This window comes from Coregonus clupeaformis, chromosome 5 (assembly GCF_020615455.1).
Source record: "Coregonus clupeaformis isolate EN_2021a chromosome 5, ASM2061545v1, whole genome shotgun sequence".
Classification (NCBI taxonomy): Eukaryota; Metazoa; Chordata; class Actinopteri; order Salmoniformes; family Salmonidae; genus Coregonus; species Coregonus clupeaformis.
In genome coordinates, this window is record NC_059196.1 from 44,338,768 (window position 1) to 44,448,767 (window position 110,000).

Genomic DNA, 110,000 nt, shown 5'->3' on the forward strand with positions numbered 1-110,000 from the left:
CTCTGTCTATCTGTCAGACAGCCAGCCCCTGTGTGTCCTCCTCACAGCTCTGTCTATCTGTCAGACAGCCAGCCCCTGTGTGTCCACATCACAGCTCTGTCTATCTGTCATACAGCCAGCCCCTGTGTGTCCACATCACAGCTCTGTCTATCTGTCAGACAGCCAGCCCCTGTGTGTCCACATCACAGCTCTGTCTATCTGTCAGACAGCCAGCCCCTGTGTGTCCACATCACAGCTCTGTCTATCTGTCAGACAGCCAGCCCCTGTGTGTCCTCCTCACAGCTCTGTCTATCTGTCATACAGCCAGCCCCTGTGTGTCCTCCTCACAGCTCTGTCTATCTGTCAGACAGCCAGCCCCTGTGTGTCCTCCTCACAGCTCTGTCTATCTGTCAGACAGCCAGCCCCTGTGTGTCCTCCTCACAGCTCTGTCTATCTGTCAGACAGCCAGCCCCTGTGTGTCCTCCTCACAGCTCTGTCTATCTGTCATACAGCCAGCCCCTGTGTGTCCTCCTCACAGCTCTGTCTATCTGTCAGACAGCCAGCCCCTGTGTGTCCACATCACAGCTCTGTCTATCTGTCATACAGCCAGCCCCTGTGTGTCCTCCTCACAGCTCTGTCTATCTGTCAGACAGCCAGTCCCTGTGTGTCCTCCTCACAGCTCTGTCTATCTGTCATACAGCCAGCCCCTGTGTGTCCTCCTCACAGCTCTGTCTATCTGTCAGACAGCCAGCCCCTGTGTGTCCACATCACAGCTCTGTCTATCTGTCATACAGCCAGCCCCTGTGTGTCCTCCTCACAGCTCTGTCTATCTGTCAGACAGCCAGCCCCTGTGTGTCCACATCACAGCTCTGTCTATCAGTCATACAGCCAGCCCCTGTGTGTCCTCCTCACAGCTCTGTCTATCTGTCAGACAGCCAGCCCCTGTGTGTCCACATCACAGCTCTGTCTATCTGTCATACAGCCAGCCCCTGTGTGTCCTCCTCACAGCTCTGTCTATCTGTCAGACAGCCAGCCCCTGTGTGTCCTCCTCACAGCTCTGTCTATCTGTCATACAGCCAGCCCCTGTGTGTCCTCCTCACAGCTCTGTCTATCTGTCAGACAGCCAGCCCCTGTGTGTCCTCCTCACAGCTCTGTCTATCTGTCAGACAGCCAGCCCCTGTGTGTCCTCCTCACAGCTCTGTCTATCTGTCAGACAGCCAGCCCCTGTGTGTCCTCCTCACAGCTCTGTCTATCTGTCAGACAGCCAGCCCCTGTTCTAGTTTAAGCTGCCTGTTCAGTCTCTGAGACATCTGTGGCTTTCTGTGTGGCTTTAGTAGGTACGAGTATGGTGTTAGCAACGTCAAGGTTGTTGGTTCAATTCAGACTTTTGATCTGCAGGGATCACTAACTAACAATGTTCTGTGAGTTGCTATCTGTCCATCCTCTGAGAAAATAAGATTTGTCCTGTACTGCTTCCTTTTCCTGCCCTCAGCCCTCTAATGCTTGACTGTCCGAATGGATTTATGGCCAGATAGCACTGCGTTTTGCTTTGTGCTTGTGTTTCGCAAATAGGTCATGTAGTTTTATTTTGACTGTGTTGTAATTTGGTTTATTCTGATTGATTTGATGTTTTGGTCCTGAGGCTTCAGTGTGTTAGTAGAACAGGTTTGTGAACTCAGCCCCAGGACCAGCTGGATGAGGGGACTCTTTTCTTTGCTCAGCTCTTGGTATTGCAGGGCTTGGTAATGATATGAGAGGGGGTCACTGTATTTTAGATGTTTCCAAAACTTAAATGCTATTTGTTCAGTTTTTATTATTAGTGGATATTGGCCTAATTCTGCCCTGCATGGATTGTTTGTAGTTTTCCCCCCTTAGCTGCTATAACAGCCTCCACTCTTCTGGGAAGGCTTTCCACTAGATGTTGGAACATTGCTGCGGCGTTCCAATTCATTCCAAAGGTATTCGATGGGATTGAGGTCAGGGCTCTGTGCAGGCCAGTCAAATTCTTCCTGACCGATCTCCACAAACTATTTCTGTATGGACCTCGCTTTGTGCACGGAGGCATTGTCATGCTGAAACAGAAAATGACCTTCCCCAAACTGTTGCCACAAAGTTGGAAGCACAGAATCGTCTAGAATGTAATTGTATGCTGTAGCGTTAAGATTTCCATTCACTGGAATTAAGCAACTCAATACGTTTTTAAGGCAAAGAAGTGCAATGTTCTGCAATGGCCAAGTCAATCATTGGCTGAGAGAAATTGATGATAAAAAGATTGTGGGGGCTGTTTTGTTAGACTTCAGTGCGGCTTTTGACATTATCGATCTTAGTCTGCTGCTGGAAAAACGTATGTGTTATGGCTTTACACCCCCTGCTATAATGTGGATAAAGAGTTTCCTGTCTAACAGAAAGAACACATTGTTCTTTAATGGAAGCCTCTCAAACATAATCCAGGTAGAATCAGGAATTCCCCAGGGCAGCTGTCTAGGCCTCTTGCTTTTTTCAATCTTTACTAACGACATGCCATGACATGTCTATACACGTCAACTACTACAGCAACTGAAATAACTGCAACACTTAACAAAGAGCTGCAGTAAGTTTCGGAATGGGTGGCAAGGAATAAGTTAGTGCTGAATATTTCCAAAACTAAAAGCATTGTATTTGGGTAAAATCATTCACTAAACCCTAAACGTCAACTAAACCTTGTAATAAATAATGTGGAAATTGAGCAAGTTGAGAAGACTAAACTGCTTGGAGTAACCCTGGATTGTAAACTGTCATGGTCAAAACATATTGATACAACAGTAGCTAAAATGGGGAGAAGTCTGTCCATAATAAAGCGCTGCTCTGCCTTCTTAACAGCACTATCAACAAGGCAGGTCCTACAGGCCCTAGTTTTGTCGCACCTGGACTACTGTTCAGTAGTGTGGTCAGGTGCCACAAAGAGGGACATAGGAAAATTACAATTGGCTCAGAACAGGGCAGCACGGCTGGCCCTTGGATGTACACAGAGAGCTAATATTAATAATATGCATGTCGATCTCTCCTGGCTCAAAGTGGAGGAGAGATTGACTTCATCACTACTTGTATTTGTGAGAGGTATTGACATGTTGAATGCACCAAGCTGTCTGTTTGAACTACTGGCACACAGCTCAGACACCCACGCATACCCCACAATACATGCCACCAGAGGTCTCTTCACAGTCCCCAAGTCCAGAACAGACTATGGGAGGCGCACAGTACTACATAGAGCCATGACTACATGGAACTCTATTCCACATCAAGTAACTGATGCAAGCAGTAAAATTAGATTTAAAAAACAGATTAAAAATCCACCTTATGGAACAACGGGGACTTTGAAGAGACACACACAAGGGTATAGACACATGCATACGCACACATTGTGATATTGTTGTATGGTGGTATTAAACATTTTGTATTGTAGAAATGTAGTGGTGTAATAATGTTATATGATGTACTGTTTTATATTTTGTTTTATATGTAATGTCAGTGCTTTAATATGTTTCGACCCCAGGAAGAGTAGCTGATGGGGATCCCTAATAAATACAAAAACAAATACAAATCACCTGACCTGAATCCAATTGAGCATGCATTTCACTTGCTGAAGGCAAAACTGAAGGCAAAACGCCCCAAGAACAAGCAGGAACTGAAGACAGCTGCAGTAAAGGCCTGGCAGAGCATCACCAGGGAAGAAACCCAGCATCAGGTGATGCCTATGGGTTCCAGACTTCAGGCAGTCATTAACTGCAAAGGATTTGCAACCAAGTATTAAAACTCACAATTTAATTTATGATTATGTTAGTTTGTCCAATTACTTTTGAGCCCCTAAAATGGGGGGGGGGGGGGGCTATGTATTTAAAAAAATTGTAATTCCTACACGGTTCAGACAATAATTTTGACAAAATATTAAATTAAAGATGAAAGTCTACACTTAAAACACATCTTGATTGTTTCCTTTCAAATCCATTGTGGTGGCGTACAGAGCCAAAATGATGCAAATCGTGTCACTGTTCAAATTTCATCCCCGCAAATTATGAGGGCACACAATCAAAAGGTTGAATAACGGCACAGCTATTTATAGCCTTTTTCACCGTGTCATGTTGATATGATTTTCAGTTTGCTTCCATATGACTGCTTTCACATTCGTCTCCAGGGATCACAAGGAAAAATCATTAAAAAGAACTGCTATTCTATTTACAATCCCCTTCTCCAAATGGCTTTTACTCATTTACCTAGCTCTTACCAACAGCTCTTAGGAAGTTGTAAATTAGAGTGCATGGAGAAATGGTGTTATTTCTATCGGAAAGAATAATGTAGATGCTTTTTCCACTTGGAACCGACAGGTTGCTAGACCTTATTGATGGTTTCTTTGTGCATAAAGGAATTATTAGGGAATCAAGTCAAGGTCAGAATACACCACATCTCCATTTTATCTCCACACCAAACGCCTACCTTGCTGGCACAGGCATTTCCCGAAGCTTCAAGGTCGGAATACACGTAAAGTTCTTAAAAAGGGAATAATGTGTGGTCTGAATTTTCCCCCATTAACCCTCATTCATATTATGGTTATAATGAGTTGAGGTTTTCACAGAATATTAGAATCAAATCTACCGGTAGATATAGCACCAACAGCTGTTTTGAATTTGACAAAAAAAAAAAAAGAGCCTGTCAAAATGCCTGCAGTAAGAAGACAAGCGTGTTTTTTTAATTCAGCAGGCCTTGAATCTGATAATAGAATATCTGTGGTGATTCTAAATGTAAATCAAATCTAACTGACGGTTTGACAGGAAGTTTCATGGAGCTACAGCACTACCTGGTGGTAGAACAAGGAATTACATGGTGCATGAATATATTTATCATCAACATGTCATATACTGTATTTTACCATTCTATCTAAATACTTGTAATGGACTATTCATGTATACAGTATTTCACAATAGCATAGTGTATAGCCGAATATGACTGGCTGTACAGTACATTTCCCCCTGCTAGAGGATGTGATGATCATAAACTCTGTCCATATATCCATGGGCTATATTTCTTGGAGGGACACATTATCTAGAGTGGTCCTAAAACAATGTTACCGCATCCAAAGTATCTAAAAACTATATTCTAGCTGTGTATTATTCAACAGACAGATGAGGCCAATACATCCATTTTCTGTAGATTCATTATTCCTCCTCTCTCTGTTATTCCTCCTCTCTCTGTTATTCCTCCTCTCTGTTATTCCTCCTCTCTCTGTTATTCCTCCTCTCTGTTATTCCTCCTCTCTCTGTTATTCATCCTCTCTGTTATTCATCCTCTCTCTGTTATTCCTCCTCTCTCTGTTATTCCTCCTCTCTGTTATTCCTCCTCTCTCTGTTATTCCTCCTCTCTCTGTTATTCCTCCTCTCTGTTATTCCTCCTCTCTGTTATTCCTCCTCTCTGTTATTCATCCTCTCTCTGTTATTCCTCCTCTCTCTGTTATTCCTCCTCTCTCTGTTATTCCTCCTCTCTGTTATTCCTCCTCTCTCTGTTATTCCTCCTCTCTGTTATTCATCCTCTCTCTGTTATTCCTCCTCTCTTTGTTTTCCTCCTCTCTCTATTATTCCTCCTCTCTCTGTTATTCCACCTCTCTCTGTTATTCCTCCTCTCTCTGTTATTCATCCTCTCTCTGTTATTCCACCTCTCTCTGTTATTCATCCTCTCTCTGTTATTCCTCCTCTCTTTGTTTTCCTCCTCTCTCTGTTATTCCTCCTCTCTCTGTTATTCCACCTCTCTCTGTTATTCCTCCTCTCTCTGTTATTCATCCTCTCTCTGTTATTCCACCTCTCTCTGTTATTCCTCCTCTCTCTGTTATTCATCCTCTCTGTTATTCATCCTCTCTCTGTTATTCATCCTCTCTCTGTTATTCATCCTCTCTCTGTTATTCCTCCTCTCTCTGTTATTCCTCCTCTCTCTGTTATTCCTCCTCTCTCTGTTATTCATCCTCTCTCTGTTATTCATCATCTCTGTTATTCCTCCTCTCTCTGTTATTCCTCCTCTCTGTTATTCCTCCTCTCTGTTATTCCTCCTCTCTCTGTTATTCATCCTCTCTCTGTTATTCCTTCTCTCTCTGTTATTCATCCTCTCTCTGTTATTCCTCCTCTCTCTGTTATTCCTCCTCTCTCTGTTATTCCTCCTCTCTCTGTTATTCCTCCTCTCTCTGTTATTCATCCTCTCTCTGTTATTCCTCCTCTCTGTTATTCCTCCTCTCTCTGTTATTCCTCCTCTCTCTGTTATTCCTCCTCTCTCTGTTATTCCTCCTCTCTCTGTTATTCATCCTCTCTCTGTTATTCATCATCTCTCTGTTATTCCTCCTCTCTCTGTTATTCCTCCTCTCTGTTATTCCTCCTCTCTGTTATTCCTCCTCTCTGTTATTCATCCTCTCTCTGTTATTCCTCCTCTCTCTGTTATTCCTCCTCTCTCTGTTATTCCTCCTCTCTGTTATTCCTCCTCTCTCTGTTATTCCTCCTCTCTGTTATTCCTCCTCTCTCTGTTATTCCTCCTCTCTTTGTTTTCCTCCTCTCTCTGTTATTCCTCCTCTCTCTGTTATTCCACCTCTCTCTGTTATTCCTCCTCTCTCTGTTATTCATCTCTCTGTTATTCCACCTCTCTCTGTTATTCATCCTCTCTCTGTTATTCCTCCTCTCTTTGTTTTCCTCCTCTCTCTGTTATGCCTCCTCTCTCTGTTATTCCACCTCTCTCTGTTATTCCTCCTCTCTCTGTTATTCATCCTCTCTCTGTTATTCCACCTCTCTCTGTTATTCCTCCTCTCTCTGTTATTCATCCTCTCTCTGTTATTCCTCCTCTCTCTGTTATTCCTCCTCTCTCTGTTATTCCTCCTCTATGTTATTCATCCTCTCTGTTATTCATCCTCTCTCTGTTATTCCTCCTCTCTCTGTTATTCATCCTCTCTCTGTTATTCATCCTCTCTGTTATTCATCCTCTCTCTGTTATTCATCCTCTCTCTGTTATTCCTTCTCTCTCTGTTATTCCTCCTCTCTCTGTTATTCCCCCTCTCTCTGTTATTCCTCCTCTATCTGTTATTCATCCTCTCTCTGTTATTCATCATCTCTGTTATTCCTCCTCTCTCTGTTATTCCTCCTCTCTGTTATTCCTCCTCTCTGTTATTCCTCCTCTCTCTGTTATTCATCCTCTCTCTGTTATTCCTTCTCTCTCTGTTATTCCTCCTCTCTGTTATTCCTCCTCTCTCTGTTATTCCTCCTCTCTCTGTTATTCCTCCTCTCTCTGTTATTCCTCCTCTCTCTGTTATTCCTCCTCTCTCTGTTATTCATCCTCTCTCTGTTATTCCTCCTCTCTGTTATTCCTCCTCTCTCTGTTATTCCTCCTCTCTCTGTTATTCATCCTCTCTCTGTTATTCATCCTCTCTCTGTTATTCCTCCTCTCTCTGTTATTCCTCCTCTCTCTGTTATTCCTCCTCTCTCTGTTATTCCTCCTCTCTCTGTTATTCCTCCTCTCTCTGTTAATCATCCTCTCTCTGTTATTCCTCCTCTCTGTTATTCCTCCTCTCTCTGTTATTCCTCCTCTCTCTGTTATTCCTCCTCTCTCTGTTATTCATCCTCTCTCTGTTATTCATCCTCTCTCTGTTATTCCTCCTCTCTCTGTTATTCCTCCTCTCTGTTATTCCTCCTCTCTCTGTTATTCCTCCTCTCTCTGTTATTCCTCCTCTCTCTGTTATTCATCCTCTCTCTGTTATTCCTCCTCTCTCTGTTAGTCCTCCTCTCTGTTATTCCTCCTCGCTCTGTTATTCCTCCTCTCTCTGTTATTCCTCCTCTCTCTGTTATTCCTCCTCTCTCTGTTATTCCTCCTCTCTCTGTTATTCATCCTCTCTCTGTTATTCCTCCTCTCTGTTATTCCTCCTCTCTCTGTTATTCCTCCTCTCTCTGTTATTCCTCCTCTCTCTGTTATTCCTCCTCTCTCTGTTATTCATCATCTCTGTTATGCCTCCTCTCTCTGTTATTCCTCCTCTCTGTTATTCCTCCTCTCTGTTATTCCTCCTCTCTCTGTTATTCATCCTCTCTCTGTTATTCCTCCTCTCTCTGTTATTCCTCCTCTCTGTTATTCCTCCTCTCTCTGTTATTCCTCCTCTCTGTTATTCATCCTCTCTCTGTTATTCCTCCTCTCTGTTATTCCTCCTCTCTGTTATTCATCCTCTCTCTGTTATTCCTCCTCTCTGTTATTCATCCTCTCTGTTATTCATCCTCTCTGTTATTCATCCTCTCTCTGTTATTCATCCTCTCTCTGTTATTCATCCTCTCTCTGTTATTCCTCCTCTCTCTGTTATTCCTCCTCTCTCTGTTATTCCTCCTCTCTCTGTTATTCATCCTCTCTCTGTTATTCATCATCTCTGTTATTCCTCCTCTCTCTGTTATTCCTCCTCTCTGTTATTCCTCCTCTCTGTTATTCCTCCTCTCTCTGTTATTCATCCCTCTCTCTGTTATTCCTTCTCTCTCTGTTATTCATCCTCTCTCTGTTATTCCTCCTCTCTCTGTTATTCCTCCTCTCTCTGTTATTCCTCCTCTCTCTGTTATTCCTCCTCTCTCTGTTATTCATCCTCTCTCTGTTATTCCTCCTCTCTGTTATTCCTCCTCTCTCTGTTATTCCTCCTCTCTCTGTTATTCCTCCTCTCTCTGTTATTCCTCCTCTCTCTGTTATTCATCCTCTCTCTGTTATTCATCATCTCTCTGTTATTCCTCCTCTCTCTGTTATTCCTCCTCTCTGTTATTCCTCCTCTCTGTTATTCCTCCTCTCTGTTATTCATCCTCTCTCTGTTATTCCTCCTCTCTCTGTTATTCCTCCTCTCTCTGTTATTCCTCCTCTCTGTTATTCCTCCTCTCTCTGTTATTCCTCCTCTCTGTTATTCCTCCTCTCTCTGTTATTCCTCCTCTCTTTGTTTTCCTCCTCTCTCTGTTATTCCTCCTCTCTCTGTTATTCCACCTCTCTCTGTTATTCCTCCTCTCTCTGTTATTCATCCTCTCTCTGTTATTCCACCTCTCTCTGTTATTCATCCTCTCTCTGTTATTCCTCCTCTCTTTGTTTTCCTCCTCTCTCTGTTATGCCTCCTCTCTCTGTTATTCCACCTCTCTCTGTTATTCCTCCTCTCTCTGTTATTCATCCTCTCTCTGTTATTCCACCTCTCTCTGTTATTCCTCCTCTCTCTGTTATTCATCCTCTCTCTGTTATTCCTCCTCTCTCTGTTATTCCTCCTCTCTGTGTTATTCCTCCTCTATGTTATTCATCCTCTCTGTTATTCATCCTCTCTCTGTTATTCCTCCTCTCTCTGTTATTCATCCTCTCTCTGTTATTCATCCTCTCTGTTATTCATCCTCTCTCTGTTATTCATCCTCTCTCTGTTATTCCTTCTCTCTCTGTTATTCCTCCTCTCTCTGTTATTCCCCCTCTCTCTGTTATTCCTCCTCTATCTGTTATTCATCCTCTCTCTGTTATTCATCATCTCTGTTATTCCTCCTCTCTCTGTTATTCCTCCTCTCTGTTATTCCTCCTCTCTGTTATTCCTCCTCTCTCTGTTATTCATCCTCTCTCTGTTATTCCTTCTCTCTCTGTTATTCCTCCTCTCTGTTATTCCTCCTCTCTCTGTTATTCCTCCTCTCTCTGTTATTCCTCCTCTCTCTGTTATTCCTCCTCTCTCTGTTATTCCTCCTCTCTCTGTTATTCATCCTCTCTCTGTTATTCCTCCTCTCTGTTATTCCTCCTCTCTCTGTTATTCCTCCTCTCTCTGTTATTCATCCTCTCTCTGTTATTCATCCTCTCTCTGTTATTCCTCCTCTCTCTGTTATTCCTCCTCTCTCTGTTATTCCTCCTCTCTCTGTTATTCCTCCTCTCTCTGTTATTCCTCCTCTCTCTGTTAATCATCCTCTCTCTGTTATTCCTCCTCTCTGTTATTCCTCCTCTCTCTGTTATTCCTCCTCTCTCTGTTATTCCTCCTCTCTCTGTTATTCATCCTCTCTCTGTTATTCATCCTCTCTCTGTTATTCCTCCTCTCTCTGTTATTCCTCCTCTCTGTTATTCCTCCTCTCTCTGTTATTCCTCCTCTCTCTGTTATTCCTCCTCTCTCTGTTATTCATCCTCTCTCTGTTATTCCTCCTCTCTCTGTTAGTCCTCCTCTCTGTTATTCCTCCTCGCTCTGTTATTCCTCCTCTCTCTGTTATTCCTCCTCTCTCTGTTATTCCTCCTCTCTCTGTTATTCCTCCTCTCTCTGTTATTCATCCTCTCTCTGTTATTCCTCCTCTCTGTTATTCCTCCTCTCTCTGTTATTCCTCCTCTCTCTGTTATTCCTCCTCTCTCTGTTATTCCTCCTCTCTCTGTTATTCATCATCTCTGTTATGCCTCCTCTCTCTGTTATTCCTCCTCTCTGTTATTCCTCCTCTCTCTGTTATTCATCCTCTCTCTGTTATTCCTCCTCTCTCTGTTATTCCTCCTCTCTGTTATTCCTCCTCTCTCTGTTATTCCTCCTCTCTGTTATTCATCCTCTCTCTGTTATTCCTCCTCTCTGTTATTCCTCCTCTCTGTTATTCATCCTCTCTCTGTTATTCCTCCTCTCTGTTATTCATCCTCTCTGTTATTCCTCCTCTCTGTTATTCATCCTCTCTCTGTTATTCATCCTCTCTCTGTTATTCCTCCTCTCTCTGTTATTCCTCCTCTCTCTGTTATTCCTCCTCTCTCTGTTATTCCTCCTCTCTCTGTTATTCCTCCTCTCTGTTATTCATCCTCTCTCTGTTATTCATCCTCTCTCTGTTATTCCTCCTCTCTCTGTTATTCCTCCTCTCTGTTATTCATCCTCTCTCTGTTATTCCTCCTCTCTGTTATTCCTCCTCTCTGTTATTCATCCTCTCTCTGTTATTCCTCCTCTCTGTTATTCATCCTCTCTGTTATTCCTCCTCTCTGTTATTCATCCTCTCTCTGTTATTCATCCTCTCTCTGTTATTCCTCCTCTCTCTGTTATTCCTCCTCTCTCTGTTATTCCTCCTCTCTCTGTTATTCCTCCTCTCTCTGTTATTCCTCCTCTCTGTTATTCATCCTCTCTCTGTTATTCATCCTCTCTCTGTTATTCCTCCTCTCTGTTATTCCTCCTCTCTGTTAAGACAATAATAAATCAGAGCTCTGTTCCCTGTGAGGTGGTGGTACTGTGCCTGTGCGCCCCAAATGGCACCCTATTCCCTACATAGTGCACTACCATTTGTCCTGGTCAAAAGTAGTGCGCTAAATCGGGAAAAAGGTGCCATTTGGGGCGGATACTTTGTCTGTGTCTCGATTGCATGGGGGCAGGTAATAACAGCATGGATGCTCTGAAGGTAATTCATTAACTATGACCCTGCAAGACTTTTTAAGTGCATCATCAAAAATGATGGTGGATCCTGAGCAGCAGCAGTGTGTGTGTGTGTGTGTGCGTGTGTGTATGTTTGAGTGTGTGTGTGTTTGTGGGTGTGTGTATATGTGAGACACCCTGTCTGCTCCCTGTGTGTGATGGCAGTATGATAATGTATGCACTCACTAACTGTAAGTCGCTCTGGATAAGAGCGTCTGATAAATGACTAAAATGTCAAATGTAATGGCTGGACTCAGGGCAGGGCCTCCTTCTCCAGGCAGCGCTGACAACCATCACAAGAGAATACAGGTGGCTTGCGATAATATTCACCCCCCTTGGCATTTGTCCTATTTTGTTGCCTTACAACCTGAAATTACAATGGATTTTGGGGGGTTTGTATCATTTGATTTATACAACATGCCTACCACTTTGAAGATGCAAAATATTTTTTCTTGTGAAACAAACAAGAAATAAGACCAAAAAATCAGAAAACTTGAGCGTGCATAACTATTCACCCCCCCAAAGTCAATAGTAGAGCCACCTTTTGCAGCAATTAAAGCTGCAAGTCTCTTGGGGTATGTCTCTATAAGCTTGGCACATCTAGCCACTGGGATTTTTGCCCATTCTTCAAGGCAAAACTGCTCCAGCTCCTTCAAGTTGGATGGGTTCCACTGGTGTACAGCAATCTTTACGTCATATTTACATTTTAGTCATTTATCAGACGCTCTTATCCAGAGCGACTTACAGTTAGTGAGTGCATACATTTTTCATACTGGCCCCCCGTGGGAAACGAACCCACAACCCTGGCGTTGCAAGCGCCGTGCTCTACCAACTGAGCTACAGGAGGCTATTATCACAGATTCTAAATTAGATTGAGGTCTGGGCTTTGACTAGGCCATTCCAAGACATTTAAATGTTTCCCCTTAAACCACTCGTGTTGCTTTAGCAGTATGCTTACAGTGAGGGAAAAAAGTATTTGATCCCCTGCTGATTTTGTACGTTTGCCCACTGACAAAGAAATGATCAGTCTATAATTTTAATGGTAGGTTTATTTCAACAGTGAGAGACAGAATAACAACAACAAAAATCCAGAAAAATGCATGTCAAAAATGTTATAAACTGATTTACATTTTAATGAGGGAAATAAGTATTTGACCCCCTCTCAATCAGAAAGATTTCTGGCTCCCAGGTGTATTTTATACAGGCAACGACCTGAGATTAGGAGCACATTCTTAAAGGGAGTGCTCCTAATCTCAGTTTGTTACCTGTATAAAAGACACCTGTCCACAGAAGCAATCAATCAAACATATTCCAAACTCTCCACCATGGCCAAGACCAAAGAGCTCTCCAAGGATGTCAGGGACAAGATTGTTGACCTACATAAGGCTGGAATGGGCTACAAGACCATCGCCAAGCAGCTTGGTGAGAAGGTGACAACAGTTGGTGCGATTATTCGCAAATGGAAGAAACACAAAATAACTGTCAATCTCCCTCGGCCTGGGGGGAGTTGCAATGATCATGAGAGCAGTGAGGAATTAGCCCAGAACTACACGGGAGGATCTTGTCAATGATCTCAAGACAGCTGGGACAGTAATCACCAAGAAAACAATTGGTAACACACTACGCCGTGAAGGACTTAAATCCTGCAGCGCCCGCAAGGTCCTGCTGCTCAAGAAAGCACATATACAGGGCCGTCTGAAGTTTGCCAATGAACATCTGAATGATTCAGAGGAGAACTGGGTGAAAGTGTTGTGGTCAGATGAGACCAAAATGGAGCTCTTTGGCATCAACTCAACTCGCCGTGTTTGGAGGAGAAGGAATGCTGCCTATGACCCCAAGAACACCATCCCCACCGTCAAACATGGAGGTGGAAACATTATGCTTTGGGGGTGTTTTTCTGCTAAGGGGACAGGACAACTTCACCGCATCAAAGGGACGATGGACGGGGCCATGTACCGTCAAATCTTGGGTGAGAACCTCCTTCCCTCAGCCAGGGCATTGAAAATGGGTCGTGGATAGGTATTCCAGCATGACAATGACCCAAAACACATGGCTAAGGCAACAAAGGAGTGGCTCAAGAAGAAGAACATTAAGGTCCTGGAGTGGCCTAGCCAGTCTCCAGACCTTAATCCCATAGAAAATCTGTGGAGGGAGCTGAAGGTTCGAGTTGCCAAACGTCAGCCTCGAAACCTTAATGACTTGGAGAAGATCTGCAAAGAGGAGTGGGACAAAATCCCTCCTGAGATGTGTGCAAACCTGGTGGCCAACTACAAGAAACGTCTGACCTCTGCGATTGCCAACAAGGGTTTTGCCACCAAGTACTAAGTCATGTTTTGCAGAGGGGTCAAATACTTTTTTCCCTCATTAAAATGCAAATCAATTTATAACAGTTTTGACATGCATTTTTCTGGATTTTTGTTGTTGTTGTTATTCTGTCTCTCACTGTTCAAATAAACCTACCATTAAAATTATAGACTGGTCATGTCTTTGTCAGTGGGCAAACGTACAAAATCAGCAGGGGATCAAATACTTTTTCCCCTCACTGTAGGGTCATTGTCCTGCTGGAAGGTGAACCTCCGTCCCAGTCTCAAATCTCTGGAAGACTGAAACAGGTTTCCCTCAAGAATTTCCCTGTATTTAGCGCCATCCATCATTCCTTCAATTCTGACCAGTTTCCCAGTCCCTGCCGATGAAAAGCCACCACCATGCTTCACTGTGGGGATGGTGGACTCGAGGTGATGAGAGGTGTTGGGTTTGCGCCAGACATAGTGTTTTCCTTGATGGCCAAAAAGCTCAATTTTAGTCTCATCTGACCAGAGTACCTTCTTCCATATGTTTGGGGAGTCTCCCACATGCCTTTTGGTCAACACTAAACGTGTTTGCTTATTTTGTTCTTTAAGCTTGTTTCTGGCCACTCTTCCGTAAAGCCCAGCTCTGTGGAGTGTACGGCTTAAAGTGGTCCTATGGACAAATACTCCAATCTCCGCTGTGTTTCACAGTATTATTTCAACCTCATAGTGTGGAAATATATATATATATACAGAAGTATGTGGACACCCCTTCAAATTAGTGGATTCGGCTATTTCAGCCACACCCGCTGCTGACAGGTGTATAAAATCGAGCACAATCTCCATAGACAAACATTGACAGTAGAAGAGCCCAATGACTTTCAATGTGGCACCATCATAGGATGCCACCTTTACAACGACTCAGTTCGTAACATTTCTGCCCTGCTAGAGCCGGTCATCTGTAAGTGCTGCTATTGTGAAGTGGAAACGGCTCAGCCGAGAAGTGATAGGCCACACAAGCTCACAGAATGGGACTGCTGAAGCACGTAGTGCGTAAAAATTGTCTGTCCTCGGTTGCAACACTACTACCGAGTTCCAAACTGCCTCTGGAAGCAACATCAGCACAATAACTGTTCGTTGTGAGCTTAAAGAAATGGGTTTCCATGGCCAAGCAGCCGCACACAAGCCTAAGATCACCATGCGCAATGCCAAGCGTCGGCTGGAGTGCTGTGAAGCTCGCCGGTTTGGCGGATGCCAGGAGAACGCTACCTGTCCGAATGCATAGTGCCAACTGTAAAGTTTGGTGGAGAAAGAATAATGGTCTAGGACTGTTTTTCATGGCCCCTTAGTTCCAGTGAAGGGAAATTTTAATGCTACAGCATACAATGACATTCTAGATAATTCTGTGCTTCCAACGTTGTGGCAACAGTTTGGGGAAGGTCCTTTCCTGTTTCTGCATGACAACATCCCTGTGCACAAAGCGAGGTCCATACAGAAATGGTTTATCGAGATCGGTGTGGAAGAACTTGACTGGCCCGCACAGAGCCCTGACCTCAACTCCATCATCGAATACCTTTGGGATGAATTGGAACGCCTACTGCGAGCCTGGCCTAATCTTCCAACATCATTGCCCGACCTCACTAATGCTCTTGTGGCTGAATGGAAGCAAGTCCTCGCAGCAATGTTCCAACATCTAGTGGAAAGCCTTCCCAGAAGAGTGGAGGCTGTTATAGCAGCAAAGGGGGGGACCAACTCCATATTAATGCCCATGATTTTGGAATGAGATGTTCGACGAGCAGGTGTCCACATACTTTTGGTAATGTAGTGTGTATATATATAGTGCATTCGTAAAGTATTCAGACCCCTTGACTTTTTCCACATTTTGTGATGTTACAGCCTTATTGTAAAATGGATAAACAAATTATAATCCTCAGCAATCTACACACAATACCCCATAATGACAAAGCGAAAACTGGTTATTAGAAATGTATGCAAACGTATAAAAAAAACTAAAGTATTCAGATCCTTTGCTATGAGACTCGGAAGGACAACCATCACTGCAGCACTCCACCAATCAGGCCTCTATGGTAGAGCGGCCAGACGGAAGCCACTCCTCAGTAAAAGGCACATGACAGCCCGCTTGGAGTTTGCCAAAAGGCATCTAAAGGACTCTCAGACCATGAGAAACAAGATTCTCTGGTCTGATGAAACCAAGATTGAACTCTTTGGCCTGAATGCCAAGCGTAACGTCTGGAGGAAACCTGGCCCCATCCCTACGGTGAAGCATGGTGGTGGCAGCATCATGCTGTGGGGATGTTTTTCAGCGGCAGGGACTGGGAGACTAGTCAGGATCGAGACAAAGATTAACGGAGCAAAGTACAGAGAGATCCTTGATGAAAACCTGCTCCAGAGCGCTCAGGACCTCAGACTGGGGCGAAGGTTCACCTTCCAACAGGACAACGATCCTAAGCACACAGCCAAGACAACACAGGAGTGGCTTCGGGACAAGTCTCTGAATGTCCTTGAGTGGCCCAGCCAGAGCCCGGACTTGAACCTGATCGAACATCTCTGGAGAGACCATGTAAATAGCTGTTAAGCAATGCTCCCCATCCAACCTGACAGAGCTTGAGAGGATCTGCAGAGAAGAATGGAAAAAAACTCCCCAAAAACAGGTGTGCCAAGCTTGTAGCGTCATACCCAAGAAGACCCTCGGAAGCTCTTTGCCACATTCTCCTCACTGCTGAATCCTCCCCCCCACCCCCCCACCTCCTCCCTCTCTGTGGATGACTTCGTCAACCACTTTGAAAAGAAGGTTGACGACATCCGATCCTCGTTTGTTAAGTCTAATGACACTGCTGGTCCTGCTCACACTGCCCTACCCTATGCTTTGACTTCTTTCTCCCCTCTCTCTCCAGATAAAATCTTGCGACTAGTGACTGCAGGCCGCCCAACAACCTGCCCGCTTGACCCCATCCCCTCCTCTCTTCTCCAGACCATCTCCGGTGATCTTCTCCCCTACCTCACCTCGCTGATCAACTCATCCTTGACCGCTGGCTATGTCCCTTCCGTCTTCAAGAGAGCGAGAGTTGCACCCCTTCTCAAAAAACTAACACTCGATCCCACTGATGTCAACAACTACAGACCAGTATCCCTTCTTTCTTTTCTTTCCAAAACTATTGAGCGTGCCGTCTTTAGCCAACTCTCTTGCTATCTCTCTCAGAATGACCTTCTTGATCCAAACCAGTCAGGTTTCAGGACTGGTCATTCAACTGAGACTGCTCTTCTCTGTGTCACGGAGGCTCTCCGCACTGCTAAAGCTAACTCTCTCTCCTCTGCTCTTGTCCTTCTAGACCTGTCTGCTGCCTTTGATACTGTGAACCATCAGATCCTCCTCTCCACCCTCTCCGAGCTGGGCATCTCCGGCGCGGCTCACTCCTGGATTGCGTCCTACCTGACCGGTCGCTCCTACCAAGTGGCGTGGCGAGAAGCTGTCTCCGCACCACGTGCTCTCACCACTGGTGTCCCCCAGGGCTCTCCTTTTCTCCCTATACACCAAGTCACTTGGCTCTGTCATATCCTCACATGGCCTCTCCTATCATTGCTACGCTGACGATACACAACTCATCTTCTCCTTTTCCCCTTCTGATAACCAGGTGGCAAATCGCATCTCTGCATGTCTGGCAGACATATCAGTATGGATGACGGATCACCACCTCAAGCTGAACCCTGGCAAGACGGAGCTGCTCTTCCTCCCGGGGAAGGACTGCCCGTTCCATGATCTCGCCATCACGGTTGACAACTCCGTTGTGTCCTCCTCCCAGAGTGCGAAGAGCCTTGGCGTGACCCTGGACAACACCCTGTCGTTCTCCGCTAACATCAAGGCGGTGACCGAACCTGCAGGTTCATGCTCTACAACATTCGGAGAGTACGACCCTGCCTTCACAGGAAGCGGCACAGGTCCTAATCCAGGCACTTGTCATCTCCCGTCTGGATTACTGCAACTCGCTGTTGGCTGGGCTCCCTGCCTGTGCCATTAAACCCCCTACAACTCATCCAGAATGCCGCAGCCCGTCTGGTGTTCAACCTTCCCCAAGTTCTCTCACGTCACCCCCTCCTCCGCACCTCCACTGGCTTCCAGTTGAAGCTCGCATCCGTTACAAGACCATGGTGCTTGTCTATGGAGCAGTGAGGGGAACGGCACCTCCGTACCTTCAGGCTCTGATCAGTCCCTACATCCAAACGAGGGCACTGCGTTCCTCCACCTCTGGCCTGCTGGTCCCCCTACCTCTGCGGAAGCATAGTTCCCGCTCAGCCCAGTCAAAACTGTTCGCTGCTCTGGCACCCCAATGGTGGAACAAGCTCCCTCACGACGCCAGGACAGCGGAGTCACTCACCACCTTCCGGAGACATTTGAAACCCCACCTCTTTAAGGAATACCTGGGATAGGATAAAGTAATCCTTCTACCCCCAAAAAAAAAAAAACATTGTAAAGTGGTTATCCCACTGGCTATAGGGTGAATGCACCAATTTGTAAGTCGCTCTGGATAAGAGCGTCTGCTAAATGACGTAAATGTAAATGTAAGACTTGAGGCTGTAATCACTGCCAAAGGTGCTTCAACAAAGTACTGAGTAAAGGGTCTGAATACTTATGTAAATGTGATATTTCCGTTTTAAATTTTTCATGAATTTGCAAAACTTTCTAAAAACCTGTTTTTGCTTTGTCATTATGGGGTATTGAGTGTAGATTGATGAGGGTAAAAAAAACATTTAATCAATTTTAGAATATGGCTGTAACCTAACAAAATGTGGAAAAAGTCAAGGGGTCTGAATACTTTCCGAAGGCTTTCCTTAAATTGCCTATGACATGTTTATATGCTATCTATCAAAACAAAAGTGACGTAATTAAGCACGAGGTGTATGATTAGGATGATGTGTTTTCACATGCAAAAGTGATTGCTTTTGATAAAAACGCTTTATCTGCCTTCCCAATGAAAACTAGTTTGAAAATTCAAACATATATTTTACGGAAAAGAGATGTATGTTTCTGGACGAAGCACCATGCTGCCAGAGATTTTATAAATAAACCAAGGTAGCCTCTCATTTCAAACGGAAACAAATGAGTCATAGTGGGCAAAACAAGTAAGGATGGGTCTCCCGAGTGGCACAGCGGTCTAAGGCACTGCATCTCAGTGCTTGAGGCGTCACTACAGACCCCCTGGTTCGATTCCAGGCTGTATCACAACCGGCCGTGATTGGGAGTCCCATAGGGCGGCGCACAATTGGCCCAGCATCGTCCGGGGCCGTTGTAGTAATCATTTGCATATTTCCGTTAGGGAATGCCTAGTCTGTGAAGTGCGCGTGTGCAATAACTCAATTCGACTTTGCACTCCTAAACAACAAACTTTTTACAGAGACCTGACTAGAGGCAGGCTGGTTTACAGAGACCTGACTAGAGGCAGGCTGGTCTACAGAGACCTGACTAGAGGCAGGCTGGTCTACAGAGACCTGACTAGAGGCAGGCTGGTCTACAGAGACCTGACTAGAGGCAGGCTGGTTTACAGAGACCTGACTAGAGGCAGGCTGGTTTACAGAGGCATGACTAGAGGCAGGCTGGTTTACAGAGACCTGACTAGAGGCAGGCTGGTCTACAGAGACCTGACTAGAGGCAGGCTGGTCTACAGAGACCTGACTAGAGGCAGGCTGGTCTACAGAGACCTGACTAGAGGCAGGCTGGTTTACAGAGACCTGACTAGAGGCAGGCTGGTCTACAGAGACCTGACTAGAGGCAGGCTGGTTTACAGAGACCTGACTAGAGGCAGGCTGGTCTACAGAGACCTGACTAGAGGCAGGCTGGTCTACAGAGACCTGACTAGAGGCAGGCTGGTCTACAGAGACCTGACTAGAGGCAGGCTGGTCTACAGAGACCTGACTAGAGGCAGGCTGGTTTACAGAGACCTGACTAGAGGCAGGCTGGTTTACAGAGGCATGACTAGAGGCAGGCTGGTTTACAGAGGCACGACTAGAGGCAGGCTGGTTTACAGAGGCATGACTAGAGGCAGGCTGGTTTACAGAGACCTGACTAGAGGCAGGCTGGTCTACAGAGACCTGACTAGAGGCAGGCTGGTCTACAGAGGCATGACTAGAGGCAGGCTGGTCTACAGAGACCTGACTAGAGGCAGGCTGGTCTACAGAGACCTGACTAGAGGCAGGCTGGTCTACAGAGACCTGACTAGAGGCAGGCTGGTCTACAGAGACCTGACTAGAGGCAGGCTGGTCTACAGAGACCTGACTAGAGGCAGGCTGGTTTACAGAGACCTGACTAGAGGCAGGCTGGTTTACAGAGGCATGACTAGAGGCAGGCTGGTTTACAGAGACCTGACTAGAGGCAGGCTGGTCTACAGAGACCTGACTAGAGGCAGGCTGGTCTACAGAGACCTGACTAGGAGGCAGGCTGGTCTACAGAGACCTGACTAGAGGCAGGCTGGTCTACAGAGACCTGACTAGAGGCAGGCTGGTTTACAGAGACCTGACTAGAGGCAGGCTGGTCCACAGAGGCATGACTAGAGGCAGGCTGGTTTACAGAGACCTGACTAGAGGCAGGCTGGTCTACAGAGACCTGACTAGAGGCAGGCTGGTCTACAGAGACCTGACTAGAGGCAGGCTGGTCTACAGAGACCTGACTAGAGGCAGGCTGGTCTACAGAGACCTGACTAGAGGCAGGCTGGTTTACAGAGACCTGACTAGAGGCAGGCTGGTTTACAGAGGCATGACTAGAGGCAGGCTGGTTTACAGAGGCACGACTAGAGGCAGGCTGGTTTACAGAGGCATGACTAGAGGCAGGCTGGTTTACAGAGGCATGATAGCACGTACACCCCTGCCATCAATTTGGATCGGTGAGAAAGTATCTCTGTTCAGTTCCGTTGAACTTAATTTAACCAGGATAGTCCACTCAGTAACAATCGTCACTACTCTGTAGGGAGTACTTGGAGAACAGAGCCGGTTTCCTCTGCAGCAGAAGTTGTGCCCAGCTGCAGTGATGCACCTCCTCCACCAGCATCAAAAAAGGAAGGCAGCGGATGTTGAGGCCTGGAAGGGGTTGAGGGAGCTACTCCACACGCCTGCAGTGGAGCTGGAATGTCCTCCACCCAACGCCATCTGCAGTGTGTGTAGAGTTTTGGAGGAGGCTGAGCTATGGCGCTGTGGGGATTGTGGCTCAGATCAATATTTATGTGCCACCTGTGCTGTGAGAACACACAGCACTCCCAACATTGTCCACCAGTTGGAGTTATGGAAGGTAATGTATTTTGTCTTATGTCAGAGAGGCGCAGTGCTAGCTGTGCCACTAGAGATCCTGGTTCGAATCCAGGCTCTGTCGTAGCCGGCCGCGACCGACCGGGAGACCCATGGGGCGGCGCACAATTGGCCCAGCGTCGTCCAGGGTAGGGGAGGGAATGGCTGGCAGGGATGTAGCTCAGTTGGTAGAGCATGGCGGTTGCAACGGCAGGGTTGTGGGTTCGATTCCCACGGGGGGCCAGTATGAAAATGTTTATGTATGCACTCACTAACTGTAAGTCGCTCTGGATAAGAGCGTCTGCTAAATGACTAAAATGTCAAATGTAAAAATGTTATGTCAACAAACCTGTCAACTTCTGGCTAAAAAAAATTGCTTCCCAGTTAAAAATGTTTATAATGTACATTCAGTTCAGGTTCTATAAAAGTTATAGTTCCCTGCAGCGGTAAGGTAAACGTGGCTAAATCTGTCATGCCAAGCACAGTTGATTTGGAGTTTTCTAACAACTTGTGCAATGAAATATCCCCCTGATAGTGTAGTGTCACATCTGCAGCTACTGTAGTCTGTTCTACAACAACTTTGCGTCCGTCTGTCTGTCTCGTCTTAGTCAGGGCAGTTCATCCCACGTGTCCCGGTGAGCCTACGATGGGAGTGTAGGAGACAAGATGACCATGACTGTCACAGCCAGTACAACCGTCTTCTGACAGTTGTTGACGTTAGAGGTAGGCCTTATATCAAAATTGGAAACTAAGACATCTGGCTCTTTTACCATCTTGCGAACTGCATCAGAGCGTCAAGTGTAGCAGCACCAATGCTCAGAGACAGTTTCTCCCTCCAAGCCATAAGACTGTTGATGAAAACTGAACTGACTCTTTGCTGCTATGGCAACTACTGTACTGTACTTAATATACTGTAGTTATCTACTTATTTCATTGTATTGTGCACACTACGCTGTATTCCTGCGCAAATGACAACTTTGACTTTGATTTCATTTGATCTAGTTTACCGTAACCCTGTTCACTCTGTTGTTATGATGAAAATATGGTGTCATTTCGAAAGTTCATAAGAGACACCAACATCGGATGTAATGTTTAGCAATGCAATCTAAGAAACGGAATGTCCTCAGTTTAGGAAGACCTCATGATGTCTGGAACCTGTCACCCTGATATGCCAAAGACTCTGGCCTGCCACCCCCCATCTGCCGCAAACAGCAATTTCAGTGGACCTCCTGCGCCAGTTTGCAGCCCTGCAGCTGGAGTGTGGGGTGTCTTTGAGGGGAATTACCTTTCCATAAATGCAATGCATGCTAGAAAGGTAGTTATTGTATTTTAAATTAGAAATCAAACCATACATGTAAGTGTTTTTTTACTATGAGGATTATTTGTTGTTGTTGTTCTATCTTCCAGACAGTTGAGCTCTAAATGAGTCATTTGAGGTGTTCAAACACTGGCAGTTTGAACGAGAGACTGTCAGCAAGTTCACCTCTGTCCACAGGTAAGTCAATAATAACAATTAAGGAACAACTATAACGTCTCAGTAAGCTAGGATTCTTATTTTGCATTCAGTGTTGTTCATAATTTATAAGGGGAAATATTTCCAACCGCAGTTGTCTTTCTTATATATATTCTATCATTGCCTTGCCAAACAGTAGTAATGTTATGCGGCAATACCATTGCAAGCCTCTCAAAAACCCAACCCTTCGTCCACGTCGTGGGAGGCGGAAACAGGTAAAGTATGGGATTGCCAGACAGGGCGAAGTTTTGTGGGTGGCTTTGCTACCCAGGCCGCTACAGAAGGCCTGCTTGGATCCACAACATAACTACCCAGGCCGCTACAGAAGGCCTGCTTGGATCCACAACATAACTACCCAGGCCGCTACAGAAGGCCTGCTTGGATCCACAACATAACTACCCAGGCCGCTACAGAAGGCCTGCTTGGATCCACAACATAACTACCCAGGCCGCTACAGAAGGCCTGCTTGGATCCACAACATAACTACCCAGGCCACTACAGAAGGCCTGCTTAGATCCACAACATAACTACCCAGGCCGCTACAGAAGGCCTGCTTGGATCCACAACATAACTACCCAGGCCGCTACAGAAGGCCTGCTTGGATCCACAACATAACTACCCAGGCCGCTACAGAAGGCCTGCTTGGATCCACAACATAACTACCCAGGCCGCTACAGAAGGCCTGCTTGGATCCACAACATAACTACCCAGGCCGCTACAGAAGGCCTGCTTGGATCCACAACATAACTACCCAGGCCGCTACAGAAGGCCTGCTTGGATCCACAACATAACTACCCAGGCCGCTACAGAAGGCCTGCTTGGATCCACAACATAACTACCCAGGCCGCTACAGAAGGCCTGCTTGGATCCACAACATAACTACCCAGGCCGCTACAGAAGGCCTGCTTGGATCCACAACATAACTACCCAGGCCGCTACAGAAGGCCTGCTTGGATCCACAACATAACTACCCAGGCCGCTACAGAAGGCCTGCTTGGATCCACAACATAACTACCCAGGCCGCTACAGAAGGCCTGCTTGGATCCACAACATAACTACCCAGGCCGCTACAGAAGGCCTGCTTGGATCCACAACATAACTACCCAGGCCTCTACAGAAGGCCTGCTTGGATCCACAACATAACTACCCAGGCCGCTACAGAAGGCCTGCTTGGATCCACAACATAACTACCCAGGCCGCTACAGAAGGCCTGCTTGGATCCACAACATAACTACCCAGGCCGCTACAGAAGGCCTGCTTGGATCCACAACATAACTACCCAGGCCGCTACAGAAGGCCTGCTTGGATCCACAACATAACTACCCAGGCCGCTACAGAAGGCCTGCTTGGATCCACAACATAACTACCCAGGCCGCTACAGAAGGCGGGGCTCTGGTAAAGCTAGGACCAATCATCTGCTTAGTGGATACTACCGATTACAGATACATTCACAAAGAAACTACAGCATAAATGACCTATGTTTCCCAAAGAGCACAAGGGTTTAAGAAATACCCTTGCAAATGTCCATTCCCTGTATCCCTAATAATTTTGTATAATTAATTATTAATTATTTGCAATATTATTTTAAAGGAAAATGGTCATCAAATTATTGCAGCTGATGCCCTATTTGGGCTTCCCAGAAAAAGATTGTCTGGGACCAGCATTGAGGGTCCCAAACATGCTGGGCGGTTCTTTTGTGATCAAGACAAAATTGACTGCTTTGTAGGAGGAGCATCAGACACACCAACTGAGGTACAGTTGAAGTCGAAAGTTTACCTACACTTAGGTTGGAGTCATTAACTCGTTTTTCAACCACTCCACAAATTTCTTGTTAACAAACTATAGTTTTGGCAAGTCGGTTAGGACATCTACTTTGTGCATGACACAAGTAATTTTTCCAACAATTGCTTACAGACAGATTATTTCACTTATAATTCACTGTATCACAATTCCAGTGGGTCAGAAGTTTACATACGCTAAGTTGACTGTGCCTTTAAACAGCTTGGAAAATTCCAGAAAATTATGTCATGGCTTTAGAAGCTTCTGATAGGCTAATTGATATCATTTCAGTCAATTGGAGGTGTACCTGTGGATGTATTTCAAGGCCTACCTTCAAACTCAGTGCCTCTTTGCTTGACATCATGGGAAAATCAAAAGAAATCAGCCAAGACCTCAGAAAAAAAGTTGTAGACCTCCACAAGTCTGGCTCATCCTTGGGAGCAATTTCCAAACGCCTGAAGGTACCACGTTCATCTGTACAAACAATAGTACGCAAGTATAAACACCATGGGACCACGCAGCCATCATACCACTCAGGAAGGAGATGCGTTCTGTCTCCTAGAGATGAACGTACTTTGGTGCGAAAAGTGCAAATCAATCCCAGAACAACAGCAAAGGACCATGTGAAGATGCTGGTGGAAACAGTTACAAAGTATCTATATCCACAGTAAAACAAGTCCTACATCGACATAACCTGAAAGGCTGCTCAGCAAGGAAGAAGCCACTGCTCCAAAACCGCCATAAAAAAGCCAGACTACGGTTTGCAACTGCACATGGGGACAAAGATCGTACTTTTTGGAGAAATGTCCTCTGGTCTGATGAAACAAAAATAGAACTGTTTGGCCATAATGACCATCGTTATGTTTGGAGGAAAAAGGGGAACGCTTGCAAGCCGAAGAACACCATCCCAACCGTGAAGCACGGGGGTGGCAGCATCATGCTGTGGGGTTGTTTTGCTGCAGGAGGGACTGGTGCACTTCATAAAATAGATGGCATCATGAGGAAGGAAAATGATGTGGATATATTGAAGCAACATCTCAAGACATCAGTCAGGAAGTTAAAGCTTGGTCGCAAATGGATCTTCCAAATGGACAATGACCCCAAGCATACTTCCAAAGTTGTGGCAAAATGGCTTAAGGACAACAAAGTCAAGGTATTGGAGTGGCCATCACAAAGCCCTGATCTCAATCCTATAGAACATTTGTGGGCAGAACTGAAAAAGCGTGTGCGAGCAAGGAGGCCTACAAACCTGACTCAGTTACACCAGCTCTGTCAGGAGGAATGGGCCAAAATTCACCCAACTTATTGTGGGAAGCTTGTGGAAGAATACCCAAAACATTTGACCCAAGTTAAACAATTTAAAGGCAATGCTACCAAATACTAATTGAGTGTATGTAAACTTCTGACCCACTGGGAATGTGATAAAATATATAAAAGCTGAAATAAATCATTCTCTCTACTATTATTCAGACATTTCACATTCTTAAACTAAAGTGGTGATCCTAACTAATTTTTACTAGGATTAAATGTCAGGAATTGTGAAAAACTGAGTTTAAATGTATTTGGCTAAGGTGTATGTAAACTTCCGACTTCAACTGTATACTGGATTTTGAAGAACGGGATGTATCTCACAACCATGTAGTTTCACTTTTGTGTGTTTGTGCGTATAACCAACAGCTGGACTAATGTTGGGGAGAAGTTTAAACGTTTGATTGAAATCAGGAGAAGCCATTTATCCTTGGTGATGTGACTCTACCATTGGACTATTCTGTCTATTATTTATTTTTTTGAAGTTGAACAGATTGGATGAAACATTACTTTTTAGTCATTTAGCAGACGCTCTTATCCAGAGCGACTTACAGTTAGTGAGTGCATACATTCTTTTTCATACTGGCCCCCCCGTGGGAATCGAACCCACAACCCTGGCGTTGCAAAACGCCATGCTCTACCAACTGAGCTACACGGGGCCTAGTGCTTAGAGAATGTTACTTTTTTCACTTCATTTTACAGGGGTGCCCGGGATTTCATGCCGGGGTTGCGCTGCGATCCAAACCCAATGCAGGCACCAAACATCACAATGTTTCTTCACTATGACATTGTATGCCAGCTGAAGCCTCATTTACAGGTAACATTGATAGATCAATCTATGTTAGCTGTTATAATACATTAGATAATGTATTTAATATTTAACCACCATCCTGTAGTAAGAGATTGATGAATCGCTTAATACAGTTTTATGAATGGCTTGAAACTATTTGCTCCATACCTGCTTTGTAATCATAAGTCATATTTTACACAAAAATGCACATAATAACTGCTCCTAAATGATTTAGACATTTAGAAAAACAGTCCTGATCTGACACCACAGTTGCAGCGCCAGCCTTTCATGCCTCTGCTCATCATGCTGACTGTCAGGTAATTAATTCATTTTTTTCTTTATCATTTATTCTGTTAAACACCAATTATTTGTAGTTGCACAGTTGCCCTAACAGTATTAAGAAACGTCTAGTTGTAATTTGTCCTAGTCCCTTAATGAATCACCATCACCCATTGTAATGCTCATTATGGTTTCTGATTGTACTTTACATTTCAGGTCACTGACGGTAGCAGGTATGTGTATGGTAGTGGGGCTTGCTGACAGAGAACAGACGGAGAGGTTCTGGTCCTACCTTGGAAAATTTGGGAAGATCACAAAAGAGGTGACATCACCTCACGGTGTTGACGCCCTCACCGATGCCCTCCTCTGCTACGCAGCCAGGGTCAGGGGTCAGGGAGAAGGTGTAAAGGTAGAACTGGAAATCAGTTAAGTATTGAGACGACCCGTTGTTCAGGATTGTGTTGATACCATTTTGCAACAACAACAAAAAAAAACGCTGATGTATTTTAAACAATCTATGAAATGTATGATCACCTTCATATGCTGTAGCACCAGCAATACAACTCCGTCGGCAGAAGGTCCTGAAGGAGGAAGCCGAGGCAAAGGAGGAGTTGATGGTGCTGCTAAAAAAGCATTCCAGGTTAGATTCCATGTGTTTTGCTCATAATTTTTGTTAATATGTAATTATCCTTTTCTACTAATTCAATCAGATGAATTGGAAGCAGGGGCTTCAGTAACTGGAGTCGAGGCTTTGTCCCACAGAGCTCCTCTTTATGGAAGGGTTTGCCGATGTGAGAGAATCCGACTCAGTCTAGACCGAAGACTTTCCTCTTCTGTCAGTCCTATGATCTGAGTGTAGTCTGGCCCATGGGTGGGAAGGTGAACAGAAAGGTAGGAGCCCCCCCCACAACACACCCCACCCATAAACCTTGACTTCCTTAAACCTGAAAGCCATCTGACCCTAGAGTCTTGAAAAGTTTTGCAGCCTCTATAGCTATTATGGTCTTTACCTGACCCTGCTGGTCATCTATGAACATTGGAATGTGTTGTTGTGTGTGCTCTATCCTGTTCTGATTATCCATCAGTTTGACAAGCATGCACACGTGTATTGTGCTTCTGCCTCTGCATTGCTCTTTGGGGTTTCAGGCAGGGTATCGGTAAAGCACTTTGTGATGCTGTTTTACAACTGCTCATGTAAAAAGGGCTCTATAAAATACACTTGATTGATTTGATGATGAATTCCTCGCTGTGGTTTCGCTGACAATTTGATATTTTAGTAAAATTCCTAATAAGATATTTTTCACTAACTTGTGAGCATTGCACATGTAGAACTCAGCACAACTGCCAGTGTGGTTGATTTTGTTGTGCAATATATTTAATTAGGCCCTTTGAATATGTTGTAGGCAGCACACAGTCGGACGTGGAAGTTTGCACCCGTCAGATAAAGGAGGACGTTGTTCCTTACCTGGCAGGAGAGAGATACGTGGAAACTCTCGCAGAGCGACATCGAGTCGCGTAAGTAGTTGCTACATATCTGACCTAAGGTTTAATCCCATCTCTAAACACCCCTTTCTGCCTGGCTTAGCCCTACCAGTCATGACTGCCACGTTCCTATACCCTGCTGGTCCCACAATCTCCTGGATCTCCATAGCTACTCCCTGTTACTTTATACTCTTGTCACCACCTTCTGCTGTCACCTGCCCCCTTTTTCACTACATATCCCAGAAACATGAGTTCCCCCCCTCCCCTGCTTAATCTATTCAACATGAAGTCTTCTGACCAGTGTGCCAACACTTCACGCTGCATAATCTTCTCTACACTCAAATCTACACCCAAATGGGTTTTGCCTTCGTAAACTTTCATACTGTTATATATTTTTCGCTTATATATTTGTATAATATTTTCTAGGTCTGACCTGATGTCCCCGTCAATCACCGATGGTAGGAACGCTCAGTTGACTAGTCGGCTTGAAAAGTAAAACGCTTTTTTAGGATGTTGTCTCCATCATATTTGTCCCCTTGTATTGGGGCTGGTCAAAATAGGTTTTAAACCTTTTAACATAAATGTTCACGTTTCAGCCTGGAGAAAAGGTTGAAGGCCACGGAGAAGAGAAACCGGACTGTACGCTGGTCCTTCAACACTGTGTTCAACGGTCTGCTGGCCACAATCCATAGGCTTGTCCTGGAGCGCTCTTTCTATTGTGGCCTGGTCAGAAAGTATTCAGGTACTGCAGCCAATTCAGTGTTGTTGAAAACCTGCATCACACCCTGGCATATCACTGCTGTTTTTTTTATCTAAGTCTCATTCACCCAGGTGCTTTGAACTGTATGAAAGATTTCTATCAAACTTTCAAGATTTTCTTAAAATTGTGGTTCAGATGGACAAACCGTTGCTGTGCGTCTCTCCATAAAAATCAAGCGGACATCGGAGAGAATAAAACAGCAGATCAACGCCTACAATGGAAGGAACAAGTCACCTCAATTCCCGCCAAAGACTGGAGTATGTGGATGTTCTCCAGCAAGACCATCCAGTCTGGTCCCAGGTGTCCGACAGCTTGGGGGACAGTCTGCTCCGGGCTTGGGGGACAGTCTGCTCCGGGCTTGGGGGACAGTCTGCTCCGGGCTTGGGGGACAGTCTGCTCCGGGCTTGGGGGACAGTCTGCTCCGGGCTTGGGGGACAGTCTGCTCCGGGCTTGGGGGACAGTCTGCTCCGGGCTTGGGGGACAGTCTGCTCCGGGCTTGGGGGACAGTCTGCTCCGGGCTTGGGGGACAGTCTGCTCCGGGCTTGGGGGACAGTCTGCTCCGGGCTTGGGGGACAGTCTGCTCCGGGCTTGGGGGACAGTCTGCTCCGGGCTGGGGGACAGTCTGCTCCGGGCTTGGGGGACAGTCTGCTCCGGGCTTGGGGGACAGTCTGCTCCGGGCTTGGGGGACAGTCTGCTCCGGGCTTGGGGGACAGTCTGGTCCGGGCTTGGGGGACAGTCTGGTCCGGGCTTGGGGGACAGTCTGCTCCGGGCAAAGCAGCGTATGATGCTGCATAACATGTGCCTTTGGGCAGCGGTTCCCAACCTGTGGGCGCCAGAGTTCACGGGGGGGGGGGCCTGATCTCATTTGCTTTGAGGTCAAACATGCATAAAATGTTCCACTATAATTTAATTATAAAATGAATCCATTTTTTAAAATGTTATTAAAGATAATTTGCTTGCAATGCCAAGGCCAATCTAAAAAATGCTAATAATGACAGAGAAATGTAAAAGCGGTAATTCCCCGGAAAAAAGTAGTGCACGTCAATGACCCCGCGCTCAATCAGTTTCAGCTAGCAGCTCGTTGTTCCTGCAGTCAGAGCATCACTAGTTTATGAATAAAACAAAATCTAAGAAACGTAAAAGTGCTGATGACTAATCATCAAAAAAGAAAGTAAGGCTATATCTCGAGAGTTATCTTAACTTCGGTTTTATTGAAGGACAGGACAGGACTCGGCCAGAATGGGTCATTTGTGGCGAGAAGCTAGCCAATGACAGCATGAAGCCAAGCAAAATGCAACGACACCAGGAAACAAAACACCACGAGACTGTTGGTGAAGGTCAGGATTTTTTTGAGAGGAAGAAGCAGTTGGCACCATCAAAAAGATCCACAGACATCAGAAAAGCATTTGAAAGAGCAGGCAGAGATTTACACAGAGCCACGGAGACGTCATTTGAGTGTTCGCTATTAATTGCCAAAGCTAAAATGCCACACAATATTGGAGAGCAGCTAATAAAACCCACCTGCCTGAAAACTGTAGAGAGGCTGTGTGGCCCACAGGTGGTGGATAAAGTGAGAACCGTCCCACTCTCTGACAACACTGTCAAAGACAGAATTGATAAAATGGCTGGAGTGGCGCAGTGGTCTAATGCGCTACATCGCAGTGCTAGCTGTGCCACTAGAGATCCTGGACCAGTGGTCTAAGGCACTGCATCACAGTGCTAGCTGTGCCACTAGAGATCCTGGACCAGTGGTCTAAGGCACTGCATCACAGTGCTAGCTGTGCCACTAGAGATCCTGGACCAGTGGTCTAAGGCACTGCATCACAGTGCTAGCTGTGCCACTAGAGATCCTGGACCAGTGGTCTAAGGCACTGCATCACAGTGCTAGCTGTGCCACTAGAGATCCTGGTTGAAGTCCAGGCTCTGTCGCAGCCGGCTGCGACCGGGAGACCCATGGGCGGCGCACGATTGGTCCAGCGTCGTCCAAGGTAGGGAAGGGTTTGGCCGGCAGGGATGTGGGTTCGTTTCCCACAGGGGGCCAGTATGAAAAAAAAAAAAAAAACATGTATGCATTCACTAACTGTAAGTCGCTCTGGATAAGAGCGTCTGATAAATGACTAAAATGTAAAATTGTCAAAACCAGCTGCACGAGAAGCTTAGGAACGTTCCCTTTGCCATTCAGTTGGATGAAACAACAACAGACGAATCGGTGCTCATCGTTTATGTGCAATATATTGACGGAGACGATGACTTGAAACAAGACATTCTTATGTCTACCAATCTAGCCACAACAACAACAGGCCAAGATATTTTTTATAGCTATGGACTCATATCTCTCGTCCAAAAATCTGCCCTACGAGAATATTGTTGCATGCTGCACTGATGGGGCTGCAGCGTTGATGGGCAAAAACAAGGGAGATTAACAGCCGATTGAAGGACTAACTGTAAGTCGCTCTGGATAAGAGCGTCTGCTAAATGACTAAAATGTAAATGTAAATGTAAGGAAAAAGCCCCGGGGTGCGCAATCTTCCACTGTATGCTACATCACCAAGCATTGGCCAGTAAAAAACTTTCGGAAGACCTTAGTAACACCCTGGCAACTGTTGTTTGCTTTTTGAAGAGGCCTCTTGCTTCTCTTGGGCAGTGTGAGGCCGAGCCAACACGCTTTCACCTGGGTGCCTCTGTGATGCTCCGAAATAAAATGCAGAACATATTAAAGCTCCAGCAACCATTTTGAATGTTGGCTGGTGATGGCTCGGTCAGCACAGATGTAGAGGAGGACGGTGAATCGGAGGACGGTGAATCGGAGGACAGTGAGTCAGAAGACGAAAGTGGTTGAGGAATGAATGTCTGTCTGTGTGAGTTCTATAGGGACAAACTATACACTGAGTACTCCAAACATTAGGAACACCTTCCTAATATTGAGTTGCAGCCCCCTGCCCCCCCCCCCCTCCCCTTTGCCCTCAGAACAGCCTCAATTCGTTGGGGCATGGACTCTACAATGTGTCGAAAGCGTTCCACAGGGATGCTGGCCCATGTTGACTCCAATGCTTCCCACAGTTGTTTCAAGTTGGCTGGATGTCCTTTGGGTGGTGGACCATTCTTGATACACGTGAAACTGTTGAGTGTGAAAAACCCAGCAGCGTTGCAGTTCTTTACACAAACCGGTGCGCCTGGCACCTACTACCATACCCCGTTCAAAGGCACTTCAATCTTTTGTCTTGCCCATTCACCCTCTGAATGGCACACATACACAATCCATGTCTCAATTGTCTCAAGGCTTAGAAATCCTTCTTTAACCAGTCTCCTCCCCTTCATCTACACTGATTAAAGTGGATTTAACAAGTGATATCAATAAGGGATCATAGCGTTCACCTGGATTCACCTGGTCAGTCAACTGAACGTCATGGAAAGAGCAGAGCCGAGAGTCACAAAACCTTTTGTGAATTTATTTCTTAACTGCCTATTTTTCCTTAACTATAGACTTATGAAGAAAGTTAAGCGAAGTTGCTATTCCTCTAAAAGGTTATTGGAAATGTTCTTGCGCTATTTCTTATGTTTCTCCTGAAGCAAACATTTAAAGAAGAAATTAGATTCTTGAAAAGAAAGTTTTTGGATTTGTTCTTAATTCCAAGATAGCTAAAACCTTGTCTTAAACTCTGGTCGGTGAGATAATAAGATCATGAAAGCAATTGAACATGTTTAATTCACTAACAAACTTTAATCTCAAAGTTTCAGTATTGATGATTTTAAACCATTAAATCTTAAGATATTGTTGAGGAATTGCACTTACAAACTATCTTATTAAGTTTTTTTTTTTTTCTTAAGAAGCTTCTTAAGTTTTTCCGTAATAAGTGTTTTGTGAATCTGGGCCCAGGTGTTCATAATGTTTTGTGTATATGTAAACTAGACACTATACAATTAGTTTTACTAGTTATCAGTTTTGAGCTAATTGATTAAGCTATATTTAGTATGTATTTTAACAAATGACAAGAAAATCATATCAAAAGTTATGTGAGTAATGCATTGTGAAAAGCAGATACTTAGATGTAATATGTATGCCAATTGTAGGATTGATTTGGTGCAGTGAACAAGTGACTTTGTGAATAGGTTTGTCATACTCAGTCAATTGAAAATATACCTGAAAATGTACTTGTTTTGAAACATGTCCCATTTTGATGATCTGTTGATTTATTTTACATTTACATTTTAGTCATTTATCAGACGCTCTTATCCAGAGCGACTTACAGTTAGTGAGTGAATACATTATTTTTTATTTTTTTATTTTTTTATACTATGTGCTAATAGTTGTGAAAATGTACCACATACTTGTAAAAATTGCACCAGTGATTGGAAAAAAACAGTAATAAAACATCCTACTACAGTATAACTTGTCTCTCTGTTTGCCTAAATTAATGTTTACAGTGTAACACTTTATTTTGATAGTCTGCAGAGCATCTACAGATGGACTATCATTAACATTCCAACTAATTATCTACTAACCCTTATTCTAAACCTAACTCTAACCCTTATTCTAAACCTAACTCTAACCCTTATTCTAAACCTAACTCTAACCCTTATTCTAAACCTAACCCTAACCCTTATTCTAAACCTAACCCTAACCCTTATTCTAAACCTAACTCTAACCCTTATTCTAAACCTAACCCTAACCCTTATTCTAAACCTAACCCTAACCCTTATTCTAAACCTAACCCTAACCCTTATTCTAAACCTAACCCTAACCCTTATTCTAAACCTAACCCTAACCCTTATTCTAAACCTAACACTAACCCGTATTCTAAACCTAACTCTAACCCTTATTCTAAACCTAACACTAACCCTTATTCTAAACCTAACTCTAACCCTTACTCTAAACCTAAACCTAACCCTTATTCTAAACCTAACCCTAACCCTTATTCTAAACCTAACACTAACCCTTATTCTAAACCTAACCCTAACCCTTATTCTAAACCTAACTCTAACCCTTATTCTAAACCTAATCCTAACCCTTATTCTAAACCTAACCCTAACCCTTATTCTAAACCTAACCCTAACCCTTATTCTAAACCTAACCCTTATTCTAAACCTAACCCTAACCCTTATTCTAAACCTAACACTAACCCGTATTCTAAACCTAACCCTAACCCTTATTCTAAACCTAACCCTTATTCTAAACCTAACCCTAACCCTTATTCTAAACCTAACCCTAACCCTTATTCTAAACCTAACCCTAACCCTTATTCTAAACCTAACCCTAACCCTTATTCTAAACCTAACTCTAACCCTTATTCTAAACCTAACACTAACCCTTATTCTAAACCTAACCGTAGCAAGCAGTTGCTTATCGACACAGTTTATTAATAGTATGATTATCTGTAGATGGAAATCCAGACTATCCAAATAAATGTGACCCAGTGTATCGATGACGATCATTTAATGAATCGAAAATACACGTAACCCATTCCGGCAGTGCACTGTAAAGTACACCATAGATTTCAATTGTGGCTCGTTCCATTGTGCCACATGATTTGATCATATAGCTTTTAGTACCCTATCATAATAATACAAGTCATACCAACCTTTAAAGGTTTGATTTACACCCTCTGTCTGACCCTATGATGTGGATCATTGTCATGTTAATTGATATACTGTCTATGCTTCAGTAAAAATTAACACCATGGTTGCAATTAATCTTTAAAAAGGTAGTTTATAAATGTGAAGAATGTGTTTGTTTTGGGTCCACGCCCGTAAGTTATCCAACCTTATGTAAATTAGACACTAGGATTTTCTTTCAAATAACTGGTCAGGGCATAGTTCCATTCAGCTTCAGGCAACTTTGATGTAAGGCTTGTAGTGACAACTTCTCTCCGTCACGCCGAACCAGTGCAGTTCAGTGTTGCTTATCCAATGTTCACTAGATCTATCAATGTAATTACACCCAACACAATGTTGAATAACAATTTTTTTTATTAAAAAAACAATTCATTGTGGCTAAGTAATAATGGAGTTCATTGCAACTGCAAGGATTTCTGTGTATGTCTGGAAGAAAAGAAATACAGAGAAACAATTACAAAGTGATAAATTGTAAGGTAATAATGTATGTTCTCCATAATCAAAGACAAAATACAGGTTGACTTGTTGGCTACATTCACAGTACATTTTGAAAATGTTTTTAATATAGTGTGTGCACTGAAACACCTCGTTCATTACGTAGTGTGGTAAATGAGTTTCCACACATTTACCCAATTTCTAATTCTGAACCGACTCTTTCTATGCCAGCAAAGATTCTGGTCAATGACTACATTTACTGTTTAATATTTTACTATTTTATCATGCAGTACACATTTGCTGTGCAGAGTCGGGTGCAGTGCTGTTGTTTATCTGGAATTTAGTATTGAACTAAGCCAAGCATCATTCATAACATACAATTACACTGAGTTTACAAAACATTAGGAACACCTTCCTAGTATTGCGTTGCACCACCCCCCTTTCTCCCTCAGAACAGCCTCAATTCGTCGGGGCATGGACTCTACAAGGTGTCAAAAGCGTTCCACAGGGATGCTTGGCCCATGTTGACTCCAATGCTTCCCATAGTTGTGTCAAGTTGGCTGGATGTCCATTGGGTGGTGGACCATTCTTGATACACACGGGAAACTGTTGAGCATGAAAATCCCAGCAGTGTTGCAGCTCTTGACACACTCAAACTGGTTTGCCTGGCACCTACTACCATACCCCGTTCAAAGGCACTTAAATAATTTGTCTTGCCCATTCACCCTCTGAATGGCACACATACACAATCCATGTCTCAATTGTCTCCAGGCTTAGACATCCATCTTTAACCTGACTCCTCCCCTTCATCTACACTGATTGAAGTGAATTTAACAAGTGACATCAATAAGGGATCATACTGTTCACCTGGATTCACCTGTTGTAATGGAAAGAGCAGGTGTCCTTAATGTTTTGTATACTCAGTGTACATGCATATATTATTACCAACCTCTTGGGAATTAGACACAGGTCCTGGTGCAGCCCAACCTCCTGCCTCAGCCCAACCTCCTGCCTCAGCCTAACCTCCTGCCTCAGCCCAACCTCCTGCCTCAGCCCAACCTCCAGCCTCAGCCCAACCTCCAGCTCCAGCCTCAGCCCAACCTCCTGCCTCAGCCCAACCTCCTGCCTCAGCCTAACCTCCTGCCTCAGCCCAACCTCCTGCCTCAGCCCAACCTCCAGCCTCAGCCCAACCTCCTGCCTCAGCCTAACCTCCTGTCTCAGCCCAACCTCCAGCCTCAGCCCAACCTCCTGCCTCAGCCTAACCTCCTGTCTCAGCCCAACCTCCTGCCTCAGCCCAACCTCCAGCTCCAGCCTCAGCCCAACCTCCAGCTCCAGCCTCAGCCCAACCTCCTGCCTCAGCCCAACCTCCTGTCTCAGCCCAACCTCCTGCCTCAGCCCAACCTCCAGCTCCAGCCTCAGCCCAACCTCCTGCCTCAGCCCAACCTCCTGTCTCAGCCCAACCTCCTGTCTCAGCCCAACCTCCTGCCTCAGCCCAACCTCCAGCTCCAGCCTCAGCCCAACCTCCAGCTCCAGCCTCAGCCCAACCTCCTGCCTCAGCCCAACCTCCTGTCTCAGCCCAACCTCCAGCTCCAGCCTCAGCCCAACCTCCTGTCTCAGCCCAACCTCCTGCCTCAGCCCAACCTCCAGCTCCAGCCTCAGCCCAACCTCCTGTCTCAGCCCAACCTCCTGTCTCAGCCCAACCTCCTGTCTCAGCCCAACCTCCTGCCTCAGCCCAACCTCCTGCCTCAGCCCAACCTCCTGTCTCAGCCCAACCTCCTGTCTCAGCCCAACCTCCTGTCTCAGCCCAACCTCCTGTCTCAGCCCAACCTCCTGTCTCAGCCCAACCTCCTGTCTCAGCCCAACCTCCAGCTCCAGCCTCAGCCCAACCTCCTGCCTCAGCCCAACCTCCTGCCTCAGCCCAACCTCCTGTCTCAGCCCAACCTCCTGTCTCAGCCCAACCTCCTGTCTCAGCCCAACCTCCTGTCTCAGCCCAACCTCCTGTCTCAGCCCAACCTCCAGCTCCAGCCTCAGCCCAACCTCCTGCCTCAGCCCAACCTCCTGTCTCAGCCCAACCTCCTGTCTCAGCCCAACCTCCTGTCTCAGCCCAACCTCCAGCCTCAGCCCAACATCCTGCCTCAGCCCAACCTCCAAGTCACTGCCTGAAGTGTACATGTCAATGTTGTTCATCTCAATGACCAAGACGTTACAATTCTGCATTGAAATATTGTAGAGAGCATCCACTGCATCTTACTTATTGTGAACTTGATGCCACGGCCTGCCTCCAAAATGGAAGACAGTTGGTCCATGCCCTCTACTTCAATGACCACCTTCTTGGCAGCCACAGCCATATATGGAACTTAAGGCCTTCAGGTTCCCCTTCAGCTCCTGATCTCCTGCCTGTAGCTTGTCTGCCTCCTCACTGTAATGGGCTTCTGTGGCAGGTGGTAATGCCTGCCCTTTGACCTGTGTACCCGCCATAACTACTGACAGACAACAGAAAACATGACAATGTCAGTGACATTGTTTTATCTATTCTTTCAACTACAACAAAACATTTACTTGTTGAAACGAAGTAGAAATATGAGTCAGATGGAGTCAGTAGACTTTATAATTTGTTGTTAGACCCATAAAGTTCTGAAGAGAAGTCCCTCAGATCATTCATCTAAAAAATTATATAATAATGAACTTACATCAAAGACACACCGATTGAGAAATGCATACAGTCCACAATAGTTGAATGCCCGCCTTGCTCTTGTAATTGCAAACAGGTAATTAAAGCCAAACCTGCACAAACCTTTTGCTCTAAGGTGGTCCCTCATAAACAGGTTGTAAGCTGACACATTAAAAAAAAAATTTTTAGGGACAGCTTGACTCTGGGACATTTTTCTTCTTTCATTCCCGAACCAATAGGAAGACAACACAATAGTAAAGAATACTGCATCACATTTTCAAATCAGAGTAATTGTCATAATAGTTTATTAAAAGAGTCTGCTAAATGGCATATTTTTTAAAAATATTTTTATTAAAAGAGTAGACACAAAAATATTGCTCCACAAACTCAGCGTTTTTTTATACTTGGTACTGGTCATATAGTGAGTGTGTCTTAGTACATTTTTCTGGATTTCTGGATGGTTCTTGATTTGTAGAGTGATGGGATGCTTTGAGACTTGACACTGCCGAACCATACCACCCAAGGAAGCAGAAGGTTAGGATGCTTTCAATGAATGTCTTATATAAAAGCTGAATCATCAGTAAGGCCATAGGAAGTGCCCTAAGTAGTCCTAAGCCAAATGTTTTGCCCAGAACCCAGGGAGATATTACAAAAAGACAAAACCCTTTCTGATGTTCACAGAATACAAAACAGAACATGAATGACCCTCCCCTCCACCACACTCTCCGACAGTCCAGTTCTGATGGCTGCCTCAGCCAGCAGAGGCGACCCTCTCCTGGTCATTCCCTGGTCAAATAAGGCTTTCAAAACCTCTCTTTGATCAGGAAAAATTGACGATCCTCTTTGTCCTCAGAACAGAACGACACTTGTTAAGACACATCCTGATCCAGTGTTATAGATGGATCAGTATACATATCACAGACTTCATATGAGAAGAGGGCCGTAATCAGCTAAGAAATCACTAAGGCATATTACAAGATTAAACTCAAGGCAAGCCCCATGGCAGATGATACTGACTTCACATTATTCCCATCCAGCCGTAGTATGATGCAATAAGGCGTGCTTCAGTATAAGCTTTGTGCCCTTAGCCATTAGCACACTTAAAAACCTACTCCACGGATTATTGTCAGGACTTACTAGTGAGGTTGTTTCCATGATATGTTGGCTGACGCGGTACCACTGTTGTTATGTCACTGTGTTGTGTTGCTATTGACATGGTGAGTTTTGCTTCTGTTTGTAACTAACTTTGTAACAACGGCCTGTAAAATCAGAACAAACTTTATTCACCGAGAATATTTACACGTACCAGGAATTTGACCTGGTGACATGGTGCTGATATACAGTATATGGATTATAAGAATATTATAACAATATTACAAGGGCTCATGTATTCAAGTATGCCGTGCTGGAGTATGCTGATGTTCAGCTTGTCAGTTGCACCAAAGAGCTAGAGAAGGAACTTGAGCGAGTACAACGCAGACGGCTATATTTTGCTACCCTGCTCCCCAGCTCCACCCTCACGTTTCTGGCCATGGTTGGTGACTTTAACAGAATGTAGATAGGAAGCCACAATTTTACCCCTCAAAGAAATGAGAGATCCATCGCACCCCTCTTCACGACCTCCCTCCACTCAGAGAGCACTGACAGTTCACGGCTTCTCAGTTCCACCTGCCAGGATAAAAAAGCCATTCCAACTATTTCCTACATTCCGCTATAAGACTCTATACTGGTAGAGATCAATTTAACGTCTACATGATTCTATGATATGTTCAAATCAAATACAATTTTATTGGTCGCGTTCACATATTTAGCAGATGTTATTGTGGGTGTAGCAAAATGCTTGTGTTCCTAGCTCCAACGGTGCAGTAGTATCTAACAATTCACAACACACACAAACATCTAAAAGTAAAAGAATGGAATTAAGAAATATTAAATATTAGTACGAGCAATGTCGGAGTGGCATTGACTAGAATACAGTAGAATACAGTATATACATATGAAATGAGTAAAACAGCATTTAAACATTATTAAAGTGACCAGTGTTCCATTATTAAAGTGGCCAGTGTTCCATTATTAAAGTGACCAGTGTTCCATTATTAAAGTGACCAGTGTTCCATTATTAAAGTGACCAGTGTTCCATTATTAAAGTGACCAGTGTTCCATTATTAAAGTGACTAGTGTTCCATTATTAAAGTGACCAGTGTTCCATTATTAAAGTGGCCAGTGTTCCATTATTAAAGTGACCAGTGTTCCATTATAAAGTGACCAGTGTTCCATTATTAAAGTGACTAGTGTTCCATTATTAAAGTGACCAGTGTTCCATTATTAAAGTGACTAGTGTTCCATAAATTAAAGTGACCAGTGTTCCATTATTAAAGTGGCCAGTGTTCCATTATTAAAGTGACCAGTGTTCCATTATTAAAGTGACTAGTGTTCCATTATTAAAGTGACCAGTGTTCCATTATTAAAGTGGCCAGTGTTCCATTATTAAAGTGACCAGTGTTCCATTATTAAAGTGGCCAGTGTTCCATTATTAAAGTGACCAGTGTTCCATTATTAAAGTGACCAGTGTTCCATTATTAAAGTGACCAGTGTTCCATTATTAAAGTGACCAGTGTTCCATTATTAAAGTGACCAGTGTTCCATTATTAAAGTGACCAGTGTTCCATTATTAAAGTGACCAGTGTTCCATTATTAAAGTGGCCAGTGTTCCATTATTAAAGTGACCAGTGTTCCATTATTAAAGTGACCAGTGTTCCATTATTAAAGTGACCAGTGGTCCATTATTAAAGTGACCAGTGTTCCATTATTAAAGTGGCCAGTGTTCCATTATTAAAGTGGCCAGTGTTCCATTATTAAAGTGGCCAGTGTTCCATTATTAAAGTGACCAGTGTTCCATTATTAAAGTGGCCAGTGTTCCATTATTAAAGTGACCAGTGTTCCATTATTAAAGTGACCAGTGTTCCATTATTAAAGTGACCAGTGTTCCATTATTAAAGTGACCAGTGTTCCATTATTAAAGTGACTAGTGTTCCATTATTAAAGTGGCCAGTGTTCCATTATTAAAGTGACTAGTGTTCCATTATTAAAGTGACCAGTGTTCCATTATTAAAGTGGCCAGTGTTCCATTATTAAAGTGACCAGTGTTCCATTATTAAAGTGACCAGTGTTCCATTATTAAAGTGACTAGTGTTCCATTATTAAAGTGACCAGTGTTCCATTATTAAAGTGACTAGTGTTCCATTATTAAAGTGACCAGTGTTCCATTATTAAAGTGGCCAGTGTTCCATTATTAAAGTGACCAGTGTTCCATTATTAAAGTGACTAGTGTTCCATTATTAAAGTGACCAGTGTTCCATTATTAAAGTGGCCAGTGTTCCATTATTAAAGTGACCAGTGTTCCATTATTAAAGTGGCCAGTGTTCCATTATTAAAGTGACCAGTGTTCCATTATTAAAGTGGCCAGTGTTCCATTATTAAAGTGACCAGTGTTCCATTATTAAAGTGGCCAGTGTTCCATTATTAAAGTGACCAGTGTTCCATTATTAAAGTGACCAGTGTTCCATTATTAAAGTGACCAGTGTTCCATTATTAAAGTGACCAGTGTTCCATTATTAAAGTGACCAGTGTTCCATTATTAAAGTGACCAGTGTTCCATTATTAAAGTGACCAGTGTTCCATTATTAAAGTGGCCAGTGTTCCATTATTAAAGTGACCAGTGTTCCATTATTAAAGTGACCAGTGTTCCATTATTAAAGTGACCAGTGTTCCATTATTAAAGTGACCAGTGTTCCATTATTAAAGTGACCAGTGTTCCATTATTAAAGGGACCAGTGTTCCATTATTAAAGTAACCAGTGTTCCATTATTAAAGTGACTAGTGTTCCATTATTAAAGTGACCAGTGTTCCATTATTAAAGTGACTAGTGTTCCATTATTAAAGTGACCAGTGTTCCATTATTAAAGTGGCCAGTGTTCCATTATTAAAGTGACCAGTGTTCCATTATTAAAGTGACTAGTGTTCCATTATTAAAGTGACCAGTGTTCCATTATTAAAGTGGCCAGTGTTCCATTATTAAAGTGACCAGTGTTCCATTATTAAAGTGGCCAGTGTTCCATTATTAAAGTGACCAGTGTTCCATTATTAAAGTGGCCAGTGTTCCATTATTAAAGTGACCAGTGTTCCATTATTAAAGTGGCCAGTGTTCCATTATTAAAGTGACCAGTGTTCCATTATTAAAGTGACCAGTGTTCCATTATTAAAGTGACCAGTGTTCCATTATTAAAGTGACCAGTGTTCCATTATTAAAGTGACCAGTGTTCCATTATTAAAGTGACCAGTGTTCCATTATTAAAGTGACCAGTGTTCCATTATTAAAGTGACCAGTGTTCCATTGTTAAAGTGACCAGTGTTCCATTATTAAAGTGACCAGTGTTCCATTATTAAAGTGACCAGTGTTCCATTATTAAAGTGACCAGTGTTCCATTATTAAAGTGGCCAGTGTTCCATTATTAAAGTGACCAGTGTTCCATTATTAAAGTGACCAGTGTTTCATTATTAAAGTGACCAGTATTCCATTATTAAAGTGACCAGTGTTCCATTATTAAAGTGACCAGTGTTCCATTATTAAAGTGACCAGTGTTCCATTATTAAAGTGGCCAGTGTTCCATTATTAAAGTGACCAGTGTTCCATTATTAAAGTGGCCAGTGTTCCATTATTAAAGTGACCAGTGTTCCATTATTAAAGTGACTAGTGTTCCATTATTAAAGTGACCAGTGTTACATTATTAAAGTGACCAGTGTTCCATTATTAAAGTGACCAGTGTTCCATTATTAAAGTGACCAGTGTTCCATTATTAAAGTGACCAGTGTTCCATTATTAAAGTGGCCAGTGTTCCATTATTAAAGTGATCAGTGTTCCATTATTAAAGTGGCCAGTGTTCCATTATTAAAGGGACCAGTGTTCCATTATTAAAGTGACCAGTGTTCCATTATTAAAGTGACCAGTGTTCCATTATTAAAGTGACCAGTGTTCCATTATTAAAGTGGCCAGTGTTCCATTATTAAAGTGACCAGTGTTCCATTATTAAAGTGACCAGTGTTCCATTATTAAAGTGACCAGTGTTCCATTATTAAAGTGACCAGTGTTCCATTATTAAAGTGGCCAGTGTTCCATTATTAAAGTGACCAGTGTTCCATTATTAAAGTGGCCAGTGTTCCATTATTAAAGTGACCAGTGTTCCATTATTAAAGTGGCCAGTGTTCCATTATTAAAGTGACCAGTGTTCCATTATTAAAGTGGCCAGTGTTCCATTATTAAAGTGACCAGTGTTCCATTATTAAAGTGGCCAGTGTTCCATTATTAAAGTGACCAGTGTTCCATTATTAAAGTGGCCAGTGTTCCATTATTAAAGTGACCAGTGTTCCATTATTAAAGTGACCAGTGTTCCATTATTAAAGGGACCAGTGTTCCATTATTAAAGTGGCCAGTGTTCCATTATTAAAGTGGCCAGTGTTCCATTATTAAAGTGACCAGTGTTCCATTATTAAAGGGACCAGTGTTCCATTATTAAAGTGACCAGTGTTCCATTATTAAAGTGACCAGTGTTCCATTATTAAAGGGACCAGTGTTCCATTATTAAAGGGACCAGTGTTCCATTATTAAAGGGACCAGTGTTCCATTATTAAAGTGGCCAGTGTTCCATTATTAAAGTGACCAGTGTTCCATTATTAAAGTGACCAGTGATTCCATGTCTATGTACATAGGGCAGCAGCCTCTAAGGTGCAGGGTTGAGTAACCGGGTGGTAGCCGGCTAGTGACAGTGACTAAGTTCAGGACAGGGTACTGGGTGGAGGCCGGCTAGTGATGGCTATTTAACAGTCTGATGGCCTTTTTCAGTCTCTCGGTTCCAGCTTTGATGTACCTGTACTGACCACGCCTTCTGGATGATAGCAGGGTAAACAGGCAGTGGCTCGGGTGGTTGATGTCCTTGATTATCTTTTTGAATGGCAGACAGTGTGCCCCCGGTAATGCGTTGGGCAGACCGCACCACCTTCTGGAGAGCCCTGCGGTTGCGGGCGGTGCAGTTGCCGTACCAGGCGGTGACACAGCATGACAGGATGCTCTCAATGGTGCATCTGTAAAAGTTTGTGATGGTCTTAGGGGCCAAGCCGAATTTCATTTCAGATTGTCAGTGATGTGTACGCCGAGGAAAGCTTTTCACCTTCTCCACTGCGGTCCCGTCGATGTGGATGGGGGCGAGCTCCCTCTGCTGTCTCCTGAAGTTCACGATCAGCTCTTTCGTTTTGTTGACGTTGAGGGAGAGGTTATTTTCCTGGCTGTTCTGTATTGTTTTGTCTCTTGCAGTTTAAGAGTCAATGCAATTCACATTGTGCCTTAACATGTTCTACTTGTCTACTAATACATTCAAACTAAAACCGTGTGAGAGTTTTAACCTATCATGCTGTACCAAAAGCAATGACCACCAACTCTGACTGTGTGGCAATAAAGTGTCTTGCTGCGACCAGTGTAACAGAACAGTCTAAAGACACTACAGGAGATGGGAGACCACGACCAGGCCGTCACATCATTCCTTCTGATCTTTCTTGTGAGCAGTGGAAGTCTTCCTGAATTCGTAAAGTACAATCTGGGTCGGCTATCGGTCAACGACCAATGCGCGAGGCTGCGCTCTACGCAAAAACCAAAAAAAAACGAAACTATAGAACTGCAAACGAGCCGCCGTGGGGCAGTGTGCCCACAAAAGCCTGGGACTTGGTTGGAGGCCGTACAGGGTCGTATTCACTAGGCACCAAACAGAATGAAAACGGACTGAAACTGCAAGGGACTACCTGAACTTGTCCTATAAGAAACGCTTGTTTTTACTTTTTCATTGCAAGGGAGTTTTGCTACGGTCCGCACCAATAAATACGACCAGGTTACAACAGAGCTACCTAACCCTCTTCCTGGAGATCTACCCTCCTGTGGGTATTCAGTCCAACCCCAACCTAACATACCTGATTCAGAGGGTGATGTTCCAGGCCCTGACCAAATTGCAGATAATCCCATTGCATCAACCAATAGTTGCATAGCACGTCATCGACTGAGCAGTCGGGCATTAGGTTGCTATATCATATGGGTCGCATTCCTGCCTGACTACATTGCAGACGGCTGCCAGATCTCGCAAAGCTTGGACAGGTGTTTAACTGATAGATTAATTTGTATTTTAAGAATAATGACTAAAGGATTTCACCCCAAATACAGTATAAATGTGTGAATAGTGTTAAGAGTTATAATGTAGTGGCAACCCACTAACAGAGGGGGGCGGGACTAAACATTCCAGGGTGAAGGGGACTGAGAAAACGGGTTAAAAAAAGCCTCCTAAAGGTGGGCGGAGCAAAGTGCCTTTGTGTGTCAAGGGGTATAAAACTGTATGTATGGGTTTTGGCGCCAGAGCTCTCCATGATTAAAAATACAGATCATTCTTGCTGGTTGTGGACCTTGAATCATTTATGATTAAAACCAGGGCCTTACAACCCCTGGTAATGATTCAAGCTTAGGTTGAATTAGAGATAGAAATTCTCATGACATTAACATACCAGCTAACCACATCATATTTACATTTACATTTTTAATCTTTTAGCAAACGCTCTTATCCAGAGCGACTTACAGTTAGTGAGTGCATACATTTTCCATACTGGCCCCCCGTGGGAATCGAACCCACAACCCCTGGCGTTGCAAGCGCCACGCTCTACCAACTGAGCTACAGGGGGCCTATGATATATGATATAGCAATGTAATGCCCGACGGTCGATGACGTGGCACTCAACCATTGGTTGATGCAACGCAACGTCTTCAACGTAATCAGGCAGGAACACCACCTGATTGTGTGGTTAGCTGATATGTTCAACACTAGCCTCATGCGGCCATCCTTCCAAATCTTGTCTTGTTGAATCGTTTTGGAAATCTTAAGAAATCCAGTATAGGATTCTGGATTTGAATGGGAGTGTAGGTTTTTCTTCAAACCCTTATCTAGCGCACCTAACTAACTGGTTTATAAGCTGAATCACGTTAGTTACTACTGGGTTTGGAGCGAAAACCTACAGGATGGTAGCTCTACGGGAACAGAGGTGATTTGGGATTTGTACAAAATTAAATAAAAGTAGAGGCCAATAACTCACCAAATAATCTGAACTAGTTGTGCTAATCTGTTATGTTACCTATCCAAACGTTGCAATACACCCAGAAATTAAGAAGCAATGAAGTCCACCTGGAACGCACCCGTGTCGACCTGCATCCGCAGCCTAGCAATGAACGCACCCGTGTCGACCCGCAACGCGTCCGCCGGCTAGCGATGTGGTGATTGTTGTCCATTTTATTAATTTTTTAACTAGGCAAGTCAGTTAAGAATAAATTATTATTTACAATCACGGCCTACCCTAATCGGGTGAGCCAGCAGCCAGCTGGGCCACGAGTTGCCGGAGCTCGTTCAGAGTTCTGGCTGCTGGTGGGATTCAACCACTTCAATCATATTCGGAGCTTTCTGGGTGTCTTCTGGCAGTAATGTCGACATGCTTCAGTCAACCACAACACGTTAGCTCGCAACATTGTTACTACACGCCTCTAAACTGCAACGTTTAACAAATAAATAGTTTAGTTACATACGCTAGATTATATATTATGTAGTTACAATTACTAAAAATGCTGAAGAGGATTTTCTTCATTTTGCCTGTAACATTTCGGTGCGTACAACGTTAGTTGACATTCACGTTGTCCCCGTCCTTCCTGCCTGAAGCTCACTTCCGGTTTGGGTGGTTGACTGCTGGTGGGATCCGACTAAACGATTCCTCCCGATACAGATACATCTAACGCGAGATCACATTTCCAGCATGGCCGATACCAGACCTCCCTTGCCCGCCATAGGAAGCAAAATGGGAATTAATTAATAATAAGTGAGCATTGCATTTGCAGCACCTTAATTAATACAAATAATTTAAAAAAAAAAACGTAAAAAGTCAACCACCCAAACCGGAAGTGAGCTTCAGGCAGGAAGGACGGGGACAACGTGAATGTCAACTAACGTTGTACGCACCGAAATGTTACAGGCAAAATGAAGAAAATCCTCTTCAGCATTTTTAGTAATTGTAACTACATAATATATAATCTAGCGTCTGTAACTAAACTATTTATTTGTTAAACGTTGCAGTTTAGAGGCGTGTAGTAACAATGTTGCGAGCTAACGTGTTGTGGTTGACTGAAGCATGTCGACATTACTGCCAGAAGACACCCAGAAAGCTCCGAATATGCGAAGCAATCTCAAGTTTAGAAGTGGGAACAAAAATCAAAGTGCAGGTATTGTAATTGTGTCTACGGTCAAATAAATGAATGAATGAGTAGTAAGTGAATGAACGAATGTCCTCGGAGGTCTGCTACTCAGTGGTCATCACTGCTACCGTGTAGCATTCATTTCCAAATATAATAATATGCTATTTAGCTGACGCTTTTATCCAAAGCGACTTACAGTCATGTGCGCATACATTTTTACGTACCACAGGGGATCGAACCCGGGGATCGAACCCACTACCCTGGCGTTACAAGCGCCATGCTCTACCAATTGAGCTACAGAGGACCAATATTACATTTGTAATTACTCAATGATTGAATATAGGCTGCTGTATTTAGCTATTCAACTCAGGGCTGGTCAAAGTCTATAATGTAATGTACTGTCCCCTTCAGTGATGTAAAAATGTACTTTATACGCTTGTGATATTTGGTTGTCTCACCTAACTATCTTAAGATGAATGCACTAACTGTAAGTCGCTCTGGATAAGAGATCTGATAAATGACTAAAATGTAAATGTAAAAACGACCCAATTGTCATACTTGAATAAAAGTAAAGATACCTTCATAGAAAATGACTCAAGTAAAAGTGAGTCACCCAGCAAAAAACTACAAGTATTTGGTTTTAAATATACTTAAGTATCAAAAGTAAATGTAATTGCTAAAATATACTTAAGTATTAAAAGTATAAATAATTTCCTTTATATTAAGCAAACCAGACGGCACCATTGTATTTTTTATTTATGTGTAGCCAGGGGCACACTCCAACACTCAGACATCATTTACAGTGTGTGAATTTGACCATTTTACTGTCCTGCTAAGCATTCGAAATGTAATGAGTACTTTTGGATGTCAGGGAAAATGTATGGAATAAAAAGTACATTATTTTCTTTAGGAATGTAGTCGAGTAAAAGTTGTCAAAATATCAATAGTAAAGTACAGATACCCCCAAAAAACGACTTAAGTAGTATTTAAAAGTATTTTTACTTAAGTACTTTACACCACTGTGACCCTCTGATATCCTAGGGCTGGGTTCGCTCTGTGAGACCCCAGAAGGAGAATCTGTTCCTCCATGTGAATGACGGGAGCTCCCTTCAGTCTCTACAAGTAGTGGCCAGCTCAGAGCTCAACCACAGGTAAGGACGTACCTGTAGGCTATGTTGCACAGGTAAGGACGTACCTGTAGGCTATGTTGCACAGGTAAGGACGTACCTGTAGGCTATGTTGCACAGGTAAGGACGTACCTGTAGGCTATGTTGCACAGGTAAGGACGTACCTGTAGGCTATGTTGCACAGGTAAGGACGTACCTGTAGGCTATGTTGCACAGGTAAGGACGTACCTGTAGGCTATGTTGCACAGGTAAGGACGTACCTGTAGGCTATGTTGCATGATCCTCCTGAAAGTCAGCTTGCGTCCCAAATGGTACCCTCTTCCCTTTATAGTGCACTACTTTAGACCAGGGTTCGTAGGGCGCTGGTCAAAAGTAATGCGCTATGTGGGATACAGTGGGGGGAAAAAGTATTTAGTCAGCCACCAATTGTGCAAGTTCTCCCACTTAAAAAGATGAGAGAGGCCTGTAATTTTCATCATAGGTACACGTCAACTATGACAGACAAAATGAGAAAAAAAAATCCAGAAAATCATATTGTAGGATTTTTAATGAATTGATTTGCAAATTATGGTGGAAAATAAGTATTTGGTCAATAACAAAAGTTTCTCAATACTTTGTTATATACCCTTTGTTGGCAATGACACAGGTCAAACGTTTTCTGTAAGTCTTCACAAGGTTTTCACACACTGTTGCTGGTATTTTGGCCCATTCCTCCATGCAGATCTCCTCTAGAGCAGTGATATTTTGGGGCTGTCGCTGGGCAACACAGACTTTCAACTCCCTCCAAAGATTTTCTATGGGGTTGAGATCTGGAGACTGGCTAGGCCACTCCAGGACCTTGAAATGCTTCTTACGAAACCACTCCTTCATTGTCCGGGCGGTGTGTTTGGGATCATTGTCATGCTGAAAGACCCAGCCACGTTTCATCTTCAATGCCCTTGCTGATGGAAGGAGGTTTTCACTCAAAATCTCACGATACATGGCCCCATTCATTCTTTCCTTTACACGGATCAGTCGTCCTGGTCCCTTTGCAGAAAAACAGCCCCAAAGCATGATGTTTCCACCCCCATGCTTCACAGTAGGTATGGTGTTCTTTGGATGCAACTCAGCATTCTTTGTCCTCCAAACACGACGAGTTGAGTTTTTACCAAGAAGTTCTATTTTGGTTTCATCTGACCATATGACATTCTCCCAATCCTCTTCTGGATCATCCAAATGCACTCTAGCAAAACTTCAGACGGGCCTGGACATGTACTGGCTTAAGCAGGGGGACATGTCTGGCACTGCAGGATTTGAGTCCCTGGCGGCGTTGTGTGTTACTGATGGTAGGCTTGGTTACTTTGGTCCCAGCTCTCTGCAGGTCATTCACTAGGTCCCCCCGTGTGGTTCTGGTGTTTTTGCTCACCGTTCTTGTGATCATTTTGACCCCACGGGGTGAGATCTTGCGTGGAGCCCCAGATCGAGGGAGATTATCAGTGGTCTTGTATGTCTTCCATTTCCTAATAATTGCTCCCACAGTTGATTTCTTTAAACCAAGCTGCTTACCTAGGTCTACAATTTTGTTTCTGGTGTCCTTTGACAGCTCTTTGGTCTTGGCCATAGTGGAGTTTGGAGTGTGACTGTTTGAGGTTGTGGACAGGTGTCTTTTATACTGATAACAAGTTCAAACAGGTGCCATTAATACAGGTAACGAGTGGAGGACAGAGGAGCCTTTTAAAGAAGAAGTTACAGGTCTGTGAGAGCCAGAAATCTTGCTTGTTTGTAGGTGACCAAATACTTATTTTCCACCATAATTTGCAAATAAATTCATTAAAAATCCTACAATGTGATTTTCTGGATTTTTCTTTCTCATTTTGTCTGTCATAGTTGACGTGTACCTATGATGAAAATTACAGGCCTCTCTCATCTTTTTAAGTGGGAGAACTTGCACAATTGGTGGCTGACTAAATACTTTTTCCCCCCACTGTATATGGTGCCGTTTGGGACTGATGTAAGTTGGGGTTGGATTGACTTGTGTAGCTATACGATGTATCAAATGATATTCTATGTTACTGTACCTATCATGAGTCTTTTTTTTCCATTGGCTTAATTATTACGCCGCTGTTCTTTCCTGGTTGTTTCTTCTTGTCCAGACTGCTGACGTTCGGGAGTGCCGTGGAGATCTCGGGAAGCCTGCTCAAGAGTCCCAGCCGTAAGCAGGAGGTGGAACTACATGCTGATCAGATCGATGTGGTTGGAGATTGTAACCCTGTGGTAAATATATAACTAGATAGATGTGGTTGGAGAATGTAACCCTGTGGTAAATATATAATCAGATCGATGTGGTTGGAGAATGTAACCCTGTGGTAAATATATAACCAGATAGATGTGGTTGGAGAATGTAACCCTGTGGTAAATATATAATACAGATCGATGTGGTTGGAGAATGTAATCCTGTGGTAAATATATAATCAGATCGATGTGGTTGGAGAATGTAACCCTGTGGTAAATATATAACCTGATCGATGTGGTTGGAGAATGTAACCCTGTGGTAAATATATAACCAGATAGATGTGGTTGGAGAATGTAACCCTGTGGTAAATATATAACCAGATAGATGTGGTTGGAGAATGTAACCCTGTGGGAAATATATAACCAGATCGATGTGGTTAGAGAATGTAATCCTGTGGTAAATATATAACCAGATCGATGTGGTTGGAGAATGTAACCCTGTGGTAAATATATAACCAGAACGATGTGGTTGGAGAATGTAATCCTGTGGTAAATATATAACCAGATAGATGTGGTTGGAGAATGTAATTCTGTGGTAAATATATAACCAGATCGATGTGGTTGGAGAATGTAATCCTGTGGTAAATATATAACCAGATAGATGTGGTTGGAGAATGTAACCCTGTGGTAAATATATAACCAGATAGATGTGGTTGGAGAATGTAACCCTGTGGGAAATATATAACCAGATCGATGTGGTTGGAGAATGTAATCCTGTGGTAAATATATAACCAGATAGATGTGGTTGGAGAATGTAACCCTGTGGTAAATATATAACCAGATAGATGTGGTTGGAGAATGTAACCCTGTGGTAAATATATAACCAGATAGATGTGGTTGGAGAATGTAACCCTGTGGTAAATATATAACCAGAACGATGTGGTTGGAGAATGTAATCCTGTGGTAAATATATAACCAGATAGATGTGGTTGGAGAATGTAATTCTGTGGTAAATATATAACCAGATCGATGTGGTTGGAGAATGTAATCCTGTGGTAAATACACTGCTCAAAAAAATAAAGGGAACACTTAAACAACACAATGTAACTCCAAGTCAATCACACTTCTGTGAAATCAAACTGTCCACTTAGGAAACAACACTAATTGACAATAAATGTCACATGCTGTTGTGCAAATGGAATAGACAACAGGTGGAAATTATAGGCAATTAGCAAGACACCCCCAATAAATAACTGGTTTTGCAGGTGGTGACCACAGACCACTTCTCAGTTCCTATGCTTCCTGGCTGATGTTTTGGTCACTTTTGAATGCTGGCGGTGCTTTCACTCTAGTGGTAGCATGAGACGGAGTCTACAACCCACACAAGTGGCTCAGGTAGTGCAGCTCATCCAGGATGGCACATCAATGCGAGCTGTGGCAAGAAGGTTTGCTGTGTCTGTCAGCGTAGTGTCCAGAGCATGGAGGCGCTACCAGGAGACAGGCCAGTACATCAGGAGACGTGGAGGAGGCCGTAGGAGGGCAACAACCCAGCAGCAGGACTGCTACCTCCGCCTTTGTGCAAGGAGGAGCAGGAGGAGCACTGCCAGAGCCCTGCAAAATGACCTCCAGCAGGCCACAAATGTGCATGTGTCTGCTCAAACGGTCAGAAACAGACTCCATGAGGGTGGTATGAGGGCCCGACGTCCACAGGTGGGGGCTGTGCTTACAGCCCAACACCGTGCAGGACGTTTGGCATTTGCCAGAGAACACCAAGATTGGCAAATTCGCCACTGGCGCCCTGTGCTCTTTACAGATGAAAGCAGGTTCACACTGAGCACATGTGACAGACGTGACAGAGTCTGGAGACGCCGTGGAGAACATTCTGCTGCCTGCAACATCCTCCAGCATGACCGGTTTGGCGGTGGGTCAGTCATGGTGTGGGGTGGCATTTCTTTGGGGGGCCGCACAGCCCTCCATGTGCTCGCCAGAGGTAGCCTGACTGCCATTAGGTACCGAGATGAGATCCTCAGACCCCTTGTGAGACCATATGCTGGTGCGGTTGGCCCTGGGTTCCTCCTAATGCAAGACAATGCTAGACCTCATGTGGCTGGAGTGTGTCAGCAGTTCCTGCAAGAGGAAGGCATCGATGCTATGGACTGGCCCGCCCGTTCCCCAGACCTGAATCCAATTGAGCACATCTGGGACATCATGTCTCGCTCCATCCACCAACGCCACGTTGCACCACAGACTATCCAGGAGTTGGCGGATGCTTTAGTCCAGGTCTGGGAGAAGATCCCTCAGTAGACCATCCGCCACCTCATCAGGAGCATGCCCAGGCGTTGTAGGGAGGTCATACAGGCACGTGGAGGCCACACACACTACTGAGCCTCATTTTGACTTGTTTTAAGGACATTACATCAAAGTTGGATCAGCCTGTAGTGTGGTTTTCCACTTTAATTTTGAGGGTGACTCCAAATCCAGACCTCCATGGGTTGATACATTTGATTTCCATTGATAATTTTTGTGTGATTTTGTTGTCAGCACATTCAACTATGTAAAGAACAAATTATTTAATACGATTATTTCATTCATTCAGATCTAGGATGTTATTTTAGTGTTCCCTTTATTTTTTTGAGCAGTGTATATAACCAGATGGATGTGGTTGGAGAATGTAACCCTGTGGTAAATATATAACCAGATAGATGTGGTTGGAGAATGTAACCCTGTGGTAAATATATAACCAGATAGATGTGGTTGGAGAATGTAACCCTGTGGTAAATATATAACCAGATAGATGTGGTTGGAGAATGTAACCCTGTGGTAAATATATAACCAGATAGATGTGGTTGGAGAATGTAACCCTGTGGTAAATATATAACCAGATAGATGTGGTTGGAGAATGTAACCCTGTGGTAAATATATAACCAGATAGATGTGGTTGGAGAATGTAACCCTGTGGTAAATATATAACCAGATAGATGTGGTTGGAGAATGTAACCCTGTGGTAAATATATAACCAGATAGATGTGGTTGGAGAATGTAACCCTGTGGTAAATATATAACCAGATAGATGTGGTTGGAGAATGTAACCCTGTGGTAAATATATAACCAGATAGATGTGGTTGGAGAATGTAACCCTGTGGTAAATATATAACCAGATAGATGTGGTTGGAGAATGTAACCCTGTGGTAAATATATAACCAGATAGATGTGGTTGGAGAATGTAACCCTGTGGTAAATATATAACCAGATAGATGTGGTTGGAGAATGTAACCCTGTGGTAAATATATAACCAGATAGATGTGGTTGGAGAATGTAACCCTGTGGTAAATATATAACCAGATAGATGTGGTTGGAGAATGTAACCCTGTGGGAAATATACACTGTGTGCACAATTATTAGGCAAGTCAGTATTTTGACCATATCATCATTATTATGCATATTTCCCAACCCCAAGCTGTATAAACTGGAACGCTTATTGGATTTAAGCATATCAGGTGATGTGTATTTGTGTAATGAGGGAGGGTGTGGCCTAAGGAGATCAACACCCTATATCAAGGTGTATATAATTATTAGGCAGCTTCTTTTCCTCTGGCAAAATGGGCCAAAAAATAGATTTAACTGACTCTGAAAAGTCAAAAATTGTAAAAAGTATTTCAGAGGGATGCAGCACTCTTGAAATTGCTAAGATATTGGGGCGTGATCACAGAACCATCAAACGTTTTGTAGCAAATAGTCAACAGAGTCGCAAGAACCGTGTTGAGAAAAAAATAGGCAAATTAACTGCCAAAGATTTGAGAAGAATCAAACGTGAAGCTACCAGGAACCCATTATCCTCCAGTGCTGTCATATTCCAGAACTGCAACCTACCTGGAGAAGAAGTACAAGGTGTTCAGTGCTCAGAGACAGGGCCAAGGTAAGGAAGGATGAAACACGACAACCACTGAACAAGACGCATAAGTTGAAATGTCAAGACTGGGCCAAGAAATATCTGAAGACAGATTTTTCAAAGGTTTTACGGACTGATGAGATGAGAGTGACTCTTGATGGGCCCGTGGCTGGATCAGTAACGGGCACGGCGCTTCACTTCGACTCAGACGCCAGCAAGGTGGAGGTGGGGTACTGGTATGGGCTGGTATTATTAAAGATGAGCTAGTTGGATCTTTTCGGGTTGAAGATGGACTCAAACTCAACTCCCAAACCTACTGCCAGTTTTTAGAAGACACTTTCTTCAAGCAGTGGTACAGGAAAAAGTCTGCATCTTTCAAGAAGACCATGATTTTTATGCAGGACAATGCTCCATCGCATGCATCGAAGTACTCCGCCGCGTGGCTAGCCAGTAAAGGCCTTAAAGATGAAAGAATAATGACAAGGCCCCCCCTTCCTCACCTGACCTAAACCCTATTGAGAACTTGTGGTCCCTTCTTAAACGGCGGATTTACGGGGAAGGAAAACAGTACCCCTCTCTGACCAGTGTCCGGGAGGCTGTGGTTGCTGCTGCACAAAAAGTTGATCGTCAACAGATCCAGAAACTGACAGACTCCATGGATGGAAGGCTTATGACGTATTGAAAAGAAGGGTGGCTATAGCCAGGTCACTGATGTTTTTTTTTAATGTCAGAAATGTTTATTTGTACATTTTGAGTTGTTTGTTTATTATTCCCACTTTAACAGATGAAAATAAACAAGTGAGATGGGGAACGTTTCGTTTTTCATTTAGCTGCATAATAATTCTGCACGCTAATAGTTGCCCAATAATTGTGCACACGTAGATATTCTCCAAAGAAAGCCAAAACCTCACTTTTACTTTCTTTAAATATTTGGGTTTGAGGTTTATTAACATTTTGGATTGACCGAGAGCACTGTAGTTGTTCAATAATAAAATGAATCCTCAAACATACAACTTGCCTAATAATTGTGCACACAGTGTATCATAACATCTTAAAGACACTCGAGGCTCCATTCTCAGTTATGACACTGACTATCTTTTTAGACTGACTGTATCTAACTATCAGATCATGATTGTTTCATTATTAATATGTTATAGGCTAACCTGTAATTGTTTTGTTGTACATTTGTTATAACTTACTTTTATGCTTTTAATTGAGTGTGTAGCCTACTTTTGGCTTGCATCAGCTCTGGTTTCAGACCCAGTTACCATGCTCTCTGGTTTCAGACCCAGTTACCATGCTCTCTTGTTTCAGACCCAGTTACCATGCTCTCTGGTTTCAGACCCAGTTACCATGCTCTCTGGTTTCAGACCCAGTTACCATGCTCTCTGGTTTCAGACCCAGTTACCATGCTCTCTTGTTTCAGACCCAGTTACCATGCTCTCTGGTTTCAGACCCAGTTACCGTGCTCTCTGGTTTCAGACCCAGTTACCGTGGTCTCTGGTTTCAGACCCAGTTACCATGCTCTCTGGTTTCAGACCCAGTTACCATGCTCTCTTGTTTCAGACCCAGTTACCATGCTCTCTGGTTTCAGACCCAGTTACCGTGCTCTCTGGTTTCAGACCCAGTTACCGTGGTCTCTGGTTTCAGACCCAGTTACCATGCTCTCTGGTTTCAGACCCAGTTACCATGCTCTCTGGTTTCAGACCCAGTTACCATGCTCTCTGGTTTCAGACCCAGTTACCATGCTCTCTGGTTTCAGACCCAGTTAACGTGGTCTCTGGTTTCAGACCCAGTTACCGTGGTCTCTGGTTTCAGACCCAGTTACCGTGGTCTCTGGTTTCAGACCCAGTTACCGTGCTCTCTGGTTTCAGACCCAGTTACCGTGGTCTCTGGTTTCAGACCCAGTTACCATGCTCTCTGGTTTCAGACCCAGTTACCGTGCTCTCTGGTTTCAGACCCAGTTACCATGCTCTCTGGTTTCAGACCCAGTTACCATGCTCTCTGGTTTCAGACCCAGTTACCATGCTCTCTGGTTTCAGACCCAGTTACCATGCTCTCTGGTTTCAGACCCAGTTACCGTGCTCTCTGGTTTCAGACCCAGTTACCGTGCTCTCTGGTTTCAGACCCAGTTAACGTGGTCTCTGGTTTCAGACCCAGTTAACGTGGTCTCTGGTTTCAGACCCAGTTACCATGCTCTCTGGTTTCAGACCCAGTTACCGTGGTCTCTGGTTTCAGACCCAGTTACCATGCTCTCTGGTTTCAGACCCAGTTAACGTGGTCTCTGGTTTCAGACCCAGTTAACGTGGTCTCTGGTTTCAGACCCAGTTACCATGCTCTCTGGTTTCAGACCCAGTTAACGTGGTCTCTGGTTTCAGACCCAGTTACCATGCTCTCTGGTTTCAGACCCAGTTACCATGCTCTCTGGTTTCAGACCCAGTTAACGTGGTCTCTGGTTTCAGACCCAGTTACCGTGCTCTCTGGTTTCAGACCCAGTTAACGTGGTCTCTGGTTTCAGACCCAGTTACCATGCTCTCTGGTTTCAGACCCAGTTACCGTGGTCTCTGGTTTCAGACCCAGTTACCATGCTCTCTGGTTTCAGACCCAGTTACCGTGCTCTCTGGTTTCAGACCCAGTTACCACGCTCTCTGGTTTCAGACCCAGTTACCATGCTCTCTGGTTTCAGACCCAGTTACCATGCTCTCTGGTTTCAGACCCAGTTACCATGCTCTCTGGTTTCAGACCCAGTTACCATGCTCTCTGGTTTCAGACCCAGTTACCATGCTCTCTGGTTTCAGACCCAGTTACCGTGGTCTCTGGTTTCAGACCCAGTTACCATGCTCTCTGGTTTTAGACCCAGTTACCACGCTCTCTGGTTTCAGACCCAGTTAACGTGGTCTCTGGTTTCAGACCCAGTTACCGTGGTCTCTGGTTTCAGACCCAGTTACCACGCTCTCTGGTTTCAGACCCAGTTAACGTGGTCTCTGGTTTCAGACCCAGTTACCGTGGTCTCTGGTTTCAGACCCAGTTACCATGCTCTCTGGTTTCAGACCCAGTTACCGTGGTCTCTGGTTTCAGACCCAGTTACCGTGCTCTCTGGTTTCAGACCCAGTTACCACGCTCTCTGGTTTCAGACCCAGTTACCATGCTCTCTGGTTTCAGACCCAGTTACCACGCTCTCTGGTTTCAGACCCAGTTACCATGCTCTCTGGTTTCAGACCCAGTTACCGTGCTCTCTGGTTTCAGACCCAGTTACCACGCTCTCTGGTTTCAGACCCAGTTACCATGCTCTCTGGTTTCAGACCCAGTTACCACGCTCTCTGGTTTCAGACCCAGTTACCATGCTCTCTGGTTTCAGACCCAGTTACCACGCTCTCTGGTTTCAGGACTTTCCCTTTAAGATCAAGGAGAAGCATGGCCTGGAATACATCCGTCAGTTTCCTCACCTGAGGTGTCGAACCAACGCCTTCAGTTCCCTGCTGAGAATACGAAGCGAAGCCACCACAGCTATACATGAATATTTCAAGGTGAGATGAGACCAATGTTAGTCCAGTAGACTAGAATGTCATTGTTAGACCAACTGTAGCTCTGCCTACTGTGCCAACGTGAAAATCAAATATCCAAGCTGACCAATAGTGTGAAGAGTGTGGTGGTGATAATGGTAGTGCTGTTGTTGTTGTTGCAGGAGAAGGGCTTTATTCAGATCCACACCCCAGTCCTCACCTCTAATGACTGTGAAGGGGCAGGGGAGCTCTTCCAGGTGGAGGTGAGATCTATCTGTCTGTCAGAGAATCACAATTCTAGTCTGACGATCAACAACGTGATGAAGTTAGAATAATACGACTTGGTATGTCAGCACATGGAGATCAGTTTAGTTTCTACAACACATCCGGTTGTCAGGTTGTTCTTTTTTAAAGAGAAGGCTTAATGTGTCTTCCATGTTTCCCTCAGCCTGCAGGTCAGCAGAAGAACCGGGACGAGGAGGGGCACCAACACTTCTTCTCCGTCCCAGCGTACCTGACTGTCTCTGGGCAGCTGCACCTGGAGGTCATGGCTGGGTGAGGACATACTGGTGCTCAGTACCATTCATTCAGAAAGTCAGTCATTCACTCACTCACTCACTCACTCACTCACTCACTCACTCACTCACTCACTCACTCACTCACTCACTCACTCACTCACTCACTCACTCACTCACTCACTCACTCATTCATTCATTCAGAAAGTCAGTCAGTCTTTTGGTCAGTCAGTATTCCATTCATTCACTCATTCACTCACTCACTCATTCATTCAGAAAGTCAGTCATCCATTCATTCACTCCTTCACTCACTCACTCATTCATTCATAAGATCCTGAGAGTGTATTGTACGAATGCAGTGTTTCTACGTCTCTTCCAAGGGCGTTTCCTGGAGTGTACACTTTCGGACCAACGTTCCGAGCAGAGCACTCCCAGAGCAGACGTCACCTGGCTGAGTTCTACATGGTGGAGGCAGAGGTCCCCTTCACACAGTCACTGGAGGATCTTATGAAGGTATGTAATATAAGTCCCCTTTTATATAAATAGTTTCTAACTAGTAATATTCTACAGTATACGGTGGAGGCAGAGATCACCACAGTCACTAGAGCAGGGGTTATCAAGCCTCTACTCGGGGAACCCCTCTGCTCTTCCATGTATTTGAACTATTTTGACTACTTGGATCAGGGGAGCTAGTTCAGGGCTTCAACAAAATTGTGAAACGTCTGGGGGTCCCCGAGGAGAGCCCTAGAGGATATTATGAGAGTGTACAAAACATTAAGAACACCTGCTCTTTCCATGACATAGACTGACCAGGTGAATCCAGGTGAACAGTATGATCCCTTATTGATGTCACTTGTTAAATCCACTTCAATCAGTGTAGATGAAGGGGAGGAGGCAGGTTTAAAGAAGGATTTCTAAGCCTGGAGACAATTGAGACATGGATTGTGTATGTGTGCCATTCAGAGGGTGAATGGGCAAGACAAAAGATTTAAAGTGGAACTGACAGCGTTTTAACAACTTTGCAGATATGAAACAAACAGACAATCATAATATCAGTCAAAAATATCAAATTCCTATTTTATGCTACAAAACCAACTTGTAGAGGACTCCCGTGGTGTTTTTACATATTTGCAGAAATCCATTCCGGTGTATTTTGTGGCTTTTGGCGAATGCTTTCTAATGATCTAAAGTCACGCTGTTGAAGAAGCTGCAACTCAATATTAGGAAGGTGTTCCTAATGTTTTGTTCACTCAGTGTAAGTCCCTTAACACAGTATGAAGACTGAATAAAATGTATTTAACTAGTTCTATTGTTGAGGCAGAGATCTTTCCCACGGTCACCAGAGGACCTTATGACCTTATGTATTTTATTTTATCCTGTATATTGATGTATCGAGGGAGACCTGTCTCAAGAACTCAATGTGGAATCAGTTAATTTATCCGTTTGATCCAGTGTTGATATATGGCCTCCTAGTCCTGATTGACTAAATGACTCTGCATTAACTGGTCTCCTTCTAGTCCTGATTGACTAAATGACTCTGCATTAACTGGTCTCCTTCTAGTCCTGATTGACTAAATGACTCAGCATTAACTGGTCTCCTTCTAGTCCTGATTGACTAAATGACTCAGCATTAACTGGTCTCCTTCTAGTCCTGATTGACTAAATGACTCAGCATTAACTGGTCTCATTCTAGTCCTGATTGACTAAATGACTCAGCATTAACTGGTCTCGTTCTAGTCCTGATTGACTAAATGACTCTGCATTAACTGGTCTCCTAGTCCTGATTGACTAAATGACTCTGCATTAACTGGTCTCCTCCTAGTCCTGATTGACTAAATGACTCAGCATTAACTGGTCTCCTTCTAGTCCTGATTGACTAAATGACTCAGCATTAACTGGTCTCGTTCTAGTCCTGATTGACTAAATGACTCTGCATTAACTGGTCTCCTAGTCCTGATTGACTAAATGACTCTGCATTAACTGGTCTCCTCCTAGTCCTGATTGACTAAATGACTCAGCATTAACTGGTCTCCTTCTAGTCCTGATTGACTAAATGACTCAGCGTTAACTGGTCTCCTTCTAGTCCTGATTGACTAAATGACTCAGCATTAACTGGTCTCCTTCTAGTCCTGATTGACTAAATGACTCTGCATTAACTGGTCTCCTTCTAGTCCTGATTGACTAAATGACTCAGCATTAACTGGTCTCCTTCTAGTCCTGATTGACTAAATGACTCTGCATTAACTGGTCTCCTCCTAGTCCTGATTGACTAAATGACTCAGCATTAACTGGTCTCCTTCTAGTCCTGATTGACTAAATGACTCAGCATTAACTGGTCTCCTTCTAGTCCTGATTGACTAAATGACTCAGCTTTAACTGGTCTCCTTCTAGTCCTGATTGACTAAATGACTCAGCATTAACTGGTCTCCTTCTAGTCCTGATTGACTAAATGACTCAGCATTAACTGGTCTCCTTCTAGTCCTGATTGACTAAATGACTCAGCGTTAACTGGTCTCCTTCTAGTCCTGATTGACTAAATGACTCAGCGTTAACTGGTCTCCTTCTAGTCCTGATTGACTAAATGACTCAGCGTTAACTGGTCTCCTTCTAGTCCTGATTGACTAAATGACTCAGCGTTAACTGGTCTCCTTCTAGTCCTGATTGACTAAATGACTCAGCGTTAACTGGTCTCCTTCTAGTCCTGATTGACTAAATGACTCAGCATTAACTGGTCTCCTTCTAGTCCTGATTGACTAAATGACTCAGCATTAACTGGTCTCCTTCTAGTCCTGATTGACTAAATGACTCAGCATTAACTGGTCTCCTTCTAGTCCTGATTGACTAAATGACTCAGCATTAACTGGTCTCCTTCTAGTCCTGATTGACTAAATGACTCTGCATTAACTGGTCTCCTCCTAGTCCTGATTGACTAAATGACTCTGCATTAACTGGTCTCCTTCTAGTCCTGATTGACTAAATGACTCTGCATTAACTGGTCTCCTTCTAGTCCTGATTGACTAAATGACTCAGCATTAACTGGTCTCCTTCTAGTCCTGATTGACTAAATGACTCAGCATTAACTGGTCTCCTTCTAGTCCTGATTGACTAAATGACTCAGCATTAACTGGTCTCCTTCTAGTCCTGATTGACTAAATGACTCAGCATTAACTTGTCTCCTCCTAGTCCTGATTGACTAAATGACTCTGCATTAACTGGTCTCCTAGTCCTGATTGACTAAATGACTCTGCATTAACTGGTCTCCTAGTCCTGATTGACTAAATGACTCAGCATTAACTGGTCTCCCTCTAGTCCTGATTGACTAAATGACTCAGCATTAACTGGTCTCCTTCTAGTCCTGATTGACTAAATGACTCAGCATTAACTGGTCTCCTTCTAGTCCTGATTGACTAAATGACTCTGCATTAACTGGTCTCCTTCTAGTCCTGATTGACTAAATGACTCTGCATTAACTGGTCTCCTTCTAGTCCTGATTGACTAAATGACTCAGCATTAACTGGTCTCCTTCTAGTCCTGATTGACTAAATGACTCTGCATTAACTGGTCTCCTTCTAGTCCTGATTGACTAAATGACTCAGCATTAACTGGTCTCCTTCTAGTCCTGATTGACTAAATGACTCAGCATTAACTGGTCTCCTTCTAGTCCTGATTGACTAAATGACTCAGCATTAACTGGTCTCCTTCTAGTCCTGATTGACTAAATGACTCTGCATTAACTGGTCTCCTTCTAGTCCTGATTGACTAAATGACTCAGCATTAACTGGTCTCCTTCTAGTCCTGATTGACTAAATGACTCTGCATTAACTGGTCTCCTTCTAGTCCTGATTGACTAAATGACTCAGCGTTAACTGGTCTCCTTCTAGTCCTGATTGACTAAATGACTCAGCGTTAACTGGTCTCCTCCTAGTCCTGATTGACTAAATGACTCTGCATTAACTGGTCTCCTTCTAGTCCTGATTGACTAAATGACTCAGCATTAACTGGTCTCGTTCTAGTCCTGATTGACTAAATGACTCAGCGTTAACTGGTCTCCTCCTAGTCCTGATTGACTAAATGACTCAGCGTTAACTGGTCTCCCTCTAGTCCTGATTGACTAAATGACTCACCGTTAACTGGTCTCCTCCTAGTCCTGATTGACTAAATGACTCTGCATTAACTGGTCTCCCTCTAGTCCTGATTGACTAAATGACTCAGCATTAACTGGTCTCCTTCTAGTCCTGATTGACTAAATGACTCAGCATTAACTGGTCTCCTTCTAGTCCTGATTGACTAAATGACTCAGCGTTAACTGGTCTTCTTCTAGTCCTGATTGACTAAATGACTCTGCATTAACTGGTCTCCCTCTAGTCCTGATTGACTAAATGACTCAGCATTAACTGGTCTCCTTCTAGTCCTGATTGACTAAATGACTCAGCGTTAACTGGTCTCCTTCTAGTCCTGATTGACTAAATGACTCTGCATTAACTGGTCTCCTTCTAGTCCTGATTGACTAAATGACTCTGCATTAACTGGTCTCCCTCTAGTCCTGATTGACTAAATGACTCTGCATTAACTGGTCTCCTTCTAGTCCTGATTGACTAAATGACTCTGCATTAACTGGTCTCCCTCTAGTCCTGATTGACTAAATGACTCAGCATTAACTGGTCTCCTTCTAGTCCTGATTGACTAAATGACTCAGCGTTAACTGGTCTCCTTCTAGTCCTGATTGACTAAATGACTCGGCATTAACTGGTCTCCTTCTAGTCCTGATTGACTAAATGACTCGGCATTAACTGGTCTCCTTCTAGTCCTGATTGACTAAATGACTCAGCATTAACTGGTCTCCTTCTAGTCCTGATTGACTAAATGACTCAGCATTAACTGGTCTCCTTCTAGTCCTGGTTGACTAAATGACTCTGCATTAACTGGTCTCCTCCTAGTCCTGATTGACTAAATGACTCAGCGTTAACTGGTCTCCTTCTAGTCCTGATTGACTAAATGACTCAGCATTAACTGGTCTCCTCCTAGTCCTGATTGACTAAATGACTCAGCGTTAACTGGTCTCCTTCTAGTCCTGATTGACTAAATGACTCTGCATTAACTGGTCTCCTCCTAGTCCTGATTGACTAAATGACTCAGCGTTAACTGGTCTCCTTCTAGTCCTGATTGACTAAATGACTCAGCGTTAACTGGTCTCCTTGCCTCTTCAGGTGATGGAAGACTTGTTCAGGTCTACAACAGGACATCTCCTCGCTCAGTGTCCTGAAGATGTGGCTTTATGTCACAAACAGGTGTCACCTGGACACAGGGTGAGACACCAGAAAATATCTAAACGCAATACCGTGCATATTCTTTGAACATATTGAACGAACCTTGAACTCCCCTCACCCTATTGACCTAAACTAGAGATGATTCTGTTTTCTCTGTTTCTCCCTAGGACAATGTGGATCTAATGATGAAGAAGAGTTTTAATGTGTAAGTGTGTATCATGATTATGCAAGCTATTCTGTGTCCCAAATGGCACCCTATTCCCATAGGGCCCTGTTCAAAAGTAGTGCACTATATAGGAAATAGGTTGCCATTTAGGTCGCATACCATGTCTCACCTCTACCAATCTAAATCAAATCCAAATCAAATTGTATTTGTCACATGCTTGGTAAACAACAGGTGTAGACTAAATAGAAATGGGAACATGTGGAATAACAATAACATGGCTATATACAGGAAGTAGAAAATAACATGGCTACATACAGGAAGTAGAAAATAACATGGCTACATACAGGGAGTAGAAAATAACATGACTATATACAGGAAGTAGAAAATAACATGGCTATATACAGGAAGTAGAAAATAACATGGCTATATACAGGAAGTAGAAAATATCATGGCTATATACAGGAAGTAGAAAATAACATGGCTATATACAGGAAGTAGAAAATAACATGGCTATATACAGGAAGTAGAAAATAACATGGCTATATACAGGGAGTAGAATAACATGGCTATATACAGGAAGTAGAAAATAACATGGCTATATACAGGAAGTAGAAAATAACATGGCTATATACAGGAAGTAGAAATAACGTGGCTATATACAGGAAGTTGAAAATAACATGGCTATATACAGGAAGTAGAATATAACATGGCTATATACAGGAAGTAGAATATAACATGGCTATATACAGGTAGTAGAAAACAACATGGCTATATACAGGAAGTAGAAATAACGTGGCTATATACAGGAAGTTGAAAATAACGTGGCTATATACAGGAAGTAGAAAATAACATGGCTATATACAGGAAGTAGAAAATAACATGGCTATATACAGGAAGTAGAATATAACATGGCTATATACATGAAGTAGAAAATAACATGGCTATATACAGGAAGTAGAAAATAACATGGCTATATACAGGAAGTAGAAAATAACATGGCTATATACAGGAAGTAGAAAATAACATGGCTATATACAGGAAGTACCAGTACCGAGTCCATGTGCAGGTGCACAAGGTAATTGAGGTAGCTATGTATATATACTGTAGGTAGGGATAAAGTGACTAGACAACAGGATAGATAATAGACAGTAGCAGCAGTATACTGTAGGTAGAGATAAAGTGACTAGGCAACAGGATAGATAATAGACAGTAGCAGCAGTATACTGTAGGTAGGGGTAAAGTGACTAGGCAACAGGATAGATAATAGACAGTAGCAGCAGTATACTGTAGGTAGGGGTAAAGTGACTAGACAACAGGATAGATAATAGACAGTAGCAGCAGTATACTGTAGGTAGGGGTAAAGTGACTAGGCAACAGGATAGATAATAGACAGTAGCAGCAGTATACTGTAGGTAGGGGTAAAGTGACTAGACAACAGGATAGATAATAGACAGTAGCAGCAGTATACTGTAGGTAGGGGTAAAGTGACTAGACAACAGAATAGATAATAGACAGTAGCAGCAGTATACTGTAGGTAGGGGTAAAGTGACTAGACAACAGGATAGATAATAGACAGTAGCAGCAGTATACTGTAGGTAGGGGTAAAGTGACTAGGCAACAGGATAGATAATAGACAGGGCGTATGTAGTGTGTATTGGGGCGTATGCAGTGTGTGTATTGGGGCGTATGCAGTGTGTGTATTGGGGCGTATGCAGTGTGTGTATTGGGGCGTATGCAGTGTGTGTATTGGGGCGTATGCAGTGTGTGTATTGGGGCGTATGCAGTGTGTGTATTGGGGTGTATGCAGTGTGTGTATTGGGGCGTATGCAGTGTGTGTATTGGGGCGTATGCAGTGTGTGTACTGGGGCGTATGCAGTGTGTGTATTGGGGCGTATGTAGTGTGTGTATTGGGGCATATGTAGTGTGTGTATTGGGGCATATGCAGTGTGTATTGGGGCGTATGTAGTGTGTGTATTGGGGCGTATGCAGTGTGTGTATTGGGCGTATGCAGTGTGTGTATTGGGGCGTATGCAGTGTGTGTATTGGGGCGTATGCAGTGTGTATTGGGGCGTATGTAGTGTGTGTATTGGGGCATATGCAGTGTGTATTGGGGTGTATGCAGTGTGTGTATTGGGGCATATGCAGTGTGTATTGGGGCATATGTAGTGTGTGTATTGGGGCGTATGCAGTGTGTGTATTGGGGCGTATGCAGTGTGTGTATTGGGGCGTATGCAGTGTGTGTATTGGGGCGTATGCAGTGTGTGTATTGGGGCGTATGCAGTGTGTGTATTGGGGCGTATGTAGTGTGTGTATTGGGGCGTATGCAGTGTGTGTATTGGGGCATATGTAGTGTGTCTCTTGAAGACGGAAGGGACATGGCCAGCGGTCAAGGATGAGTTGATGAGCAAGGTGAGGGAAGGGAGAAGGTCACCGGAAATGGTCTGGAGAAGAGAGGAGGGGATAGTGTCAAGCAGGCAGGTTGTTGGGCGGTCGGCCGTCACAAGTCGCAAGATTTCATCTGGAGAGAGAGGGGAGAAAGAAGTCAAAGCATAGGGTAGGGCAGTGTGAGCAGGACCAGTGGTGTCATTTGACTTAATAAATAAGGATCGGATGTCGTCAACCTTCTTTTCAAAATGGTTGACGAAGTCATCCACAGAGAGGGAGGAGGGAGGGGGAGGAGGATTCAGCTGGAAGGAGAAGGTGGCAAAGATCTTCCTAGGGTTAGAGGCAGAGGCTTGAAATTTAGAGTGGTAGAAAGTGGCTTTAACAGCAGAAACAGAGGAAGAAAATGTAGAGAGGAGGGAGTGAAAAGATGATTGGTCGGCAGAGAGTCTAGTTTTCCTCCATTTCCGCTCGGCTGCCCGGAGCCCTGTTCTGTGAGCTCGCAATAAGTCGTCAAGCCACGGAGCAGGAGTGGAGGACCGAGCCGGCCGGGAGGATAGGGGACATAGAGAGTCAAAGGATGCAGAAAGGGAGGAGAGGAGGGTTGAGGAGGCAGAATCAGGAGATTGGAGGGAGAAGGATTTAGCAGAGGGAAGAGATGATAGGATGGAAGAGGAGAGAGTAGCGGGAGAGAGAGAACGAAGGTTGCGACGGCGCATTACCTTCTGAGTAGGGGCAGAGTGAGTAGTGTTGGAGGAGAGCGAGAGAGAAAAGGATACAAAGTAGTGGTCGGAGACTTGGAGGGGAGTTGCAGTGAGATTAGTAGAAGAACAGCATCTAGTAAAGATGAGGTCAAGCGTATTGCCTGCCTTGTGAGTAGGGGGGGACGGTGAGAGGGTGAGGTCAAAAGAGGAAAGGAGTGGAAAGAAGGAGGCAGAGAGAAATGAGTCAAATGTAGACGTAGGGAGGTTGAAATCCCCCAAAACTGTGAAGGGTGAGCCATCCTCAGGAAAGGAACTTATCAAGGCGTCAAGCTCATTGATGAACTCTCCAAGGGAACCTGGAGGGCGATAAATGACAAGGATATTAAGCTTAAATGGGCTAGTGACTGTGACAGCATGGAATTCAAATGAGGAGATGGACAGATGGGTCAGGGGAGAAAGAGAGAATGTCCATTTGGGAGAGATGAGGATTCCTGTGCCACCACCCCGCTGACCAGATGCTCTCGGGTATGCGAGAACACATGGTCAGACGAGGAGAGAGCAGTAGGAGTAGCAGTGTTTTCAGTGGTAATCCATGTTTCCGTCAGCGCCAAGAAATCGAGGGACTGGAGGGTAGCATAGGCTGAGATGAACTCTGCCTTGTTGGCAGCAGAACGGCAGTTCCAGAGGCTGCCGGAGACCTGGAACTCCACGTGGGTCGTGCGTGCAGGGACCACCAGGTTAGAGAGGCAGCAGCCACGCGGTGTGAGGCGTTTTTATAGCCTGTGCGGAGAGGAGAGAACAGGGATAGACAGAGGCATAGTTGACAGGCTACAGAAAAGGCTACAATAATGCAAAGGAGATCAGAATGAAATTAACTAAACATCTGGGGAAACGAGGCCTCCCTCACTAACCTTTCACTGAAACACTCAAATACAACTCTTCCAACTTCCACTTTAGAAATTATAATTGCTGTAATCTACAGTAGTTCAATGTTTCCAGGAATAGACTAACTTAGTTTATTCAGCTAGCTAACTTGGTACAGTATTGTTCCATGAAAACCACCCAGGGCACCGTATCCTATGACGCCATAGCTAACTAGCATGCTAGCATCCAATAACACACGGTTTAGCACCAATACTTGGTTACAACAAACTACCAATAGATAATTCATGTCCGTGTCTAGTTCCTTTCATAACGCAGAGGTAATTAAACGTTGGCTAGCTAGCACAAAGTCAGTCATGCTAGCTACACAAGTGTACTACACATCTCGAATGTTCAGAAAGTGAAGCTTACGTTGCAAAATTCTCATTGACTAAAATGATACAGTACTGCTAGCTGGTAATGTTGGCTAGCTAGCAGTGGCTGCGGTGTTGACTGTTTGAAAATGTAGCTGGCTAGCTAACCTCGATAGTTTCTCTATACTACACCTTTGTCTTTGATACCAAGACAACTATGTAGCTAGCTAACTTTACACTAATCAAATCGTTCCGTTGAAATGTATTTAGTTGCTACAGTACTGCTAGCTGGTATAGTTGGCCAGCTAGCAGTGGCTGCGGTGTTGCTACCCGCTAGCTAGCTAGCTTTAATGGTCCAGGTAGTGGGTTAGCGAGCTAGCCTCGTGCTTCACCGGGCTCAGTCGAATACCCTACAATACTTACCTACAATAACTACCTGGATAAACTACCTACAATGCCTAACTACAATACGTACCTACAATCTAAATGCATGGTTTAAGCTTTACTCCACACATATAAAGAAGAAGCCAACCTCACCCCATCGCTCCTTATTACATTTACATTTTAGTCATTTAGCAGGCGCTCTTATCCAGAGCGACTTACAGTTAGTGAGTGCATACATTATTTATTTTAAATTTTTCATACTGGCCCCCCGTGGGAATCGAACCCACAACCCATGCTCTACCAACTGAGCTACATCCCTGCCGGCCATTCCCTCCCCTACCCTGGACGACGCTGGGCCAATTGTGCGCCGCCCCATGGTTCTCCCGGTCGCGGCCGGCTACGACAGAGCCTGGATTCGAACCAGGATCTCTAGTGGCACAGCTAGCACTGCGATGCAGTGCCTTAGACCACTGCACCACTCGGGAGTGGCTTGGGGGTAGGGCTGTCCTCGACAAAAACAAATCTTGGTCGACCGAAAGTAGTCTTGGTCGACATTTTTAAACATGTATTTTTTCATATATAGACACACCCTATGTGTTTTAACAAAATCAACTACAGTGCGTTCGGAAAGTATTCAGACCCCTTGACTTTTTCCACATTTTGTTACATTACAGCCTTATTCTAAAATGGATAAAACTAAGAGCATTTGGTACAAATCATTCCCTAAGCTCTAGACCTCAGCTGAATCTGGTAATGAATGGTGTGGCTGTTGAACAAGATGAGGAGACTAAATTACTTGGCGTTACCTTAGATTGTAAACTGTCACGGTCAAAACATATTGATTCAATGGTTGTAAAGATGGGGAGAGGTCTGTCCGTAATAAAGAGATGCTCTGCTTTTTTGACACCGCACTCCACAAAGCAAGTCCTGCAGGCTCTAGTTTTGCCTTATCTTGATTATTGTCCAGTGATGTGGTCGAGTGCTGCAAGGAAAGACCTAGTTAAGCTGCAGCTGGCCCAGAACAGAGCGGCACGTCTTGCTCTTCATTGTAATCAGAGGGCTAATATTAATACTATGCATGCCAGTCTCTCTTGGCTATGAGTTGATGAGAGACTTACTGCATCACTTCTTTGTATCAGAAACATGAATGTGTTGAAAATCCCAAATTGTTTGCATAGTGAACTTACATACAGCTCTGACATACACACTTACCTCACCAGACATGCCACCAGGGGTCTTTTCACAGTCCCCAAATCCAGAACAAATTCAATAAAATTTACATTATTATATAGAGGCAATATTGCTTTGAACTCCCTTCCATCTCATATTGCTCAAAAGAACAGCAAACCTGGTTTCAATAAACAGATAAAGCAACATCTCACGGCACAACGCCTCTCCCCTATTTGAACTAGATATTTTATATGTATGTATTGATATGTAGGCTACGTGTGCCGTTTTTAAATTGATGTAGTTCTGTCCTTGAGCTGTTCTTGTCTATTAATGTTCTGTATTATGTCATGTTTCATGTTTTGTGTGGACCCCAGGAAGAGTAGCTGCTGCTTTCACAACAGCTAATGGGGATCCTAATAAAATACCCCCAAAACATAATGATGACATAACGATCATTGATATTTTAACGATTACACAATTATCATTAATAATGATTGTTATTTCCATCTCTTTGCTTCAGGATAACCTACACAGAAGCCATAAACATCCTAAACAGCAGCTCCAAGACATTTGCTTTCAAAACAGATGTAAGTAGAGCTCTATTCTCTTTCAGAAAGAGATAGCTGTAGCCTGTTTCAAAACAGATGTAAGTAGAGCTCTATTCTCTTTCAGAAAGAGATAACTGTAGCCTGTTTCAAAACAGATGTCAGTAGAGTAGAGCTCTATTCTCTTTCAGAAAGAGATAACTGTAGCCTGTTTCAAAACAGATGTCAGTAGAGTAGAGCTCTATTCTCTTTCAGAAAGAGATAGCTGTAGCCTGTTTCAAAACAGATGTCAGTAGAGTAGAGCTCTATTCTCTTTCAGAAAGAGATAGCTGTAGCCTGTTTCAAAACAGATGTCAGTAGAGTAGAGCTCTATTCTCTTTCAGAAAGAGATAACTGTAGCCTGTTTCAAAACAGATGTCAGTAGAGTAGAGCTCTATTCTCTTTCAGAAAGAGATAGCTGTAGCCTGTTTCAAAACAGATGTCAGTAGAGTAGAGCTCTATTCTCTTTCAGAAAGAGATAGCTGTAGCCTGTTTCAAAACAGATGTCAGTAGAGTAGAGCTCTATTCTCTTTCAGAAAGAGATAGCTGTAGCCTGTTTCAAAACAGATGTCAGTAGAGTAGAGCTCTATTCTCTTTCTGAAAGAGATAGCTGTAGCCTGTTTCAAAACAGATGTCAGTAGAGTAGAGCTCTATTCTCTTTCTGAAAGAGATAGCTGTAGACTGTTTCAAAACAGATGTCAGTAGAGTAGAGCTCTATTCTCTTTCAGAAAGAGATAGCTGTAGCCTGTTTCAAAACAGATGTAAGTAGAGCTCTATTCTCTTTCTGAAAGAGATAGCTGTAGACTGTTTCAAAACAGATGTCAGTAGAGTAGAGCTCTATTCTCTTTCAGAAAGAGATAGCTGTAGCCTGTTTCAAAACAGATGTCAGGAGAGTAGAGCTCTATTCTCTTTCTGAAAGAGATAGCTGTAGCCTGTTTCAAAACAGATGTCAGGAGAGTAGAGCTCTATTCTCTTTCAGAAAGAGATAGCTGTAGCCTGTTTCAAAACAGATGTAAGTAGAGTAGAGCTCTATTCTCTTTCAGAAAGAGATAGCTGTAGCCTGTTTCAAAACAGATGTAAGTAGAGCTCTATTCTCTTTCTGAAAGAGATAGCTGTAGACTGTTTCAAAACAGATGTCAGGAGAGTAGAGCTCTATTCTCTTTCAGAAAGAGATAGCTGTAGCCTGTTTCAAAACAGATGTCAGTAGAGTAGAGCTCCATTCTCTTTCTGAAAGAGATAGCTGTAGCCTGTTTCAAAACAGATGTAAGTAGAGTAGAGCTCTATTCTCTTTCAGAAAGAGATAGCTGTAGCCTGTTTCAAAACAGATGTCAGTAGAGTAGAGCTCTATTCTCTTTCTGAAAGAGATAGCTGTAGCCTGTTTCAAAACAGATGTAAGTAGAGTAGAGCTCTATTCTCTTTCAGTAAGAGATAGCTGTAGCCTGTTTCAAAACAGATGTCAGTAGAGTAGAGCTCTATTCTCTTTCAGAAAGAGATAGCTGTAGCCTGTTTCAAAACAGATGTCAGTAGAGTAGAGCTCTATTCTCTTTCAGTAAGAGATAGCTGTAGCCTGTTTCAAAACAGATGTCAGTAGAGTAGAGCTCTATTCTCTTTCTGAAAGAGATAGCTGTAGCCTGTTTCAAAACAGATGTCAGTAGAGTAGAGCTCTATTCTCTTTCAGTAAGAGATAGCTGTAGCCTGTTTCAAAACAGATGTCAGTAGAGTAGAGCTCTATTCTCTTTCTGAAAGAGATAACTGTAGCCTGTTTCAAAACAGATGTCAGTAGAGTAGAGCTCTATTCTCTTTCTGAAAGAGATAGCTGTAGCCTGTTTCAAAACAGATGTCAGTAGAGTAGAGCTCTATTCTAGAATGTTGTACCCTGTGTATTATGTACTATGTCAAGCTGATTCTATTTTCACACTTTAGATTCTACAGTTTTAGGCATGTGAGGTCAAACCTTTCTCACTCCTTTTTCTGCATCTTACTCTCCCCCTCACTCTCTACCCCTCACTCTCTACCCCACCTTTCTCCCCCTCACTCTCTCCCCCTCACTCTCTACCCCACCTCTCTCCCCCACTCACTCTCTACCCCACCTCTCTCCCCCCCTCACTCTCTATCCCACCTCTCTACCCCCCTCTCTCCCCCCCTCACTCTCTACCCCACCTCTCTCCCCCCCTCACTCTCTACCCCACCTCTCTCTCCCTCACTCTCTATCCCACCTCTCTCTCTCCCTCACTCTCTACCCCACCTCTCTCTCCCTCACTCTCTATCCCACCTCTCTCTCCCTCACTCTCTACCCCCCCTCTCTCCCCCCCTCACTCTCTACCCACCTCTCTCTCCCTCACTCTCTATCCCACCTCTCTCTCTCCCTCACTCTCTACCCCACCTCTCTACCCCTCACTCTCTATCCCCCCTCACTCTCTACCCCACCTCTCTCTCCCTCACTCTCTACCCCACCTCTCTCCCCCCCTCACTCTCTACCCCACCTCTCCCCCCTCACTCTCTACCCCACCTCTCTCCCCCCTCACTCTCTACCCCACCTCTCTCTCCCTCACTCTCTACCCCACCTTTCCCTCCCTCACTCTCTCCCCCCTCACTCTCTACCCCACCTTTCTCCCCCTCACTCTCTACCCCCTCACTCTCTACCCCACCTTTCTCCCCTCACTCTCTCCCCTCACCCTCTACCCCACTCTCTACCCCTCACTCTCTATCCCCCTCACTCTCTACCCACCTCTCTCTCCCTCACTCTCTATCCCACCTCTCTCCCCCTCACTCTCTACCCCACCTCTCCCCCTCACTCTCTATCCCACCTCTCTCCCCCCTCACTCTCTACCCCACCTCTCTCCCCCTCACTCTCTACCCCACCTCTCTCCCCCTCACTCCCCCTCACTCTCTACCCCACCTCTCTCCCCCTCACTCTCTATCCCACTCTCTCTCTCCCTCACTCTCTATCCCACCTCTCTCCCCCCTCACTCTCTACCCCACCTCTCTCCCCCTCACTCTCTATCCCACCTCTCTCTCTCCTCACTCTCTATCCCACCTCTCTCTCTCCCTCCTCTCTATCCCACCTCTCTCCCCCTCACTCTCTACCCCACCTCTCTCTCTCCCTCACTCTCTATCCCACCTCTCTCCCCCTCACTCTCTACCCCACCTCTCTCCCCCCTCACTCTCTACCCCACCTCTCTCCCCCTCACTCTCTACCCCACCTCTCTCTCTCCCTCACTCTCTATCCCACCTCTCTCTCCCCCTCACTCTCTATCCCACCTCTCTCCCCCTCACTCTCTATCCCACCTCTCTCCCCCCTCACTCTCTATCCCACCTCTCTCCCCCTCACTCTCTACCCCACCTCTCTCTCTCCCTCACTCTCTATCCCACCTCTCTCTCTCCCTCACTCTCTATCCCACCTCTCTCCCCCCCTCACTCTCTATCCCACCTCTCTCCCCCCCTCACTCTCTATCCCACCTCTCTCTCTCCCTCACTCTCTATCCCACCTCTCTCTCTCCCTCACTCTCTATCCCACCTCTCTCCCCCCCTCACTCTCTACCCCACCTCTCTCCCCCTCACTCTCTACCCCACCTCTCTCCCCCCCTCACTCCCCCCCTCACTCTCTACCCCACCTCTCTCCCCCCCTCACTCTCTATCCCACCTCTCTCTCTCCCTCACTCTCTATCCCACCTCTCTCCCCCCCTCACTCTCTACCCCACCTCTCTCCCCCCTCACTCTCTATCCCACCTCTCTCTCTCCCTCACTCTCTATCCCACCTCTCTCTCTCCCTCACTCTCTATCCCACCTCTCTCCCCCCCTCACTCTCTACCCCACCTCTCTCTCTCCCTCACTCTCTATCCCACCTCTCTCCCCCCTCACTCTCTACCCACCTCTCTCCCCCCTCACTCTCTACCCCACCTCTCTCCCCTCACTCTCTACCCCTCTCTCTCTCCCTCACTCTATCCCACCCTCTCTCCCCCCTCACTCTCTATCCCCTCTCTCCCCCTCACTCTCTATCCCACCTCTCTCCCCCCTCACTCTCTATCCACCTCTCTCCCCCCTCACTCTCTATCCCACCTCTCTCTCTCCCTCACTCTCTATCCCACCTCTCTCTCTCCCTCACTCTCTATCCCACCTCTCTCCCTCACTCTCTATCCCACCTCTCTCCCCCTCACTCTCTATCCCACCTCTCTCTCTCCCTCACTCTCTATCCCACCTCTCTCTCTCCCTCACTCTCTATCCCACCTCTCTCCCCCCCTCACTCTCTACCCCACCTCTCTCCCCCCCTCCTCTCTACCCCCCCTCTCTCCCCCTCACTCCCCCCTCACTCTCTACCCCACCTCACTCCCCCTCACTCTCTACCCCACCTCTCTCCCCCTCACTCTCTATCCCACCCTCTCTCCCCCCTCACTCTCTACCCCACCTCTCTCCCCCCCTCACTCTCTATCCCACCTCTCTCCCCCCCTCACTCTCTATCCCACCTCTCTCCCCCTCACTCTCTACCCCCACCTCTCTCTCTCCCTCACTCTCTATCCACCTCTCTCCCCCTCACTCTCTACCCCCACCTCTCTCCCCCCTCACTCTCTATCCCACCTCTCTACCCCCCCTCTCTCCCCCCTCACTCTCTACCCCACCTCTCTCTCCCCCTCACTCTCTATCCCACCTCTCTACCCCCTCTCCCCCCTCACTCTCTACCCCACCTCTCTCTCCCTCACTCTCTACCCCACCTCTCTCTCCCTCACTCTCTACCCCACCTCTCTCCCCCCTCACTCTCTACCCCACCTCTCTCTCCCTCACTCTCTACCCCACCTCTCTCTCCCTCACTCTCTCCCCCACCTATCTACCCCACCTTTCCCTCCCTCACTCTCTCCCTCACTCTCTCCCCCCTCACTCTCTACCCCACCTATCTACCCCACCTCTCTCCCCCTCCTCTCTACCCACCTCTCTCCCCCTCACTCTCTACCCCACCTTCCCCCCCTCACTCTCTACCCCACCTTTCCCCCCCTCACTCTCTACCCCACCTCTCTCTCCCTCACTCTCTACCCCACCTCTCCCCCTCACTCTCTCCCCCTCACTCTCTACCCACCTTTCCCCCCTCACTCTCTATCCCACCTCTCCCCCTCACTCTCTCCCCCCTCACTCTCTACCCACCTTTCCCCCCTCACTCTCTACCCCACATCTCTACCCCCCTCACTCTCTACCCCACCCTCTCTACCCCACCTATCTACCCCACCTCTCTCCCCCCTCACTCTCTATCCCACCTCTCTCTCCCTCACTCTCTACCCCACCTCTCTCCCCCTCACTCTCTACCCCCTCACTCTCTACCCCACCTCTCTCCCTCACTCTCTCCCCCTCACTCTCTACCTCACTCTCTACCCCCTCACTCTCTCCCACCTCTCTCCCCCTCACTCTCTACCCACCTCTCTCCCCTCACTCTCTACCCCCTCACTCTCTACCCCACCTCTCTCTCCCCTCACTCTCTACCCCACCTCTCTCCCCCCTCACTCTCTACCCCCTCACTCTCTACCCCACCTCTCTCTCTCCCTCCTCTCTATCCACCTCTCTCTCCCCCTCACTCTCTATCCCACCTCTCTCCCCCCTCACTCTCTACCTCACTCTCTACCCCCTCACTCTCTCCCACCTCTCTCCCCCTCACTCTCTACCCCACCTCTCTCCCCCTCACTCTCTACCCCCTCACTCTACTCACCTCTCTCTCCCTCACTCTCTACCCCACCTCTCTCCCCCTCACTCTCTCCCCCCTCATCTCTACCCCTCTCTCTCTCCCTCACTCTCTATCCACCTCTCTCTCCCCCCTCACTCTCTATCCCACCTCTCTCCCCCCTCCTCTCTATCCACCTCTCTCCCCCCTCACTCTCTATCCCACCTCTCTCCCCCCTCACTCTCTATCCCACCTCTCTCTCTCCCTCACTCTCTATCCCACCCTCTCTCTCCCTCACTCTCTATCCCACCTCTCTCCCCCTCACTCTCTATCCTCTCTCCCCCCTCTCTCTATCCCACCTCTCTCTCTCCCTCACTCTCTATCCCACTCTCTCTCTCCCTCACTCTCTATCCCACCTCTCTCCCCCCTCACTCTCTACCCCCACCTCTCTCCCCCCTCACTCTCTACCCCACCTCTCTCCCCCTCACTCCTCCTCTCTACCCCACCTCCCACTCCCCCCTCACTCTCTACCCACCTCTCTCCCCCTCACTCTCTATCCCACCTCTCTCCCCCCTCACTCTCTACCCCACCTCTCTCCCCCTCACTCTCTATCCCACCTCTCTCCCCTCCTCTCTATCCCACCTCTCTCCCCCCTCACTCTCTACCCCACCTCTCTCTCTCCTCACTCTCTATCCCACCTCTCTCCCTCACTCTCTACCCCACCTCTCTCCCCCCTCACTCTCTATCCCACCTCTCTACCCCCTCTCTCCCCCTCACTCTCTACCCAACCTCTCTCCCCCTCATCTCTATCCCACCTCTCTACCCCTCTCCCCCTCACTCTCTACCCCACCTCTCTCTCCCTCACTCTCTACCCCACCTCTCTCCCCCCTCACTCTCTACCCCACCTCTCTCCCCCTCACTCTCTACCCCACCTCTCTCTCCCTCACTCTCTACCCCACCTCTCTCTCCCTCACTCTCTCCCCCACCTATCTGCCCCACCTTTCCCTCCTCACTCTCTCCCTCACTCTCTCCCTCACTCTCTACCCCACCTATCTACCCCACCTCTCTCTCCCCTCACTCTCTACCCCACCTCTCTCCCTCACTCTCTACCCCACCTTTCCCCCCTCACTCTCTACCTCACCTTTTCCCCCCTCACTCTCTACCCCACCTCTCTCTCCCTCACTCTCTACCCCACCTCTCCCCCCTCACTCTCTCCCCTCACTCTCTACCCCACCTTTCCCCCCTCACTCTCTATCCCACCTCTCCCCTCACTCTCTCCCCCCTCACTCTCTACCCCCACCTTTCCCCCTCACTCTCTACCCCACATCTCTACCCCCTCACTCTCTACCCACCTCTCTACCCCACCTATCTACCCCCACTCTCTCCCCCTCACTCTCTATCCCACCTCTCTCTCCCTCACTCTCTACCCCACCTCTCTCCCCCTCACTCTCTACCCTCACTCTCTACCCCACCTCTCTCTCCCTCACTCTCTCCCCCTCACTCTCTACCTCACTCTCTACCCTCACTCTCTACCCCACCTCTCTCCCCCTCACTCTCTACCCACCTCTCTCCCCCTCACTCTCTACCCCCTCACTCTCTACCCCACCTCTCTCTCTCCCTCACTCTCTACCCCACCTCTCTCCCCCTCACTCTCTACCCCTCACTCTCTACCCCACCTCTCTCTCCCTCACTCTCTACCCCCTCACTCTCTACCCCACCTCTCTCTCCTCACTCTCTCCCCCCTCACTCTCTACCCCCACCTCTCTCCCCCTCCTCTCTACCCCACCTTTCTCCCACCCTCTTCTACTCTCTTCCTCTTCCTCTCTCCTCCCTTCCTCCTCCCTCTCTATCAGTGGGGCTGTGACCTGCAGACAGAGCATGAGAAGTACCTGGTGAAACATTGTGGCGATCTTCCTCTCTTCGTCACTGATTACCCCTATGCCCTGAAGCCCTTCTATGCACGAGACAACCTGGACCAACCTCTACACACGGTAAGATCACGTCCGGATCAGTCTAGTTTCAACAACACATCAGGTTGTTATTCTAAAAGAGAATGCCTTATTAATAAGTTACCCGGTTAAATAAAGGCCAAGCAAAACTCCGCTCCATAGTTAAAACAGTTCAATGTTTCACCTATTGAAGTTGTACTGTTCCGGGCGGGTTCCCGTCATGTCAGTTGAACCATCTGTCGTTTTTTAAAGGTGCTTTCTTCAACACTTGCAGCCCAGCCATCTCCTTATGGTTTAGTCTAAAAGCTGAAGGCCTTTTAGTCACCCAGTGGGGAGTGTGTATGTGTGTGTGTGTGTGTATGTGTGTATATGTATGCGTGTGTGTATATGTATGCGTGTGTGTGTGTGTGTGTGTGTATATGTATGCGTGTGTGTGTGTGTATATGTATGCGTGTGTGTGTGTGTATATGTATGCGTGTGTGTGTGTGTATATGTATGCGTGTGTGTGTGTGTGTGTATATGTATGCGTGTGTGTGTGTATATGTATGCGTGTGTGTGTGTGTATATGTATGCATGTATGCATGTGTGTGTGTGTGTGTGTATATGTATGCGTGTGTGTATATGTATGCGTGTGTGTGTGTGTGTGTGTATATGTATGCGTGTGTGTATATGTATGCGTGTGTGTGTGTGTGTGTGTGTGTATATGTATGCGTGTGTGTGTGTATATGTATGCGTGTGTGTGTGTGTGTATATGTATGCATGTGTGTATATGTATGCATGTGTGTGTGTGTATATGTATGCATGTGTGTATATGTATGCGTGTGTGTGAGAGTATATGTGTGTGTGTGTGTGTATATGTATGCGTGAGAGTATATGTGTGTGTGTGTGTGTGTGTGTGTGTGTATATGTATGCGTGTGAGTGAGAGTATATGTGTGTGTGTGTGTGTGTGTATGTACACTACCGTTCAAAAGTTTGGGGTCACTTAGAAATGTCCTTGTTTTCAAAAGAAAAGCAATTTAAAATAACATCAAATTGATCAGAAATACAGTGTAGACATTGTTAATGTTGTAAATGGCTGGTAGCTGGAAACGGCTGATTTTTAATGGAATATCTACATAGGCGTACAGAGGCCCATTATCAGCAACCATCAGTCCTGTGTTCCAATGGCACGTTGTGTTTGCTAATCCAAGTTGATCATTTTAAAAGGCTAATTGATCATTAGAAAACCCTTTTGCAATTATGTTAGCACAGCTGAAAACTGTTGTGCTGATTAAAGAAGCAATAAAACTGGCCTTCTTTAGACTAGTTGAGTATCTGGAGCATCAGCAATTGTGGGTTCGATTACAGGCTCAAAATGGTCAGAAACAAAGAACTTTCTTCTGAAACTCATCAGTCTATTCTTGTTCTGAGAAATGAAGGCTATTACATGTGAGAAATTGCCAAGAAACTGAAGATCTCGTACAACGCTGTGTGCTACTCCCTTCTCAGAACAGAACAAACTGGCTCTAACCAGAATAGAAAGAGGAGTGGGAGGCCCCGGTGCACAACTGAGCAAGAGGACAAATACATTAGTGTGTCTAGTTTGAGAAACAGACGCCTCACAGGTCCTCAACTGCCAGCTTCATTAAATAGTACCCGCAAAACACCAGTCTCAACATCAACAGTGAAGAGGCGATTCTGGGATGCTGACCTTTTAGGCATATCTCAGATTGGCCAATAAAAATAAAAGATTAAGATGGGCAGTCTGAGATATGGCTTTTTCTTTGCAACTCTGCCTACACCACCCAGTATCCCATAATACATATCAAATCAAAATTGTATTTGCTACATGCGCCAAATACAACAGGTGTAGACATTACAGTGAAATGCTTACTTATTAATTCCACAAATTAACTTTTAAGAAGGCACACCTGTTAATTGAAAAGCATTCCAGGTGACTACCTCATGAAACTGGTTGAGAGAATGCCAAGAATGTGCAAAGCTGTCATCAAGGCAAAGGGTGGCTACTTTGAAGAATCTCAAATATAAAATATATTTAGATTTGTTTAACACTTTTTTTGGTTACTACATGATTCCATATGTGTTATTTCATAGTTTTGATGTCTTCACTATTATTCTACTTGAATTAGTAGGTGTTCTAAAACTTTTGACCGGTTGTGTGTGTGTGTGTGTGTGTGTGTGTGTGTGTGTGTGTGTGCGCCTCCCTCCCCAGGCAGCAGCAGTAGACCTATTGGTACCGGGAGTAGGAGAGATGTGTGGAGGCTCTCTGAGAGAGGAGAGACTGGACCTGCTGAAGGCACGACTACGACAGTAAGAACACATTATCCCATGATATTAACTATTACCACTTTGAGATAAAAGAAAACATCCTTCCAAATAAAAAATAGAACAATGCATTTCATGGCCAATACATATATACTGTATAAGTACATACATATATTTGACATACAACGGACAGAAATGTGAAAAGCGTAATATTGAGTAGATATGTATACTGTTGTTGTCACACCTGTGTAACAACACAGTCATTAGTGTGTAAAAACATGGAATCAACATAGTCATTTGGTAAATAACTCGTCTGTTAAATACATTATGCATCTTCTTTAGGGCTGGTTTGGATGAGACATACGGATGGTAAGAGTATTCTGTTCTACTCTACACTGTTCTATTCTATTCTACTCTACACTGTTCTATTCTACTCTACTCTACACTGTTCTATTCTGTTCTACTCTACACTGTTCTATTCTGTTCTACTCTACACTGTTCTATTCTGTTCTACTCTACACTGTTCTATTCTGTTCTACTCTACACTGTTCTATTCTACTCTACACTGTTCTATTCTGTTCTACTCTACACTGTTCTATTCTGTTCTACTCTACACTGTTCTATTCTGTTCTACTCTACACTGTTCTATTCTACTCTACTCTACACTGTTCTATTCTGTTCTACTCTACACTGTTCTATTCTGTTCTACTCTACACTGTTCTATTCTATTCTACTCTACACTGTTCTATTCTGTTCTACTCTACACTGTTCTATTCTGTTCTACTCTACACTGTTCTATTCTGTTCTACTCTACACTGTTCTATTCTACTCTACACTGTTCTATTCTACTCTACACTACACTGTTCTATTCTACTCTACACTGTTCTATTCTGTTCTACTCTACACTGTTCTATTCTGTTCTACTCTACACTGTTCTATTCTGTTCTACTCTACACTGTTCTATTCTGTTCTACTCTACACTGTTCTATTCTGTTTCTACTCTACACTGTTCTATTCTACTCTACACTGTTCTATTCTGTTCTACTCTACACTGTTCTATTCTGTTCTACTCTACACTGTTCTATTCTGTTCTACTCTACACTGTTCTATTCTATTCTACTCTACACTGTTCTATTCTGTTTCTACTCTACACTGTTCTATTCTGTTCTACTCTACACTGTTCTATTCTGTTCTACTCTACACTGTTCTATTCTGTTCTACTCTACACTGTTCTATTCTACTCTACACTGTTCTATTCTGTTCTACTCTACACTGTTCTATTCTGTTCTACTCTACACTGTTCTATTCTATTCTACTCTACACTGTTCTATTCTGTTCTACTCTACACTGTTCTATTCTGTTCTACTCTACACTGTTCTATTCTGTTCTACTCTACACTGTTCTATTCTGTTCTACTCTACACTGTTCTATTCTGTTCTACTCTACACTGTTCTATTCTACTCTACACTGTTCTATTCTGTTCTACTCTACACTGTTCTATTCTGTTCTACTCTACACTGTTCTATTCTGTTCTACTCTACACTGTTCTATTCTATTCTACTCTACACTGTTCTATTCTACTCTACACTGTTCTATTCTGTTCTACTCTACACTGTTCTATTCTGTTCTACTCTACACTGTTCTATTCTGTTCTACTCTACACTGTTCTATTCTATTTTACTCTACACTGTTCTATTCTGTTCTACTCTACACTGTTCTATTCTGTTCTATTCTACTCTACACTGTTCTATTCTGTTCTACTCTACACTGTTCTATTCTGTTCTACTCTACACTGTTCTATTCTACTCTACACTGTTCTATTCTGTTCTACTCTACACTGTTCTATTCTGTTCTACTCTACACTGTTCTATTCTATTCTACTCTACACTGTTCTATTCTGTTCTACTCTACACTGTTCTATTCTGTTCTACTCTACACTGTTCTATTCTGTTCTACTCTACACTGTTCTATTCTGTTCTACTCTACACTGTTCTATTCTGTTCTACTCTACACTGTTCTATTTCTACTCTACACTGTTCTATTCTGTTCTACTCTACACTGTTCTATTCTGTTTCTACTCTACACTGTTCTATTCTGTTCTACTCTACACTGTTCTATTCTATTCTACTCTACACTGTTCTATTCTACTCTACACTGTTCTATTCTGTTCTACTCTACACTGTTCTATTCTATTCTACTCTACACTGTTCTATTCTACTCTACACTGTTCTATTCTGTTCTACTCTACACTGTTCTATTCTGTTCTACTCTACACTGTTCTATTCTATTCTACTCTACACTGTTCTATTCTACTCTACACTGTTCTATTCTACTCTACTCTACACTGTTTCTATTCTATTCTACTCTACACTGTTCTATTCTACTCTACACTGTTCTATTCTACTCTACTCTACACTGTTCTATTCTACTCTACACTGTTCTATTCTATTCTACTCTACACTGTTCTATTCTGTTCTACTCTACACTGTTCTATTCTATTCTACTCTACACTGTTCTATTCTACTCTACACTGTTCTATTCTGTTCTACTCTACACTGTTCTATTCTGTTCTACTCTACACTGTTCTATTCTATTCTACTCTACACTGTTCTATTCTACTCTACACTGTTCTATTCTACTCTACTCTACACTGTTCTATTCTATTCTACTCTACACTGTTCTATTCTACTCTACACTGTTCTATTCTACTCTACACTGTTCTATTCTATTCTACTCTACACTGTTCTATTCTATTCTACTCTACACTGTTCTATTCTATTCTATTCTACACTGTTCTATTCTATTCTACTCTACACTGTTCTATTCTATTCTACTCTACACTGTTCTATTCTACTCTACACTGTTCTATTCTACTCTACACTGTTCTATTCTACTCTACACTGTTCTATTCTACTCTACACTGTTCTATTCTATTCTACTCTACACTGTTCTATTCTATTCTACTCTACACTGTTCTATTCTACTCTACACTGTTCTATTCTGTTCTATTCTACTCTACACTGTTCTATTCTGTTCTATTCTACTCTACACTGTTCTATTCTGTTCTACTCTACACTGTTCTATTCTGTTCTACTCTACACTGTTCTATTCTATTCTACTCTACACTGTTCTATTCTACTCTACACTGTTCTATTCTACTCTACTCTACACTGTTCTATTCTATTCTACTCTACACTGTTCTATTCTACTCTACACTGTTCTATTCTACTCTACACTGTTCTATTCTATTCTACTCTACACTGTTCTATTCTATTCTACTCTACACTGTTCTATTCTATTCTATTCTACACTGTTCTATTCTATTCTACTCTACACTGTTCTATTCTATTCTACTCTACACTGTTCTATTCTACTCTACACTGTTCTATTCTACTCTACACTGTTCTATTCTACTCTACACTGTTCTATTCTACTCTACACTGTTCTATTCTACTCTACACTGTTCTATTCTATTCTACTCTACACTGTTCTATTCTACTCTACACTGTTCTATTCTGTTCTATTCTACTCTACACTGTTCTATTCTGTTCTATTCTACTCTACACTGTTCTACTCTGTTATATTCTACACTGTTCTATTCCGTTCTATTCTACTCTACACTGTTCTATTATATTCTACTCTACACTGTTCTATTCTGTTCTATTCTACTCTACACTGTTCTATTCTGTTCTATTCTACTCTACACTGTTCTATTCTGTTCTATTCTACTCTACACTGTTCTATTCTATTCTACACTGTTCTATTCTGTTCTACTCTACACTGTTCTATTCTATTCTACTCTACACTGTTCTATTCTGTTCTGTTCTACTCTACACTGTTCTATTCTGTTCTATTCTACTCTACACTGTTCTATTCTGTTCTGTTCTACTCTACACTGTTCTATTCTATTCTACTCTACACTGTTCTATTCTGTTCTACTCTACACTGTTCTATTCTGTTCTGTTCTACTCTACACTGTTCTATTCTGTTCTATTCTACTCTACACTGTTCTATTCTGTTCTATTCTACTCTACACTGTTCTATTCTGTTCTATTCTACTCTACACTGTTCTATTCTGTTCTATTCTACACTGTTCTATTCTGTTCTATTCTACTCTATACTGTTCTATTCTATTCTACTCTACACTGTTCTATTCTACTCTACACTGTTCTATTCTGTTCTATTCTACTCTACACTGTTCTATTCTGTTCTATTCTACTCTACACTGTTCTATTCTATTCTACTCTACACTGTTCTATTCTGTTCTATTCTACTCTACACTGTTCTATTCTGTTCTATTCTACTCTACACTGTTCTATTCTGTTATATTCTACTCTACACTGTTCTATTCTGTTCTATTCTACTCTACACTGTTCTATTCTGTTCTATTCTACTCTACACTGTTCTATTCTGTTATATTCTACTCTACACTGTTCTATTCTGTTCTATTCTACTCTATACTGTTCTATTCTGTTCTATTCTACTCTACACTGTTCTATTCTGTTCTATTCTACTCTACACTGTTCTATTCTACTCTACACTGTTCTATTCTGTTCTATTCTACTCTACACTGTTCTATTCTGTTATATTCTACTCTACACTGTTCTATTCTATTATATTCTACTCTACACTGTTCTATTCTGTTATATTCTACTCTACACTGTTCTATTCTGTTATATTCTACTCTACACTGTTCTATTCTGTTCTATTCTACTCTATACTGTTCTATTCTGTTCTATTCTACTCTACACTGTTCTATTCTGTTATATTCTACTCTACACTGTTCTATTCTGTTCTATTCTACTCTACACTGTTCTATTCTGTTATATTCTACTCTACACTGTTCTATTCTGTTCTATTCTACTCTACACTGTTCTATTCTGTTCTATTCTACTCTACACTGTTCTATTCTGTTATATTCTACTCTACACTGTTCTATTCTGTTCTATTCTACTCTATACTGTTCTATTCTGTTCTATTCTACTCTACACTGTTCTATTCTGTTCTATTCTACTCTACACTGTTCTATTCTACTCTACACTGTTCTATTCTGTTCTACTCTACACTGTTCTATTCTACTCTACACTGTTCTATTCTGTTCTACTCTACACTGTTCTATTCTGTTCTACTCTACACTGTTCTATTCTATTCTACTCTACACTGTTCTATTCTGTTCTACTCTACACTGTTCTATTCTGTTCTACTCTACACTGTTCTATTCTGTTCTACTCTACACTGTTCTATTCTGTTCTACTCTACACTGTTCTATTCTGTTCTACTCTACACTGTTCTATTCTACTCTACACTGTTCTATTCTGTTCTACTCTACACTGTTCTATTCTGTTCTACTCTACACTGTTCTATTCTGTTCTACTCTACACTGTTCTATTCTATTCTACTCTACACTGTTCTATTCTACTCTACACTGTTCTATTCTGTTCTACTCTACACTGTTCTATTCTATTCTACTCTACACTGTTCTATTCTACTCTACACTGTTCTATTCTGTTCTACTCTACACTGTTCTATTCTGTTCTACTCTACACTGTTCTATTCTATTCTACTCTACACTGTTCTATTCTACTCTACACTGTTCTATTCTACTCTACTCTACACTGTTCTATTCTATTCTACTCTACACTGTTCTATTCTACTCTACACTGTTCTATTCTACTCTACTCTACACTGTTCTATTCTACTCTACACTGTTCTATTCTATTCTACTCTACACTGTTCTATTCTGTTCTACTCTACACTGTTCTATTCTATTCTACTCTACACTGTTCTATTCTACTCTACACTGTTCTATTCTGTTCTACTCTACACTGTTCTATTCTGTTTCTACTCTACACTGTTCTATTCTATTCTACTCTACACTGTTCTATTCTACTCTACACTGTTCTATTCTACTCTACTCTACACTGTTCTATTCTATTCTACTCTACACTGTTCTATTCTACTCTACACTGTTCTATTCTACTCTACTCTACACTGTTCTATTCTACTCTACACTGTTCTATTCTATTCTACTCTACACTGTTCTATTCTATTCTACTCTACACTGTTCTATTCTATTCTACTCTACACTGTTCTATTCTATTCTATTCTACACTGTTCTATTCTATTCTACTCTACACTGTTCTATTCTATTCTACTCTACACTGTTCTATTCTACTCTACACTGTTCTATTCTACTCTACACTGTTCTATTCTACTCTACACTGTTCTATTCTACTCTACACTGTTCTATTCTATTCTACTCTACACTGTTCTATTCTATTCTACTCTACACTGTTCTATTCTACTCTACACTGTTCTATTCTGTTCTATTCTACTCTACACTGTTCTATTCTGTTCTATTCTACTCTACACTGTTCTACTCTGTTATATTCTACACTGTTCTATTCTGTTCTATTCTACTCTACACTGTTCTATTATATTCTACTCTACACTGTTCTATTCTGTTCTATTCTACTCTACACTGTTCTATTCTGTTCTATTCTACTCTATACTGTTCTATTCTGTTCTATTCTACTCTACACTGTTCTATTCTGTTATATCCTACTCTACACTGTTCTGTTCATTCTACTCTACACTGTTCTATTCTACTCTATACTGTTCTATTCTGTTCTATTCTACTCTATACTGTTCTATTCTATTATATTCTACTCTACACTGTTCTATTCTGTTCTATTCTACTCTATACTGTTCTATTCTACTCTACACTGTTCTATTATATTCTACTCTACACTGTTCTGTTCTATTCTACTCTACACTGTTCTATTCTACTCTATACTGTTCTATTCTGTTCTATTCTACTCTACACTGTTCTATTCTGTTATATTCTACTCTACACTGTTCTGTTCTATTCTACTCTACACTGTTCTATTCTGTTCTATTCTACTCTATACTTCTATTCTGTTCTATTCTACTCTATACTGTTCTATTCTATTATATTCTACTCTACACTGTTCTATTCTGTTCTATTCTACTCTATACTGTTCTATTCTGTTCTATTCTACTCTACACTGTTCTATTATATTCTACTCTACACTGTTCTGTTCTATTCTACTCTACACTGTTCTATTCTGTTTCTATTCTACTCTACACTGTTCTGTTATATTCTACTCTACACTGTTCTATTCTGTTATATTCTACTCTACACTGTTCTGTTCTATTCTACTCTACACTGTTCTATTCTGTTCTATTATACTCTATACTGTTCTATTCTGTTCTATTCTACTCTACACTGTTCTATTCTGTTCTATTCTACTCTACACTGTTCTATTCTGTTCTATTCTACTCTACACTGTTCTATTCTGTTATATTCTACTCTACACTGTTCTATTCTATTATATTCTACTCTACACTGTTCTATTCTGTTATATCCTACTCTACACTGTTCTGTTCATTCTACTCTACACTGTTCTATTCTACTCTATACTGTTCTATTCTGTTCTATTCTACTCTATACTGTTCTATTCTATTATATTCTACTCTACACTGTTCTATTCTGTTCTATTCTACTCTATACTGTTCTATTCTGTTCTATTCTACTCTACACTGTTCTATTCTGTTATATCCTACTCTACACTGTTCTGTTCATTCTACTCTACACTGTTCTATTCTACTCTATACTGTTCTATTCTGTTCTATTCTACTCTATACTGTTCTATTCTATTATATTCTACTCTACACTGTTCTATTCTGTTCTATTCTACTCTATACTGTTCTATTCTACTCTACACTGTTCTATTATATTCTACTCTACACTGTTCTGTTCTATTCTACTCTACACTGTTCTATTCTACTCTATACTGTTCTATTCTGTTCTATTCTACTCTACACTGTTCTATTCTGTTATATTCTACTCTACACTGTTCTGTTCTATTCTACTCTACACTGTTCTATTCTGTTCTATTCTACTCTATACTTCTATTCTGTTCTATTCTACTCTATACTGTTCTATTCTATTATATTCTACTCTACACTGTTCTATTCTGTTCTATTCTACTCTATACTGTTCTATTCTGTTCTATTCTACTCTACACTGTTCTATTATATTCTACTCTACACTGTTCTGTTCTATTCTACTCTACACTGTTCTATTCTGTTCTATTCTACTCTACACTGTTCTGTTATATTCTACTCTACACTGTTCTATTCTGTTATATTCTACTCTACACTGTTCTGTTCTATTCTACTCTACACTGTTCTATTCTGTTCTATTATACTCTATACTGTTCTATTCTGTTCTATTCTACTCTACACTGTTCTATTCTGTTCTATTCTACTCTACACTGTTCTATTCTGTTCTATTCTACTCTACACTGTTCTATTCTGTTATATTCTACTCTACACTGTTCTATTCTATTATATTCTACTCTACACTGTTCTATTCTGTTATATCCTACTCTACACTGTTCTGTTCATTCTACTCTACACTGTTCTATTCTACTCTATACTGTTCTATTCTGTTCTATTCTACTCTATACTGTTCTATTCTATTATATTCTACTCTACACTGTTCTATTCTGTTCTATTCTACTCTATACTGTTCTATTCTGTTCTATTCTACTCTACACTGTTCTATTATATTCTACTCTACACTGTTCTGTTCTATTCTACTCTACACTGTTCTATTCTACTCTATACTGTTCTATTCTGTTCTATTCTACTCTACACTGTTCTATTCTGTTATATTCTACTCTACACTGTTCTGTTCTATTCTACTCTACACTGTTCTATTCTGTTCTATTCTACTCTATACTGTTCTATTCTACTCTATACTGTTCTATTCTATTATATTCTACTCTACACTGTTCTATTCTGTTCTATTCTACTCTATACTGTTCTATTCTGTTCTATTCTACTCTACACTGTTCTATTATATTCTACTCTACACTGTTCTGTTCTATCCTACTCTACACTGTTCTATTCTGTTCTATTCTACTCTACACTGTTCTGTTCTATTCTACTCTACACTGTTCTATTCTGTTCTATTCTACTCTATACTGTTCTATTCTGTTCTATTCTACTCTACACTGTTCTATTATATTCTACTCTACACTGTTCTATTCTATTCTACACTGTTCTGTTCTATTCTACTCTACACTGTTCTATTCTGTTATATTCTACTCTACACTGTTCTGTTCTATTCTACTCTACACTGTTCTATTCTGTTCTATTCTACTCTACACTGTTCTATTCTGTTCTATTCTACTCTACACTGTTCTATTCTATTATATTCTACTCTACACTGTTCTATTCTGTTCTATTCTACTCTACACTGTTCTATTCTGTTCTATTCTACTCTACACTGTTCTATTCTGTTATATTCTACTCTACACTGTTCTATTCTGTTATATTCTACTCGACACTGTTCTATTCTGTTCTATTCTACTCTACACTGTTCTATTCTGTTCTATTCTACTCTACACTGTTCTATTCTGTTCTATTCTACTCTACACTGTTCTATTCTGTTATATTCTACTCTACACTGTTCTATTCTGTTCTATTCTACTCTACACTGTTCTATTCTGTTCTATTCTACTCTACACTGTTCTATTCTGTTCTATTCTACTCTACACTGTTCTATTCTGTTTCTATTCTACTCTACACTGTTCTATTCTGTTTCTATTCTACTTTACACTGTTCTATTCTGTTCTATTCTACTCTACACTGTTCTATTCTATTATATTCTACTCTATACTGTTCTATTCTATTATATTCTACTCTATACTGTTCTATTCTGTTCTATTCTACTCTACACTGTTCTATTCTGTTCTATTCTACTCTACACTGTTCTATTCTGTTATATTGTACTCTACACTGTTCTATTCTATTATATTCTACTCTACACTGTTCTATTCTACTCTACACTGTTCTATTCTATTCTACTCTACACTGTTCTATTCTGTTCTATTCTACACTGTTCTATTCTGTTCTATTCTACTCTACACTGTTCTATTCTGTTCTATTCTACTCTACACTGTTCTATTCTGTTCTATTCTACTCTACACTGTTCTATTCTGTTCTATTCTACTCTACACTGTTCTATTCTGTTCTATTCTACTCTACACTGTTCTATTCTGTTCTATTCTACTCTACACTGTTCTATTCTGTTATATTCTACTCTACACTGTTCTATTATATTATATTCTACTCTACACTGTTCTATTCTGTTCTATTCTACTCTACACTGTTCTATTCTGTTCTATTCTACACTGTTCTATTCTACTCTACACTGTTCTATTCTACTCTACACTGTTCTATTCTGTTCTATTCTACTCTACACTGTTCTATTCTACTCTACACTGTTCTATTCTGTTCTATTCTACTCTACACTGTTCTATTCTACTCTACACTGTTCTATTCTACTCTACACTGTTCTATTCTACTCTACACTGTTCTATTCTGTTATATTCTACTCTACACTGTTCTATTCTATTCTACTCTACACTGTTCTATTCTGTTCTATTCTACTCTACACTGTTCTATTCTACTCTACACTGTTCTATTCTACTCTACACTGTTCTATTCTGTTATATTCTACTCTACACTGTTCTGTTCTATTATATTCTACTCTACACTGTTCTATTCTGTTATATTCTACTCTACACTGTTCTATTCTGTTATATTCTACTCTACACTGTTCTGTTCTATTCTACTCTACACTGTTCTATTCTGTTCTATTCTACTCTATACTGTTCTATTCTGTTCTACTCTACTCTACACTGTTCTATTATATTCTACTCTACACTGTTCTACTCTACACTGTTCTATTCTGTTCTATTCTACTCTACACTGTTCTATTATATTATATTCTACTCTACACTGTTCTATTCTGTTCTATTCTACTCTACACTGTTCTATTCTGTTCTATTCTACTCTATACTGTTCTATTCTGTTCTATTCTACTCTACACTGTTCTATTCTGTTCTACTCTACACTGTTCTATTCTGTTCTATTCTACTCTACACTGTTCTATTCTGTTCTATTCTACTCTACACTGTTCTATTCTATTATATTCTACTCTACACTGTTCTATTCTGTTCTATTCTACTCTACACTGTTCTATTCTGTTCTATTCTACTCTACACTGTTCTATTCTGTTCTATTCTACTCTACACTGTTCTATTCTGTTCTATTCTACTCTACACTGTTCTATTCTGTTCTATTCTACTCTACACTGTTCTATTCTATTATATTCTACTCTATACTGTTCTATTCTATTATATTCTACTCTATACTGTTCTATTCTGTTCTATTCTACTCTACACTGTTCTATTCTACTCTACACTGTTCTATTCTGTTATATTCTACTCTACACTGTTCTATTCTATTATATTCTACTCTACACTGTTCTATTCTACTCTACACTGTTCTATTCTGTTCTATTCTACACTGTTCTATTCTGTTCTATTCTACTCTACACTGTTCTATTCTGTTCTATTCTACTCTACACTGTTCTATTCTGTTCTATTCTACTCTACACTGTTCTATTCTGTTCTATTCTACTCTACACTGTTCTATTCTATTATATTCTACTCTACACTGTTCTATTCTGTTCTATTTTACTCTACACTGTTCTATTCTGTTCTATTCTACTCTACACTGTTCTATTCTATTATATTCTACTCTACACTGTTCTATTCTGTTCTATTCTACTCTACACTGTTCTATTCTGTTCTATTCTACTCTACACTGTTCTATTCTACTCTACACTGTTCTATTCTACTCTACACTGTTCTATTCTGTTCTATTCTACTCTACACTGTTCTATTCTACTCTACACTGTTCTATTCTACTCTACACTGTTCTATTCTACTCTACACTGTTCTATTCTACTCTACACTGTTCTATTCTGTTATATTCTACTCTACACTGTTCTGTTCTATTATATTCTACTCTACACTGTTCTATTCTGTTATATTCTACTCTAAACTGTTCTATTCTACTCTACACTGTTCTATTCTGTTCTATTCTACACTGTTCTATTCTACTCTACACTGTTCTATTCTACTCTACACTGTTCTATTCTGTTATATTCTACTCTACACTGTTCTATTCTATTCTACTCTACACTGTTCTATTCTGTTCTATTCTACTCTACACTGTTCTATTCTACTCTACACTGTTCTATTCTACTCTACACTGTTCTATTCTGTTATATTCTACTCTACACTGTTCTGTTCTATTATATTCTACTCTACACTGTTCTATTCTGTTATATTCTACTCTACACTGTTCTATTCTGTTATATTCTACTCTACACTGTTCTGTTCTATTGTACTCTACACTGTTCTATTCTGTTCTATTCTACTCTATACTGTTCTATTCTGTTCTATTCTACTCTACACTGTTCTATTATATTCTACTCTACACTGTTCTACTCTACACTGTTCTATTCTGTTCTATTCTACTCTACACTGTTCTATTATATTATATTCTACTCTACACTGTTCTATTCTGTTCTATTCTACTCTACACTGTTCTATTCTGTTCTATTCTACTCTATACTGTTCTATTCTGTTCTATTCTACTCTACACTGTTCTATTCTGTTCTACTCTACACTGTTCTATTCTGTTCTATTCTACTCTACACTGTTCTATTCTATTATATTCTACTCTACACTGTTCTATTCTGTTCTATTCTACTCTACACTGTTCTATTCTGTTCTATTCTACTCTACACTGTTCTATTCTGTTCTATTCTACTCTACACTGTTCTATTCTGTTCTATTCTACTCTACACTGTTCTATTCTGTTCTATTCTACTCTACACTGTTCTATTCTATTATATTCTACTCTATACTGTTCTATTCTATTATATTCTACTCTATACTGTTCTATTCTGTTCTATTCTACTCTACACTGTTCTATTCTGTTCTATTCTACTCTACACTGTTCTATTCTGTTATATTCTACTCTACACTGTTCTATTCTATTATATTCTACTCTACACTGTTCTATTCTGTTCTATTCTACACTGTTCTATTCTGTTCTATTCTACTCTACACTGTTCTATTCTGTTCTATTCTACTCTACACTGTTCTATTCTATTATATTCTACTCTACACTGTTCTATTCTACTCTACACTGTTCTATTCTGTTCTATTCTACACTGTTCTATTCTGTTCTATTCTACTCTACACTGTTCTATTCTGTTTTATTCTACTCTACACTGTTCTATTCTACTCTACACTGTTCTATTCTGTTCTATTCTACTCTACACTGTTCTATTCTGTTATATTCTACTCTACACTGTTCTATTCTATTATATTCTACTCTACACTGTTCTATTCTGTTCTATTCTACTCTACACTGTTCTATTCTGTTCTATTCTACTCTACACTGTTCTATTCTACTCTACACTGTTCTATTCTACTCTACACTGTTCTATTCTGTTCTATTCTACTCTACACTGTTCTATTCTACTCTACACTGTTCTATTCTGTTCTATTCTACTCTACACTGTTCTATTCTACTCTACACTGTTCTATTCTACTCTACACTGTTCTATTCTGTTATATTCTACTCTACACTGTTCTATTCTATTCTATTCTACTCTACACTGTTCTATTCTGTTCTATTCTACTCTACACTGTTCTATTCTACTCTACACTGTTCTATTCTACTCTACACTGTTCTATTCTGTTATATTCTACTCTACACTGTTCTGTTCTATTATATTCTACTCTACACTGTTCTATTCTGTTATATTCTACTCTACACTGTTCTGTTCTATTCTACTCTACACTGTTCTATTCTGTTCTATTCTACTCTATACTGTTCTATTCTGTTCTATTCTACTCTACACTGTTCTATTATATTCTACTCTACACTGTTCTATTCTGTTCTATTCTACTCTACACTGTTCTATTCTGTTCTATTCTACTCTATACTGTTCTATTCTATTATATTCTACTCTACACTGTTCTATTCTGTTCTATTCTACTCTACACTGTTCTATTCTGTTCTATTCTACTCTACACTGTTCTATTCTGTTCTATTCTACTCTACACTGTTCTATTCTGTTCTATTCTACTCTACACTGTTCTATTCTGTTCTATTCTACTCTACACTGTTCTATTCTATTATATTCTACTCTATACTGTTCTATTCTATTATATTCTACTCTATACTGTTCTATTCTGTTCTATTCTACTCTACACTGTTCTATTCTGTTTCTATTCTACTCTACACTGTTCTATTCTGTTATATTCTACTCTACACTGTTCTATTCTATTATATTCTACTCTACACTGTTCTATTCTGTTCTATTCTACACTGTTCTATTCTGTTTCTATTCTACTCTACACTGTTCTATTCTGTTCTATTCTACTCTACACTGTTCTATTCTATTATATTCTACTCTACACTGTTCTATTCTACTCTACACTGTTCTATTCTGTTCTATTCTACACTGTTCTATTCTGTTCTATTCTACACTGTTCTATTCTGTTCTATTCTACTCTACACTGTTCTATTCTGTTCTATTCTACTCTACACTGTTCTATTCTGTTCTATTCTACTCTACACTGTTCTATTCTGTTATATTCTACTCTACACTGTTCTATTCTGTTATATTCTACTCTACACTGTTCTATTCTATTATATTCTACTCTACACTGTTCTATTCTGTTCTATTCTACTCTACACTGTTCTATTCTGTTCTATTCTACTCTACACTGTTCTATTCTACTCTACACTGTTCTATTCTACTCTACACTGTTCTATTCTGTTCTATTCTACTCTACACTGTTCTATTCTACTCTACACTGTTCTATTCTGTTCTATTCTACTCTACACTGTTCTATTCTACTCTACACTGTTCTATTCTACTCTACACTGTTCTATTCTGTTATATTCTACTCTACACTGTTCTATTCTATTCTACTCTACACTGTTCTATTCTGTTCTATTCTACTCTACACTGTTCTATTCTACTCTACACTGTTCTATTCTACTCTACACTGTTCTATTCTGTTATATTCTACTCTACACTGTTCTGTTCTATTATATTCTACTCTACACTGTTCTATTCTGTTATATTCTACTCTACACTGTTCTGTTCTATTCTACTCTACACTGTTCTATTCTGTTCTATTCTACTCTATACTGTTCTATTCTGTTCTATTCTACTCTACACTGTTCTATTATATTCTACTCTACACTGTTCTACTCTACACTGTTCTATTCTGTTCTATTCTACTCTACACTGTTCTATTATATTATATTCTACTCTACACTGTTCTATTCTGTTCTATTCTACTCTACACTGTTCTATTCTGTTCTATTCTACTCTATACTGTTCTATTCTGTTCTATTCTACTCTACACTGTTCTATTCTGTTTCTACTCTACACTGTTCTATTCTGTTTCTATTCTACTCTACACTGTTCTATTCTGTTCTATTCTACTCTACACTGTTCTATTCTATTATATTCTACTCTACACTGTTCTATTCTGTTCTATTCTACTCTACACTGTTCTATTCTGTTCTATTCTACTCTACACTGTTCTATTCTGTTCTATTCTACTCTACACTGTTCTATTCTGTTCTATTCTACTCTACACTGTTCTATTCTGTTCTATTCTACTCTACACTGTTCTATTCTGTTCTATTCTACTCTACACTGTTCTATTCTGTTCTACTCTACACTGTTCTATTCTGTTCTATTCTACTCTACACTGTTCTATTCTGTTCTATTCTACTCTACACTGTTCTATTCTATTATATTCTACTCTACACTGTTCTATTCTGTTTCTATTCTACTCTACACTGTTCTATTCTGTTCTATTCTACTCTACACTGTTCTATTCTGTTCTATTCTACTCTACACTGTTCTATTCTGTTCTATTCTACTCTACACTGTTCTATTCTGTTCTATTCTACTCTACACTGTTCTATTCTGTTCTATTCTACTCTACACTGTTCTATTCTGTTTCTATTCTACTCTACACTGCTTCTATTCTGTTTCTATTCTACTCTACACTGTTCTATTCTGTTCTACTCTACACTGTTCTATTCTGTTCTATTCTACTCTACACTGTTCTATTCTGTTCTATTCTACTCTACACTGTTCTATTCTGTTCTATTCTACTCTACACTGTTCTATTCTGTTCTGTTATATTCTACTCTAATCTACTATATTCTGTCCCTCCAGGTATTTGGATCTGAGGCGGTTTGGCTCTGTCCCTCACGGTGGGTTTGGGATGGGCTTTGAGCGCTACCTGCAGTGTGTTTTGGGGGTTGACAACATCAAAGACGTTATTCCATTCCCCAGATACTCCCGCTCCTGCCTTCTGTAAACCATACACTGAGTATACCAAACATTAAGAACAGCTTCCTAATATTGAGTTGCATCCTTTTTTGCCCTCACAACAGCCTCAATTCGTCGGGGCATGGACTCTACAAGGTGTCGAAAGTGTTCCACAGGGATGCTGGCTCATGTTGACTCCAATGCTTCCCACAGTTGTGTCAAGTTGGCTGGATGTCCTTTGGATAGTGGCCCATTCTTGATACACACAGGTAACTGTTGAGTGTGAAAAACCCAGTAGCGTTGCAGTTCTTTTCACTAACCGGTGCACCTGGCACCTACTACCATACCCCGTTCAAAGGCACTTTAATATTTTGTCTTGCCCATTCACCCTCTGAATGGCACACATACACAATCCATGTCTCAATTGTCTCAAGGCTTAAAAATCCTTCTTTAACCAGTCTCCTCCCCTTCATCTACACTGATTAAAGTGGATTTAACAAGTGACATCAATAAGGGATCATAGCTTTCACCTGGATTCACCTGGATTTCACCTGGATTGACCTGGTCAGTCTACAGTATGTTATGGAAAGAGCAGGTGTTCATAATGTTTTGTACTCTCAGGGTATATAGCACTATGGTCAGATGATTCGTTTGTGAAGATGTCAATGTTTTTTTTATTTATAAAAAGTCTAAATGACCAAATGTTGTCTGCTGTTGTTCATTTAAGAAACTGTCAAAAATAGTGTTTAAATGCATAGCCACGGGAAGTAGTGATGCCGAGGGTTCTGCAGCTGAGGGTGCTACAGCCGAGGGTGCTGCAGCCGAGGGTGATTGAAACTACTGCCCGCAGCTATATTTAAATGTTGATTGGACCAATGTATTGTTGATTGGACCAATGTATTGTTGATTGGACCAATGTATTGTTGATTGAGTCTAGAACAGTGTGTTTGAGTTTCCGTGAGACTTTCAGGTGCACAGAGAAGGTCACTACTGTTTCCAGGAGTCCTTCAGGTGCACAGACAAGGTCACTACTGTTTCCAGGAGTCCTTCAGGTGCACAGACATCACATAACTGTTTCCAGGAGTCCTTCAGGTGCACAGACATCACATAACTGTTTCCAGGAGTCCTTCAGGTGCACAGACATCACATAACTGTTTCCAGGAGTCCTTTAGGGGCACAGACAAGGTGACTACTGTATGTATTATGATGGCGAAACAAGGCTGAAGAATGATTCACTTCGACTTCACAGCCAGTTACTGTAGTTATTTATGTGACTGCCCTTCTTAGGTAATCATGTCCAGTGTAATGGTAGCTCTGGTCCAGGGCGTTAGTGTACGTTCCCTCACTTAATCTGGTTCTAATGATGAATTTAGTTTTAAGATGCTTTTGTGAAACAGGTTCCTGGACCAGAGCTATGTTTCGTGTCGCGTAGTAGGCGTCTCTTTTATCCACTAGATGGTGCGTTTTCACACCTCTTCCTCATTTCTTATCTCCTGTATTTTCTGTATCCTGTATATTTTTTCTTTCTGCCATTGACGAAAGATTCACATTCAAGCAACAGTTGATCAACCCACGAGTTTCTCAACACAACTTATAGGTAGAAGGAAATGTTATCTTAGTAACATATATCAGCCTACTAATTAATAAGAGACTTTCATGCATAAAAAGTTGGATTAAACCAATTGTCCTATTTACAAGCCTATTAATTGCGGCACAGATCATAGTTTCCATTCACCGAAATTTTTACATTACTTCCCACGGTTTGTCTAAGGAGGGTCATAGTCCTTCTGCTAGAGTTTACTCCTGTTTCCATGTTCGCAATTTAATTTGCCTATGCCCACTGGGCACAGACACCAGTTCAACATCTAGTTTTAATTTACATTTGGTTGAGTTGTGAATTAAACGTGAAATCAACAAAACATGTCACCATGTCATTGGATTTAGGTCAAAAGTTGGGTGAAAAAAATATGACATTCCCATATGTTGATGTCCTTATTTATTTTATCCAATCCGTTTTCCACGTTGAGTCAACGTCATCACATTGAATTTTTTGGTTGAAATGACGTAGAAACGCTGTTGATTCAACCAGTTTTTTTGGCCAGTGGGTGTGTGGTTTGTACTACACTATGTTGCGTCTGACTGCTTTAGCGCATAATGGACTCCGGGGATGAACAGGGAGAGGAGCTGTGCTTGCGTCAAGCCAAGCCAAGCCAAGCCAAGCCAAGCCAAGCACAGCTCCTCTCTGTTCGTCCCAGCGCTGCTGTTCTTGCCCAGAGCCCATCCCTGTAGTTCAGTGGGCGTGGAAAACAAAGTGCAGAGACATCCTTCAGTACTTCCTACATCACCGTGATCCGTTGAGGGCACCCGCCGCTCGCGGGCTCATTGCTAGTTAACCGTCCAGCACAGCCGCATAATAACTCCCGGGGAGAGGGACGAGGGATCGGTTGTTGCGCTCCGCGAACCGGCTAGAGGTGGTGATTCAGTTCTGTGCGTTATGGTGACACCAAGGACGAATAGCAGTCAGGCAGCATCTCCTGTCGCGCAGTCAGCCTTGCGCTTATAGACCCAACGAGATAAATGGGGAGCGGACTGCACCAAACAGTGTCCGGCACCGATAGCGCCACTCCACATTGACCAAAATAACTGGACATTAGGCACTGGACGGAACCCGTCATGTACTAAAGAAAGTATATTACACCAGTAGCTGTTAAGAGACTGGAACAGGATTTTGAAGAAGCGGTTTTTTGTTCAGCATGAGCGGTGGAGGAGAAATCATCTTCCAAGGCTGGCTGAGAAAATCGCCACCGGAGAAGAAACTGAGGAGATATGTAAGTAATATAGAATAAATTATTATCCTACTTTTTGCGCACTTTTTCTTTTGGTTGTTACTCAACAGCCTGTATTGACTCAGTAGGCTAACAGGGAGTATGGATGGACTGACAGCTGTTCTGACCGTAGTCTGTCTGTCCACCCACTTCAGCTGGTATGTATAAAGAGAGAGAGAGATGTTTTGTGATGAGTTCAATTTCTAACAGGTGCATACAACTGCCCTGGAGAGTTACATGTTGCCTCCAATTTTCTCCTCACTTTTTAGATTTATCTGATGCTGCTCCCTCTGTTTTTAGACTTATCTGATGCTGCTCCCTCTGTTTTTAGACTTATCTGATACGGCTCCCTCTGTTTTTAGACTTATCTGATACGGCTCCCTCTGTTTTTAGACTTATCTGATGCTGCTCCCTCTGTTTTTAGACTTATCTGATGCTGCTCCCTCTGTTTTTAGACTTATCCGATACGGCTCCCTCTGTTTTTAGACTTATCTGATACGGCTCCCTCTGTTTTTAGACTTATCTGATGCGGCTCCCTCTGTTTTTAGACTTATCTGATGCTGCTCCCTCTGTTTTTAGACTTATCTGATGCTGCTCCCTCTGTTTTTAGACTTATCTGATACTGCTCCCTCTGTTTTTAGACTTATCTGATGCTGCTCCCTCTGTTTTTAGACTTATCTGATGCTGCTCCCTCTGTTTTTAGACTTATCTGATAAGGCTCCCTCTGTTTTTAGACTTATCTGATACGGCTCCCTCTGTTTTTAGACTTATCTGATGCTGCTCCCTCTGTTTTTAGACTTATCTGATACGGCTCCCTCTGTTTTTAGACTTATCTGATACTGCTCCCTCTGTTTTTAGACTTATCTGATACGGCTCCCTCTGTTTTTAGACTTATCTGATACTGCTCCCTCTGTTTTTAGACTTATCTGATACGGCTCCCTCTGTTTTTAGACTTATCTGATGCTGCTCCCTCTGTTTTTAGACTTATCTGATGCTGCTCCCTCTGTTTTTAGACTTATCTGATGCTGCTCCCTCTGTTTTTAGACTTATCTGATAAGGCTCCCTCTGTTTTTAGACTTATCTGATAAGGCTCCCTCTGTTTTTAGACTTATCTGATACGGCTCCCTCTGTTTTTAGACTTATCTGATACTGCTCCCTCTGTTTTTAGACTTATCTGATACGGCTCCCTCTGTTTTTAGACTTATCTGATACGGCTCCCTCTGTTTTTAGACTTATCTGATACTGCTCCCTCTGTTTTTAGACTTATCTGATGCGGCTCCCTCTGTTTTTAGACTTATCTGATGCTGCTCCCTCTGTTTTTAGACTTATCTGATGCTGCTCCCTCTGTTTTTAGACTTATCTGATGCTGCTCCCTCTGTTTTTAGACTTATCTGATACTGCTCCCTCTGTTTTTAGACTTATCTGATGCTGCTCCCTCTGTTTTTAGACTTATCTGATAAGGCTCCCTCTGTTTTTAGACTTATCTGATACGGCTCCCTCTGTTTTTAGACTTATCTGATGCTGCTCCCTCTGTTTTTAGACTTATCTGATAAGGCTCCCTCTGTTTTTAGACTTATCTGATACTGCTCCCTCTGTTTTTAGACTTATCTGATGCTGCTCCCTCTGTTTTTAGACTTATCTGATGCTGCTCCCTCTGTTTTTAGACTTATCTGATGCTGCTCCCTCTGTTTTTAGACTTATCTGATAAGGCTCCCTCTGTTTTTAGACTTATCTGATAAGGCTCCCTCTGTTTTTAGACTTATCTGATACTGCTCCCTCTGTTTTTAGACTTATCTGATACTGCTCCCTCTGTTTTTAGACTTATCTGATACTGCTCCCTCTGTTTTTAGACTTATCTGATACTGCTCCCTCTGTTTTTAGACTTATCTGATGCTGCTCCCTCTGTTTTTAGACTTATCTATAAGTCATGTGTCAGCAGGTAGCCTAGCGCGTTGGGCCAGTAACTGAAAGGTCGCTGGTTTGAATCCCTGAACCGACTAGGTGAAAAATCTCTCATTGTGCCCCCGAGTCAGGCACTTTACCCTATTTCAGGGATGGGGATGGGGTCCACATAAAACGGAACTGATCATGAGGGGCTGCAGTGGGTCTGTGTAAAAAAAAAAAAACGAAATCCCTGCCCTAATTGCTCCTGTAAATCGCTCTGGATAAGAGCGTCCGCTAAACGATGTAAATGTGATGTGTTTTCAAAAACGACTTTATTCAGACTATATTTAACTAATAGTTAAAGGCCTGCAGAGGAAGCTGTGCTCACAATGGGGCTCTATAGTACCATTGAGATGCCGTCTGCCTGTCCATCTGTCTGCCTATCCCTCTGTCTGCCTGTCCCTCTGTCTGCCTGTCCATCTGTCTGCCTGTCCCTCTAATGCTGTTAAGGACATATGTCCCCATGATTGCCTGTAAACTGCTTAGTAGCAGAAGGAAGAAATATTATTCTCATCCTTATTATCCGACCGAAAATAATTTAACTTCTGTCTGTGTTGCCATTTATATGAATTATGAATATTACTGTAGTCACCAATATGCGATCTCTATGGACTGGACATGGCCCGCATCCCAAATACCTCCCTGTTTAGTGCACTACTTTAGACCAGGGCCCATAGGCCTTTTGGGAAAGCATGTCTGTCTCTGGACAGTACATGTGGACAACTTCATATTCATCATCTTCAGCACTACCCCAACATCAACATACTGTATGTTAAAATGGCAAGTTTCTGTGTTTTGTAGTAAAAAAAAAGGTTGAGGAAGATAAGTGTTACCAGTGACGACATCGGTGTGTTACCAGTGACGACATCGGTGTGTTACCAGTGACATCATCGGTGTGTTACCAGTGACATCATCGGTGTGTTACCAGTGACATCATCGGTGTGTTACCAGTGACATCATCAACCAATTAGTTGGTGAAGCCTACTCATAATTTGTTAATCACATGATGCTCACCGATGATGTCACTGGTAACACACCGATGAAGTCATTGGAAACTCATATCTTCCTCTTTTCTTCTTGACTACAAAACATAGAAACGTGCCATTTTAACATACAGGATGTTGATGTTGGGGTAGTGCTGGGGAGGATGAATATGACGTTTTAAAATAGTACTATTTCCTCTTAAAGCCTGCAAATTCATATATGGTACGTCCTGGAAATTCGTATGATATGTTACAAGATCATGTTGAATCTTTTTAACTGAATTAGATAGGATTTATGATAGCAGAGACGAACATGAGATAATCTGTGACAAATACAGCTGGCTAGTGTTTATGTATGGTGTTGCATTACAAACCCATCTCTCTCTCTCTCTCGCTCTCTCCTCTCTCTCTCTCTCTCTCTCTCTCTCGCTCTCTCTCTCTCAATTCAATTCAAAGGGATTTATTGGCATGGGAAACATATGTTAACGTTACATTTACATTTTAGTCATTTATCAGACGCTCTTATCCAGAGCATACATTATATTTTGTATTTTTCATACTGGCCCCCCGTGGGAATCAAACCCACAACCCTGGCGTTGCAAACGCCATGCTCTACCAACTGAGCTACATCCCTGCCGGCCATTCCCTCCCCTACCCTGGATGACGCTAGGCCAATTGTGCGCCGCCCCGTTGCCAAAGCAAGTGAAATAGATAATAAACAAAAGTGAAATGAACAATACAAATGAACAGTAAACATTACACTCAGAAGTTCCAAAAGAATAAAGACATTTCAAATGTCATATTATGGCTATAAACAGTGTTGTAATGATGTGATGGCACACTGTGGTATTTCACCCAATAGATATGGGAGTTTATCAAAATTGGGTTTGTTTTCATGGGTCTGTCTGATCTGTGGGAAATATGTGTCTCTAATATGGTCATACATTTGGCAGGAGGTTAGGAAGTGCAGCTCAGTTTCCACCTCATTTTGTGGGCAGTGTGCACATAGCCTGTCTTCTCTTGAGAGCCAGGTCTGCCTACGGCGGCCTTTCTCAATAGCAAGGCTATGCTCACTGAGTCTGTACATAGTCAAAGCTTTCCTTAAGTTTGGGTCAGTCACAGTGGTCAGGTATTCTGCCACTGTGTACTCTCTGTTTAGGGCCAAATAGCATTCTAGTTTGCTCTGTTTATTTGTTTGTTCTTTCCAATGCGTCAAGTAATTCTCTTTTTGTTTTCTCATGATTTGGTTGGGTCTAATTGTGTTGTTGTCCTGGGGCTGTGTGGGGTCTGTTTGTGTTTGTGAACAGAGCCCCAGGACCAGCTTGCTTAGGGGACTCTTCTCCAAGTTCATCTCTCTGTAGGTGATGGCTTTGTTATGAAAGGTTTGGGAATCGCTTCCTTTTAGGTGGGTGTAGAATTTAACAGCTCTTTTCTGGATTTTGATCATTAGCGGCTATCGGCCTAATTCTGCTCTGCATGCATTATTTGGTGTTTTACGTTGTACACTGAGGATATTTTTGCAGAATTCTGCATGCAGAGTCTCAGTTTGGTGTTTGTCCCATTTTGTGAATTATTGGTTGGTGAGCGGACCCCAGACCTCACAACCATAAAGGGCAATGGGTTCTATAACTGATTCAAGTATTTTTAGCCAGATCGTAATTGGTATGTCGAGTTTTATGTTCCTTTTGATGGCATAGAAGGCCCTTCTTGCCTTGTTTCTCAGATCATTCACAGCTTTGTGGAAGTTACCTGTGGCACTGATGTTTAGGTCGAGGTATTTTATAGTTTTTTTGTGTGCTCTAGGAAAACGGTGTCTAGATGGAATGTGTATTTGTGGTCCTGGTAACTGGACCTTTTTTGGAACACCATTATTTTTAATTTTTGTCTTTCTGAGATTTACTGTCAGGGCCCAGGTCTGACAGAATCTGTGCAGAAGATCTAGGTGCTGCTGTAGGCCCTCCTTGGTTGGTGACAGAAGCACCAGATCATCAGCAAACAGTAGACATTTGACTTCAGATTCTAGTAGGGTGAGGCCGGGTGTTTCAGACTGTTTTATTGCCCTCGCCAATTCGTTGATATATATATGTTGAAGAGGGTGGGGCTTAAACTGCATCCCTGTCTCACCCCACGGCCATGTGGAAAGAAATGTGTGTGTTTTTTGACAATTTTAACCGCACACTTGTTGTTTGTGTACATGGATTTTATAATGTCTTATATTTTTCCCCCAACACCACTTTCCATCAATTTGTATAGCAGACCCTCATGCCAAATTTTTGTCAAAAGTTTTTTTGAAATCATCAAAGCATGAGAAGACTTTGCCTTTGTTTTGGAGGGTGTGCAAGGTGAATATGTGGTCTGTTGTACGGTAATTTGGTAAAAAGCCAATTTGACATTTGCTCAGTACATTGTTTTCACTGATGAAATTTACGAGTCTGCTGTTAATGATAATGCAGAGGATTTCCCCAAGGTTGCTGATGACACATATCCCACGGTAGTTATTGGGGTCAAATTTGTCTCCACTTTTGTGGATTGGGGTGGTCAGTCCTTGGTTCCAAATATTGGTGAAGATGCCAGAGCTAAGGATGATGTTAAAGTGTTTAAGTATAGCCAATTGGACTTTGTGGTCTGTATATTTTATCATTTCAGTTAGGATACCATCAACACCACAGGCCTTTTTCAGGAGGGCTTGTATTTTGCCCTGAAGTTCATTCAATGTAATTGGAGAATCCAGTGGGTTCTGGTAGTCTTTAATAATTGATTCTAAGATTTTTATTTGATCATGTACAGTGAGGGAAAAATGTATTTGATCCCCTGCTGATTTTGTAAGTTTGCCCACTGACAAAGACATGATCAGTCTATAATTTTAATGGTAGGTTTATTTGAACAGTGAGAGACAGAATAACAACAAAAGAATCCAAAAAAACGCATGTCAAAAATGTTATGAATTGATTTGCATTTTTAATGAGAGAAATAATTATTTGACCCCTCTGCAAAACATGACTTACAGTGGGGAAAAAAAGTATTTAGTCAGCCACCAATTGTGCAAGTTCTCCCACTTAAAAAGATGAGAGAGGCCTGTAATTTTCATCATAGGTACACGTCAACTATGACAGACAAATTGAGAAAAAGAAATCCAGAAAATCACATTGTAGGATTTTTTATGAATTTATTAGCAAATTATGGTGGAAAATAAGTATTTGGTCACCTACAAACAAGCAAGATTTCTGTCTCTCACAGACCTGTAACTTCTTATTTAAGAGGCTCCTCTGTCCTCCACTCGTTACCTGTATGAATGGCACCTGTTTGAACTTATTATCAGTATAAAAGTCACCTGTCCACAACCTCAAACAGTCACACTCCAAACTCCACTATGGCCAAGACCAAAGAGCTGTCAAAGGACACCAGAAACAAAATTGTAGACCTGCACCAGGCTGGGAAGACTGAATCTGCAATAGGTAAGCAGCTTGGTTTGAAGAAATCAACTGTGGGAGCAATTATTAGGAAATGGAAGACATACAAGACCACTGATAATCTCCCTCGATCTGGGGCTCCACGCAAGATCTCAAACCCGTGGGGTCAAAATGATCACAAGAACGGTGAGCAAAAATCCCAGAACCACACGGGGGGACCTAGTGAATGACCTGCAGAGAGCTGGGACCAAAGTAACAAAGCCTACCATCAGTAACACACTACGCCGCCAGGGACTCAAATCCTGCTGTGCCAGACGTGTCCCCCTGCTTAAGCCAGTACATGTCCAGGCCCGTCTGAAGTTTGCTAGAGTGCATTTGGATGATCCAGAAGAGGATTGGGAGAATGTCAGATTAAACCAAAATAGAACTTTTTGGTAAAACCTCAACTCGTCGTGTTTGGAGGACAAAGAATGCTGAGTTGCATCCAAAGAACACCATACCTACTGTGAAGCATGGGGGTGGAAACATCATGCTTTGGGGCTGTTTTTCTGCAAAGGGACCAGGACGACTGATCCGTGTAAAGGAAAGAATGAATGGGGCCATGTATCGTGAGATTTTGAGTGAAAACCTCCTTCCATCAGCAAGGGCATTGAAGATGAAATGTGGCTGGGTCTTTCAGCATGACAATGATCCCAAACACACCGCCCGGGCAACGAAGGAGTGGCTTCGTAAGAAGCATTTCAAGGTCCTGGAGTGGCCTAGCCAGTCTCCAGATCTCAACCTTTGGAGGGAGTTGAAAGTCCGTGTTGCCCAGCAACAGCCCCAAAACATCACTGCTCTAGAGGAGATCTGCTTGGAGGAATGGGCCAAAATATCAGCAACAGTGTGTGAAAACCTTGTGAAGACCTACAGAAAACGTTTGACCTGTGTCATTGCCAACAAAGGGTATATAACAAAGTATTGAGAAACGTTTGTTATTGACCAAATACTTATTTTCCACCATAATTTGCAAATAAATTCATTAAAAATCATACAATGTGATTTTCTGGATTTTTTTCCCTCATTTTGTCTGTCATAGTTGACGTGTACCTATGATGAAAATTACAGGCCTCTCATCTTTTTAAGTGGGAGAACTTGCACAATTGGTGGCTGACTAAATACTTTTTTTCCCCACTGTAGTACTTGGTGGCAAAACCCTTGTTGGCAATCACAGAGGTCAGATGTTTCTTGAAGTTGGCCACCAGGTTTGCACACATCTCAGGAGGGATTTTGTTCCACTCCTCTTTGCAGATCTTCTCCAAGTCATTAAGGTTTCGAGAAATACAGACATTATTTATTTCCCTCATTAAAATGCAAATCAATTGATCAATCATCTGTTTTTCTGGATGTTTTTGTTGTTATTCTGTCTCTCACTGTTCAAATCAACCTACCATTAAAATTATAGACTGATCATTTATTTTTCATTGGGCAAACTTACAAAATCAGCAGGGGATCAAATACTTTTTTTCCCTCACTGTATATGTTTCTGCAGTTCTTTCTTTGATATAGGGCCAAAAAGATTTGACAAGTGGTTTATCCATACATCTCAGTTTTGGATAGATATCTCTTCGTGTTGTTATTTGTTTAGTGTATTCCAATTTTCCCAGAAGTGGTTAGTCTATGGATTCTTCAATTACATTGAGCTGATTTTTGATGTACTGTTCGTTCTTTTTCCGTGGTGTATTTCTGTATTGTTTTAGTGATTCACCATAGTGAAGGCGTAGGCTCAGGTTTTCTGGGTCTCTATGTTTTTGGTTGGATAGGTTTCTCAATTTCTTTCTTAGGTTTTTACATTCTTCATTAAACCATTTGTCACTGTACATTTTCTTAGGTTTTCTTTCTCGGGAAGCTGAGAGGCCAAATATAATGTTTAGGTTTTCTACTTCCAAGTTTACAATATATGCACACATGACTGTAAGTCGCTTTGGATAAAAGCGTCTGCTAAATGGCATATTATATTATATTATTATATCTTCACTATTACAGTGAAACGTTTTGTCCAGGAAGTTGTCTAAAAGGGATTTAAATAGTTGCCTAATTGTTTTTTGGTAGGTTTCCACACTACTTTCCTTCCATCTATAGTATTTCTTAATATTATTCAGTTATTTTGGTTTTGATGCCTCATGATTGAGTATTGCTCTGTTCAAGTAGACTGTGATTTTGCTGTGATCTGATAGGGGTGTCAGTGGGCTGGCTGTGAATGGTCTGAGAGACTCTGGGTTGAGGTCATTGATAAAGTAGTCTACAGTACTACTGCCAAGAGATGAGGTATAGGTGTACCTACCATAGGAGTCCCCTCGAAGCCTACCATTGAATATGTACATACCCAGTTCTGGCATTTAGGACGCCACAGACTAGTCCATGTCCCTGGGCCTGGAATGGTTGATTTCCCCCTCCAGGATGGAGAAGCTCTCTTCATTAAAGTATGGGGATTCTACTGGGGGGATATAGGTAGCACACAGGAGGACATTTTTCTCTGTTGAGGTCATTTCCTTTTGAATTTCTAGCCAAACTTAAAATGTTCCTGTTTTGATTCATTTAAGAGTGAGTTTGGTCTGCTCTATACCAAATGAGCATACCCCCTGAGTCCCTTCCCTGTTTCACACCTGGTATTTTGGTGGATGGGACTACCAGCTCTCTGTAACCTAGAGGGCAACCAGTGGGTCCGTCTCCTCTATACCATGTTTGTTGTAGGATGACAATGTCTGTATTTCTGATTATTTCAGGTTCCTGCTCTTTAGGCCAAAGGCAGATGACCTCAGGCCTTGGATATTCCAGGATGAGATAGTGAAGGCTTTGTGTTCCATAAAGTGTCCAATGTTGTTAGTCGTGTGGTTTGGCCTCAGACCAGTAAGTGTGTGCAGAGCCTGCTGGGCATCTGGTACATGCCATTGGCTTGGGCTAGTGTAAGAGTCGGGGTTGGGCCTGTTTGCCTGCTCACAGCCTGGGCGTGTGTGTGACTTTCATGTTGAGGCCCTCTTTGTGGGAGTGGGGGGCATGGGGTGGGCAGGAGGGGCATAGGTCTGATCAGAGGGGGCCTATATGGGTTATGGGTATGGTTGGTTTGGGGGGTATTGATTAGTTGGGGGAGGGGGGAGTCTGTTGGGGCTGTGTCTTGTGTTTCTCCTCTCCCCTCTCTCCTCTCTCCTCTCTCCTCCTCTCTCCTCTCTCCTCTCTCCTCTCTCCTCTCCCCTCTCTCCTCTCCTCTCTCTCTCCCTCTTGTTTCTCTCTCTCCCCTCTCCCCTCTCTCCTCTCCCCTCTCTCCTCTCCCCTCTCTCCTCTCCTCCCCTCTCCCCTCTCCCCTCTCCCCCTCTCTTCTCTTCTCTCCCCCCTCTCTCCTCTCCTCTCCTCTCCTCTCCTCTCCTCTCGCTCTCTTTTTCCTATAATCTCTCTCCAGAAAAAATGGTTCCAAAATGGTTATTTGTCTGTCCCCATAGGAAAACCCTTTTTGGTTCGAGGGAAAACCCTTTTTGGTTCGAGGGAAAACCTTTTTGGTTCGAGGGAAAACCCTTTTTGGTTCAAGTTGGAAGCCTTTGGGGTTTCATGTAGAATCCTCTGTGGGAAAGGTTCTACATGAAACCCAAAATGGTTCTACCTGGAACTAAAAAGGGTTCTCTTCAAAGCATTCTCCTATGGGGACAGCCGAAGAACCCTTTTAGAAAAAAAGGTGCTATTTAGAACCTAAGAGTGTATAGCTGGCTTTGCCATGATGTCATCTTTGTGTGTGTGTGTGTGCGTGCATTTCATTTGTCTTCAGAAGGCCGGCCACTCAGTCTGTCTGTCCTGTATGTCTCACTGTGTGTGTGTGTGTGTGTGTGTGTGTGTGTGTGTGTGTGTGTGTGTCACTGTGTTTATCCAGAGACCAGCAGGTCAGGGAGAACAGAGCAGAGGGAAAACATGACAACGTATACCACTGACATAGAAGCACAACCCTGTGTTCATGGTCTGCATCACCATGGTTGAGATCAGTAGGCAGAAGAAACCCTAGGCAAGAAAAACTACACAAAAAGAAGGAACTTATAATGAACAAGACCCAGAATTGTTAATATTATGGTTTTAGTCACTGCAAGGGGGGCCTGGTGGTACCTACCCCGCCTCTATAGTTCAATCCCAGCCAATAACCAATAAACAACTTAACAACTAAACACAGTGCTCATGCTTAATTAGATAGGGTTAATATTATGGCCTTGGTCAGGCACTAGGAGGTGGGGTTAACAATCTTAGTCCTTTGCTACAATGTGGAGCCTGGTGGTACCACAACTACAAGGTGGAGCCTGGTGGTACCACAACTACAAGGTGGAGCCTGGTGGTACCACAACTTTACTAGTCTCCCAGTCCAAGTCCCATTTCCAATAATCAACTAGAACACACACTGTTGAAGCAGGCAGCAGACAGTGTAAACAGATGGAATGATTAGTTACTACTGAACACACTAATCGGGCCATCTAGAATTCCTTCCATTAGAACTCACACACACGAGAGAGAGAGAGAGAGGGGACTCCACCCTTCCCTATCAATGCTCTCCCTCTCTAGCTGGACTCCACCCTTCCCTATCAATGCTCTCCCTCTCTAGCTGGACTCCACCCTTCCCTATCAATGCTCTCCCTTCTCTAGCTGGACTCCACCCTTCCCTATCAATGCTCT

The 110,000-nt window shown here is 42.8% G+C and overlaps 2 protein-coding genes across 2 annotated transcripts in view; both read left to right on the forward strand.

Annotated features, from left to right (window-relative positions):
• The first annotated feature begins 46,585 nt into the window (after window positions 1-46,585).
• On the forward strand, window positions 46,586-96,282 carry nars2 (asparaginyl-tRNA synthetase 2, mitochondrial). The gene is made up of 14 exons (XM_041876705.2): window positions 46,586-46,922; window positions 47,937-48,046; window positions 50,155-50,275; window positions 57,509-57,649; window positions 57,808-57,888; window positions 58,074-58,180; window positions 58,521-58,653; window positions 63,348-63,446; window positions 63,575-63,612; window positions 69,969-70,035; window positions 77,527-77,664; window positions 79,836-79,933; window positions 80,231-80,257; window positions 96,060-96,282. The coding sequence occupies exons 1-14, from the start codon at window positions 46,797-46,799 to the stop codon at window positions 96,202-96,204; spliced, it is 1,431 nt and encodes a 476-aa protein (XP_041732639.2). The 5' UTR covers window positions 46,586-46,796; the 3' UTR covers window positions 96,205-96,282.
• A 2,183-nt stretch (window positions 96,283-98,465) lies between these two features.
• Window positions 98,466-110,000, forward strand: part of gab2 (GRB2-associated binding protein 2) — a 167,825-nt gene continuing 156,290 nt past the window's right edge. Inside the window, exon 1 of the mRNA XM_045214904.1 lies at window positions 98,466-98,983. Coding sequence (XP_045070839.1) covers window positions 98,909-98,983 — 75 coding nt within the window. The 5' untranslated portion in view covers window positions 98,466-98,908. The remainder of the gene's footprint in view (window positions 98,984-110,000) is intronic.

Bases quoted from the DNA above. Each gene is read 5' to 3' on its own strand.
- nars2 (XM_041876705.2), top strand. From the start codon at position 46,797: ATGTTGCGAGCTAACGTGTTGTGGTTGACTGAAGCATGTCGACATTAC. The intron at 46,923-47,936 runs GTATTGTAATTG...CTGATATCCTAG, and splicing joins GAACAAAAATCAAAGTGCAG to GGCTGGGTTCGCTCTGTGAG. The intron at 63,447-63,574 runs GTGAGACACCAG...GTTTCTCCCTAG, and splicing joins AGGTGTCACCTGGACACAGG to GACAATGTGGATCTAATGAT.